Source organism: Telopea speciosissima, chromosome 5 (genome assembly GCF_018873765.1).
Source record: "Telopea speciosissima isolate NSW1024214 ecotype Mountain lineage chromosome 5, Tspe_v1, whole genome shotgun sequence".
Classification (NCBI taxonomy): Eukaryota; Viridiplantae; Streptophyta; class Magnoliopsida; order Proteales; family Proteaceae; genus Telopea; species Telopea speciosissima.
Genome location: NC_057920.1, coordinates 23,154,561 through 23,298,739, shown reverse-complemented (window position 1 = coordinate 23,298,739; position 144,179 = coordinate 23,154,561). Strand labels below are relative to the sequence as shown.

The 144,179-nt window shown below is 39.5% G+C and overlaps 8 protein-coding genes, 1 long non-coding RNA gene, 2 other non-coding genes and 2 pseudogenes across 13 annotated transcripts; 6 read left to right on the top strand and 7 right to left on the bottom strand.

Annotated features, from left to right (window-relative positions):
• Positions 1–855: 855 nt before the first annotated feature.
• On the top strand, positions 856–1,512 carry LOC122662880. The gene is made up of 2 exons (XM_043858587.1): positions 856–900; positions 1,258–1,512. Exons 1-2 carry the CDS (start codon positions 856–858, stop codon positions 1,453–1,455), a joined length of 243 nt encoding a protein of 80 aa, XP_043714522.1. The 3' UTR covers positions 1,456–1,512.
• LOC122663526 lies at positions 1,343–1,493 on the bottom strand. Its single transcript, XR_006333190.1, has one exon. It is a non-coding gene; the product is annotated as a U4 spliceosomal RNA (small nuclear RNA).
• A 25,226-nt stretch (positions 1,513–26,738) lies between the features above and the next one.
• On the top strand, positions 26,739–27,699 carry LOC122660918 (ganglioside-induced differentiation-associated protein 2). The gene is made up of 3 exons (XM_043856174.1): positions 26,739–26,871; positions 27,007–27,271; positions 27,476–27,699. The coding sequence occupies exons 1-3, from the start codon at positions 26,748–26,750 to the stop codon at positions 27,693–27,695; spliced, it is 609 nt and encodes a 202-aa protein (XP_043712109.1). The 5' UTR covers positions 26,739–26,747; the 3' UTR covers positions 27,696–27,699.
• Positions 27,700–38,500: 10,801 nt separating this feature from the next.
• On the top strand, positions 38,501–50,903 carry LOC122660824 (trihelix transcription factor GT-1-like). 2 transcript variants are annotated; one of them, XM_043856066.1, is made up of 4 exons: positions 38,501–39,021; positions 49,419–49,562; positions 49,696–49,956; positions 50,391–50,903. In XM_043856066.1, the coding sequence occupies exons 1-4, from the start codon at positions 38,532–38,534 to the stop codon at positions 50,609–50,611; spliced, it is 1,116 nt and encodes a 371-aa protein (XP_043712001.1). In that variant the 5' UTR covers positions 38,501–38,531; the 3' UTR covers positions 50,612–50,903. The 2 variants fall into 2 exon arrangements, with proteins under 2 accessions (XP_043712001.1, XP_043712003.1); XM_043856068.1 differs by having other exon boundaries at positions 38,502–39,021; positions 49,431–49,562.
• Positions 50,904–54,707: 3,804 nt separating this feature from the next.
• On the bottom strand, positions 54,708–81,214 carry LOC122662278 (F-box protein SKIP23). Its single transcript, XM_043857868.1, has 3 exons — positions 81,208–81,214; positions 73,453–74,649; positions 54,708–55,338 (listed from the first exon to the last, which is right to left on the bottom strand). Exons 2-3 carry the CDS (start codon positions 74,634–74,636, stop codon positions 54,861–54,863), a joined length of 1,662 nt encoding a protein of 553 aa, XP_043713803.1. The 5' UTR covers positions 74,637–74,649; positions 81,208–81,214; the 3' UTR covers positions 54,708–54,860.
• Positions 69,878–71,209, bottom strand: LOC122661716 (annotated as a pseudogene).
• On the bottom strand, positions 76,399–77,616 carry LOC122662282 (probable xyloglucan endotransglucosylase/hydrolase protein 23). The gene is made up of 3 exons (XM_043857872.1): positions 77,215–77,616; positions 76,906–77,099; positions 76,399–76,813 (listed from the first exon to the last, which is right to left on the bottom strand). Exons 1-3 carry the CDS (start codon positions 77,506–77,508, stop codon positions 76,402–76,404), a joined length of 900 nt encoding a protein of 299 aa, XP_043713807.1. The 5' UTR covers positions 77,509–77,616; the 3' UTR covers positions 76,399–76,401.
• Positions 78,453–78,524, bottom strand: TRNAP-UGG. Its single transcript has one exon. It is a non-coding gene; the product is annotated as a tRNA-Pro (tRNA).
• Positions 81,215–90,084: 8,870 nt separating the features above from the next.
• Positions 90,085–91,445, top strand: LOC122662281 (probable xyloglucan endotransglucosylase/hydrolase protein 23). The gene is made up of 3 exons (XM_043857871.1): positions 90,085–90,447; positions 90,559–90,752; positions 90,869–91,445. The coding sequence occupies exons 1-3, from the start codon at positions 90,160–90,162 to the stop codon at positions 91,278–91,280; spliced, it is 894 nt and encodes a 297-aa protein (XP_043713806.1). The 5' UTR covers positions 90,085–90,159; the 3' UTR covers positions 91,281–91,445.
• A 1,784-nt stretch (positions 91,446–93,229) lies between these two features.
• On the bottom strand, positions 93,230–96,133 carry LOC122662879 (xyloglucan endotransglucosylase/hydrolase protein 22-like). Its single transcript, XM_043858586.1, has 4 exons — positions 96,109–96,133; positions 94,420–94,754; positions 93,750–93,943; positions 93,230–93,641 (listed from the first exon to the last, which is right to left on the bottom strand). Exons 1-4 carry the CDS (start codon positions 96,131–96,133, stop codon positions 93,230–93,232), a joined length of 966 nt encoding a protein of 321 aa, XP_043714521.1.
• Positions 96,134–96,312: 179 nt separating this feature from the next.
• Positions 96,313–96,651, top strand: LOC122662283 (annotated as a pseudogene).
• A 1,918-nt stretch (positions 96,652–98,569) lies between these two features.
• Positions 98,570–105,596, bottom strand: LOC122662284. The gene is made up of 3 exons (XR_006332999.1): positions 105,467–105,596; positions 104,362–104,365; positions 98,570–98,581 (listed from the first exon to the last, which is right to left on the bottom strand). It is a non-coding gene; the product is annotated as an uncharacterized LOC122662284 (long non-coding RNA).
• Positions 102,191–116,792, top strand: LOC122662279 (probable alpha-amylase 2). Of its 2 annotated transcripts, XM_043857870.1 has the most exons (13): positions 102,191–102,612; positions 103,618–103,700; positions 103,886–103,919; positions 105,336–105,373; positions 105,642–105,768; positions 105,866–106,092; positions 108,472–108,617; positions 108,739–108,851; positions 112,430–112,518; positions 112,658–112,780; positions 113,882–113,917; positions 116,289–116,387; positions 116,469–116,792. In XM_043857870.1, exons 2-13 carry the CDS (start codon positions 103,683–103,685, stop codon positions 116,658–116,660), a joined length of 1,242 nt encoding a protein of 413 aa, XP_043713805.1. In that variant the 5' UTR covers positions 102,191–102,612; positions 103,618–103,682; the 3' UTR covers positions 116,661–116,792. The 2 variants fall into 2 exon arrangements, with proteins under 2 accessions (XP_043713805.1, XP_043713804.1); XM_043857869.1 differs by lacking the exon at positions 103,618–103,700.
• The last annotated feature ends 27,387 nt before the right edge of the window (positions 116,793–144,179 follow it).

The following is a 144,179-nucleotide window of genomic DNA, read 5'->3' as shown; positions in this document are numbered from 1 at the left end:
CACGTCCTGCACATCCCCCTATTATTTGGCGAGAGCCAACAAGGGGAGCCTAGCACACCCAGGGTCCTGCCAGCCTTTGGGCTGTGCTACACACATCCCTAGGCGTGCACCGAGGTGTGCGGCACAGTTCAACCGCTGGATGAACCCTGGCAACACCCTGGGTACTGGGCTCCCTGGAGACGATCCTGATCCGATTCACTGTGGGCTATGGATTTTTAATGATAAATGTTGAAGGGAGGGTACCCTGCAACACCAATGTGCAGTTTCCATTTTACTCTGGCATTTTACATTTAACATTAATGTTAAAAATTTCTTTTTGTAGTTGAGGATCCTACCTCAACTACAAAAAGAAATTTTTAATATTAAATATTAAATTTATAGAAAAGAATCCAAATTCTGGCATTTTACATTTAACATTAATGTTAAAATTTTCTTTTTGTAGTTGTGGATCCTACCTCAACTAAAAAAGAAAATTTTAATATTCAATAGTAAATTTATAGAAAAGAATCCAAATTCTGAGCAACAATTTGATATAGGTACATGCTAGATTTTTATAAGAGTCCTACACTCACTCCCAGTCTCCCATCCATTCCTTGTCAAAGGGTATATTTTCAAGTTGTAGTTTGATATATTTGGATGGTATTTTTGTATCGAGCTCCTCTTCAGGGAGCCCAACGTCCATAGGGGCATCCAATGGTTGGGCTGTGTTGCGCATATTTCAATGGTCGACTAATATTGGGTGCTCCTTGGGTACTCATTGGATGCTAGGCTCCTAAAATTTATCATGGTTTCGTATTCTAAGTTGTTTTCTAATGTAATGAATACCTTAGGGCTTAAGATTTCATGACACTAACAATGGAACGATCTCACCAATTAAGAACTGGAGTATGGACAATACGGGTAAGTGTTTCAATTGATACTCGGATTAGCAGTGCAGGCATCTTATGATGTACTGTAGTGTAGGTTTGAGAACTCGACATGTGAAAGAAACTTCATCCAACACTACCACCGTTGGATGTCTTCTACAGGTCAAGGTCTAGCTCTCAGTGCTTTCCTCACCCATACAAATGACTTTTTTGTTTTTTGATAAATTCCAGAATGACTAAACTCCATTAAATATTGATTTTTTAATGTGAAACGAAATAGAGAGAAGCTGCTAGTCATAAAAAACCCATTTAGATCGGACCAAGATCTAAAAAATACAAAATGATCTAACCACGAAGATCATTGGTATGTTTTGTTCAACTATGGCCAAAGCATAAAACTCTCGATAGCCATTGTCCAGGGGACCACTCGGCCAATCAGGAGATCAAATCACAAAGATTTTGTACTAGAATTGTAGGGCTTATCCCAAGAGGGAGCCCTTCCAGAAATTCTCGATGGCCTGAGCGAAACCCAGGCCAAGGAGGGGGTTTGGAAATAGTTTTCAACCAGCAATTGACGCGCCTCGGTTAATACCTCACTAGCTGCGTCATTGCCCCAAGCGCAAAGATGAGAAACATATGCCAACCCCTTCTCAATTTATAGCTCTCCTTCCTTTCTCCATTCGTCTCCACTTCCGATGTGGGATTATATTCTTACTCCTATTTCACCTCACCCATTGTCGGTTCTCCTTCTACCTCCACGAAACTAACCGGAAGCGTTCACTGGTGAACTACTTTGGTTCCAGGATTCAAATTACGTCGATCCAAAAAATATGGCGGTTATGGCTTTGTCGGTAATCGATTGGTAGCTGTTTTGGCATGACTTGGTTGTCTAAACTATGCTCTGAACTTGTTCGAAGAAATACCGCACAAGGATTTGGTGTCATGGATTTCCGTGAGAAATATTGGGGCTAGAAAGGTTAGGACAAAGAACAGAATTTAGGCCTCAAGGGGGCCTAGGCGCCTACACTTCACTCGCCCATTCCTGTGGCGCTAGGCAGCAGTCCACCCAAGGTTTAGATATTTGAGGTCTTATAAGCAAGGACTGTGAAAGGAAAACTTGTATATAAATCATGGGAGAGGGTTCGTGGGAATGCCTCACCATTAGTATTCTGAAAAGATATAATCTCTAAGGGGTCTATATTTGTAGCGCAAGTGAAAATAAAAAAGAAATTCATGTGAGGAAAACTGCACATTGGCAAAAGGGCAATCTTTTCCCATAAGTCATAATATTGATTGTATTTTTAATTTAAAAAGTTTTTGACCTGCATCATGGAACCATGATGAGGTAAATTCATAATTTGTTCAAATGCGATTTTTTTTTGGTCCAATATTTTTCAAATCTTGTATTGTTCATTTTTGTTGTTCTGTTGTTGACCATATTTTTTACAAGTCTTGTTTGTATTCAAGTTGTTCTAAACACATTGTACTGAACAAAGCTTTTTTACTGTTTCCCACTTTAAGTAACTATAGGTAAGTACAAGCATTGGATATCCATATAGGCATATATATGCTTAACCCATTGCATTTTTATGTTATTGCTTTTTTTTCATTGGATTTTCGAAGCTTTATTTTTCTTTTCAACTAATTTTGTTTAGATTAAATTTGAAATGAGAGCAAAGGATCTTGGGTTCTTATCTAGTTGCAAAATTTCAACCCGCTTTAACCTGTCACTTAGTAGATATCTATGACGTCCATAGATTCCAAGTTGAACATGTGTAAAAATTGCTCGGTATATGGGAAAAAGAACGTTGTTAGATCACGTGGTTCCTGCACCTAGACGCAAGAGCATGTAAATTTACTATCACACTCCATGTGAAATTATGTTATGTTTGTGGGAAGCCAGATCACTACAAAAGAGACTATCGAAAAAGAAAGAAGGATCCCAAGACTCCTAACAAGGCCATGACAAATCTTACAGAAGATAATGTCTTGACGGCTGTGGTGTCTGAAGCAAATGTAGTCGAGAAACCAAGTGACTGGGTGATTGATACAGACGCTACCAGGCATATACCTGGGGATAGGAATTTGTTAACAAATTATTCTCCTGTGGTCTTCGATGCGAAAGTCTACATGGGAAATGCACAACATTCAAAAATTGTTGGCACCGAACAAATACCGTTAAGGCTTACTTCGGGAAAGACGCTTCTTTTGAGGGATGTATTTCATGTACCTGACATCCGTCGAAATTTGGTCTCAGGTTCTTTGTTGAACAAGAGTGGAATGAAGTTATGCTTCGAATCTGACAAATATATAATCACTAAAAGTTATATGTTTGTAGGAAAAGGCTACCTGAAAGAAGGCCTCTTTCTACTGAGTGTTGTTGAGAATAAAGATAAGCCTAGTGCTGGTTCCGTTTATTTTGTTGATTCTTTTGATTTATGGCATAATAGATTAGGTCACTGTAATGCATCATATATGCGTAAGATCTCTAAAATAGGACTAATCAATATTGATATTAAATCAAGTATCACCAAGTGTCCTATTTGTGTAGAGGCAAAGTTTACCAAAAAACCCCATAAGTCGGTAACAAGGCAAAGTGGCCTTCTAGATTTAATTCACAATGATTTATGCGATTTCAAGATGTATGAATCTCGGGGTGGAAATAGGTATGTAATTACCTTTATCGATGACTTTTTTGGATATGCCATGATTTATCTCCTAAGGACTAAAGATGAGGCAGAGAATGTTTTCATGACTTTTAAAGCGGAGGTAGAGAATCAACTTGGTAGAAAAATTAAACGACTCAGAACCGATAGAGGTACTAAGTATAGTACTACTAGTCTCGTAAAATTTTGCGAAACTAACGGTATAATTCATGAAACAACGGTTCCTTACCAACCTGAATCAAATGGAGTAGCAGAAAGAAAAAACTGATCATTAAAAGAAATGATGAACTCTATGCTAATAAGTTCGGATTTACCGCTTGATATGTGGGGGGAAGCGATTTTATCCACTTGTCATATTCTGAATAGAGTACCTCACAAGAAGACCGGGTTATTACCATATGAATTATGGTTTGGAAACAAACCAAGTTTAAAACAATTAAAGGTTTGGGGCTGTTTAGCTAAGGTAGCAATACCAGAGCCGAAAAAGAAAAAATTGGGTCCTAAGACCTGTGATTGCGTGTTTATTGGATACGTGAAACATAGTTCGGCTTATCGATTTTTAGTCAATAAAACTGTGGAAGGTGTGTTTGAAGAAAACACTATTACAGAATCCAGGGATGCCAAATTTTTTGAGCATATATTTCCTTACAATACTAAATCACCTACAATGGTAGAAGATAGGAGTAATTCCAATTTATGTAAGGAAGTGTCAACAAATAATGACTCATCATCAGTCGATGAAAGTCAACTTGGGAGAGGTAAGAGAAGAAAAAAGTCGACTTACACAGGTGATGAGTGACTTATTTATTTATTAGATAAAGACCCTCTAACCTATAAGGAAGCTATAACCTCTCGAGATGCCATTTTTTGGAAAGAGGCAATCCAAAGTGAGTTAGATTCTATTATATCTAACCACACTTGGGAACTAATTGATTTACCATGAGGTTCTAGACTACTAGATACCAAGTGATATTTCGAAAGAAATTAAAGCCTGATGGGTCGTTAAACAAGTTTAAAGCAAGACTTGTCGTTAAAGAATTTCGACAAAAACGAAATGTTGATTACTTTGACACTTTTGCTCCAGTATATGGAATTGCTACTATTCGATTTATGGTGGCTGTAGCTTCTATTTTCAAATTAGTAATACATCAAATGGATGTAAAGACAGCCTTCTTAAATGGAGATTTGGAAGAGGAGATATATATTAGACAACCAGAAGGTTGTATCATACAGGGACAAGAGCACAAGGTTTGCAAACTTGTGAAATCTTTGTATGGGCTGAAACAAGCACCTAAGCAGTGACATGTAAAACTTGATACAATTTTGTTATCAAATGGTTTTGTTATAAATGATTCAGAGAGGTGTTTGTACAGTAAGTTCTATAATGATAAAGGTGTATTCATTGTACTTTATGTAGATGATATACTCATTATGGGAACTAGTTTAGACATAGTCGTACAAACTAAAAAGTTCCTAATGTCCAATTTTGATACAAAGGACATGGGAGAGGCTGATGTGATTCTAGGAATCAAAATCATCAGGAAGGAAAATGAGATTATTTTATCTCAAGCACACTATGTAGAAGCCATGCTTAAAAAATATGGGTACTTTGATTATCTAACAGTTAAAACGCCTTTTGATGTTGGATGTCACTTAGAGAAAAATGTGGGTGAACCTGTTTATCAAAAGAGATACTCTCAAATAATAGGTTCGGTCTCATATTTAATGAACAGTACACGATCGGACATTGCATTAGCAGTTGGAAAGTTGAGTCGATACACTCATAAACCAAGTAATGAACATTGGCATGCTTTGAAAAGGTTACTAAGATACTTGAAGGGTACTATGAACTATGGTATACACTTTAGTGGAAACCCTTCTGTCTTAGAAGGTTACTGTGACACCAATTGGATTTCGGATACGAATGAATCATTGGCTACTAGTGGTTATGTTTTTACCCTAGGGGGTGGATCGGTTTCATGGAAATCGGTCAAACAATCCTGTGGGACAGGATCCACCATGGAATCGGAGTTCGTGGCTTTAGAAAAAGCGAGAACGGAAGCCGAATGGTTTAGAAATTTATTAGTAGATATTCTGTTGTGGCCAAAGTCGGTACCATCGATATCACTATATTGTGATAATCAAGCAGCTATTGCTAAGGCTAAAAATAAGGTCTATAATGGAAAAAGGCGACATATCCATCTTCGACATAACCTTGTACGGCAGTACATAAGCGAAGGAATTATAGCTATGGACTATGTAAAGTCGGAAAGCAATCTGGCGGATATGTTTACAAAACCTTTGCCTACAAAGGTTATACATGATTTATCTAAAGGAATGGGTTTAAGGCCTATGACATAAAGTCATTTGAAGGACACCCTACCTATGTGAAGAGGAGTGATCCTGAACTAGGTTCAAAGGGTAACAACGAAGTCACCGGATGACTTGTTTTGTACTACTATATGTCGCTCATTCTAGTTAGATAGTTAAAGTAGTACCACCACAAAGGAAGGAGGATGAGTAATATACTCTTAATCAAGTCGATTCTCATAAACTGTGGGGGTGTATAAACTGTGATGCACATTGTGGGATGACCTAAGTGAATGTAGGAGGTGGGGCTGCTTACCGATGAGAGTTTTATAGGCGAACTCTCTAAACATCCATGAGACCAAGATAGGGGACAAGGCCGGTTTAAAATTGTCTATGTTTAAAAGGGATTGATTGCTAAGGTCGACCAATAGGATATGGCTGGTGAGCTAGTCGGCTACGCCCATGAGGAAAGGTTCAAGAAGTCTGACTTCACCCGTACTCTGTAGCGTAATTCATCAGACCTAGTGGAGGTTCAAGTCCAATAGACACCTGCAACGATGTGTCCTATTGAGTCTAATATGATTAGAGAACTCATTCATATTTTATCGGTGTTTCGAAACTTGTGGGAGATTGTTGTATTTTATTTATTTAAAAATAGTTTTTTAAAGTTTCAAAACACTTTCCCTTCTTTCGTTTGAATTTGCATTTGGTAGTGTGAGCGTCAAGTCGAGTCCTACATTGGAAGTGGAAGAGAATTTCTAGAGGCATATGCGCACATGCGTCGAGTTAAGTCGTGGTAGTGCGATGTGGTGTATTTAATTTTTTGGCTCGAAATTGGCCGGTTCAAAGTTGGCCCGGTTTTAGGTTATTCTTTGGTTCAATGTTGATCCGGTTTTGGGTTATTGTTTGGTTCAATGTTGACCTGGTTTCTTGGCTAAGGGACATGTCTCTTTAAAGAGACATATCCATTTGTATAGGTGCATTCATAGCACTTGGATTAGAATATTTTAATCTAATCCATTGAACCAAAAGACACACCTATACCATGGGGTATCTTCAAGAGACACTTCATATAAATGTTTGGATTGGAATCTTTTAATCCTATCCACTCAAATAAATGGACACACCTTTCCATGGGATGCCTTGAAAGGATGCATTTATTGATCTACCTCTATAAATATAAGTGAAATGGACAACCCAATTCATTCCATTTTTTGTGGCTTTTCTCTCTATCTCTCTTACTCTGTCTCTCTCACTTCCTTTGTCCGAATAGTATTCTGTTTAGAAACAGAATAGTATTCTATTTAGAAACAGAATAGTATTTTGTTGGTGACTTTGACTTCTCACTACCGTCCGTAGTTGCATTCAAAGGTTTTCAAAACCGTTCTATAAGCCTAGCCTTGCTCTTCCGCTGCAGTCGAACACTTTGTGCAAAAGTTAATAGACTTGAGGTTGAGTCATCTTGGAGGTGAAAGCGCAAGACACCCGGTTGCACTCTAATAAGGGGCGTTTTTAGACCTTAAGGACAGCATCAGTTTGGTGCGTCTCAACCTGGTTTTGTTCGTGTATTGCTGTTTCAAGACATCACTCTCATCAACTTGTCGATTACTTGAACTTGTAAGTTGGCAGAATTTATTTTGTACTTATTAGTATTTTCTAGTTCTTCTACTTGTCTTATTACTTAGACCCCTCTTGGTCTAACAAATTAAAAAGCCCATCCATGTTGATGCCCTGTGCATACTCTCATCCGCCCCCACATTGGTGCAGGGACTACATGACCAAGCAGCGATCTCTTACCCTATATGTATTATTCTCCCACATGTTATTCATCTAGGGCCAGAATAAGCTTAGATTGGAGTTCGGCTTGGAATTGCTAAACTTAGGCCCAAACTGACCTACTTACAAACAGCTGGGCTGGACTATTCTTGACCTGGTCCATGTGCGGCATGGTTTTAGTGCACGGTATCGAATCGGGCATCAGTCATCTTCAAAACCGATACGATATTGATACGGTATCAGCATGGATCGATCGTACTACACAAGTTTACCCCTGGTTTTCCTTAAAAAAGGGTTTTCTTGACTATTCTACCCCTTGCCCACACCGTTCCACCGATACGGTTTTGGCATCGGTCACCTTCAAAACCATGCAGTATCGATTGTATTGAGCGATCCGATACCGATACCTCAAACCATGATGTGCGGCCCTAATTTGTATAGATCCAAGCATAAAGCTCCACAGTGGCACTGGATATGAAGAACCGAAACCATAGGAGAGTAGGAGCCTATGAACTGGAGAAATCTAACAAAATACATTTAGAGAGAGAGAGAGAGAGAGAGAAAGAACACAACAAGAAGTTGTTTGTATCGTTGGCTCAACAATTGAGCTGGATCCGGTACTCCTATCAACCCCTGGTTCAGAAACTTCTTCCATTATAAGGAGTCGGGGAGAATTGGACCCATGGTTTGAGGATTCAGTATCACATCGCTCAAATCACTGTATTCGTATTGAATTTGGTAGACAGCGATACCGATACCAATTTTGGAGCGACCCCATATTGGTGGATCAGTACAAATCAAGGGTAAAAAACTAAAAGAATTATATTTTTTTAAAGAAAAACATAGATAAATCCATCCAATCCAACCCGATTCAAGACGATCCGGATCGGTCTTGGACCGACCCTGATACTGATTACTAAAACTTTCTCGGGGCTACATTAATAGTGCAGTACAGAGTTTTCTATTCAACCAATCTTTATTAAAGTGCAGCTAAGGGAACGTTCAATTGGCAATTTTGACTTTTGACCACTTTCCCATGAAAGCAGATCGGAGTTCCTCTGACTTTGAACCATTCCATACACCTTGCTTTGCCCCACCCCCTTTTTTTTTTTAAAGACCAAGTCCTATCTTGTTTGGATTCAGACTGAAAATAGGTCTCCCTTTAATAATGTTGATTCAAACCTGGTTCAAATTGTTTCATCTGCTTTACAACTGATCAATGATTTAAAACAAGGAATCCGGAATGGAATCAATCCCTATCGATTCCAATCCTGATGCAATTGGAAGCTGTCAGAATCGGCCTCAAGAACCCTAGAATCGGTCTTCAAATCTGAAAACTCATTGATTCTAAGATTTCTTGGCTAGATCCAGCTATATCTAGGGTTTTAGTAATTGGTATTGGTATTGGTATTGGTATCGGTGTCTGCTGATACTGATCCGGATCTGTCAGGTCTAACCTTGTTTTTTTCAAAAAATATCTAAATCCTTTTCACATTTTTATCCTTGTTCGTATCGATCCACTGATATAAGATTGGCCAGAAATCAGTATCGATTTCCACCGATATTGATACGAATCACTGACCAATTCAGCTGATCATGAGCTAGGAATCGGTATCGGATATACAGTCTATAGTCTGACTAAATTAATAACGACAAAACAAATCTGTGATTTTGATCTGATTACCTACAAGAAGTAATCTAAGTTTTCTTCATTAATTACACACTTCGAAGTTAGAAAATGACTCTCTACTTAAACCATTTCACCAACTGAAATGTAATTGTTAAAGCTAGCTTCAATATTTGTGTACATAAGACAAATGATTTTAGGGTTTTCATGGATAATAAATAGTGGACCTGAATATATAACATTTACTTTGATTAAGAAATACATGGAAATACATGTAATGGAAATTAGGAAGGTATCACTATTCACAGTACCTCTTGCCTCATTTTTCTGTTAACAAAGTAGTAATCAGACAAATTGTAACTAATTTAATGTTGAGGTACCACTTTTGGCTTGATGGTAATAAAAGTCTCCTGATGTTGATAGAAAAAAAAAAAAAAAAACCTTCATTTAATGTTGAAAATATGAAAGATATCCCCATCTCCACCACCAACATGTGGGAGCTTTAATTTCTTCTTTTCTCCCCAAAAATACAATTATTTGGGTGGTCAAGTCCATCAACCTCAAGTACCCCACCGGCCCACCCCTTAATATTCAAAAAGGTACCTATTTGAATTTTATTAATCGGATGTTTTGGAAGAGACAAAGGTATGTAAACTTTATAATCACATGCATTCATATTTTCAATGGTTACATGTCAGATATGTTATCTAAGGCTGTGTTTGGTATGTAGTGTAGGAATCAAGGATTAAAAACTGGGGTTTCGATCAAGTTTTGACCTACCTATAAGCGAGTTTTGATTGAAATCAGAGAATTTTTCCCATTGATGGGGAAACCTTGGATGGAGGGATTTCTGTCGAAACATAGTCAAAACTATCGAAACTAGTCGAAACATGATCGAAATTGTCGAAATGAGGTATTATATAGATCTGGTTCAAGGTGGTTCAATGGTCGAAACTGGTCGAAACCACCGAGTTTTGGTCGAAACCCAGGATTTTTTAAAATCACCCTTCAACTCGTCTCAGAAACCTACAAAACCGAGTTAACTCGGTGGTTTCGATAGGTTTTGGTCGAGTTCTTCTTCCATGTTTGGAATGCATTCTAGGTCGATTTCACATTCTCAGATGATAAAAACAAACGTTGCCTAAATTCTCTCGATCATTGTTTAAGTTTTACCATAAAGATCATCGTTTAAGTTTCAACTTTTTTTTTTTTCTTTCAATAAAAGTAGTTTCAACTTTAAAATGAGTTATATGTGTTGATACATAATAGTATTTTCAAAGTTATGGAAAATAAAATATTTGCTGCAACCCCAAGGGGCAACGTAATTGGCAAGGGACAAGGCCTAAGGAAGCTGAAGATCCTGACTTCGACTCCGCCTTCCCCCTTGGGGCCGCCTGCTTGAGAGGGAACTCCTTGGTGAACATGGGAGGCCCCAGTATCTCCCAGTTCGTGTGTGTTGCAGGGTCGTGCACAAGCCCTAAGGGAATTAGTCGGCCAAAGGCCAGACACTTCCAGTTCCAAAAATATATATATATATATATATATATATATTTACTGTAAAACTACTAATTTATAGGAAAAAAGAAGTCATTTGCATATGCCCTCTCTTATCCCACCTGTGGATCCCACATTCTCTCTCACATCTTCTGACGATTGATCACGTACTCCCTCGTTAATGAGAAACTGTATTTTTTGGCATCAAAGTGATCCCTATTCTTAATTTATATTATAAGATATGGAGAAAAGTTCTCTGTGGGGAGTGTACCATCCACACTTAGACACAAAGGAGGGGCAAAATGACCGCCCACCCCCCTCCCCCAACCCCCTGAAAGACAAAAATCCTACCCCTATTATGTCAACGATCATGCTCTCATTGACCTGTTGCACACGCAGGGACCACATTTCCCCCACAAAAAAAGGTCGACCCATAGGATATTTACAGGATACTCATACGACTAATTATGACGTATGATTGTCCTACAAATATCCTATGGCCTTTGGGACTACTAAGGAGTTCCCAGATGGCCTTTGGGCATATTGGCTGAGCCAATTCATGAATGGTACGTGACAATATAAGAATATAATGTTACCCTACATACCCCTTCTTGTTCACTACTAGTTCAGGTGATCATAATTAGAGTTTGGCTAAGTTGACTTGGAATTCGTAATGGTATACCAGATTTCCAAGTTGACGACTCTATCTATGAATTTTAAACTCCTCAAGAAGTTTCCGGCTAGCTTTAGTTGGCAAGGTCTATTGTTATCGACAAGACAAAAGAGAAAAACTGCAAATTTGCCAAAGTTGACAAGTTTTTATCTCATCAAAAGACAAATAAAATAAAAGGAAATAGGGTCATGTGGTTCCTACGTTCGGTCCCAAGAATATTTAAAATTATAGATTTATCTTTCTTAAAATAAAAAATCGTATCCATATTAATGCTCTTATGCTCGGTGTCATTGGTCCCTGTATTGTGCTGAGGTGACGTGACTAGACAGCTATCTCTTACCCAAAAATTGTTAAATTTATCAATACCCAACATGAGTGGATCCAATGGACCACCAGCCAAATTGCTTGAAGAGTGATTTAGTGGAGCACCTGAGAAAATGTCTTTAACCAAGAGAATAAAAGGTTGTAAGGTCTACAAGGTTGTTCTAATTCTAGGTTTGGAAGCTAAGCTATGGGCTAGACAAATATAGTATTGTCTATCCATCTTCTTATTACACAAAGTGTTCAAACAATTATTTAAGGAATTATGCACATCAAAATGGACTGACGTATTTGACCCCTTGTGGGTCTTCTCTTTGCCTTCTTGTGGGGTCCTGATGGAGTTGATGGTCGATCGACCCTTGAATTACACCAAAAAAAAAAAGGACTGACAAAAGTTTCCATAGTCAATGATTTTCTTGTGGCCTTAACCATTTCATCATCTCTATCGAATCTGTCCATTGCTCTAAACTTTTGCATCCCATTGATATGGCTCCATTGATGCCCTATTGGATCCCTCTTACCTCAGTTTCTTGTGATGTTCCTGCACATGCATAATTTATGAATGTTGAACGGCTGTCCATCCAGCCTCCTTTGAGCTTAGGTCAAAACTATCATCGATAATAATGATAGGATGACGGTGGGGTGGGTAGATCAGAATAAAATTGGAGAGGGAGGGGGGATTGGAGGAAAATTATCTCTTGCAATTCTCTGTTCGGTTCATTTTTTCAAGTCTCTGTAGCAGGGGGTGGACCCGCTTAGGCAGTGTGTTTGGGTAAGGGATAGGGTGGTTATTTCTCTCTCTCTCTCCCCCCCTTATGAGAGGAATTGCAAGAAATGGACAGGCAAGGAATTGTAGGGGATAAAGATCCGGGGATTGGGTTGGGATTGGGGTTGTGGTTGAGAAGGATTTAGAGTGCAAGGTGATAAATGGAGATCACGTTCTCAACGACGACTAAATAGGTTGAGTAAATAAGAGTCGTTATCATCTACGGTTCCCTGACTAGTGTGGTTCCCTAATTCCTCTCACAAGAGGGGGTGGGACCCACCCAGAGCACCTGATCGAATAATCTACCTAGGTGGGATCCACCCTCCTCTTGTGAGAGGAACTAGGGAACCGCACCGGTCAGGGAACCGTGCACGAAAAACACTTAGTAAATAATGGGGGTTAAAACTTGAAAGTAATGTTTCCAAAAAGGGCAAGAGATCTCTACTTTGTCGCATGGTCTCTACACAAGTGTCTGGGCCAATAGATGAGCACGCATGGATATCTACCCAGGACGCAGAGGCGTCATCTCACGGTGCCCTGTGAGAGGATGTAGGAAACACCACCAAGTAGAGATTTTTTCCCTTCTAAAAAATAGATTCCAATGGAAGTACAATATTGTGAGTGATGCAACACTGAGGATCCTAGATTTATACAATTTGGTGATTCTCGGGTTGGAAATGAAAATTTTAATTAAAATTAAAAAGTTAGAATCAATAAAGGCCTTCAGTACGAAGGCCAAACAATCTTCTTTGTTTTTTTATTTTTTTTATAAGAAAATCTTTATTGATTAGTAGGGGTGTCAATGGGTCGGGTTGGGCCGGGCCTGCGCTAAACCCCGACCCGACCCTAGAGGCCTTAACCCGACTCGACCCACCCGACCGTCAGTGGTCAAGAAACTCTCAACCCCGACCCGACCCCCAGGGTCGGGCCGGTCGGGTTGGTCTTGATTTATGGCACCGTCCACGTGTCTCATTAGACCATGTTTTTGTAACATAGGATCTCAACCTATGGGACAACTAATAAATATGTTGAAAAAATGGCGTGTGTATAAACTCTCTCTCTACAATTGTAATCGTGTCCCCTCAATAGGCCTGGAAGCTTATAGGGGCTACAACTAAATAACAATCATGTCGGTGACTCTTTTTATGGTCCGATCAAAATAGTAGATGATCTACTCTTTTTATGGTTCCCACTTCATGATGATGACAAAGCTAGTAGTTATCTCTGTACAATTCTCTTCTATTTTTTTTTTGTCAAGAAAATACTTATATTAAGTATATAATATATATATATATGTAATATTATATACCTATAATTAATACAGGTCGGGTCGGGCGCGGCTAGGTCGAGGATCTAAACCCGACTCGACCCGACCTGCCAGGGTCGACTATAACTAAACCCAAACCCGCCCTCGGGGTCAAAAAATCGAGGTCGGGCCCGGGCCGGGCTCAGGGCGGGTTCGGGCGGGTTCGGGCCAGCCGGGCTTTATTGACACCCCTATTGATTAGAGTACGAAGGCCAAGCAATCCAACGACCCAATAAATGATGAGGATTCATGGATGTCATATTAATTATGTGTAGGAAAAAGAAGCATACGCTGCTTGTGTACACACAAGATTCCTTTATACTATTCTCACACATAATAAACAGTGTGGCCTATATTAACACTATCTTCTATTCTAATCATGTAGGTCTCATGTGAATCTATAAATGATATCATTCTTCAATCCCTCATTGGTATAGTGTGCAGATTTCTTCTTACACTGTCTTTTAAAAAACCCTTTCTTTTAAATATGTATAGAGAAAGTGTGACCCCTGCGTGTGCACAAAAACCAATGGAAACACATATAGAAGCATCAATAGGGGCCCTCGATTCACATTTCATGGATAGTCATTTTGCCCCTCCTTTGTCTGAGTACAAGGGCACGCTCCTCCACAAAAACCATTTTCTCATATATATACTTTTGTAAAAAGGATAGTCAAATTACATGTTGATCGCATGTAATGCTGTCTTAAGTTCATATAGAGAGACCTATAAACAAAAAAAAATTCATATAGAGAGGATCTACAATGGATTATTATCCTTTCCAATTCTTAAAGTGTGGCAATGCGGCAGTGCTAGGTGGAGATGTTGACACCTGACAGCTGTCGCATCCAACAGTCTGAGCTCATTGATATGGATGGTTGGATGCTGCAATTGCCAGGCCACCTAGCACTGCCGCATCCAACAGTCCGAGCTCATTGATATGGACGGTTGGATGCGGCAATTGCCAGGTATCGACATCTCCACCTAACACTACCGCATTGCCACACTAAAGGAATTGGAGAGGATAATTTTCCCTCTACAATCTATATGGTCAGAGAATGTTAGGGGAAAAAAGAGAGTGTGAGAGCGATGTACATACAAATACTTTTGTACTTTATGAAGTATTGGGAACGGGGCGCATGGAACATGTCAATTTTTTTATTTTTTTTTTTTGTGCAATTCAAGGGCCCACCTCAACAGAACCCCACAAGGAGGCAATGAGGGGACCCACAAGGGGTCAAATATGGTATCCAAAGGTTCCACTTCTTGGAAAGCAATTAAATGTAGACTAGGTGTCACTAAGGAGACTTGAACCACCGATCAAGCGCCTGACACAGTTCTCCCAAGGGAGTAAGTAGCGAATCACCAGGGCAAGCCCTGGATCGACAGACCATGTCAATTTAAATGGTCCCATTTGGGTGTACGCTTCTTTCCCTTTGTTTTTCAATTTATGGGGTGTCCCATGTAGATATTGGATAACATGAGAACATCCCTCTCTTTTACCAAAGAAAAAAAACAAGAACATTCCCCTCTCTCTCTCTCTCTTCTCTCTTTATGAGATTTTCAGACTTTAGTTTACTCTTCTTCCATATACCGGTTTTTTTTTTCTCTTTTAGGTAATGATTTAGATACCGGTTGAAATGCTTAAAACTCATATTCGACACATCAGTTAGTTTTTTTATTTTTTATTTTTTATTTTTGTCCGAATAAGCTACAAAATCCTAGTTTATCCCTCTATTTCTTGTGGTCACAAGAGCTTTGCCTTTCATTGTTTGGAAACGGAATCATAAAGAAAAAGGAAAAAGAACCATGCGCCTAAATACAAGAGCATACAAATTTATCATCCCACCCCGTATAAAAACAAATCCATTCATATCGATATCCCTACGCATGATCTCATTGGTCCCTACCCTAGCTAATGTAAGGACCACACGACCGAGTAATGATCTCTTGCCTGATAAAAAGAGCATTTTATCTCTCAAACTTTATTTTTTCCTAACCAGTGAAATTAATAATGCTAGCCTTATAATAATAATAATAATATTATTATTATTATTATTATTATTAATTAATTAATTAATAATAATAAAAGCTTGCTAGACCGCGTAGTTCCTAGGCTAGCACAAGGCCAATGAAAGTGCACACAGGCATTCAACAGGGGTGGGGTGGTCATTTCACCCTCCTTATGTTTAGGTGCAAGGATTACGCAACCTAGCAGTAATCCCCCAGCTCATAATAACAATAACAACAACAACAACAACAACAATAATAATAATAATAATAATAATAATTGATAATCCCAGGTGCACTGAGAGGGGGGTGAATCAGTGCCTTAAAAAATTCTTCCAAACTCAATCTCGTAGCTATAACAATCATACGCAAAGATTGGTCGGGACAGTCCCGTAATTACCAATCACACATGCACGTCCACCTCGCAACCACTGTGTGGCCATGTCTACTAGACAATGCACCACCACTCTGCAGCAAACACACTCCAAGAATACGAAAACAAAATAACAAGCACACAGTACACCAAATATACGTGGTTCGGTCAAGCTACCTACATCCACGGAGGAATACCCGTAAGGGTTTCGTATTTCCTCAAATACTCAACTCGAATTCGACTACTACAATAGCCCAGGTGCTACAACACCTGCTTCTAACTCCGCAACAACGAAATCTAGGGCTACAACCCCAATCCAATCAAGCCCCAACTTGAATGGAAATATAATATGAATATAAAAATTCAATTACAAGTCCCTCCCAATGATATGAACAAAAAATTAGGATTCTTTCAACATGAATCAAACCCTAAATATCAAAGAGGATTTGTGAAACAAAAGATTACCTCCCCCTGAGTAATCCCGTGACTAACCCACTGCTTGAAGCCTTCTTGATGTCGTACACGTTCTCCAATGTTCAAAGCAGCATCTTCGATTGTTCAATTAAGGTTTCTCACAGCTTTTGACGTTTCTGACATTTTTCTGTAGTTTCTCACATTTCCACTGTGTTCTCCTTGAAAAATTATGCAATTTAAAAAAAAATGACGACTAATTTGGATTCCGAATGAGAGAGATATTGCCTTCCAAAGTTAGATGATCCAAAATGGCAAGTGGAAGGTGGAAATGTAATATTCAAAGATATTTGTGACAATCGGCAATGCACAACTTGCGTATCAAGATTTGCCGAGAAATTACTTTCCAAAAAATGGTGATAGCTGTACAGCACTTACCCAAGTCAAAATTCAAATTTCAACAACCGTTTATTATTCTCTTAAGGAACAATGTTATGGTGTATGGCGTAGCACCGTGCACCATCAAGGGCAAGCCAATCACAGAGCGACGTGATGAACAAAATCCAACGGCCACCATGATTCTGTAACTTTATAAAACAATAGGACACCTCTGTCTCCAGTAACACTTTAAAAAAAACGACCAAAAAATTGGCTAAGTATAAATTTTTTTGCCTATGCCAGATTTGCTCCATTTTTGTGCGTCAACACGGAAACAACTGTAACTTTCTCGTCCTACACTGAAATGATGCAAGACCAGTTGTGTTGGAACCGTGACTCGACGAACTTCATTTCTAATGAAGACTACTTCACACAAAAATTCCATTAAACCTTTAAAAAATGACCTTGAAGTCATTGCCATTGCATGAACCTATGAAATCACAACTTTAACAATATGAAACCTTCACCTGCTGCTTCGCCCCTTTGCCAAACACTATATAAAGATTTAATATGATGTTAAATGGTGTTCTTCATGTGCGGGTACCCCCGTAACCCTGCCAAATGATCAAAATACCCTTATAGACGTGTAGGTGACTATTTTACCATTTCAGCTCTTCTAACTCATCAAATACCACTATTGTATCACCAATATGGATAATAAGGTTGTCAATAATGACAAAACCACTCCAACAAACCTCAGTTGACCCAGTTGACCAACAATAATCAGAATCAATGACCTTGATAAATTTATGAAAACGGCACCACATAGTAGGTTGGATGAGCTCAAATTTTATGGATAAGTAGAGCCCAAGGGTTTATGCACATGTGTAAAGTGTTAGTCTAAAGAGCGTTTGTCAAGTGGTGAAATAGACTTTTACATATTTAGGACTATGGTAGAGTGCACATTGTTGGTTAGAGTATTATAGTCATGCATGACATACATTGGATGCATGCCAATACATAAGAAGGCATTTCATTGAATTAGACTTATAAAATTTGACAGAAAGGTTAGTTCAAATTATGTACTATGTATTTTAGAAGTACCACATCATCATTCCACATCGCACAATGAAGATGAGCTGCTTTGATAAGCTTATTATCAAGTGCACCAATGAATAAAAAATTCACCAGTTCCATGGATTCCGCAGCTAAAGGAAATGTGTTCATGACAATATATATTCATTGACTACTCTATGAATGTTTTCCTTTCTTTCAAAGCCCTATTGTCTCCGTTTGGTTGCAAGTAAAGGGAAGTGAAAACATTTCTAAAAAGAGAAAGGAAAGTTATGTTTATGTTATCATGATTGTGAACATGCCTAAAAATATTACTATTTGGTAATAATAATAATAATAATAATAATAATAATACTATTATTATTAATTAATTATTAATAATAAAAGCTTGCTAGATCGCATAGTTCCTACGCCAGCACAAGGCCAATGGGAGTGCACACAGACATCCAACAAGGGTGGGGTGATCATTTCACCCTCCCTATGTTTAGGTGCAAGGGTCACGTGACCTGGCAGTGATCACCAGCACATAATAACAACAACAACAACAATAATAATAATAATGAGAATCAGCGACCTTGCTAAATTTATCAAAACGGCACCACATGGTAGGTTGGATGAGCTCAAATTTTATGGATAACTAGAGCCCAAGGGTTTATGATCATATGTAAATTAAGTTTTAGTCTAAAGAGAGTTTGTCAAGTGGTGAAATAGACTTTTACATATTTAGGACTATGGTAGAATGCACATTGTTGGTTAGAGTACTATAGTCGTGGATGACATACATTGGATGCATGCCAATACATAAGAAGGCATTTCATTGAATTAGGCTTATAAAATTTGACAAAAAAATTGGTTCAAACTATGTACTATGTATCTTAGAAGTACCACATCATCATTCCACATGGCACAATGAAGATGAGCTGCTTTGATAAGCTTATTATCAAGTGCACCAATGAATAAAAAATTCACCAGTTCCATGGATTCCTTAGCTAAAGGAAATGTGTTCATGAAAATATATAATCATTGACTACTTTATGAATGTTTTCGTTTCTTTCAAAGTCCTATTGTCTATGCTTGGTTGCAAGTAAAGGGAAGTAAAACCATTTCTAAAAAGAGAAAGGAAAGTTATGTTATCAAGATTGTGAACATACCTAAAAATATTATTATTTGGTAAATATATTTTTCAATGTAAAGTTTAGTTTACTTTTCAAATCAAAGGAATTTGATTGCAAAGTGAAATGAAATTTTGTATGTTTTGGAGTTAGTTACATTATATCATATGAGGTGATGATTACAAAAATATTCTTTTTTATTATAAAAATTCTATTTCATTATTGATATGATTTTTTTTTTTTGGGTAGAAATTTTCGCTTGGATTCCTTTTATTTCTCTTGCAACCAAATAGAGCCAAAAGAGTAGTGTTTTAGAAGTGTGTCTGTGAATTAAGACAATATCACATTTTGGCTTCCTATATTGCAAATAAAGAGAAGAGAAGAGAAGGGAAGTGAAATCAGTTTTAAAAAAGAAGAAAAATATTTTGTAATCATGATTATGTAAGCTGCTTAAAACTCTTATCATATTGATAATTATATTATTCAAATGTAATATTTATTGTCAAAAAATTATATGCATGGTTTGTACGTACATAGTCATACCTTCAACCGTTGGATGAGGGATGTGTTATTACACTTCTACCCTCACCCCCATCCAACGATTGAAAGGCATGATTGTGCCTTCAAATTGAAAGGATTTGATTGCAAAGCAAAATAATTTAATAATTAATTTTGAAATATTTTTGAGTTAACTACACCTTTATGTGAAGTAATAGTTACAAAATTTTCTTTTCTTTGTCAAGAATAGTTACAAAATTTTCCACTTCAATGTTGATTTGATTCCACTTTCCCTACCATTTATTTTCCTTGCATAAAATGGAAAACATGGGCATGATTTCTTAGAATAAATGCAACCGTACAAAGATACTTAATCTTTTTTTTGGTAAAAAACTTTTTTTTTTTGGGGTAGATAACAGGGCTATTCATTCACGCGCACCCAACGCCAACAGAAAAACAGAATACATAAAAAGATACTGAAAAAAGATAGGTAGCATGACCAACAGAAGGTTTGGGTATACAAGACCCAGACCGACGGAGCGGAAAGCGACCCGGTCTCGCATGCCATAGACTGAGTCAACCGAAGAAGGGGATGGGTGAAAGCCATTGCCCCAGATAAAATGCTATCGACACAACAACTGATAAGCACATGCACTTTCGTGCCAATAGAAAGGACCCCATAAGTGCCGAAAAGATCTACGTCATCATGCCCATGAGAGCCGGCACGCTGCCGTGCCGAGAGGAGTTCTGTGAACGGTGACAGAGCCACAAGATTTGTACGGCGAGAGGGGTAACGGAGCCAGCCATTTCCATGGCGACACCAACACGGCAACGCCAGAACCGACGTAACCTGCAAAACCAGAAACTAAAAAAGAAAAAGAACAGGAAAAAAGAAATATAACATGGCCGAGAAAAAGGGAGGGGGAGGGGACATGGACCGGAAAAAGGGGAGGGGGGGCAGGTTTGCGAAAAATAGGGGAGGGTGGAGGGACACCGTGAGGAGAAAGGGGGGAGGGAAGGAAGGTGGAAGGGAAAAGGGGAGGGGACAATATGCGGGAAAAGGGGGAAGGGCATGGTGCAGGAAAAGGGGAGGGGGAGGGGCAGGGGGTGGCGGTGAGGGCGGTGACACCAGAGAGGGTAAGGGAGATGATGCCGATGAGGGAGGGGGTGGCAGTGAGGGTAGTGACGCCGGTGAGGGTGAGGGAGATAGTGGTGAACAGGGCGGTGAGGGGGGTGATGGTGAGTAAGGGCACAGGGGGGCGAAGTGGCACACACAGGTCATCATCATTGTCATCAGCATCAACGTCGACATCGGCCTCCAATGAGCCTCCAAAAGTCATGGCTGAAGAAAGTTGCAGTAAAAAAAAGAAAAGATCACGCCAAGGCGGAGAGATAACACGTCACATAGACGGAGATACGACCACGCCACAAGAGTCATGGCTGAAGGAAGTTGCAGTAAAAAACTTAATCTTATATCGGTATTGCTCCCACTTTATTGGTGGGATTCCAACCATGGGTAGCTTTAGGTTATTTAAGCAAAGTGGATCCCTTATCCTTAGTTGGGCATTGGTTTAATAAAAAAATGGATCCCACTAAAAAAGGTTTAATAAGAAAATGGACAGTTGCTATCGATCTTTTTATGATTAGTTAGGCATTTGGAAGGAAGAGCTTTAAATCAATTAAGAGCTGATTTGGTATGATTTCTATTCAATTTCAGATTGATTTTATGAAAATAGTCAACAAATAGATTTTTAGTGTAAATTTTGAAATTGTTTTGATTTCATCAAGCTGAAATATTTCAAAAATAAGAAATCTATTTGGTAGTTCAATTTCTGAGAATAGATTCTCTAAATTTCTTTGGGAGAGAGTGGTGGTGGTGGTGGTGGCGGGCGATGGGGGTGGTGGCAGGGTGTTGGTGGTGGTGGTCAAAAGAGTGGCAGTGCAACCATTAGGAGAAGAAGAAGGTTGGTGTTCTAATTTTTGAACGAAATTATTATTTTGCCCGTCATATTAACCATGTGCTCATTAAAGAGCAAGATAGAAATCAAATGAAATAGAAATTTTGAAATAGATTAACTTGTTTCGGATTTTTATTTCATTGAAATAAGATGTAAAAATCAAACCAAATAATTTCTGAAATAGAAATCACCCAATGAAATTGAAATAGAAATCAAATCATACCAAATCAGGCCTAAGTCAGCAGACGATGTGAACATGTATAGATTTTCAAATAAACAATTACGAACTTAGCCAATGTTTCAACATCCTTTTTAGGTATTAACCTAACTCCTTTTCTTACTCGACAATCCAAAGTGATTCCAATCCTTTAAGTAGTTCTAAAAGTTAGGGGATGCTAAGATGTTTAAGGTTTAATGTGTCACCACAATTATGCATGGAACACTACATGCCATTCATTGATAATTTATTCTGTTTTGATATTTGTAAAGTCTTTTAAGAATTAAGTTTTAATTTGATAAAACTAATTATTTATATTTTCTTGGAGGTGGTTAGAAAGGAAAAAAATAAAAAATAAAATCTATTTGTCCTATCATGATAAATTGATAATGTTATCTGAAAATGTCATTGCAATTTACTTCTATATCCACTAATAAGACAAATATATATCTATTCTTTTTTTGCTAATTGTATATAGGAGAAAGTTTTTCTCTACATGGGTGAAGGAAAAGTACATCCATCTAGGGTCATTATTATTCAATCCTCTTAGTGAAGTGGAAACTATTCCTCCTCTTATAATGATGTTCATTCCACTATCATAATGACTCAAGGTAAAGAGATATTGTATGTATATATACATGGCCAAATTTTCAGACATTGTTATTCATGAAATGTTTTTTATGGGGGAGTGTTCTCTGTGCGGGAACATGACTCCTACACCTACGCAAGACCCAATCCATCCCTTTTGGTTTAATTTTTGAGGGATTAGATGTCATTTTATAGGGAGGAGGAGAAAGATAGACACAAGTGCGCAAGCGCAGAGGCACACTCTAGGACATGAAAATTACTTCCAATTTTTATCTATCATAACTTACAAATGGTTAGTGATATTTCTAGGTAGGGGAAAAACTCATTTGAGCAGCAACCCATCCTCATTGTACCACGTGAAATGATGGTATGACGATTGTTCTGACCTTGGATAGACGGTACTTTATTTGGATTAGTCATTTGTCAAATTTCAATGTGTAATTCAATCAAATATCTATGCCCATGCATGTCCAAGCATGCCTATGGTATTCTGACCACTACTATGTATTCTCTCATAGCCTTGAATTTCAAATCTCTATTTTTTCAATTGACAAATTTTTGGGTCACCTTGAGATGCTTATCAAACCAAGTTATTCTGAAAAAGTTTTATGCATTTATTTACTTATTTGGTCTTTAAAGTTTGAGTAAAGTACTCTGACTTCCCCTGATCTTTTTGACAATTCAATGAAACTCCCCTATGTTTCTGACAGTTACTCAAACCTCCCATACTTTTCAAACTTGGTTTCACTTAACCCCAGTCTATTAGTATTTTAAGGTTAGTTAACGGTTAAATTTGAAAAAAGAAAGAAACCTGACATAGTACCTATTTTTTCCTTTAGGAAGTTGCCCTATTGCCCTTAATGAATAACCAACTCAATCCCAATCTCATCATCATCTTCTACCTCCCAAAACCTCTCAACAATAGAAATGATTTATCTAAAAAAAGAAATAAGTCTGTTGCATTCCTAGGAAAGGATTTTTCTTGCAAACCCATATGGATTATTAGCGATGGAACTTAAACAAGTTCTAAGCTTTTCCTGCCAGAGATGGAGCGTTGATCCAAGCTATTGTTGAGAAACAAGATCTTCCAATGAGTTCCATAGTTGCTAATAAAGATCTCAATGGGAGGAATGCGTGAATGGATATTTCATCTAAAGTAAGCATCACATGAATCTGTTGCATCCCCATGGAACACAATATTCTGGCAGCATAAATATCAAGTTTTGTAAACAACAAGCTTTCATTGGTTAGGGTTTAAACAATTTCCAAAGGCAAACAACAGGTTTGCTCAATTTCCACGATTTGAGTCTATTTATTCCTCAAAACACTAACCTGAACATAGATTTCGAGCCACTGTTGTTGGATAAGAGGAGATTGGGGGTTGCGGCCTGGGTGGATGAATAGGGTTTTTATTGGTTAGGGTTTAAATTGCGGGGTTGTAAAGGGGTGAGGGCGGGTGAGGTTGCAGCAAAAAGAAAGAAGAAAAATAAGAGGAGAGTGGAGGTTGCGGCCTGCGTGGATGGGGTTGCAGAGGGTAGGGGCAGGTGGGTTTGCATGAAGAAGAAGAAGAAAGGGAAAGGGTGTGTTGATGTTGGTCCTTTATAAGTAAGGACATTTTGATCAAAGCAGGTTTTTTACTAACACCGTTAACGGGCTGGAGCTAAGTGAAACCAAGTTTGAAAATTATGGGAGATTTGAGTAATTGTTAGAAATGCATGAGAGGTTTGCTGAATTGTCAAAAAGGTTAGGGGAGGTCAGAGTAATTTATTTAAAAGTTTTATTCCATTTATGTTGTGTGAGTGTTATGCGTGTTGTGTATATGGATCAGGATCATCTCCAGGGAGTAGGGAAAGGGCGTTGCCAGCCGTTGGGCTGTGCCGTACACATCCCTAGGCATGCACCGAGATGTGTGCGGCACAACTCAACTATTGGATGCCCCCTAACAGCACCTTGGGCGCATGTCTCCCTAGAGACAAGCTAAATTTTGTGTATATTCGCTATTCCACGGTCCTAAAAGTCGATTAACCTTTGGGATTGGTGTGTGGTTTATGTGATTACACTTTCATCCAAAAAAAAAAAATTTGAAAAAGGTTGTAAGAAGAAAAGGTTCAACATAACCCTATTGTAAAGTATTTCTAGTACTTAGATTAAATTTAACCTTGGAAAACACTACAAGCATGATTTTCAAGTTGCATTTATCATTTTATGAATTCACATGCAACCAAAATAAGATGAAGGAAAAGATGAAGGAAAAGGAGTGAGGCATTGGTTTTAGGCTTGAGCCCTAACAAATCTTCTTTTTCTTTGGTAATTCTTTTAGATGTGTTTTTATTTATTTATTTATTTATGGTTTTTAAGTTTTAATAGCTTTTGTATATTACTAGTAATTATTTACTTCATTATCACCGAAATTATGTAATATCGCACATGACTAGAGACTAGATTATGAGTAGGTCATAAAATCTCATATCAATAAAAGTTTCAGATTTTTTTATTTTTTTTATTTTTTATAATTTTATAAACATAAAAGTCTAAGAGTCAATTTAGAGTGATTCACACACTTATTTGTCTGACTATTTAAGACCATAGTCTTTTTGTTGATTAAAATCCCTCTTGACTGGATTAAAAAAATTATCTGTAAATATAATTGAAATGAATAACAAGGACTATGACGAAATACGATTTTCAAAAAGGAAAAGAAATTGGCATAGAGAATTTTTTATGAAAAGTGGAATAATGATTTTTTTCTGGTATGATGGAATAATAATTTTGATTGTTTGGTTGGATTAATTCAGATTTTTTTTTCATTTTCAGTTTTACTTTAAGGTATACTCAGGCTATCTTTGGTTGGGAAGAAAGCAAAAGAAAAGAAAATGAAAAAAAAAAAAAAACATAATAAGACAAAAATCATGTTGACATAATGAATGATTTATGTATCTATCTCTTTCTTTTCTATCCATTTCTTGAGTGTAATTTTTTTTTAAACTGTTTTACTAATAAATGGAAAAAACTTTCCAAAACAAAAGAGTGTTGAATCCATGAGCTCCTAGTAGCCTAGGTGCCACTTGCAACGCATCAACCAATTGAGCAAGTAGTTGTCTTCAAAGCTCATCAACATTGGATTTTTTTCTTTTGTCAGCTTATTGATAATTGACATGTTTATCAATAGTAAGCTTCATCAATTAGAAGCACCTCTTGACATGGTGGTGGCTACCGATTGCAGTAGACTGTTGGCCTTAGTCCAAGGGAGGGGTCATTTGTTCGACTCTCTCCCATCGAATTCATAATATCCTTTCTCCTATTTGCCTTTTCTTAAAATCCTGTTTGTTTAGAGGAGATGAAAAATTCTAATGTGATACTTCAAAATCCCACCCCAATCTTGTTTGATTATCTCGGGTGATAAACTTATAAAAGTTCAAGAATATCATTACATGTTTTGATTTTTGATGTGGCACTTCTAAATTCACTCATATCCTATTCTATCCGAACCCCACCAAATTGATAAGACTTTGTTCAACACTGATGGGAAAAATAACTTTATCTCAACAGTTCCATCTTAATAAAACCTCAGTAACGTGAGTCACATCTTCCCAACAATCCCACCCCATCTTCCCCTCTAAATAAGCAGAGCTACGAGAATGATTGTTCAAGTTCCCATTAGAGTACCATTTTCGTGTGTCAGATCCCGCACAAATGGAATCCATGAGAGGGATAGGATTGTAAGAAAAAAAAAATTTCCGACACTCTCAATTGATTCTCTACGTATTAGCCACGTGGACACCGTATGTAACACCACATCTTTGCCTTTTAATTACAGTATATATCCCCCCCTCTCACCAAAGAATAGAAAAAGTATATCCCCATTCGGTATGTGTGATACTGTTATCAGAGTGATTCAGTGATGTGATAGGCCAAAGTCTGAGCAAGGACATTCACGTAAAATCTTAATCGGACGGTGATAGCTCTGTCGTTGTTTCAAAACTTTTCGATAAGGGTTATGCGTCGATAATCGAAGGACCCACACTTGTCAGCGAAACAAAGCCGTCAGATCAGGTTCACCCCGGCCCAAAAGGGTAGATGCTTTAGAATATTCCTTGAAAATTTCTCCCTATTTTCTTTCCGAATTTCCCAGACAACCGGATAAGTGCCGCGTCTCTGATCCTCATCTCTGCTCTTCAACCCCAATCTAGTCCCATTCCCCAAGTCCCAACTATATAAACCCATCCTCCATCGTTTCTTTCTCGTCACGAAACCAGAAATCCTCTTTTTTTTTTCTCCCTTTCTTTTATTTTGAAATAGAAAGATTTATAGATCTCTGCAGTCATGAATACTTCCGCTTCTCTTTCTGAACAAATCCAGATCATGGAGAAATTTGATATCTTCAAGGTCCAGGGAAGGGATAAACGAGGACGAAAGATTCTCCGTATCGTCGGAAAGTTCTTCCCTGGTAAGATTATTTCTTTTCCTAATCTTTATCTTCATGTTTCTTCGTGAAATTTCTTTTGTTTCTTAATCTTTCTTGAATGTTAATTTATGGAATCTGATTAGTTTCATTTTTCTCTCTTCGGCTCGCCATTACCAGCACGGGTCGCCAGTAGCGAAGCTCTGAAAAAGTATTTGGAAGAGAAGATCTTTCCTCAACTGGAAGGGAGACCGTTTTCGGTAGTGTATGTGCATACAAACGTTCAGAGAAACGAGAACTTTCCAGGAATCTCGACCCTACGATCGATCTACGAAGCGATTCCGATCAACGTCAAGGAGAATCTGGAAGCGGTTTACTTTGTTCACCCTGGTCTTCAGTCCAGGCTCTTTCTCGCTACCGTCGGTCGTTTTCTCTTCACTGGAGGGTAATGGGCCACTTAACACCCACCTCTCCTAACATGGCGCATCTTAGACTTTGTAACAGTTGACAGGCTAACTTGTGCCTTGGGTTACCCTTTTGGCTTCTAGTACTGATTACAACAAGCAAATTACTGTGAAATTTGAATTCCACGACGCCCACGGCGCATCTTAGTAATACATGGGGATTGATTTTATTTTGTGTGGTGCAGGTTGTACGGGAAGCTGAAATACGTGAGCAGGTTAGAGTTTCTGTGGGAGCATGTGCGGAGAAATGATATTGAGATACCGGAGTTTGTTTATGATCATGACGAGGAGCTTGAGTACCGTCCGATGATGGATTATGGATTGGAGAGCGATCACCCTAGGGTGTACGGTGCTCCCACGATGGACTCGCCTGTTTCTGTGTACTCCATGAGGTGTATCTCATAGTAAGGCTGATAATGACGGTTAGAGGGTGATCTCTATGATGCGCCGGGAAAGTTTGGTTAGCTTCTATAATCTTTTTAGACTTTGTTAGAAATTAGAAAACGTTTAGGTACAAATACAACAGAAGGGGAATTTGATCAATTGAAAGCAAGTCAGAGTATTCTGTTGATATTGTGTCCTTTTTGTAAATATAGATGTCGCTCTACCGAAAAAAAATAATCCCACATAGGGGGATTTATTAGGGCACGCTGGGCAAAATTTGCTTTACAATATCAAGATGATCTTTTAGAAAAAAGGGACTCCCAAATCCCGTAGGACGATTGTTTTAGTGCATGATATCAGAATGGGTATCGATTAGTTAACCGATATGGTATCGGGTATCGATAAAGATCGACTATATCAGATAAATTTTGTCCAGCCTCAATTTTCCCATCCTCAATCAGTGGGAGGCGGGAGGCTTTAAAAAATATTGCATTCTCAGCTTTTAAATTTCTTAAATAGTGCTAGCATGGTGGGAAGTAAAGAATCTCTGTTGCTCCTTTGGCTACCCCATCTGTAGCCATCTGATAAGAGTCGTTATCGTCTACGGTTTCTTGACTGGTGCGGTTTCTTAGTTCTTCTCACTAGAGGGGGGTGAGATCACTCGGGTCACCAGATCGTACACTCTTCCTGGGTGGGGTCTACCCTCCTCTTGTGAGATGCACTAGAAAACCGCACCACTTAAAGAACCGCATAGGAAAAAAATTCCATTTGATAATCCAAGTAGAGTAAGAAAAACTTGTGACTGATAATTTCATAGAAAAAGTTGAAGCAAACCAAGTCTGTTGGGCTAATGGACAATAAAGAAGTGCATGCTCCATCGTCTTAGGGGCTTGACCACCACATCTAGAGAAAACATTAAATTGAACAATGTTCTTCTGTTTTAGGTTATTCATCACTTTAATAACCCTTAAACAAGCCTTACACAGAAAAGACTGCACTTTAGGTGGAATTTTGGACTTCCACAATAACTATCATACCACATTGGGAATGGAAGAACTCTATCAGTAGAGTCAAATGTATAGGATCTTTATCTCCTCCAGTTCCTTTCTTAGCTCAGTTTCTTAGTACCTCTAACAAGGGGCTGCAATGATCACCCTACCTTTGCTCGGGTGGGGTCCACCCCCTTATTAGAAGCACTGAGGAACTGGACCAGGCAGGAAGCTGGAGGAGATAATTTTCCCAAATGTATGGTGAGACAGTCAAAGACCAAGTCTCCCTTGGGGTGGAGGCCCAACACAACTGGTCAGGAGAGCCCACACAACTAATAGGGATGTTTATGGAGAGCCTTCGCCTCAATCGATGAGAAAATAGCTCCCAGTTTTGGCAAGTCCCATTGAGCATTTGATGCAATAAGACCCGACACCAATTTTTAGGGGCAATTAGGGGTTTTAGGGAAGGGGAGTTTATATAGTTCAAGCAATGGAATCCATAATATACTCCCAAATTTGAATAGATAATCCGTTTTCAAAAAATCCACAAGAGCTCTTTGAACTAGAGATTTCTTCTTTTCAAATTTCAAAACACTTCGAAATTTTTATGACATAATATACTCTTAAGAAAGGATGATAGTCTCTAAATTTCATGTTAAAATTTCTTGGTATAATTTCAGTTATGTTTTTCCAAGGTCATATGGCAGTTTGTGATCCCACGAGCCCAAATTTGGGAGAGACATTCATCTACATGTCATGCACGTTTTCTAAAAATTTCACATGAAAATTCTATGTCTATATGGAGATACAATCAATCTCACTATGACAGATCTGCCCACATGACTTGAAAAATCAGACGCTAACAATACCCCCTTGTACGATCCATAAATTCTGGCATACATACTTTAATTTGGTATTAAAACTAAGATGGAAATACATACCTCAAATTGTTTGCTCAATGATATTCTTCTTCTCTTATTCTTTTTCTTCTTCTTCTCCATGGTTTAAACTCTCACTCTCTCTCCCGCGTTTTCTCTTCCTCTTTTTCTGTTTTTTTTATATATATTAATCCTTTCCCCACCTAAATTCCAAGTGTGATTCCTAGTTTGGCTCAACTTCCCTCTCTTTCTCTCTTTCTCTCTTTCTCTCTCTCCTAGATTCTTGATTTTCCTCTCTCCTTCACGTTTCTAGTAAATTTCCTTTTGTAATTAGTTGATCAAGTGGGACCCATCTATGATTAGGATTCAAAAATATAATTTGGGTAACTTATATGCCACCCCTGGTTTTCAAGCGAAACTCAAATCACCCACTGGTTTTTGAAAATACTCATTCGTCCCTCGCTACAGTAATGGTGTTAGTCTGCTGTTACTTATTGGTGTGAAAGGACTATTTTATCCTTGTACTAAAACATTAGAATCAAATTTACAATACTACCCTTCAAAGTCTATGTTTGGATGTCAAGGGTAGTTTAGGGATTTAAATTTATTTAATTGGCTGACATTATCACTTAACAACATAAAACTAGCGGTAGGGACTAATTTGTCAATACTACCCTAATATAGGGGGTGATTTGAGTATTTTCAAAAATCAGGGGGTGGTGTGTAATTTATCCTATAATATTTTAAGCAAAACCTCTTTAATGCACATTTGGGCTTTGAACCTATAAACTCAAGCTTGTTGCAGTAGAAAATTTTTCTTTACAGTAGGGACTAATTTGTCATATTGGAGTCTAATACAGGATGTCACACCCCCATCCCTGAACCACGGGAAATGCAATCGGAGCATACAACTACGTTCTCCAATCACCAGAATCACTGATGCAGTATTCAAGACTAATTCATTTACAACGACAAATACTAGGTAAAAGGAAAGGATTAATATTAATAACATCAGAGTTAGCAGAAGCTAGGTGATAGCATATAAAATATTGTCTATTCAAGTTTACCCCTTCAAGTACAATTCGTTCTAAATAGGATCTATGTATTATTACTATATAATAAATACACCTATCAAGAAAGGAATAAAAAGAATACACCTTTGAAACAAAAGATAGTTTATCAAAGTGTAACAAAAGATGGCCACCAGTCAAGAATCACTGTTCTCTCGTAGACACATCTCACAGGACCACTCCGATCCATGATCCTCATACTCCAGAGTCCACCACTCTTCATGACCTTCTTCAGGAGTCTTGAACTCTGCACCGTCCTGCTCGAATGTACCTGCATCAACTAAAAATATGTTTCCTCGAGGAGTGAGCTCCAACTGAGCCCAATGAGTGGCTAAGCCACACAAGCATACATAATAATAATAATGAATGGGGTTGACTGTAAACCATACATGATGGACGGATACCAAGGTGTCCCATACCACCAAGGTAGACCGTACATCACATACAATTTACAATCATGCTACATGAATGAATGATGATGTATAGTTTTATTGTTATCCACCTAACACACAACTAAGTCAGGTATAGTACTATAGCAGCACCTTAGGTAGCATCCCCGACATCGGTACCATAAACGGATGGTATACCGGCGATGACAAACCCGAGTTGCGCTGGAAGTCTGCTGTACCGGTCTCCACCAAGAGATATACGCAAACCCTCAAGTCAAATCCCGTCTTGGCGTTTGGCCCAAAATACGGTCGATGCCCGAACTTCCCGGGTGGGTATACCCGAATAACGCTCGGAACCCACGGATTTGACCGACACTTAACCCCCTGTCGGTAAGGGTCATAGTACTGGGTAAACATTTATCCTAGCCAGCATTCACCTATTATATGAGTAAGGTACGCATGTGCATAGGCCAGAGGCCGAGTCCATAGATACCAAAATACGATCGGTCGGCTATCCTCTAGCCCATACATATGTATACAAGTACGAGATGTAAATACCGAAGGCAGTCGGTCGGTCACCATCCCGTTTCCACCTAATGCAATGGACAACTCTAATGCAATTTCAAGCACGGCAATCTCAAGCCCAAGACCCACCGGCACTTGGATCCTGTCTCAAGCCCTAGATCTACATGCTATGAGTGAGTCCATATTATGGAATCCCTAGGTCCAGCACCAACCGGCACCCGAGTCCCATAACTAAATCCAATACCATTCGCACCATAGTGCAATAAAATAAATAATATCGCAAGACAAGAATGTTAAGTCCTATCAACATCTAAACATTTATATCGTCCTATATCTTATTGTCCTATATCTTACCAGTAATTATATATTATAGCACACATGCATGAATGGCATTCGCAAGACACGACACACAAACATTCCATAAATTAAGACGTTTGCTTAACTCACTCACCTTGATTCTCAGTCAATCGTTAGTACGGAGTTTTTCAAATCGGCGTTCGATGCCAAGTACACTGTCCCACATACTAATACGCCCCCAAGTCGGGTCAGTCAACCTAAAGAGGGTGTACAATGTGGGGAGAGATTAGTGCCTTAGGACTAGAAAAGTTGAACCCCATAAGTTATCAAACAAGGCTGAAATAGGGGACCGGCACATACAGCAAGGCTATATCATGTGCCTGTCCCTCTCGGACTTCCCACCGGCAGATCTAGGTTCTCAGGGACTGGCACTTGCATGTGCCTGTCCATGTGTCTGTCCCTCCCAGGGACCGGCACTTGCATGTGCCTGTCCATGTGCTTGTCCCTCTCAGACTTTCCACCGACAGATCTAGTTTCTCAGGGACAGGCACTTGCATGTGCCTCTCCATGTGCCAGTCTTGCTGTTCATGCCATTTTGAGAATGGTTTTACCTTGGGATAAAATGGGGTATTCTTAGGGGTTTTTAGAGGTCTCTTTGGCCATCAAAACAACTCAATCAAGGTGCCATAGCACACCCCCAACATGGGTTTGTAAACCCAATGATCGATTGATTGGGTTTTCCTCCATTAAAATACACATGGGAAGGGAACTCATGGGTTTGGGTATTGGGGTTTGGAAGTGTCTTTAATCAATGTTATTTAACATCCCTCAAACCACACATCTACGGTCTTTCATGAGGGTTGGTGAAACCCATAAATAGAGGTAAATCCCCAACTTAGGGTTCATAAATGGAGAAGGGTGAATGGGTTTAAGGTAGGGTTAGGTGCTTCATAGTTAAGCATCAAGGATTTGCCATTAATGACTCTTCTAATAAGGTAGGTGAAGCATTCATGGCTCATAATTCCAAACCCTAGGTTTATAAATTAGGAAGTGAGAGAGAGAGAGAGAGAGAGAGAGAATGCTCACCAATGTAGGAGAGCAAGCTTAGGTTCCACCTCTCTCCTTTCTTCTTCTTCTTCCTTTCCTTCTCTCCTTTCTTCTCCACGATTTAGGTTTTCTATTGTGAGGTGAATAGTAGTTTGACCCCTATTTACCTCACTTTAGTCTTAGGTCATGTTTGGTTAGTCTTAAGTCCTTAGGACCATTTGCTTAGGGGCTTATTTGGTTAGGTGAAAGCCTAAGGTCTAGTTTAAGTCATTGGGCCATTGGATCCACTTGGGCCCATGGCCCATGGCCTAAGTTCTAGTTACAAATAGAAAGAGGCTAAGGTCCTAAGCCTAAGCCCATTCTAGTTCTTATGCTTATTAATGGTAAGCGGATAGTGACTTACTCCCAGTCATCGCTAAGTAGATAAGGGTGATTCAGGTGCGGGCCCCGTAAATCCCCATCATAAGGGAATTCCAAGAATATGCTTTCGTGGACGATTTTCCCCCTTGTCTCTGACGGTGAATCTTTCCTCGACAACTTTCCCCATTTCGTGGTTGACAGTCTTGTGTGATGGCTTGAGTATTATGATCCACAGTTCACGAGTGTACTCCGCTCCCGGTTCTACACAAAAGGTTCAAACCAGACCAGTGGTCAGATCGGGTTTCAAACCGGATTTTGGGCACGAATTTAACACAGGAGGTGATTTGGGTTTCGTTTGAAAACCAGGGGGTGACATGTAATTTACCCTATAATATTTTAAGCAAAACCTCTTTAATGCACATTTGGGCTTTGAACCTGTAAACTCAAGCTTGTTGCAGTAGAAAAAATTTTCCTCCCCAACTTTTTTCTTCTTCTTCCGTACCAGTCTTGGCCTTAGACTTTCCCTTCTTAGTTCCTTCGTCTTCTTATTCTTAAAAGACAGAGAACTCTTCTATGTAACTATTGGATTTATGTGTCCATCAAATCCGGTTTGGTCCGGTTCAATCCGGTTTTTACTTTGTATTGAACCTTTATACATTTTGGTTTAATATTATCATATGCGATACAAACTTTTTGAGCATTATGTGTCCATAAGTTTTACTTAAAATGATAGTCACGACTTGGGTTTGGGCTGGACACCCTTATCATATGGTCATCGCATTGGGTATGCCTAGACATGTGATGTCAGGATACGAATGTGAGTACTCACATGGAACCCTGTCACTACAAAGTGCAATCACATTCTTTGGTTAATCAATAACTGAGACTTAAGTGAGTCAAAGCCGGTGTTTTGGGAATGCGCAAACACTTTGTGAGTGAAGGAGTTACTCAACATGGTCACCACTACCCGATTGGGGAACACCAAGATTGAGGTTGTCTGTATATAGTCGGATCGGAATCTAGATCTAGTGCCGTTTTTGAAATGATTTTTGCAAAACCTATTTTATATAAAATAATAGATTATATGTAGTTATTTGAATAAAATATTTTATCGAGTTTTGCGGGACCCGATCAAATACACAGACACTCTTATATGGACATGTTCTATGGAATAGGGTTTGACAGTACAAGTGTACATGCCTTAGATTCCATAATGATGGTGTTGATTAGTGGGGGGGGGGTTGTATATGATAATTTATTATCATGTAGGGAGTTATTTGGAATTTGTTAAAATAATTGATTCTTTATTTAATTAATGGATATGGTGCTAATTATAATTATCCATAAATTAAATAAAGTAATTAATTATGTCATTCCCTATTAGATTCTGCTTCTTCACCAATTAAAAGCACTTTGAGTTTAAACAGAACAACCAAACAAAAAGATAGAGTCTGACTCTCATTGGGATTTTATTTTCCCATCTAATTATATAAACAACCAAAAATGCAGAAGGGGGCAGAGCTCCACTTTTTGGCTACCCCCCCCCCCCCCTCTTGGATGGTTTTTGGCTTCCTCTCTCTCTCTCTCTCTCTCTCTTCTTCTTCTTCTTCTTCTTGCTCTCTACTTTGTTTGAGAGTTAGGGTTTTGAAAACCTAGATCTATGCTTGAAAAACTAAAGAGCATTTAGGATTGACTTGAAGAACCTTGGTTGCACCATTGGAGGTTCAGATCTGTTTGCTTGGAGTGTTCATCGGAGAAAAAACCATTGTCTATTGGAGAAGCAACACTTGAGGCTCATCAGGTTAGCAATTCTATGTTAATTCCTCTTGTTTTTTTTTTTAATTATTGATTATTCATGGGATGCAAAAGAAATCCAAATCGATTTGGGTCCGCTGCACATTCGGGTATGGGATGGATCCCTCTTTCCATGGGATGGAATAGAGATGAATTTTTCCATCTCTTTTGGGTTCATAATTCGATGGGACACAAAAGAGAAGGACATGACATTGGTTTATCAGACCAAACCTTAATTAGGATGCACCAGGGTTCCCATGGGCGACCATGGGAAACCCTAAAATTAAAATAGGGTGCCCATGGGCAACCATGGGTTAACCCAGGAGGTGCAACACCCTAATTGGTTTATAATTGGTTTTCCAGGGAAATCACGACATGATCCCAGGACCTAGTTTGACCTACAGTAACAAGAGCCACTGCCTTGTACTTCTTGAGCGTGTCTTCTGCTTCAGTAAGTGTATTTTTCAACTCATATACACTGCCTATTTCCACTTTATTCATATAGAAGTTCATAATGAATGAACTATAAGCAACCGATAGTGAAGCGAATATATCTGTATTAGACTAAAGATCAAACAATGTGTCGAAAGATTCAAGTTCCTAGAAGTACTTATCATTTTCATCATATGGTCCAGAATTGAGGTCCCTTCAGACATTTTGACTGAAAACAACGCTAAATAGATTTTCTGATGTACAAGATGATTTTGCTTGCCTAAGGTCTCTTCAAGGAGTTTCATCACCTTCTTCGTAGTGTCAAAGTCATTACATGAGCTTTGCAGGATTTTGTCTATAGAACTAAAAACATAACCAGTATCCAAAGCGTCCTTCTCTTTGAAAGTCTCATAGGCCTTATAATCCTCAACATCAGTGGTGTGAGATAGGGGGTTCAGGGGGAGTGAGCACAAAGTGAATCTTTCGACTCTTAGTACGAGTATAAGTTTTTGTTTCCACTCGATATAGTTGGTACCCATCATTCTATTGTCATCCAACAAGGAGCTAAGGGCAGTGTTGTTTGTTATGATGGAAGAAGTAGGTCAATCTACAATGTATATGTAATTATAAACTATAATAATAATGACCATTGAATATTTTGATAAATAACATGCACAACAAATTCAATAGTTTCACACATTTTCGGCATCCCTCTCAGTCAGAAATGTGTATCGAAGTCTACTAAGCCTTTGACATGCACAGTTTAGCCTGTTAAAGTTTTTTGTATTTGTCATTTGCTGTCAAATCCTTATGGAGGAAATGACATCTGGTATACTTTGGCTACCCGAATGTCAGTTTAGCCTATCAGAGTTCACTGAATACTCAAGTCAAATACTTACCTATCTCCTAAAAGTATATCATGGCTTTGGGATGATATCTATATGTATAGCCGTATAGGCATACCCTACCCACTATGTCCACTTCTCATTACATTGGAGATGAGAGTGTTGTGCAAGGATTAGCCTATCGGAGTTCCCCAAGAGCCCTCAAGGTAGTTCCCATATCCACCGTGATAGGAGGCCACGAGATTCGTATTATTTTAAGGTTCCTGTATTAGTATTTTATAGTTGAGGGCAATGAGAGAATTCAACATACATACGCAATACACATGTTACACCTAATGTCCATACATCACATGTAGGGGTGTCAATGGATTGGTTCGGGATTTCGGTTCAGTTTTGGTGTGGTTTTTAGAGAAACCGAGACCAATCCAACAAGAACTTTTCGGTTTCGATTTCGATGCGGTTTGGTTTTGTGTCGGTTTCGATTTATGATAACTGGTTGATATCGGTTTGGATTCGATTCGGTACCGGATTTTTTTAAACAAGTTGGGTTCGGTTTGTGCCTATTTTCTTCTCTTTCTCTTTTCAACTACATAAAATATTTCATTAGCCCCACACTTAAAAAGGAGATCAATGGAACAAGCATTGTTACAAATCAATTTCCCTATTTTCATAACCTCATACTCATTAATTTGTAACAATTTATCTTACAACCATAAATTTGCTCACTAATATTGAAATCAATTCAATGATTCATAACCTTATACTCATTATTTTTTTATCGATTTAATTCGGTTCAATTTTCAGTTTGTTATCAGTCGATCCAGTGCGATCCGATTTTCAACCGGTCCCGTCATACCCCAGTCCAAAACCAATCCAATAAGGATCGATTCAGTTCGGTTCGGTCTTGGGTTTTTTCAGTCGGTTTCAATCGGTCTTAAAGGTTCGGGCTAGGTTTTGACACCCTTATTCACATGCATCTAATAACGCGTAGAAAATAAACTACATCATAAAACAATGCATATGCATATAAAAACAACCATATAAAATAAGAATCAAATATATGACATGACCATGTGATTTAACAATCATACTCCAATGACTAATCTGTATCTTGATCAGATCTTAAAATGCTCCTAGTGGATGCGACATCCTATGACAAACGTTGCTCCTCCATTGAAATACTTTTCAAATAATATTATTTATTTAGACAAGAGATCTCTACTTGGTCGCATGGTCTCTACACAAGTGTCTATGTCAACGGGTGAGCACACTTGGGTATCTACCTAGGGGGCAGATGTGTCATCTCATAGTGCCTTGTGAGAAGGGGTAGGAAACACCACCAAGTAGATATTTTTTTTTCGTATTTAATATAATAATAAAATATAATACTATAACAAACATTTTACAAAACAACTATTAGCCTAGATTTAGACTTGTTAGAGTCCGACAACTCTCTCACTTAGATGTTTTCCCTAAATGGACATTGAAAACCTTATTGAGTGTCCTCTCTACTCACATTTATATTTTGTTTGTCGAACAATTGATGAATAGTTAATTTTATCATTAGACATCAACCATTGACACACTATAGACATACAAAACATGAATACAATCGTAAGTACATCTCAAGTACAAGGAAAAAAAAAAAAACTATAAAAAATCTCTAGCGATAAACAATTCAAGAACTTCTATGAATCAGTGTTGAACACAATAATATGGCGATATTTATATACCCATATTATCCTTGCGTCATTTGATAAATTTCAACCTGACACCTGAAAAGCTTCCTTGAAAGCAAACAAACTGACAAAAGGTTTTACGAGATGATATGAAGAGTATGGAGTGTGGACCCCACATTAATTTTTATCTGAACACCTGACTTGTCCTCGTTCTCATCCTTTGAAAGAAATCTCTCCCTTAGATTTAATAAATAAATAAATAAATAGATAAATAAAACTCAAATACTTTGTATTTATCGGTTAGTGATGAACATGAACAAAGACGAACTCATCCCCACTACCCTTCCCAAAAGTTCTGGTGAAATAAGACATTAATAACATTTAATTTAAAAAAAAAGGAAAAAAAACGAAGAAGAAGAAGAAAAGATTAGAGAAGAGAAGCAATCTCTAGTGAATCTTTCAGAGACTACAGTGGTTAGTAGAATAGATTAGATAGATTTTATTAGACAAAAAGAGAGAGAGAGAGAGAGAGAGAGAGAGAGAGAGACAGATATGGAGTGGGAGATGCCGCAGAGTGACGAGCTGCCTGATATGGATTGCGACTCGGGCAATCGAGAAGGAGCAAGCGGTGGTCCGTCTTCGTCGGAGGTATGGGCCGAGTCTGAGATCCGCCACCTTCTCGGCATCAGTACCGCCCATGCCGCTGTTCCAACTGATACCGCTTCCGATAACGCTACTTCATCTTCTTCGTCTTCTGATCCTTCTTCTACTACTGCTTCTTATCAGTCATCCGTTCCATGGGATCGAGCCTCGGCTAAGATGGGAAACAGAAGCTGCCGACGTTCCCCTAGTATTTGCAGAGAGAAATGGCGAAGTCTAGTCCGCAAACTCAAGGCTAACAATAACAACAATAATCCTCATCATCAACTCCCCCAGGCCCAGCATTCTAATCCCTCTTCTTTCTCTTTCTTTAAAGACGCGGAGGATTCTTCGCTCGATCCCTATCATCTTCATCACGAAGACCTCCAATTCTCCCCCAAAGGTAATCAATCTACTCTTTAATTCTCTCTTTATCTTCCCCCATGTTGGTTGGATTATGAATTAACTAATTAAGTTGTCTCTTATTTGTTTCGGTCGATTGTTAATTCTATGGATTCTCTTTCTGCCTTTACCCTTTCCCCTCTGGGTTTTGCTCAATTTTTTTTTTTAAAGTATCTGAAACAAAAGGTGAATCTCAGAGCCTAACGGAGGATGATTCCGTCCCGTTCTCGTAGGAGTTTCTGTATTGTGCAGAGTCACATAGTATGTCCGTTTTGAGTCATTATATTTTCATTTTTATTCAGTGGAAGAAGCATGAAAATGCATGCTTCCTTCCCTATCTATCATGCCATCTATACATGGTAGGCACACAACTGGTGAAGATGTACCCCCTAACCAAAGGGTTTTCCGGCCCCTTTCGTTTTGGTTTACTTCCGACCAACTTATAGTCACCATTCTGTTTTCTACTTAAACTTCAAACCCCAAAAAAAAAAAAATCTGGTATTGATTAAGCTGTCCAAGATAAGAGTTGGAGTTTCAAATGGTCGTTGTTTTCTGACGTATTCGAACTTAATAGGAGTGGATATAACCTGGCTTTAACTTCAAATTGTTATTTTGTTTAATGATTGTTATTTTGTTATTTTTAACTTCAAATAGTTATTTCAGATGGTCATTGCTTTCTACTTAACTTCAAATGGTTATTTCGTTTAATGGTTGTAACCTAGCTACTTGTTCACCATGTGGATTCATATTGCGCTTCAGTCTTTAACAATTCTCAAGTACTCCTTTAGTTTTTTATCACTCCTTAAGCATTTCTTGGTTTCAATCAGTAAAACCTGATCGTCTGGGTAGCTCATTGTGCATCATAATAAACTGTATCCAGTAGATTTTTTTTGGATGACGAATGGATGTTCAAGACAAATACTATATTGCTGTTTTACGAAGTCCAGCGATACTTTTTCTTACTTATATGTCAGCTATATGTATCTCAGTATCTGTAGTGGCCAGTATGCATAAACTTGATAAAACTTATCATTCACAGCCTGTAATGACAAAGCTGACAAATTGGTCCATAACAACGATAATTTAAAAACAATGCATGTTAGTGAAGGTATTCAAGAATGTTTCCTCTTCCCCCCCCCCCCCCTTTCTTTGGATGAATCGCTGATCATGATTCTTTGGATGCTCTAGAACTGCTAAGTAGAATTTCCCAAGTTATGAAATATTGTTTGCATTACCATTGTAGTTAGTGATTGTTAATGGTCACTGATGTATAGTGGTCACCCCTGGATTAAGCTTTTGTTGGTATTGGGTGAACTTTGTGGTATCTTACTATTACATCTGTCTTGCTTGGGATTCTGTAATTGTGCCCCCTCCATCTAGTTGTTCCATTAGGAAAGAATTCATCACTAAAATAACTTACAATATAGGAAGTTCTATTTCTTTCCTATGTTTAATAGTTGTAATGAGTTCGGGTTGTGCTTGGGTTGCCTGTGACTAGCATGGTGAGGACCTTGAGCTATTTGATGGCTGAATGATTTGATTCTCATGTATGTCTCTTTTTCTGTTGGTCACCAAAAAGAGTCAAACAAAGTCTGTTTGACACTTATACCTTTCATGTTGTCATTACTCTTATCTATTCAGCATTTATTGGAGCTATACCAATCATACAGCTTTGGGAAATGGTATTTCTCGAAATGTCAGTCAGCCTTACCAGCAATTAAACTTTGTTAACAACATTTAAATGTGGACACGTTGGCGCATTAGCAGGAAAAATAAGCTGTATGATCAGTCCGTTTAGCCCATCAAATAACACTACTTAACGATCGTGGTGATAAAGCAAACTAGAAGATAAAAAGCTGGAAAACAATGGCTTTTAGTGTCTTTGTCCTTCTTTCAGTTTTTGTATTTCTTCCACCCCCTCCCCCAAACGAAAAAAAAAGCTTCGGTTTGTTAGAATGAAATAAATTCTTCCTTCTCACTAACCATCTTATCTTCATTTTACTGGCTATTTATTTTTCTTCCCATTTAAGTATGGACCTTTGTGGTGCTAATAACTCAAAGGAAAATTCTAAACAGACAATTATTCCCTTGAGTCGTCATAGGTAAACTAAGGGGAAGATCTTAAATAGTTAACTCTAGGTGCTGCGCTCCTTTATCTTCTGGAAGATTGTTGTCGGTATATTGGGCAATCTTTCTTTTGGCCACAAAACTCATGCTTGTGGCAGAGCATTACACCCAATTTCTGTTAACTAGTGGTTATGAGTTATGACCATTTGTTCACTGGTCTTGAGATTCCTTTGAAGTGCTCAAGAGACCGTTGTAGAAAGCAGACATATTTTATCTTGCTTTAAGGCGATTTAAATTTAGTTGCAATATCACTGCTTGAACATAAGCCAGGTGATATGGTTGATATGAGCTATATGTGATTTTTATCTTTCCCCTCCAACGGATGTCCTTGACATACCGAATAAATCAAGGCACCTTCTTATCCATGCGAGAGCTTCAAACTTTAAATGATTAAGGAGGGTTGGTCTTCTTTTGTAATTATTATGTTAAGGTTTAAGTGTATTTAGTTCAGAAGTTGATAGATACTGATTTAAATATTATAAAACAAATTTCTTTCTTGTTTTTAAATCAAGAAAGAATTGATTATGAACAAAAAATCCTAAATGTAAAAATGCTTTAAATATGTTTCCTGAGGTAATTTAACTTCTGCCAGCTATAAATCTATGAGACCTAATAAAATATGGAAGTTGATTTATTGAATTCCTCATATGTGAACTGACACATTATAAATAACAGAGATATGGGGCTTTATTCTTTGACACCATAGTTCACATAAAATTTTCTGCATGAATGTACTGGGAGCCTTTTCTTCAATGCTTATATAACATATCATTTAGTGAAGGTTGTCTCTCTAATCCTTATAAAAGGGATTAATTTAAGCTCACATGGTGTTTCAAAGGGGGGGGGGGGGGAAGGGAAGAGAACTGATTAATGAGCAGAGGTGTCATTCCAACCCTGATGAAAAATTTTGCACGTAAAAGATAGGGGTTGGCTCCCCAATGTACTTCGCAATTGAGGAAGCATCTCTCATTTTGGGACACTAAATAAGACCAGTGTAAAATCCATGGTTTGGAGCATATTTATGTTCCTAAAAATTCCTTGAACTTTTCTTGTGGAGTTAAAATGTTAATCCATCTAACTGATTCTCGGTCTTGACCTGTACTGATAAATTAGGACCAAACCTCTCCTTTGACATATGTAGCACTTTCCCCAATTCTTGGTTCCTCCTGGCATCTCTCTGCCTGCCACACCTATTTTCTCGCACTCTTGTAGTACGAGAGAAACTTGTGAGATTTTTTGAGTGGCAGATAATATAATTCATGGTCAAACAGTCTACAGCTAAGTTTTGATGACTAATGGAATTTTTTATGATTTAATTAGATGGAGTCTATTTTCTTGAAGTTTACCCAATGTTTGCTGCTTGGGAAACTGTTTGTGAAAACATATGTCATGCAAGCTAGGATGGGTGGCATTTGTATTGCACTATCTGGATAAAAAGAAAAGGTTTTTTTGGTGGAAATCAATTACAGTTGCACCTTTGGAATCAATTCTCTCGCTGGAAACTTTGGGAATTAAGAGTTGGATAAGATATTAAGATCCAATAAATGGGTGTCACTGAGGTGTATCTTCACTGATAGTGCCATTTAGCTGGTGGAATTTGTTGCCTTTTATGGCTGAGGCCATTTTATTGCTGCACCTATGAAAGGGGAATAACTAGCAATTTATCTTTCTTAACCTTGCTGGTTTTACTTTATGATTTTCATTTTTCCCCTTTTCTCTGTTTTGCCTTTTTGGGAGAATTAGATGGTTGTGGCCACTCCCAAGACTCAAATCGGGCAATGTTCCAGGCAGACTGAACCTTTAACATTGCTCCAAGCAATTACCCTTTATTGTCTCTGTCATGTAATGACAATAGTCATCCTTTCCTGGTATTTGAGCAAAACTGCTGCTCATGCTGTAATATTTGATTCGAGTAGCTCTAGCAATTCTTCAGGTCTCTCTCCCTCCTTGCTGTGTGTGTATGTGTGAGTGTTAGAGCCATTGCTTTTTGCCTGGTCCTGTCTGGGAACAAATCATTCTTTTTTTCTTTTTTTTTTGGGGGGGGGGGGGAGGTTGGGGATGAACCCATATACATGTCCTACCTACTAACTTGAAAGGATTTTCACTGAAATCAGCATATATTAATGCTTATCATGTTTAGTTCAAGATTATTTCTTCCATTAAGTCTTATGTTTTCATCTTTCTACCACTAAGAAAAACTACCAGGGTTGTTAAGACTTGAATTATTGGATTATTTTGGACCAAAATATTATTTATTAAAAAAAGGTTGTAGGTAAAATATGGTAAAAGAATGCATTTTTACATGTTTACATCTGGAATAATGCTATGAGCTATGCGCATGTTTTATCTGATTGGTAATATTTTATGTGTGTAACTCATAATTTGTCATTTACACATATATCCTGATTTATGTAAAATCCTGTCATCCAATATCTACTAATGACGTTTGATGGATCTTATTTCTGATTAATTACAAGTTTGCCATTGATTCTTACCTACCTAGTATCACCTTCAAAATTTTGGTTATTTATGACCATTCCATTCACTATTCACCTCTTTGATATATTTTCAGAACTGCCACTCTATTGTTAGTGACATATTTGGAGTATTCTCTTGAGTTGGCTACGTAAGTGTGGCCCAAATTTACTTAATTGCCATTGGTCTAGTATATTTGTAAATTTATTGCTTTGGTGGGTTCAGTTCACATCAGTTTGGGATTTGAACTTCTTTGAAGGTTGGTAATTGTGTGGAGATTATTTGCTACAATGCGGAGGAGGTTGGATGTTATTATTGAGAATTTATTTGCTACCTTGAGGGGGTGTTTGAGATATTTTATTGGAGATTATTTGCAGCTATCCTTGATTATTGGATTTTTTGTGATGCTCATCCTTTGAGATGCTGATTATTGGTCATTACTTATCTACATGTAATGCTACACGTGGGAGGGAGATTGAAGATTATAATTGTTATCTGCTCAAGTCATTAGTTGGAGATGATGATTATATTTATTTTAGAAGGGCTAATGATGTAGCTGTTGCACTATTATTTGTTTTTGTTTGAGTAGATTACTATTTACTATTGGCCTTCATTGGGAAGAGCTTATGATGTAACTATTGGATGGTGGAATTTTGTCTTTCGTTGGGATGATTACTACTTACTATCTGCCTTTTTTGAGAAGTGCCTTTGATATTTAATGTAGAAGGGGTTCAGCTAAGAACCACTCTACAGTAAGAACGTGGACAGGTTGCAACAGAGCCTCATAATTGCAATAAAAACAAAATTATAGGAGGTAGAGATCAAACCAGCCTGTAGAACAGTGTCAAAGTTAGGTCGAATGGAGCATGGGCTGAGTAGGTCTTGTGCTCTAAATTTCATCCAATTCTAATGGTCAGAAGTGGAGATCTGAGTTGGTCTTGAAAATAGAAGGTAAAACTTTGAATTAGAAGGTAAGTGTTGTAGAACAATCCAGCCAGCAGAATAGGCCAAAATTGGGATCGAATGTAGCCTTTGATGATGTGATTCAGCCCTCCAAATGTCAATTGATTTCAGTGGCTGGTTGGGGAGATATCCAAGCTTGAAATCTGCAGAAGAATCTGGGCAGAACAGCAGAGCCGCAGGGCATTCAAAGTCTCCCTTCAAATTGATGCAGCAGCAACAGATCTGATCTTGATTGGGACTTGATTCTGATCTTCCAGAGGTCTTCACAGCACTTGCAACAATCTTAGGGAAGCAGCAGGTTAAGGGAATCGAGTGGAGTAAGAAGAGACGATAGGAGAACAAAAGAAAAGGGATAAGGAGGTTTGGCTCTCACCAGCCAGGCCTCCAGCCCTTCAAGCCACTCACATGGACAAGAGAATATTCATGCTTCAAAGAAAAAGTTTCATTCACTTAGTAAAATCGTGGGGTTGCCTTTATGGGCAGTACATTAAAAAAACTCTAAAGCTTAGCCCAAAATAGAAAAAAATAAAAATAGCAAGTCTCTTATAAGAGTTGAGACTTGGGTTACAAGTAATGAGACCAAAATAGAAAGTTACTCTAACTCAGCTAAGCAATTAAAATAGAAACTCTAATTTAGAAACATATAACTTCTTTGTCTAATAAAAGTAACCAAAAAGGAAACTAAGATCTACTAACAATAAACCTAACAAAGTAACCAACTTGCTGCCTAAGGAAAACAAGTAATAGAAACTAACTACACCAACTAAATAAGAAACTAAAATAGGAGAAAATGCACACAAATTACTGTTCACATGAACAGTATTTTCTGATTTTTATTTTTGTCCTCTTCTTCAAGCTTTGATCTGCATCAATATTGTTGTTGCTGCTATGATATTGTGGATTGCGGTTAGTGTTCACTATCGTCTATTTTTCTCGTTGTTGATTGGATTTTTATTCGACACAAAGATTAATATCTACTGAAGTTGCCGATTATTGATATGTTTGATTTGATACTACTTACCTGAATGAAATTCTCCCTGTACTCACTGGCGGCTCTACCACTAATGTTTATGCTCAAGACTGATGCAGCTTTTTAATATCTATTCTTGTAATTCCAAGCTGGAGCCTTTTATATATATATATATATATATATACTCTAGCTTGACAGGGAGTGGTAGAGTGTATCTACCGTGGGGATATGTTTCTTAAGTAGCTTAGATTCTAATTGTTATTCTTTCCTATTCCTATTGTAAGTAGGATTTAGGTTCCTATTTAGTCTTTAGGAATAGCTAGCTGTAATTAGTTTAAGTTTTTTACTATAAAAAGTATTGGTTTTATTATAAATAAACTGCTAGTAAAATTGGAGATCTTATCTCGCTATCGCCTAGCTTCTCTCTACTTTCGGTTCTCCCCATTCTCTTCTTCTCTCTCAATCTCTCTCTCTCTGTCTCTCTCTCTCTATATATATATATATATATATATATATATATATATATATATATATATATATATATATCCATATACTTGCAGGTACTGGTTCCAGGTTCTAGGTTTGTCATAGTTGTAACTGCCATTATGTTCCTGCAACGTGCAAGGGATAGAATAATGAGAAGTGGTTCTGTTAAGATGTGTTCCGTGGGATAATAACTCTGTTATAGTTATGTTCTAGGTGTTGATCACAGTAGGCCAGTAGGGGGAGTGTCCTTATCGTGTTAGGTGTTGAGTCTGAGTTTAGTGTTAGCGGTAGTGTTAATGCATGCTTTCTATTATTGTTTCCTTGTTTTAGATTGTAATTAGGTGTTGGAGTCTTAGTAGGGTTCCTATTAAGACTCTACCTTGCTGGTTTATAACTAAATGAGGAAGCCAAAATAGGACACAATGAATCCTATCGTGGCAGGTTGGATGCTCTGTTGCTCTCTCTCTTCTCTCCTCTGTCTTCACAATCGCAGGTACTGGTTTCAGGTCTTGGTTTCACTACATGGTATCAGATACATGAAGAAGAAGAAGAAAAAAAAATCTAATTCTTCCCTATGATCTCTTCTTCTGTTATTTCTTTTCCTTCTCTTCTTTTTATTCACCTTTCCTTTTATTTTTCTATCTACTACAGTGCCCATTTCTAGCTATTTTCTGGAAATACCTTCAGATATGGAAAGAGGGAAAACCAAAGGATGTATCTGATCCCCCTTGTCATTTAAAGTTTGGAGATCGCTTCCCCATAACTGCAGAGCTATCATGAAATGCTTGGAATGACCCAGTTATGAAGTCCCCACAGAGAAGCTAGGGATTAAAGCACAGAGACAGGCTTCAATTAGCTTTCTTCTCTCTGCAGACGGATTCTAATGAAAAGGAGAAATAGACAAGCGATGGAATACACTGCTTCCTCTGCTACTTTGCCCTACAAATGATGTTGTTATAGGTGAGTTGAAGGCGACTGTGCTCTTCGTCTTCGTCCAATCCCCAACCCCTTGTGCGAGAGCCTTTTGCCTCGAATAAAAGGCATGCCTGGTGATCTTCATAGAAGAATCGAATCCATCTACGATGTTTTGCTGTTCTCCAAACAGTGCAATGGTGTAGTAGTGGTGTTCCTTTGAGAGCTCTGTCTGTGAATCGCCAAGTATGAATGGACGGAGGATGAGACTACGGACATCTCGTCTTAGTCTGGAATCGCCATGGTTGGAGAGTGTATCTTGAAAGGGAAAGTAGGAGAAGGTCCCCTATTGATCGTCTAGAAGGCGCAGTACTGATTGGGTGGTGGAGAGAGGTGGCGGTGAAGCAAGTGAAGCAAATCCATCTCTTGAAGCTAAACAGAAACTTCAAGGGTTGCTTCTCCTTTGGCTCTGTCATTTGTGTTTGGTTACCACCCCCCACTTCTCTTAGTTCTTGAATATATGTTCAAGATTGATGCTGCTTTTAATAACTATTCTTGTTGTTCCAAGCTAGAACCTTTTGATATATATACTCCATCTTGAGGGAGAGTGTTAAGATGTGTACCGTGGGATAATAACTCTGTTATAATTATATATTTGTAAGCACAAGTTTGTTGCTCCATGAAGAGCTTGGTCAACCATCTACGCTGGACCTCTTCCACAAAAATGAATAAAGTGGGGAGAGGGGGTAGGTGTTGATCACGGTAGGGGGGAGTGTCCCTATTGTGTTAGGTGTTGAGTCTGAGTTTAGTGTTAATGGTAGCGTTAGTGTTTAGATAAACTAAGTGTAGTGGAGATGAGGATGCTGAGATGGATGTGTGGCAAGACCATGAAGGATAAAGTAAGAAATGAGTATATTATATCTGAGTTGGGAGTAGCCCCTATAGGCTAGGAAAGAGGCGTTTGAGGTGGCATGGCCATGTCCAACGGAGGCCTTGGGATGCTCCAGTTCAAAGGAGTGACTTCATTCAGATTAAGGGAACTAAAAGAGCCAGGGGCAGGCCTAAATTAACCCTAAGTGAAGTAGTGAGGAAAGGACATGCACAGCTTAGGTCTCGTATCTTGTATGACGTCGAACAGCACTGACTGAAGAGCAAGGATCCATGTAACCAACCCCATTTAGTTGGGAAAAGGCTGTGTTGTTGTTGTTGTGGTAGTTTTAGGCCCTGTTTGTTTGACGGAGAAAAGTGGAAAAGGAAAAAAGGGGTGAGAAACTTGTACTTGTTTCCCACAGACTACCACAAATGTGATTGTTTGGTTAGATGAGGTGGGAAACTTCCAGACAAGCTCATTAAATGCATTTATTCTTGTCTGGTGAGGTGGCACCCCTCTTTTTCCCATCCCATTCACTTTCAAAGTCCTACCAAATTGGTAGGACTTTGGCACTATTCATGGAAAAGTTACTTTTGAGTCTCTCTCCTCTTCCTATTTCTTTTCTTTCCTATGGAATCCCACCCCATGTCCATTTCCTCTCTCTCCCACTAAATCCCACCCCACTACAAAATGCATATTCCATTATTTCCTTTCCTTGTCAACCCAACCCACAACATGTGGGACCCATCCTCACAAGTTTCCCACCCCTTTTTATCCATCAAACAAATGGGGCCTTAGTGTTTACTTTCCATTATTGGTTGCTTGTACTAAATTGTAATTAGGTGGTGGAGTCTTAGTAGGTTTCCTAATAAGAATCTACCTTGCTGGTTTATAAATAGAGAAGGAAGCCACGATGGGACACACCAAATCCTATCATGGTAGGTTGGATTCTCTGTAGCTCTCACTCTTCACAATCGCAGATACTGGTTTCGGGTCCTGGTTTCACTACAGGTTCAAATGCATGATATGTATTCGAAATTGATGTATATGATGTATTTCCATGGGACTTGACTAGGTGATACTGTTGGAGAATCTCACATCAGTGTAAACTAAAATACCATTTGATCCTGAATCATGGATTTGGATTTTTAGATTAGGATTATGATAGTGACCTTGGCTTGGAGCCTCTCCAATACCATTTGGTGAAACAAATGTGAACATAGGCATTTAATCAGTTTATGTCTTAACCGTTTTTTACAAAATTAGAGCTTGGTCTGTAGTTGATAAGGACCCCAGTTTGTATTCTCTATAGAATGTTTTTACGTTTTTATTTGTTCTGTCAATGATGCCTTCACCTTGTTTTATTATTTCCTTAATTCTGTTTGCTGAAGGGATTTGGATGCTCTTTCATCTGTAAAACTTTTGAATTGATTGTAGATAGATTTAAGTATGTCAGGTGCCTTTGCCCTTGGTACAAATGGTTGCATTTTTCTCTTTATTGTCAAGTTCTGCAATTGTTTGGTACTCTAATTTCTGGTTAACTTATTTATGGTTCTTGAGTTCTTCTATGCTTTTGATGCATATGCTCATGAAGTATACTTCTCAGGTTTGGAGCCGAACATACTAAATATTCAGAGGTCAGATGGTGACAGACGGAGTACTACCTCTGTAATGTCTCAAAAATGCACTCCACAAAATGGAAGAAACACATGGGGTTGGAGAGAGAGCAATTCTGCAGGTGCAGAGTGGGATTTTTTTGTTTTTCTGTTCCAACTGCTAATTCTAACTGATTTTTTTTTTCTTGGGTTTTCTGTTTTTACTCCCCTCTTGATATTGCATTTCATTTGCTGAATATCTTTTTGGCTCATCAGATATGCCCCAATGGAATGGTGGTGTGGGTTGTTATCCTGTCTCTGTACCACATTCTGCTGGGCATATCATTATTGTGAAATGGGGTGGCATGATCCGCAAAATAGGAACTGATGGATCTGCGGATGCCATCAAGGAAGCGATCAGAAATGCATTTGGTTTGAGGTCGAAACGTCCTTTTTGGGTTGAAGACGACGATGGTGTTGTGAGGAGCTTTGATCGTGCCATGCCACAGACAACTTACACCCTTCACATCGATCCTGGTCAGTATCCAATGATTCTTCAACTTGAGTGATTAACTCTGTCCATAGGATGGGTCTGATCTGATAATCTGGCTGACCACTTATATAGTGATTGAATTTGAATCCAGTAGAAATTAACGATAGAATCATGGACCTACACAAGGTATAAGATTCGTGGTTTGATTGTTCCCAAAAAGGAAAAAAATAAAAAAGGCTATGGGTTTATTTATGAAACTAAGATAAATGCATGTTAGAGCATGTTATTACATATGAACAATATGCAAATTGCTTAGGTTCTTTATGGATGCCTGTTTTTTTTTCCAGCATACTATAATATACTACTTAATTTGTCGACATAAAATCCTTAATAAATATGTAATGGCAATAGAATAAAACTTATTATGTAAAAAAGAAAAAGTGAACCTGAGACAAGTGACATAAATGTTGTTTTTCAGGTGTGACAATTAAGCTTTATCATTATGACGCATGCATCAGCCAGGCAATTAACAGTGAAGATGCAACCTTGTACAGTGAGGACGATTTCCGTGAGCTTCTGGCCCGCAATGGATGGCAATCACTAAGAGAAGTTGGGACTTACAAGGATGTAGAGTCCATACAAGACCTTCGACCTATGGCTGCATACCACCATAGTGGAGTCAAAGACATGAACTTATGAAGCATTGCAGTTTGGCTTGTCTTGGCTTTGGAAAAGGTCATTTCTGTTATGTTGCCAAGCTAAAGCTGAATAAAGTTGAGATGTGACAAACTCAAGCATTAACGAGATGCAGCTTGTCCTTTTAAACTAAATAAGCACTTGGGGATAGATCAGTTCAGTTTTTTTTTTTCCAACATTTTTCTTTGATTATGTGCACAAATTTAGGTTATAGAGTGCAGGTTCCCCCTTTTTTTTTATTCTGGTTTTGTAAATTTGAAAAAATTTGTCCAATGAAAATCTTGAGGAATGACATGAATCTGTGTACAGGTGTATCTTGTTTTTTTTTGGGAAGATGTGTACAGGTGTATCAATGTAGGTAGTAGAGAACAGAGAGAAAATCTAGAATTTCATTAATCTTTTTTGGATAGATAGCAAACCTAGATTTCCTTTCTGTGCAGTTATATTCAATATGGTGCCATGATGAGAATTTTGTGTTCTTTCTTTTTGTTTCAGGCTTCCAAAATGAGTTCTATGTTGAAATCTTTTCTTGCCCAAGCTAACAATCTATAATCCATGACCATATTTTGGTGTATATTTAATTTCTCTGGTAGCAGGCTTCTCACTCTGGGTCCAAAACATTCCGAAGTAGGGAGATGTGAGCATGAATGATATTGAACTGATAAAGCAAGATAGTATCAAGAAAATGAGAAGAGAAGCCAAATCTGAGAATCAATTGGAATAAGAAGATTCTACTGTGTAACTGTAGAATGCAAGGACAGATGACCGCTTCTACCGCGAGGATCTTTTTTTGCCCCGAGTGTTCCATGTACTTTGTTATGTAATTTTCCCCTGTAGCCATAGAACTAAACAACCCTCCCCCCCCCCCCCCCTCCTAAAAAAGCCAGAAAAGAAGCTTCATTTTGCCATGTGACTTGTGCTCCCAACTAACTATTCTTGTACAAGTGTACTCATCCAACCCTGATAAACTCCATGACACACGGATCATGCTTATAAATGGGCGCTTATGATTCCAATCAGGTATGAAACTAGAACTACAAATTATCCAAGTGCCCTTTACTCTCTAGCAATCATTTCCAGAAGCTCCAAAGGACCCCTATTTTGATAGACAATCCTTTTGCAGTGCTTATTGTCAAGAAGCTATTATCTATAATAATATCCTAAGTTGTGTTAATGTCAAGCTTGGATTGTGGAAAGCACCTTTGTTATCAAAAGTTGATAGATCGGTGTTGATCAAATCTGTTCTTAATTCCATTCACATTTACTGGATATCTGTTTTTCTTTTTCCATCTTATGTTTGTAATATTTTAGACTTGATTAGTGCTAGGTTTTGAAGATCATAAAAATTGGTCTCTAGTTGCTTGGAAATCATTATGCATTCCTAAGGTGCTTGGAGGGTTAGGGTTTCCTAATTGTAGTTTTATCATAATAAGGCCTTGTTGGTCAAACTCGCTTGAAGATTGTTGAGTCACCCTCAGGCTTTATGGGCACATGTTGTCAAAAGTAAGTATTACCCCGAGTCATCTCTCTTGGACAATATTTATAATTAAAAAAAGAGTTTTATATAGAATTTGTGTGTTGACGAGTCAGTGATCAGTCTTTTCTTTCTATTTGGAATGATCCATGGATTCCTAGGCTGAGAAACTTTCGACTCCCATCCCAATGCCATTTATATAACAGATTTTATTTTGTTAATGACTTAATAAATGAGTGCCGTTGGGATGTTAGGTTGATTTTTTTAGTTTGTCCTTTAAAGGTTGCTAAAGCCACTTGTAATAAACCTATAAATTCTATACTGATTGATGATGAGTGGTATTATCCTTTTTCACAATCTGACATGCTGACCAAGGAAAAAAAAATCGGGTTTCAAGTTGTTCAAAGCTGAGTTTTGGTCGAAACTTATCCAAATCAAGGATTTTTTTTGTCATTGATAGGGGAAACTATGGTTTCGACCCTCCAAAAAAGGTTTTTTAGGTTTGATTTTTTGCAGGTTATATATTTTTGATATTTTAAACATAATCCATGAATTAATTTTATTAAATCGTTCAAAATAGTACTTGTGATTATTGATCCAAGTTTATTAATGTTCACGTTGATACAGACACTAAAAGAGAAAGGTCATAGATTCGTTTGGCGTCAGTTAATGATGAAGAGTCTTATTTGGACTGAGCTGGGCTGGGCTGAGCTGGAAGAGTCCCATTGAGGTGTGGTACATGTGTCGGATCCTCAGACTAATATTTTTTTTAATTAAAATTATTCAAAAAAAGGTTTCATATTTATCACATTGTGAAAGAGCCCTCCTTAGCCTTTTCTGTTTCCTTACAACTTAATTGAATTTTAGGACATTAACATTTACGTGATGCATTTATGTACCAAATTGGAGTGGGGATTGCAAATCCAAGCTGATGGTAGTAAGTTTGCGGCAAGATTCCAGCAAAAATGCAAAAAAATGGGTGAAAAATAGGGGTGTAAATGAATAGCTGAAATCCATGTCCGTATCCGTTTAGTACTATCCGAATCCGTTCGAAAGCTAATCGGATGCGGATACGGATATAGCACTATCCAAGACAAATCCGATCTGTTTACATCCCTTGTCAAAAATGGTCTCAAGGGTCGAAACCACCAAAATCCTCCACTTTCTGTCGAGTTTTTGAAGTGAAATGAACAATTCGGTCGAAACCTGGGATTTTATATCCTTGGTTCCATATAGTTTGACCAGGTTTCGATCGAAACCACTATTTCAGGAGAAACCTGAGCGAAACCATCGAAACCTGGTCGAGTTTTTGGAGTTTTTAAATTCCCCTTGCAACTCGTCTCGGAAACCTGCGAAATCGAGATAACTCGGTGGTTTCGACAGGTTTCAATCGAGTTTTGCTCCCATGATGCTGACTACTCCTTGATCCTCTTTCCTCATACTCTCATCTTTCACTTTTCTTGTCTCATTTTTTCATTCATTTTACTTTCCTTTCCCTTAGTGTGGATCTCAATTTTCCAAACTTTATTTTAAAGAAATCCATGTAGCCGACCCCATTTAATTAGGATAAGACTGAATTGTTGTTGTATAGGGACTATCATGTTCAAAGTAAGAAAATTTGGATGGTTGTTTGGAAATTAAAAATACATCCTCCAATTGAAAGAATTTTTTTTTTGGATAAAGTGTTCATTGATGGATTGGTTAGTTGTAGTTGGCATTTATTTTTGTTGTTATCTTTTTCCAAACATGTGAGTGGCGAGGCCTTTATTGTTATAGACAAAGTTCCTTCAGGCTACATCTTTTCTTGATTTGTTTGGTTCTTTCGTTTGTTTATCTTTGTGGTCTATCACTGCATCGTGTTTTCTATTGCTGCTATAACAATGTACTTTCTTTTGGATTCATCGATATAATAGTCTTCAAAAATCAAACGCCATATTATTGATGTAGGCTAATTTTTTTTTTGTTCTTTCTATTCTTTCTTCGTGTTCTAATTCTATTTAGTCTGGTTTTATGTCCCTTAATGAATACCTTGCATTAACATCTAGGGATCATCCTATTATTATTATCCATGAATTTTTTTTATATGAATTGATTTTAACTCTTTTCGTAGTGGTTGGACTTCTATTGTCCACTTTGTTTCTTTGAGTTATGGTATTTCAGGATTTATGTTGGCATCAAAAGCCAGAAGTATCATGCAAAGTTTGTGCCAAGCAAGATCAAAAGGGTATAGGGAAGTAGAAGTGTGGACTGATAATTTGCACTTGTACAAGTGGTTGTTGCTGGAGAATCAGATTGGATTGCATTGGGATTTATTTGACATTCTCCTTAAAATTTCTTTGCAGGTCTATGGTTGTATATTTAACTTGTAAGCCTAAAATATGTAATATCAGTAGCTTGAGAGGTGGCTCAAAAGGTAGCTCAAGTAGCTATGGAGGGTAAGTTATCATGTTGTGTACAGGATGATGTAGTTACTTTCTTAGTTTTGATAGTTTAATTTCAGTTCTCACAAAAATAATTTAAATGCTTTACTTTTCAAAGGCCTGTATTGCTAAAAGATAATAGTCCAGGTATAGAGCTTAATGGTGTTAAGCATGGAACACTTGACTAATGCAAAAAGGCTTGTTAATTATAAAGGTTTAGATTGATTCCACATCTTCACATTGCTAATATAGCTATCTACCTTTTATACCCAGAAACTCATCAAATCTATCTACAACAATAGCAAGTCAGCAACAGTCTAAGTTTGTAAAAGTTAATATAGGGGTTCCTTAAAGAAAATTAAGATAGGGCTGGTCCGCGAGGCTGAAGTTCTGAGGGATCAATTAGACCTTCCAGAACAACAAGCTGGTCCAAAAGAGCGAGTTTCTCGTCCTCCAAGGCCTTCACTTCATCTTCAACCTCTCCCAATTCTCTCCCCAATGTGAAGCTCTCTTCCTCCAGGAGCAAATATTTCCGTCTCAGTGCTCGGTAATCATTCCCAGATCTTGAGGAATCTGGTAAGGAATCTGAGGTTGATCTCTCTGGCTGTTGGAATGATGGAGAACCTTCACTCTTCAGATTTCTCTTCTGGGCCTTCTGTGTGGTCTTGAAAGATGAAGGAAATGTCTCCTGAACCCCTTTGAGGTTCTCTCCTTGCAGCTGCTGGAACACTGGGGCAACATGCATTAAGGTTTTCTTTTTTCGGGACCTTGCATTCAATACTTCCTCGGGTGGCAGCATTCGAGGATCTTGCATCACTAACGATTTAAAAATAATTCTGTGAACAATGAACAAAAATTTTAATCCTGAAGACAACTTCATTTGGTCAACTTCATTAAAAGTACTAAGCATTCAATCAAAACATTATTATGTAACATGGACACAATCATTGGCCAACCCCATTCAATTAGGATAATTCTGAGTTGAGTTGAAGTTGACACAAAATCATGAGGTTGTGATCTAGAAACGATGTGCTGGATGCAAATGACACAGAGCTGGACATATAAAAGCACTATTACAGTAATAACATATGATCAGAAGACACCAAAAGTACCCAATTAACAGATCTAAATAATTTATTCAAGTGATCAAACATTCTGAATCATCTTTTCAACTGAAACAAAGTTTTAGAGTTAAATATCTGGTCCACAAAGACAAAGGTATTACCAGCATGAGGGTTGATTTCACGTAGTCCAAAAATAAATAAATAAAATTTAGCTTTGTCACAATGTCTAGAAACATGGGCAGGAGGAGGGGCAGTATTCTGGTTGTTAGGATAGATCAAACAGCAGGGGTTCAGTCCCTGCCTTCCAGTCAAAACCAGTTGAAGGACAAGTATTGTCTGCCATCCCAAGTATAGATTTTCATGCAATGACTCAACATCTCATCCCTCTGCCTCATTCTTGGTGTCCAACCTAGATAATCCAACCAAACCAAACCAACACAACATCTAGCTGATGAAGATGGATTCTTTGCCATCCCGAGTATAGATTTTCACACAACAACTCACCATCTCATCCTTCTGCTTCATTCTTGGTGTCCAACCTATATAATCCAGCCAAACTAAACCACCAAAGAGAGGGAGAGAGAGAGAGTTAAATCAAACTCCCAATTGGGTGGCTGCCATTTATATGCTTGGATTGGCCCATAACCTGAGCCAATAAGCCCAAGTTGCACACTACCTTACACCAATGGTGGCACTGATGAAAATTTGGAAAACATAATGTGACAGCACTGATGTCTAAGTTTTGTGTTCAACCTCTTGCAGACTTGGTTTTGATGAAAGCCTTTGAACATGGTTAGTTCCAAAAATACCATTCTAAGAGAGAAACTTCCCAGACAATCCAGCAGCCAAAAATAATACTTGCAACTCCTTTTCTTGCACTCTGTTTCTGCTTCCTCCATTAATAATAAAAATGATGCAGGTTCCAGCCTGCATAATGAGTGACATGTTCTACTTCGAAATTTTCCTAAGGGTCTTTTTTGGAAATTAATATATTAAGTTCAGAGTAGCTTAAAGTAAATGGGAAACCTCTACACAAGACCCTCACTAAAGTGGAGGCCAAAATGCTACAAGGAAAAAACTATTCAAAGCCTATATACTATATACCGTGGGAAATCCTATACTATATACCATGGGAAAACAACTGCTGTCCAACAATAGAAGACAACTGCCTCTCAACACTAGTTTACCTAGAGCCAGGTGTAAGGGGAAACTGACTGTGAGCTGTTCAAACATTTTATGGACAGGTCTAAAAAAACATAGAAGCATTGGTTCTTTAAAACAGAAGATAACAGCCACTCTGAAATAAATCTAAGGCAGAACAAGACTTTCATAGAAGCATTGGTTCTTTAAAACAGAAGATAGCAGCCACTCTGAAATAAATCTAAGGCAGAACAAGACATTCATAGGAAGCATAGGAAGTGGAATAGAAGTGATACAAATGTTCAGCCTAGAGAAACCATGAAAAAAAATAGAAAAATCATAAAAAAGATACACACATGTTACCTCCAGATTCAAGAAAGTATCTAAATGAATCAGTAACCATCAAAGGAACAAATTTTCATCCATTGCAACAGCTTAAACTTGATAAAGGGCCATACCATGTATCAAGTCTTTAGGAGATTCTTAAATTCTGGGAAGGACAAGCACATGACAACGATAACTGGCAGGCTAATATACAACAAAGGATAAAAATTTCGGTGCCAACATAGGTTTCGACCGGCTAGAAACCAAAATATGGTCGAAACCTGGTATTCCTTGGCTAGAAGTTGACATGTGATGGGCTGGTCAAAACTGGTCGAAACCATGGATCGAAAACTTGATCGAAGTCTGACGAAACCGTCGAGTTGTCTCGGTTTCGACAGGTTCCGCGACGAAATCATGCTGGAGTTTTAAAAATCCTTAAAATCGATTGGGTTTCGCTGGTTTCAGCCAGGTTTCGATCGAAACATTGGTTGCGGTATGCGATTTAGGGTTTAAAATCCTCAAATTCGTTGAGATTTGGGGTTAAGATCACCCTTCCGCATGCGATTTAATATCCAAGACCCTGATCTAAAACCCTCTTTTATTTTGAGACTGCATTCAAATCTCGGACCTGCAACTAAACCCGGATCAAAGACTTCTGTCAGGCCATGCTTCAGAAATTCATTACCTGGTTCCTGGTGGCAGATTCAGGTGATTGTTGAGCGCGTTTAACAGGTTAGCGGGTATGGAATCCTCCCCTCAAGTTTGAACTTTAATCGATCTTACATGAGGGAGTATTGGTGCTCGAATCTTCTTCTCCCCTGTTGGTTCTACCGTCTCCATCTTTTTTAAAGGTTGAAGACGAAGGAAATATCTTCCCTATTCTACAATTCTTGTTTTGCTTTCAATTTAACTACCCCTTTCTTTCCTAGTAATTACATCTTGCCATTAAAATTTTTTCCCTTCCAAGTTTGCCCTTTTCACTAGATACGTTATAAACCTTTGTTTTTGTTTTGAAGTTCCAACAAATTACGACTCTGCCATTCATTTATGAACTTTCATTTATTTACAAAATTTACCATTCTCTTTTAGACATTGAATTATTTACTATTCTGCCACTAGAACTTGGATTTGAGTGTTTCTTTGCTTGAATGGATCCACAAGCAACCCAATAAGGGTTATTCCAACCTAGGTATGCATTAAAAAACAATACCTGTAGGAGAAATAGCATCATTGGAAACAAACTTGGCTATGGGATTAATACAAGCTCTCTTTCCCTTTCGAATGACAATGGAAAGATTTAACTTAGAGGGAAGATAAGGGGTATTACCAATTGGTCGTATAACATGTCATGGGATACGTATGTTGTGCATTCGAAGGAATGGCTTCGCAATCTTCAGTGGTACGCTGCTCGTTGATTAGACCCACCAAGAAACTCCGCATAGAATTCAAGAGGGACACCTTAATGTGTTATTTGGATTAAATGTATTATTCAAGGTTCAAATACTTTATAATTATGTGAACTAAGTATTTATAATACTACTTTGGTGTCTGTATCAGCGTGTACGTTAGTAAACTTGGGTCAATAACCACAAGTACCATTTTCAGTGATTTTTTGGTGAATGAAATTCATAGATTGTGTTTAAAATGTGAAAAATAGGCAACCAGCAAAAAATCAGATCTAAAAAAACTTGTTTTGTGATCGAAACCTTGGTTTCCCCATCAATGGGAAAAAATGTTAGGTTTCAATCGAGATATGGTCGAAATCGAGACGAACTCAATTTCTGACTGATCAAAACTGTGTCGAAACCCGAGTTTTAGAACCTTGGTCGAAACTACGGAAACTGGGTTGGTTGAAATTGGTTAAAATTGGTCGAAACTTGGTATTTTTTGGTTGAAACTATCGCAGTTTCCCAAATATTGTCGAAACTGCTTAAACCAGTCGAAACTTAGTATTTTTTAAAACTCACTTAAGGTTTCGTCTCCGTTAGCTGCGAAACCGAGTCGTCTTGGTCGAAACCTACAGTTTCTACCAAGATTTAGTTCCATGTATACAACTAAAGTCAAATTTAAGCTGCGAAAACATTGATTAGTATCTCCTAGATTATTGTTTTTAGGGGTAATAAAATGAGTACTTTGGATCTGCTTTCCTGAAGTTAGTCATGCAAATATCCGACTATAGAAGTAAGCAATTTTTTGCAGTGATGTTCCTAGGCAACCAACTGCAAATTGTCAAATTGATTTTAATCTCTTCTAAGTTCTAAGCTTTTGATAAGTATAACTCGTATCAGTGTGCAACCTGCTGAATTCAGTAAATAATACCAGCATTATTCCGAAATGACAAAATATGAAATACAAGCTGAACTAATGAATACTACTCAATAAGTAATTTCGTAGAATCAAACACAAATCTCCTTTTGGATGGACCACCTTCACACATACAATCATATTACAGTACTTTCTTATTTGGAGAAAGTATTCCTTCACCGCGTGGGAAGGGTTCAGCCACCATCCTAGGATGCTAAAACATCCCTCCCTATTGGACAAAGTCGATAATCACAGTACCCTCTCCCACCCATCTGAAAGTCGCGGTCAAGGGATTCCCCTTCACTATGGCTCAAGGAAAACTCGGTCCTTATTTCACACTTAAAAGTCACTTTTGAGATTTTTGGTACATTTTCCATGTTGGTGGGACGATTCTTCGGCACTGGAGTAAACCAGAGGAAATAACTCGATCAAACTATTTCAAAAAACCAATTCAGTTTTATGCCTGGAAGATCATCGATGGAGGCAATTTACTTAGGAGACTCATGGAAAGATATAGAGACGGCAAGAAGGATCTACATATGGTCTTCATAGACCTAGAAAAAGCCTACGACAAAGTTCCTAGAGAATTAATCTGGAATATCCTAGAGAAGAGAAGGGTGTCTTGTAAATATGTAGACATAATTAAAGATATGTATACTGATGTGGTGACTAGCAAAGGTATACAAGAAGAGATCCCATGGTGTATATGGTCTTTGTAGATGATAGTGTTTTGGTGGATGAGACTCAAGCAAGGATTAACGCCATATTGGAACTATGACGATCAACCTTGGAATCAAAAGGCTAGAAGATAAGCAGAACAAAGACCAAACATATGGTATGTAACTTCAGAAACACTGGGACAGAAAGGAACCGGTGAATATTGATGAAAGGGAAATCCCACATAGTGAGTATTTTAGATATTTGGGATCAATCGTTAATAAGGAGGGTGACATAGAGGACGATGTTGCCCAGAGGATTAAAAGTATGGATGAAGTAGAGAAGTGACTCCGGAGTTTTGTGCTATCAACATATCCCTTTAAAGCTTAAAAAAAAATTTTATAGGACTGTCATTAGACCAGTTATGACATATGGTGCGGAATGCTAGGCTTTGAAGAAGTGTCATATAAATAAACTTGGCGTGGCAGAGATGAGGATGTTGAGATGGATGTACGAGAAAACTAGGAAGGATAAAGTAAAAAATGACCATATTAGAGCTGGTTTGGGAGTAGCCCCAATTCATAATAAACTTACAGAGAATCATGTGAGGTGGCATGACCATGTTCAACAGAGGCCATCAGATGCCCCAGTCCGAAGAAGCGACCTGAACTAGATTGAAGAAACCAAAAGAGCTAGAGGCATGCCTAAGATAACCATAGGAGAAGTAGTAAAGAAAGACATGCTTAGCTTGGGGCTTGCTCCTTATATGAATGCAAATAGAGCTGAGTGGAGAACGAAGATCCACGTGGACAACTCCATTTTAGTTGGGCTATGATGTTTGTGACGATGGTGTTAATACACACCTTTCTCGAGGCCTAAGGCTCAATTATGATGCGGTTCGTTGCTAAGTCGTTTTGATGCCCTACAGTTTGTGTCAATGTTGTGTGCTTCTTCTCTTTTCTATATTATTAATTTCTGTTACTTCTGGGATCCATGTAATCGAACCCCATTTAGTTGGAAAAATGCTGAGTTGTTGTTGTTCTTGAAGTTATAAACTCATTAAAGTGACTGTTTAAATATTCCTTCTGTCTACCAAAATATTTTTGTACGTGGTTAGGTATAAAAAATATGCCTAAGCTACACCTTGATGCCTTGATGCATTGTTGGTATCTCCTCCCTCCTCCAATGCCTAAGATCCCCTAGACACCGTGACAACTATGGTTTTTAGCCAAATAAGGATAATCCAATATAAATACAAAAATAATATATAGAACTTTTATACGTTTTAGTGAATCTCGGGCTAGACCAACAACTACCTAGTGCAATTGGTGAGCCGTGGTGCAATTCATGCCCATGCTCACCAGGAGGTCTCGAGTTCAAGTCTCCTGGTTGGTACCTTACCTCCTGCTAACATTTTCACAAATTACTCGGCGATCATGGTTGACAATCCAACTCCAATTCTCCAACTTTTGCCCGACAAGAGGCAAAAGGGAAAAAAGGTATGTAAATTCGGTAAACAAAATTTATTTTGTGTTAAATCATGTTCACTGTGTCCTATTTCTGGAGAAAAGGAAGAAAATAACAGAAAGCACGAAACGTTGACGAGCTACGAAACAGGTTCAAGCCCGAAATTTTTCCATCGATCGATAAAGAAAGAGACTGAACACAAAAACTCAAGAAGAAAAGTGCGGAACTGAAATACAGATCAATCAACCCTGTTCTGATTAGATCTTTGTGTCACGAAATCCCTAATCTGAAAAATAATCAAATTAATGAAACAAACATCTTCTAAGGGAAACAAAAGAAATCCTTACCAGATTTTCCGAATCGATCTTTTCTTCCGACAAAACGAATCCGTAAATTCTTTTTTTTTTTGGGTGAATAAGAAATTCATTACCAAGGAGGAAAAAAGAATTACAGTGCCCTCAAGGGGGAGCAGCGAAACAAAATAAAAAGACCACAAGCCTCAGCTTTGCGGACTGGGGGAAACAAGGGAGACAGAGGAGAGGCCCCAGGAGACAACAATGAATCTGTTCCTTCGGGTGTCAAGGCAAAAAGGAGGAGCTGACGATAACTTCGCCTTTATATCAAAAGAGATTGAATCCCAAATCTGCTAGTAAGATCTAGAGTTGGGGGTACATTTCCTAATATTGCGATCCATCCAAATGTGGTTCGCAGTGGCACAAAAAGCAAGCTTTCCCACTGTATCGCATAAAGAGTGGCCAGCAAAAGTCATGTTGATCCAAATCCATTCTCTGGAGAAAGGCAAAATTCTTCTCGAGGTAGGCCAACATTTGAGCAGGATGCCTTTCCAGATTGCAGCAGCGGTGGGGCACTCAAAGAAGAGGTGGTCAGTGTCTTCCCTATTGTTCCAGCAGAGGCAACAAGAGGGAGTGACAGGGATGTGGCGATGCAGAAGAAAGACTTGAGTTGGGAGATAGTTGGTGAAGATCCTCCAAAGAGTGAAGCAGTGCCTAGGGATGTGGTGCTTGAACCAAAGGAGCTTTCTCCACGAAGCTAAAGGGCCCTTGTGCCAAATGATGTCCCAAGCAGATTTTGAGGAGAAGAGCGGAGGGCTGCTAGCAAGCCAATTTACATAGTCTTGGCTGTTCAAGGGTCTTCTGGAGATGGAGGAGAGGTCATTCCAGATGATGGCAAGGTCCAGAGAGGAAGGGAGGGGGAGCCCAGCCAAACTTATCAAGAATGTCAGCCACCAAAGAGAGCCTGTGGAGACCCGAAGCATAAATGATCCGAGGGGTAATAAGAGGCAAAAGGATCCCCTTCAGATGCCAGTGATCCAGCCAAAGGTAAGAAGAGAGTCCATCTCCAATCTGAGATTTGATGACATGGATGACCAAGTAACGGCAGTCTAGGATTTTGCGCCAAACCCAAGAAGAATCAGTCGACAGGGGAGCCGTCCAAATAGAATCATGCCGAAGAGGTCCTGAGTAAATCCAGTCAACCCAGATGCTCTTTTGCTTTGAAGCAATCTTCCAAATCAACTTGCAGATACAGTTCCTTTCTTTGATTCTTCTGATGCCCAAGCCGCCTTCAGTCTTTGGCAGACACACAGCAGACCAGGGAAGAGGGTGAAGAAATCTGGAGGTATCCTTATCCTTCCAAAGAAAAGAAGTCAAAAGAGATTCCATGGACTTAATAGTAGCTTGAGGCAGCCCATAGATTCCATACCATTAGATATATGAGGATTCCAAAACAGATCTGATGAGAATCAACCTGCCAGCATAGGAGAGCAGCTTGCCTTTCCATAATTGTAGCCTTTTCCTTATGAGATCAAGCATAGGGGTGCAGTGGTGAGGAGAAAGCCTGGCAGGGATCAAAGGAAGCCCCAAATACTTGATCGGGAGGTGACCTTCAGTGAAACCAGAGTTCTGAAGCATAGGAGCCTTATCAAGCTCAGAGACTCCTGTAAAGAAAATGAGAGACTTTGAAAGGTTAATACGCATGCCCGATAGCTCATGAAAGCGCTGCAAGCAAAGGATAGTAGATTCCAGAGAGGCTATGGAAGCCTTGGAGAAGATCATCAGGTCATCTGCGAAGGCTAAGTGAGAAAGCTTAAGAGCTTTACACTTGGGCATAGGCACAATAAGCTACTGATCAGTGCAAATTTGGATGTCCCTGGAGAGATCTTCTAAAGCCAAGGTAAACAAATAAGGGGTAGCGGGCAGCCTTGTCTAATACCCACAGAGGCATCAAAGTAACCTGCTGGACTGCCGTTGATAAGCACAGAAAACTTTGGGGAGGAGATGCAAGCCTGAATACAGTTGACAAAGATACAAGGAAACCCCATCTTGGTCATTACCTAACTTATGAAGTCCCACCTTAACGAGTCAAAAGCTTTGTGGAGGTCAATCTTAAGGAGATTAGCAGGAGAATGATTTTTCCTCTCAAAGCCTCTAACAATGTCGTGACAAATAAGGATATTGTCCGAGATGTGTCTTCCCGGGATGAAGGCTGATTGGTTGTCGCTGATAAGAAGATCCACCACACCTTTAAGCCGCCTAGCAAGGATCTTGGCAATAAATTTGTACAGGAGATTGCATAGAGCAATTGGCCTAAAATCATTCATGGTAGAAGCACCTTCCTTCTTGGGGATGAGGCAAAGAAAGGTGTGGTTGATACCTTTGACCTGATAAGGGTTGAAGAAGAAGCTGACAATGGCTGCAATAAGGTCCACCTTGATAACTTCCCAGGCAGATAAAAAGAATCCCATACTGAAACCATCCGGACCTGGGGCACCCGAAACCTTGAGAGAGTGGATTGCAGCCACAATCTCATCTTCATTAGGAATGGAGCTTAAGGAGTCATGGAGGGCCGAGGGGAGGGATTTGTTGAGCAAGCCATTCGGAATGGGCTGGGAAGCCGACTGAGAGCTGGAGAAGAGATCTTTGAAGTGCTGAACAGCCAACTCTTTGATGGCTTTGACAGTAGAGACAGTAGAACCATCCTGGGCTGAGATTTGCCCTAACACCAACCCAAAAATCTGTTTCTCTCTCTCTCTCTCTTCTCTGGAATGACGATGAAGCGGGGTGGGTTCACCTAAATTCCTCAATATAAACGCGTGATAGAGAACCAATAATGGGGGCCACAACCACGTAACTTTATAGGTCTCACCATCGCTTGTTTCGTAGAGATTAGAGAGGTCTCTGACTCTCTGAGATTTTCTTGCCAAACGAACCCTTTAAACAGGAACCTAAGCTTCCTGCTCGTGCTGGCATGATGATAGTGTAATAAAAACTCCTCTGGAGGATCAAATTTCACAGTATTGCCCCGATTTATCATATCTTTTTCAGATTTTGAATTCTTGATAAATATGGATTTAGACCGAGTCAGACAATTCATGAGAGGAGACTATACCTCACCTTACTCTTCAAAAAGATGCATTTGATAGAAGAAGCTAATTGGAGGGTTTTGGGAATCCTTGGGCCTCAAGAACGTTGACCCAACCCATATGAATAAATAAAGTATGGGCAAAAGTTCTCTGTCCGAGAGTGTGGCCTACGTTAGCACTCCCATGAGTCTATCTCTCTCCTCCTCATGTGAAAAGACATCTTTGCCCCCTTGTTTTAAGGAGGAGAGAGATAGATACATGGGAGTGCTGGCGTAGGCCACACTCCCAGACAGAGAACTGCTTCCCATAAAGTATTAACTACCCTTTCCGTTCCTTCCTCCGATACTAATTAATCGTCCACCTGCCGGGAGGCTGGATCAGATTCTCTCACATGAGTGATTTGCGTTAAGGGTAGAAATGTAAAAGGATCGAATTCGGTAGGATAGTGGCATAGTATCATTTTATATTTGGACAGATTCGGATAATATTCTATCGGTTTTTGGATAGATTCGGATAGTTTTCGAACAGATTCGAATAGTTTTCGGATAATGATTTTTTGAATAACGATCATCCTAAATGAATATGAATGCAAATCAAATATGAATTTTTTACTATCCGCTGACATCTTTACCGTTTTTATGATGAGGTTAGGGTTGAGACTTGAGAGTTCAACAACTACCCTTTCTTCTACTCTTCTTAGTCTTTGATTATGTCACATAGATATGTGATCCCATTTATCACATTCCATAAAACAATATATATAAACCAATAGAAAATATAGAAAAAAAATCACATTATCTTAACTTATAAAATTATAAAAATAAGTTAACATCATACCAAAAAAAAAAAAAAAGTTAACAAAATCCAATAAGGTAACTTAAAAGGATAGACTGACACAGAGATATATTTCAGATATTTTATTACCGTCTGATTGCTAAATGAATCGGATAATAATCGGTTGGATAGGGAGATTATCATATTCGTATCCGATTAGTTTCGAACGGATTCAGATTTTGCTAAACGGATACAAACGCGGGTCGAATACGAATTTTCGAACATCCATTTACATCTCTAGTTAAGGGTGTAAATTGGTCAGTTGGAGGTCTGGTTTTGATTGAGCTGAATTGGTTTCGGGGTGAGAAAGAGTGAATCTGAAACCAAATCTTTGGTTTGGTCGGTTTTTGGTTTTGATCCGGTTTGATTTCGGGTTCAGTTTGTTTCTCTTATCAGTTTGATATTGGGTTCACTCTACTTTAAGTTTGGCTTAACATGTATACACACATAATTATGGGAAAAACATGTCTTTTTATGATTTGCGGATTGGTATCAGTTTGGATTCAGGTTTCAGTTTAACTTTCATGTTCAATGCAATTTTGATGTGATTAAGTTTTCAATCAATTCCACAATACTTCAATTCAAAACCAAACCAATAAGAAATTGATTTAATTTGAATTGGGGCTTTTTCGATCAATTCGATCCAGTTTTGGCATTTCAGGCTATTTATTTTTTTTGGGTCGGGGGAGTAAATATTCACGCTAGGGTTTGACTATGACACCCCTACTTTGAGTAAGGGGAAAAGGACAATACCTGGTCACATGGTCCACATGGCTTCTACACACCATGAAAGTATCGCTCTACCCCATGAAAAGGGAAAAATCTCTCCTAAGACGATGCTTGCGCACGCAAACAGGCTTTAAAGGCCCAGGCAGTGATCTCTTTCTATTTGAGTAATGATAAATTTAAAGCATGGACTCTTAGTGATGGGCTTCCGATCAGGCTTTAAAGGCCCAGGCAGTGATCTCTTTCTCTTTGAGTTAATAAATTTAAAGCATGGACTCTAGTGATGGGCTTCTGATTTTTCTTAGAGAGAGAGAGAGAGAGTTTATCACAATAAAATTGTTCAATTTATAGGCAAAATAAAATTGTTCAATTTATAGACAAACGAAGAGTTTATCCCAATAAAATTGTCCAATTTATAGGCAAACGAAGGCTCCGTTGGGAGAAGGATTAAAATCCTCTCCAATTCCTGGCAAGTGCAGTACAATGCAATTAGGTGGTGGGATGTTGCCACTTGTCAAGCATGAAATCCAACAGTCCAAGCTCAATTCAGTCAGTTGTTTTTTCTTTTTTCTTGAGCTCAGACCATTGGAATTTGGATATCACACTTGCTAGGTGGCATCATTCCATCCCCAAACTGCACCTTACTGCATTTTAGGAAATTGGAGAGGATTTTTTTTCCTTGAGAGAATGAGTTTATCACAATAAAGTTGTCAAACTTATAGGCAAATGGAGGCTCCATTTTATGGGAGAATGTTCTTTGTGTCACAGCGCAAGTTGCGCCCAGGCACATGGGCACCCTGTGTAGGGAAGGCAGGGTGGTCATTGCGCTCACTCCCATGTGCCTGGGCGCAGCGCTACGGCACAGAGAACAGCGCCCCTTAATTATAAGAGGAATTAAAAGGAAGGGAACTGAAATTATTAAACCCAAAATATAAACTTTGATAATCATTATCCAATATTATTGTGTAAACTACTAAGCTACTTAAATTTCTTAACCATATTTTATAATGATGCTTTTTAAATGTAATTTTTATTTTACTTTTCAAAGCCAAGGGATTTAGATGCAAAATAAGGTGAATTTTTATCTGATTTATCATTAGAGTTAATAATATAATCATCTGAGATTAATTAACAATTATAAAAGTTCTGTTGTAGATTTGAAAATTTCACTTCTCTTCTCCTTAATTTCCCTTGCAATCAAACGGAGCCTACATACTAGTGGGCACTATTTTAGGTATATTTCAAGTACTCATTTTTGTCTTAAATCCAATAGGACAAAATTGGGTAAGTAATTTGATAAATGAAGCCCATTTCTGGGTAATCTGATAATTTGCCCTTAATCTAATAGGAATTGGCTGGCAATGCATACCAGTTTTTGGCTTCTGTGGTTGCATCTTGGTTCACACTCCAGTTTTTGTTAGAGCTTTAGCAATATTGTCTGCACTTGCACTCTCAAAACACAAAACCTACCAACCAAATTTGAAAGCTTCGCTGCCTCACCCAAAAAACTGATCATTATCGTCTCCGGTTCCCCTGCCCGGACCACTCCCAGTACAGTAGTCCGATTCCTCTCATAGGAGGCTGGAGATGACGATCTAACCCTCTGCCCGAACACACTGCCCAAGAAAGGTTAAAACGTCATTTTCGCCTCCCTATGAGAGGAACTAGACCACTGTACCGGGCAGGAAAAAAATTCCCCAAAAAACTGATGCTTCACAATATCCCAACATGACATGCCTCCAAAAGCCCCAAACAACAACCCCCCACCACCCCCCCCCCCCAAAAAAAAAAAAAAAACAAAAAAAACAAAAAAGACTCAAAAGAGAAGCATGTGAAGCAGTCTATTGATCTACATGTCTCTCTAATTTATCAAAGAGGGCTGCTTTTATTGCTTACTTTTTTAGAATTTTCATCCTATTACAAATATGGAACCACATTTCCTCAGAAAAGGTAAGGAACTAAGAATAGTACTCTGTTACCATTTTGAGGTAGTGAATTTGATATATTTCCTAACAAAGAAAGAAAGGACATGGATGGCCAGTCCAGTTACTGAAATGACATACTTCAAAATATATATGGACCTTTATCGCCCCCAGTACTACTGGGGGTGCTGTGCGCATCGTACGGCACAGCACCACTCATGTGTGCACAGTGGGACCCACTGTGCATACATGGGCGGTGCTGCGCCCGTGCACCGTGCATACATGGGCGGTGTTGCACCGCAAGATGCGCACAGCACCCCCAGTAGTACTGGGGGCGATAATTTTCCAATATATATGCACTTTTTATAGCAAAAACTTCTTCCTGCAGTTGAATGGCAAACAAATGAAAATTACCCGAACAAGTCTTTCTCTTTTGCATGGTAAACACTTCACATGCCAGAAGGATTAGGCTGACCAAATTTATGAACCTTTGAGAAATACATATTGGCAGTACTTTTAAGGTTTAATAATGATAGTTTACCTATAGAAATTATAAATAAGCTTGTCTGGGTGCTACTAGTAGGTGTAATTTCCACAAATCTAATTGGACTTGCAGTTCTACTTGTTCAATGGAAACAAAAGATTTCATTTTACCAAGTACAAAATAAAAAGGACAACATTGTGTACTTAAGCATGTTAATTTCTTTGAGTAATAAAAATGAAAAACATATATAAAATTGAAAAAGAGAAGGCCAATCACTCCACAACCTTCTTCAGCTTCTTGGTGTTTTCTTTGACACTATGAATACTTAGGATCACCTGAAATAATGCCCATGTCTTGTTCAGGGACACATTCATATTGTAATGGATTAAGGTGTTGATGACATGCACGGATAGAAATTTAGAATGCTTTACCAATGTTAATGTGGTTTAAAGCAAGGGTCTAACTAGAAAGTGAGAAAGTAATTCGATGGAAGCAGCAATAGCACGACTAGTCACATGAAAGTTTTATTGGCAACCAAAAGGAACATGCTTCAGAGATGCTATACAAGCTGAACAGTTATACGTTGATGCCCCTTATATGCTAGTATGGCCACAAAAGCACCAGTCATAGTTTGCAATGAGGTTATTTGATCCCCTTACCAGACAGACTAAATACAGAGCGACCCCCTGTGTTTCTAAATTATACAGCTGCACCCCCTGAGTAGACGGGGTTAAATAACACAATATAAAATTCCAACATTTCCCTTGTCTAATATCCTGTTAAAAATACTCAGTGAGAAATGCCAACTTTGCCCCTTCTGAGATTATAAACCAAACTCTATTCAATTCAAACCCTCCTTATAGTTGTCTTCTTCCCCAAAAACTGAAGTTGCAGAAATCGCTGGACCTGCAACTCCACCGTATTCCCTTCTCCACCTACCATTATCTATGTCTTCTCTCCATCATCTCAACTCCTCATTTCTTCTCCCTCTATTTTCTCTCCCCAATCAATATTCTTGTCTACTTTTTTCATTTTTCTTTTTTTCTTTTTTTATTTTTATATATATATATATATCCTGAATCAAATGCAGGTATAATACACTCCAGTTTGCAAGCGGAGCAAAACTCCCACAACCATGAGTTCAGAATAAGCTAAAATATCATAGAATAAAAGAGGTAATGACCATAATACCTCAGGTAAGTCCTTCAATCAAGCCAAACTTCAAAAGAAACTTCTTTTGATTACCTTCCAACATTTCACACAAACTGCAATCTATGTTCCTCTGTTCCTAAAGCCTCTGCCTGAACTCCAGTCTCTTTTTCAGACCATATCAGAAGAAATCTGGATAATCTACCAGTTTGTCAATTCATCTTCCCATCACTTCTGCCAAGAACCTAATTCTCGGCTCTAAAGAATTCTTAATACTCTTAATTAAAATAGGGGGATAACCAGTAACCAAAACTGCTACTTGTCCATCTCCAAACCCACATCTCTTCAGAAAAGTGAGATTGGGTTTCAAAATATTCTCAACATCCCTACTCAAAACTTCAGGGAAGCTCATTACCACTCTTTGGAGGTCAATCTCTGTAAGACCTATTGACTTTACAAACAATGATGTAGGACAGAGCCTCTTCTCAACACTGTAACCCATAATAAATGGGTTCTTCCCTAGAACCTTGCCAATCATTCCTTCCTTGCACAGCTCGATTCAATGCTATAGCTGATGAGCCTTGGGTTGAGCAGCAGCAACTTACCCACTTGCTTTTCAGGAACTCCCAACGCCTGAAAGAAGGCTAATAGAGGACAAAGCTTCTCTTCCAAACTATGAGAGAGTACGTGAGGAAATTTTGTTATGGCAGAAATCACCTCACTCTGTTTTGTCCCCAGGGTTGTAAGGCACTGAACCATTGGCACAAGCTTTTCATTCAAGTCAAGGGTGAGGATCTTGGGGCACTTTAACACAACAGAAGGAAGTTTCCACTCTTGAATCCCAATGCTTTTCAAGTAAACCCAGTTTTCAGAGGCTCTATCTCTCTCCATGCCCTCTAAGCGATTGCATCTTTTGAACATTTCATGGATGTCTACTTACTCCCCAAGAAGAAAGATGTTATCTTCTTCTCCTTATCCTAAATCCTCAGTCCCATCTCTCTTTCCCAACCTGCAGCACTGGTGGTCTACTCCCTAATTGAGCTGCCACCGCAGATGAAGCAACGACACTTCTTTCCTCCTCTTAGGAGATCCATTATCTAAACCTAATATCGACGATGACGAAGACGAAGGATCCGAAGAAACACTCTTTGAGGTTACCAAAACCTGATCGGAATCAACTGAGCTAAGCAGAAGCAGAAAATTTAACAGAGCTCGTGAGCCACGAATCCTGTAAGCAGCTCGATCATAAGCCATCACAGCATCTTCAGCCGTCTCAAACGTCCCAAGCCAAATTCTTGATCCATTCTTCGCCGGATCTCTGATCTCCACCGCAAATTTCCCCCACAGACGTTGTCTTACACCTCTATAATGCTTCCCCTTCAATGGAGCCGCAGCTGGAGCCGTCGTCACTCAAGTTGAATCCTCCGGTGATGCAGAAGTCACAGTCATCGTCGTCTCTTTTGGGTCTGGTTTAACGTCAACCGCCGTTAAATCACTGATCGAGTTACTGATGCTGCTGCTGCTACTATTTGATGACTTTTCAGAGAGTGACGGAATCCATCCAACACAAACGGCTTCATGGTGGACTCCGTAGACCACCATATCTTCCGAATCATCGATCTTTAATGGCAGATCTCCCCAGTTATCTTTTAAGCAAGGGAAGAGACTGCCAAAACTTGAACTCCAGCAATACACTGGAGTATCACCGGAGTTCCTCGCTGGTTGATTCTTCAAGCAACTCGCCGATGACTCCGATTTGTCTAGTATATGCCTTCAAATCGATTCAAGAAGAGTGAAATCAGATCCTTCATAATTAAGCCCTAACAGGGGAAGGGGGTGGGAAGTTAGGGATGCCCTATGGGCAAAATGGTAAGCTCACACCCCATTAGGGGTATATTAGTCATTTTAAGGCATCAATTACCAACACCGTAACACTTAACGGGAATGCTATAACGGAGTGGGGCTGACTGTAACAACTAACCTAAACTCAGGGGCTGCAGCTGTATAATTTAGATATACAGGGGGTCGCTCTGTATTTAGTACAAACCTCAGGGGGTGGCAGTGTAATCTTCCCTATTTTCTACGTGAATCTGCAGAAAGAGTCAAATGTTAATTTTCATCTCTACAACCTTTATTTTTTAAAAAGAGAGAAATTTTAGTTTCTATTACAGCATTCATCCATTCTATCTGCCAGCCTCAAAAAACATGATACTGATATTATTTCTAGTAGCTAAACATATATCATTGACTTTTATAACTTACCCAGATAGTGAACTCAAACTAGCTAGCTTTATTCCATCCTTAGTTCTTCCCTCTTTTGTTTTCCCCATAATCTCAGCATCATGCTGTAAGTCGCAAGCATTGGCCCCATACTATTCTATGACATCATTCTCTGGACCACCTATGGTAGCCTCAGCTACTTAAACCAGTTCCAAATTGAATACTTTTAATATAATGGTTCTCTCCAAAATTCTCTTCATTCCATTTCTTCAAGCCATCAACATAATCTTAGTTTCAAGTGAATGTCCAAAGTATTTTAGATTCCCTGTTCAAGGACTGGCAATAACTTACAAATAATTGACTTCTAAATGCATGTAATTTCAGGCAGTAACATACTCAAACTCCTGACCTGAAGAAGCCTTAATCATGAAGCATTTTACAATTAAGGTAAAGAAGAACGAATAATTATAATAGAGTCCTCAAACTTGAGTTGGGATCTTGCTAATCTCATAATATATGTAATTGAAGAGTACATCTCCTGAATCATATCCACCAACAATCAATCAAGAACTCATTTTGTTGGCTCACCAATTATTTACACTAATCAACTTTCCCAACTATTAAAGTAGAATTAAATCTCCTCTCCTTGAAGTAGGGGCAGCAAATCCCATTAATACGCATTTACAATCCATTGGGCTTTAGTACACCATCATCAAGACATGACAATCACCAGATGAATCTTGAGAACTTGTCACAACTAAATTGCCAGGAACTCCCCAATAAAATTGGCAGTAGGTAATGCTTATTGCACCTTGCTTACAACTCAGCCTTATAAGTTTCTCCAGAAATGCTCCAAGCAATCATTGTTGAGAAGTAACATGATAATTGGCCTAATTTACTTCATATCTACTTGTAGAGAAAAAGATTGCCTTGGAGTTCAAAAACAGAGTTTCCTTTTCTTCGAGCCGTAGCACGGCATCATATGATCCTCAAACGCCGACATTAATGCCTTTATTTTTGTTGCAATGTATCTTCTTACAAGAGAAATCTTGTTTCGATGTACTCATTTTGTTAAAGTATATTTGATGCAATAAGTCCCACTACAAATCTCTGTGAATACTCACCAGCATAATACCAGTTTCATATGGGAATATATGTTGACACCTACATAGTTGTTTATCAAACTAATTACAAAATAGAGGAAGATAATTAAGCATATATCTACATAAGAGTAACATAAATAAGTAGATTCACTTACTTCCAAAACCACAATCTACAATGGATTGGGTGAAACCCAGAGTGGTGGAGGCCAAATTAATAGAGAATGGTGCGAGTAACAAGGTAACAACTCCACACTACCATCCTCTAAGTTGAAGATCCCTAAATCATGATTCCCACATACACCTTCATAGTTGGCCTCAGCATAGTCGTCTGTGAAGTAGATGCAATTCCCTCTGCATCCCGAAAAATCGGAAGCAAGCACAGACAATGAAGAGTTTTTACCTAAAAACAAAGCATAATCAACCAAATTCTCCACCTTAGTCCACATTGATCCGCTCGAATCAAACTTTGAAACCTCGAATCGCATTGTTTTATAGACCAAATCAGGATCAAAGCAAGGATTGAGATCCAGAAATCTCGTCACCAGAAACAGCTCCCCTGATAACTCTACCAAATAAAGTATTTCACCGAACAATGACGGGGTGGTTTCGATCACCGTCACCACTGGAGAATTATCTCCGAAATCGCAAATTGTAATGTTTCCGAATTTATCAACCGCATGGAACGACCCTTTATAACATATAACGTCTTCGCTGTAAGATCCCGCTTCTGTGATCAAAGACCATTCTTCGTCTCCTCTTCTGCAGAATGCCAACTCACCTGTTTCGTTAAGGATGGCCAAGATAACATAGTCAGCTTCGGAAGAGTTACCAAGGTTTGAAGATACGATGACTTTCTTCATAAACATGTCGCGCATTTCTCTGATGTTACGGGTGTAGGGAAGCTTCGATGAGGTCTCGAGCAGGTACTCTCTGCCTACTTGGGAAATGTTGAAATCCAATACGTTTGGGAAAGTTGAGAGCGGTGGGAGGTAGATTTTTACTCGCGTAAGGGGATTCAAGAGAGTAATCACAGGAGTCTCTCCAACGACGACTAGCCAGCCCTGTGAAGATCCACAAAATCGCTTGTAATGAGAAGCCTCAGGAAGCTCAAGCCAATGAATCTTGTCTTCTGAGAGACTGAAGAAGCCACGAAAGGTTTCGCTTCCCCTCTTGTTGTGGAGCATTAGCCATGGAAGTTGGGAAGGAAGGTGGGGAGGCCTCTTTGGCACACCTGAGCGCCAATTCACGCAAACGGCACGAAAACGGAGATAATCGATGTAGATGTTTAATTTTTGCGCGATCATCCCTAACAGATCTAGTTGAAGCTGACACCAATCAGCCGCCGCCGCCTCCGCCATGATTCCTTCCTTCCTTCCTTCCTTGCTTCTAGTTCCTCCAATTCAAGGGTTTCCCGTTTCCGATTTGTTTTCGTGAGCTTCAGAAAAAATGTTTCAGACACGGCGGCGATAATCAGTTCTTCCTATTTGTGGTATATGTTGACTGTTGAGGACTCCAGAAAGCACGACTGCATCATGAAACTCGTGTGAACGAGACCTTAGCCGTCAGATGATCGACCTCAGCGAATCATTCTATAGATATTCGACACATTGCCGCTGTGATTAATTGGATTCGTGTAAAAGAGTACACCACGTGCGCCGCTAAACACAACGGCAGAATCCCACTTCTAAAGGAAACAAGAAAGAATATACTAACAAAAGTTCGATGTGTGGAAGGTTCTCCAGGATGGGGCTTTTCTGTAGCGCGATAGGGTGTGTAGTGCACATCCAACGGCCTATAGTATTCAAGCACGCAGTCCAACACCCCACCTGTGTGTTGGACTGCATGTCTGAGCATTGTGGACCATCGGATGTGCACTACACCCCTTATCGTGCTACAGAGATCCAAATCTGGTTCCCCGACCATCCGTCTCGGATTTGGCTCCTCTATAGCATGGCAGGTCTTGTAGCGCACATCCAATGAGTTGTAGTGTTCGAGCACGTAGTCCAACACACAGGTTGTGTTGGGTTGCATGCCCAACATTGCAGACCATTGGATGTGCGCTACACGCCTTGTCGCGCTATAGAGGAGTCCCATGCATCTGCCCCATCCCTTGAAAAATTATCTTCTCCAGTTCCCTGCCCAACCTAGTTCCAATGTGTTGGGCTACATGCTCGGGTGCTATAGATCGTCAAATGTGTGCAACATGCTTTGTCGTGCTATAGAGGAGTCCCACGCATCAGCTCCCCTTGGACTACGTGCCTAAGCATTGCGGGCCGTAAGATGTGCGCTACATACCCTGTCGCACTATAGAGAAGTCCCATGCATCAACCCCCCTTGGGCTATGCGCCCGAACACTACGGGGCGTTAGATGTGCGCTACACACTCTGTCGCACTATCGAGGAGTCCCACGCATCCGCCCCCCCTCCATCGAAAAATTATCTCCTCCAATTCCTTGCCCGACCCAATTCCCAATGCCTTGGGTTGAGCATTCTTAGTTGAAAATTTTATAATATGTAATAATGAATTAATTTAATATTAAATATTTACTACCTAGTACGATTGTCTGGTTCCTCTCATAGGGAGCGGAAATGACGACTTACCTCAGTCGGACAATGTGTTTTGGGGGAGCGGGGGGGTTAGGTAGTCATTTCCACCTATGAGAGGATCCGGACAACAATACCAAACAGGAACCTGAGAGGATAATGATCCGGTTCAATGGTCATATTAAGCTTTTGAAGATTTACTTTTTAGTATTTTCCGAGGACTGCAGGCTTGGCAGCTCAATGGTTGCTCTGCTGCTTTGTTTGAATGATGGAATCCCTATTGTACAAGTTGGTTTTTCCCTTCTTTTTTAAGTTCATTTCTTTTCGCAGAATCATGGTATGCAAAGAATTTTTTTGAGGAGGAAGAAAGCAGTTCATTTTATAGATTGTATTACACATGATGAGAGTTGTTCGAATGACTACTAACAAGAATAACAAATAAAAGAATTTGGATAAGCATGGACTTTACAGAGGGAGAAAAAAAAAATGAATTAATGAATGAATAACAGGATCGACTACTTTTGGCCCTTAATGTAGATCGTGGAGTCTTTGCTACGTGTATTGTATATCCCATCTGAGATTAACTGGTGGCGGTACATTCGGGAGGAAGGCCCTGAGAAAAGCGTTTCGTGTCGGTGCAGTAGTTGTAGATCATGTAGTTCTTCTGGACCCATTTCAATCTCTGTTGGTTCGTCGAATCCAGCTCTTGCGAGAACCAGCTGTTGTTGTTGTTGCCAGATGCAGAGGAGGGAGAATTCGAGTTGCAAGAAGACGACCCAGAAGACCAAACACAGGCATTGGCATTGAAGTTGCGATAGGAAGCGGTGAAGGGAGCTTGGGTCCAGTCGGTTTTGATGAGGCCACCCCTAGTAGCCCAATCATCTGCATTCCAGAGACTCGAATAGATCCTCATGGGTTGGTTCTGTGGGAAGGGAACACCCCTTGATTCTAAATTCTTGAACTCTCTTATGGGAGTTCCATCCACAGAGAATCTGAAAGTAAGAAAACAAATTAATATGCCAATCAGATCAGAAAAATTGGAGCTGGAATTTTGGATGGAATGGTGAATTTGAGTAATGCTTACATGATTCTTTGGGGATTCCAGAGGATGGAGTAGGTGTGGAAGTCGGCAGTTGGGTCGAACCAAAGATAGAACTGCTGCTCTCTGTTACCTTTGCCTTGACTGAATACGTTAGTGTGAAGAATGTAAGGATCTCCACTAAGGTTCCCCAAGAATTCGAAGTCGATTTCATCCCAAGATGCCCCCTTTGAAGATAACTGCAACATAATTTCACTTTTGAGTTAGAGATATTGAGGATGATAAAAGGAAGATGGAAACTTTTATGTGAGAACAGCTAAAGGTAAAGGGAGGAGTAAGTAAATGGAAGCTTACATAATAGGCGGTGACAGTGCCAGCGGAGTTGCCAGGAACGAGCTTGAGTTGCATATCAATCTTCCCAAATAGATATTCGTTATTGGATTGGAAACCAGAGCCGGAAGCCTTGTCAAGGGAGAGAGTGAGAAGGTCTCCATTGTTGAGCATCTTGGCACGACCATCGCCCCAAGTAATGGCGAAATCTTGGTAGAAATTACTTGCAGAAACAGCTATTAAAGAAATACCCAATAGGACAGACACCAACAGTAGTGAAACATTGAAGGAAGATGAAGAAGAAGAAGTAGAAGCCATAACGAGAGATACAAAGAGTGGATGCTGAACTGAGGAGGAAAGTTGTTTGATATAAGTCTGCAATGAGACTGAGTTGTTGTGGTTGCAGTATAAGTCTATACATATATATATATATATATATATATACACGAGGGGAAAACACAAACAGAGGAGAGAGGTTAAGGGGAAGTGGTGAAGCGAAGAAAGGCACTGGAAAATTCATGGGCTCGGAAGTTGAGAGAGCATCGAGTGAGGTTTGAACTGTTCATAGTTGGATGCGAGCAAGTAACAGCCTGTAAAGTAAAGGAGAAGTTCTCACAGTCACACCTTTCCTATTTAATATCACGCGGGTGGAGTGGGGCCTCCAACTCCAGTGGGAGTTGCCGAGTTGGAGACGAAATCAAGAAGCTGCTTCCCAGTGGCCGCGTACAGCCCCCTCTCCAGGATCGTCTCGAGGGAGCCCAGTGCCCAGGGTGCTGCTAGGGGGCATCCAACGGTGGAGCTGTGCCACACATATCTTGGTGCATGCCTAGGGATGTGTGCAGCACAGCCCAACGGCTGGCAGCACTCTGGGCGTCGGGCTCCCTAGAGATAAGCTAAATTCCTCATGAGACCATGTCACCCTCTTGCTGCTCGTGCTGGCATGGCTTATTTGAAGTATGGTTTATAATCTTGGATTGGATCGAATCGTTATCGATCTTGGTCGATCTTGACTCAATATCGAACCAATGATACAGTCAAGGCTAAAAAGGTAATAAAATTATTTTTTTTTAATTAAAAACCATGATCAAATCCCAGTCAAAAAAATAGAAATCTCAAATAATATTATAACATTCTAAAAAATTCTTTAAAAAATAAAAATGAGAAAATATAAATAATTTAATTTTTGTATCAATATTGCACAAAATACAATAGAAAAACCATAAAATCATCTTTTTTTTCGATTTTTTACAACTTTCAATCCAGGGGCATTCCGAGAATCGAACTCGGGACCTCTCGCACCCAAAGCGAGAATCATACCACTAGACCAAATGCCCGGATGGGTCATGACATTCCATAGTCTATGGTATTGTTTGAAAATGTTTCTCAAATTAGATGATAACCAAGCAATGTAACACAGTAATTAAATCTAAAACTAAGTTTTTCTTCACCCACCGTGAAGGGTAATCCCTTGACTGTGAGTCATTGTGATAGTGGGATAGGCATCATTATAAAAGGAATGTATTTATGATTATGTGTGTTCCATTCACTAATGGTGGAGTAAAACTTTCTCTCTAAATCTAACCTTCCAAATGAAGCATTTATACAGAGGAAGATGATAGATTCGGGCAGTTTCAATATGCAACTACGACCTTCCAATCAATATGGTTTTCTTTTGGATGTTGAGAAGATTAGGAAAACAACAAGAAAAAAAAAAAAAAACGGTTAGACACGAATGACATCTGTGCTCCCAAAGATCTCAAGTGGTTTTATAGTACAAACTCGGAAGAACTACTCTTCGTAGTCGTACTTATCTTGAATAAGAGTCAAAGAAAAAGATTAAAAAATGATAGACATTGGTTTGATAGAGGAAACATTTGGTTGGGTTCAAAAACTTACCCTTTCAATAATTTTATTTCATTAAATACTCAACTAACATTGTAATTAGGATGTAAACGGATCGGATTCGGCTCTGATAGTGCTATATCCGCATCTGCATTCGATTAGCTTTCGGATGGATTCGGATAGTGCTAAACTGATACGGACATGGATACGAAGCAGATATTTTATCCATTTACATATAAATAAAGATTTTCGAATAGCTATAGTCTATCCATATCAGCATCTGTTAGTTTTCGGACGGATTTGGATAGTGCTAAACGGATACATACACGGATACGAAAACAGATTTCGGCTATTCATTTACATCCCTAATCCAATACCAGAGTTAAAAAATAAAGGAGGTGGTAGCAGTGCTACGGGTATTTTTGTTAAACGCAACACTAAGCGCAACAGATTAATCTGAGCCGTTTATTTTTTTACCTTTTGATCGTAGCCATTGAATAAAAAAAGCTGGGAACCTGCTAACCGTGACAACAGGTTTCTTTTTCCTATTCTTCTTCGTTGCAGGGGAGTGCCTCAGACGACACAGAACCCTACTTGGTTTAGGGGAGTGCTTCAGGTGATCGTTTACTTTTGGCCGCTTCTCCTCTCTATAGCCATTTGTCTTGCCGCTGTTGTTGCCGTCTTTGGTTTGGTATCCCTGATTGAACCTGAAGCTTCCGTGGAGAAAGCCGTCGTTGTCTTTGGTTTGGTATCTCCTTGAACCTGAAGCTTTCGTGGAGACAGCCAACACAGGTGGAAGAGGAAACGCTGAACAATTAAAACCCTATCTTTTTCTTCATTCTCTCATTCTCTGTAACTCTAATTTCTTTCTTTTTTTTGCTGGTTTTCTAAGCAACTGGAAGAACATGGAAATATACATTTCAAGAAGATTAAAAAAATAAAAGAGAAATTTTCACGGACACCCCCTAAAAGTATCCAATATCTCAGAAATTTACCATACTTGGTCAAAATGTCACAGACACCCCAAACGTTAAGCACAGTTAGTACCCAAAGGTGAAATATCCATTTTACCCCTTGGTTATTTAAATAAAAGGACAAAACTGTCATTTCATCTTCTTCCCTAAATATCTATTTTACCCCTTCGTTATTTAAATAAAATGACAAAACCATCATTTCAACTTCAACCCCAAAACCCCATTTCCTCTTCTTCCGCCAGCACCACCATCATTGCCACCACTGTCACCGCCGATCCTCTTCCACCGCCAGCATCACCACCACCGCCGAAACCCATTTCCATCTTCTAACCCAGCTCTCCTCCATCCCTTCTATTTTGTTTCACGGGCTCCTCTTGTACTTCCTTCGCTTCTTCAGTATCCTTAGGTTGGAGCTTGGCGGTGAGTTCACCGTCATTAATGGCGACATCGGTAGCAATGACGGTGCAAGATCTGGGCTTTCTAGATCGAGCTCTCTTGCAAAAAGGGGTTTGGTTACAGTTCCTGAACTCATCTTTCTTCCATGAGAAGACCGAGCTCTGTTGCATTAGTAGCAGCAGAAGCAGCAAAGTCGCAGCCCTCGTTATCGACGCCATGGCCGAGATTAAAATTTCCAGAGGTTGTTAGAACCATTAACCAGCCATTCTTCTCTTTAACCAGATAACCAGTATCAAATAATCCCAGTAAAATATCTGTTTCTATATTTTCTCCAACATAGCTTCTAGAACCGAAAGTATCTTCTCTGTTCCTCTGTCTCCTTCTCCGAAAGCTTATTGTAGGAGAGATCCAGAGCCTGAAAACTGAGCCATAAACCACCGGAATCCCTTGGTCCGATAGAAAAAGTGAGGGAATTGTGCGAAAGATTCAGAGATTTCAAACCCGAACACGAAGACAAGCTTGAAATATCTGAAGCGGAACCAGACAAATTGTTCCCCGACAGATCGAGCCCGCTCAACAGTTCACTACACTGAGATGCCGAAGCCGAAGTGAGGTTTCCGCTAATACTCGCATTCTTCAGCGTCAAACTCTCCAATCGTTCCACACCCATTAGAAACGAAGAAATACCCCGAAAGTCGAAATTCAGAGGGAGAGAACTCTGATCCAGAGCCAAAACTCTTGAGTTCTTACAAGCTACTCCAGTGAAATAACATCGATTCTGATTCGGTTGCCAGTTCTGTAACACTCCAAGTTCAAAATCGTACCTTTAAAAGAAAGCAACGTACAGTTGAGCATCTCTCGTAACTCCGTCAAGCCACGCCGGAGACACTTTCCCGGCGAGAAGAACAACAAAGAAGAATGTTAGGTAGTATAAGAGCTTCTGCAACTCCATCGATTGGAAGATGACGAAACTATAATACATAGTCAGAAACATATTTACTTGAATAATCTTTGGGTTTGAGTTCCACCATTAGAGTTTTAAGCAGAGAGAGAAGTTTAGAACTAAACTTTGATTTCGAAGAAATTAGCTTATTAATGGGGAAAAGGAATCTTCATGGGTTACATTCAGAACTCAGCTTTTGCAGCAGGAAAGAAATTTCGATTGCAGGTGGAGAAGTTCCCTGTTCATGTTTCTTACCCCTTCAGCCCAGTGAAAACGTTGAAGAGAGAGAGAGAATGGTGTTTTGTATTTGGGGTTTTACCCTAAAGGATATTATGGGAAGTTCACCCTGTTGGAAGGGTAGTTTCGCCATTATAAAAAAGTTAACAGGGACTTAACTGCTAAGGCCTAAAGGAGTGGACTAAGTCAATATAAAATAAAAAAATAAGGGGTGTCTGGGATATTTTGACCACGTATGGTAAGTTTCTGAGATATTGAATACTTTTAGGGGGTATCCGTGAAATTTTCCCAAAATAAAATTATAATTGGGGCTTTTTCTAGTCTTCATTCGATTTTCTTTTTTGGATTTCTCCGTTGAATTCGATTTTGCTAGGGGTGTGTCGTTTAGATTAAGTCTTTTTCCTTCATCAACTTCTTCTTTTCTTTCTCCGAATCAGTTCGAACTTCCTACTGAGGCAAGGAGTTGATGATCTTCAATTTTCCGGGTTTCATTCAATGTTAAATTTGATGGACTTGCACCGTTTTTTATTTGGGTTTTCTCTGATATATGGGTTCTGGAGGGCTGTTCTTTGCCAAAGAGAAGGAGAGGGGCAACGTTGCAGGGGGTTTGGGTGTGCGAGGGAGACGAAGAAGAAAATGAGAGAAACGAAAAAACAAAAAAAAGGAAAAAAGGCTTACTAGTAGGGATGTAAATGAATAGTCAAAATCCGTTTCCGTATCCGTGTCCGTATCCGTTTAGCACTATCCGAATCCATCCGAAAGCTGAACGGATGCGGATACGGATAGGCTATAGTTATCCGAAAAGCTATATTTACATGTAAACGGATAAAATATTCGATCCATATCCGTGTCCATATCCGTTTAGCACTATCCGAATCCGTCCGATAGCTAATCGGATGCGGATGCGGATATAGCACTATCCAAGCCGAATCCGATCCGTTTACAGCCCTACTTACTAGATCCCAAATCATCAACCCCCACCACCTCCAGACATGCATATCGCCTGCCTTAAACCACCGAATTCTACAGGTAACCTTGTCAAAAAGTTTCAAACGAACAAATTAAGAAGTTTCCATTCTCTGCTGCTTCCCATCTGTAGATCTAGGTTGCAGATCCAGTTTTCTGTTTTTGCTTTGTGTTTCTGCTCTGAGGTGTTACCATCTTGTCTTGCTTTTTTTGTTTGGATTTTGTTTTACTTTTTTTGTTCTTCGATCAGAGTAATGTTGCGGTCATTACTCGTGAATTCGGGCTTTTGAGTTGCAGTTTCTTGTAGATGGGTTTTGGGATGCAGGTCGATAGCTGGAGAAGAAGACGTGGGAGAGCCGATTGTAGGTTAAAAATTCAACGGTTAAGATCGATTGATTAAATCTCAACGATTGAGATTTGATCGGTGCGCTTAGTGTTGCGCTTAAGCGACTTTCTCTGTCGGGCTGCGACTTTTTCTCCTAAAATATAATCCATAAAAATAGAAAATAATCTCTCTACCCACTACACCTCAAATTACCCTTTCAATGTGCAATCCCAACAAAATGGGAAAAATTACCCACTATCCTATCCGTCAAAAAGGCTGCCTACTCTAACTAAAACCTAATTAACTAGAGTTATTTTTATTAATAAATAAAACGAAAAACAGAAACGTAATATTTCCTCCCCCCTTAAATTCGATCTTGTACCCAAGACCTTCCACTAAAATTAATTCTTCAACCATGGTCCATAATAATGTCACCATCCTCCTCCTCGAAGCAAGCTTCGATTAAAGACAGCTTCTTGCATCAATGTCTTGGGATCTACTTCTCTTTGCAATTATAACACAACCCCTTAGCGTGTCTCTCTGACAATTCAATTTGAGACATCCTTGTAATAGGAAGAATTGAATGGCTAGTGGTTTCTTCTTTATTAGTTGATGTATTAATGTATTATCCTTGATGCCCAAAGACACCGCATGAATAGGAAACAAATTGCAAGCCTCAAAGAGTCGTGCGATGCTAATGGCCCTTGATAGAGACGTGGGTCCATTGACATGCACATCCATTCTCATGCTCTTGTGTAGTCTGCTCACGAAGCAACTGACTTGACGAGCTTGAGGGAGATGCCCCACCTTAGACAACAACTTCTTAAATTGAGTTTGGTAATCATGTACTGACCCCGTTTGCTATAATTTGATGAGCTCGCCAATAATTAAAGAATTGATTTGCACGTAATGGGAGTGGGGCCCTTCTTTAAATTTATCCCAAGAGATGGAAGTCCTTTCTTGTTTCAGCAGCTGAAACCAGAGGTGAGCTTCTCCTTCAAGATGGAAAGATGCTAGTGATACTCTCTTGCATTCAACTGAAAAAATTGTTCGACCCTGCAAAACCAGCTTGTTGGGTCTTCGTCGCTGTTGAAACGAGGAAAGTCCAGCTTCACCATTTTGGGGGTGTAAGAACTGTGTCATAGCCACCTTGCGGAGAGTGGCTTCCATATGACTTTGCTGGTCCGTGAGAACTTTCTCCAATTTCTCTTGTTGGGTGAGCCGCCATTCGGTCTATCCAAACGTCAAGTTGTTTGAAAAACTCATCCATTTTGTGCATAACTTCTTGCTAACCTGTGGACTGTACGTGAGTCCATAGTTTTCTCAACTTGTTCGATTCTTTGTTCCATGCCTAAGCTTTGACACCCCTTTGGTACGAATACGAACCGGGAAGAACTACTCATCATAGTCGTACTTATCTTGAATAAGAGTCAAAAGAAAAGATATAAAAAAAATGACAGAAATTGGTCTAACAGTGGAAACACTTACGTGTTGGTTGGATTCAAAAGCTTACCCTTCCAACAATTTTATTTTATTAAATACTATTCCAACATTCCAATCCAAACATTGAAATACAATCCCAAAAAAATATGAAATAATCTTTCTACCTACTACAACCTAGACTACCCACTACACCTCGCATAACCTTTCCAATGTGCTATCCCAACAAAATAGGAATAACAATCAGCTATAGATTGGTCTTGTTCTATTCCATGACTTCATGACATTTGTTTGTCTAAAGCTATACTGCTATAGGCTATTCACATGGCTCTTTTATTTAGTAAATTCCTTTTTTACCTAAAAAAACAAAACAAAAAGATATTTAGTTTAGGAGACATTAGCCATTAGTATATTGAAACACATAATGTTTGACTGCAATGATAAGAACTTCTCAGGTATGGGGATTTATTATAATTTTCTAATAAGGAAAAAAAAATTTTAACACAATTGACAGTAATCCATTCAAGATTCTCGATCATGTGATCAAGTTCAATATACACACAATGTATGTACTCATACTTATGTCTCAGGATGTCCATTCCTAATAACACACAATGCAACAATCATATGGACATAATGCCCAGTTCTATACTTAACTGTGAACAACATTTGGTTAAAACTTAAGGACAACATCCACTCATTTTCATCGTTCAAATTAAATCAATATTACTTTATATCGATTTGATGGACACTCTTCCAAACACTCCTTTCCTTACTGCTTGAATGGTGGAAGAACTTTGCTGACAGGGATTTGTAGTTCTTCCTTGTGGGGAGCGCGAGATCAAATGGAGCCGGCAAACCCACCATTAAATGCTAAACGATCAAAGTATTGTTTGTGCATACATTTGAGAGACACACTCAATCTCTACTTTCCCAACCTATTATTGGAGTGACACACTCAATCTCCCCATTCCCAATAATTTCTTCTCTTTCACTTTGTCTGTGCATGTACAATGAACACTAGGGCATGGGTTGCTTCTAGAATGAATGTTCATCATCATTAGTTGCCCTCAAGGGCTAAGATTGTTGGACTTCTCACTGCTCTGTTTCGATATGTTGTTGCTCATGTTCTATACCATGTTGCCGGTAAATAGGAAAAATGGTTGAGAACGTATAGAGATATTGAGGAATAAATTATGTATTATGTTATTGATTGAATATTAATGTATTTGTAGAACCACAGAATAATCCTACATTGTCTGAGGATGTGCCATGGAATGCGTATATAAACTATGACCTTCTTACTTGGCATGACACATTTTAAAGCCATGAGACCCACCCACCAAAGCGAACAATATCGTGCCATCAATAGAGCCGGGTTCATGGCACTTCATTGGCATCAGACCAAGGGATGGATTTCACTGTAGAGAATATATTCATAGTGGAAGCGTAGATGTAGAACCATAGAATAATCCCACATCTCCTAAAGATGTGCCATAGAATGTACATATATATTATAACTCCTTGTTTGATATGACGCGTTTTAAAGCTATGAATCCACTTGTCAAAGCAAACAATATTATGCCATTAATGGGGCCCGATATGTAACATTTCAGTATTTACATGTAAAGAACAAAACATAGTAGGGTTGTGTGTGCATGAGTTTAGATAAGAGAGAAGAGAAGTAGTTGAGATGAGATACAATTGTGAGTAAATAAGAGATAAGAGAGAGTAGTCCATCTAGGGTGGGCGTCGTGCGTGCATGAGTGGAGGAGTCCGGGTAGGTTCCAACAAGAGCATTTAATCTGGAATAAGGAGAGAAGATCCCTACTGAGTACTGATTAAATGGTTCTTTAGCAAGATTTGGTATCTTCTAGTTGCTTGTACAATATCTACTCTTGTTTCAACCATCTTTAGCTCGCTCTTACACGAGAGAAAACAAAGACGGTGTTTTCACTTCATTCTTTTTAGCGTTTGAATGATACCTCTGTAACACCGTCTTTTAATTGCCTTTGTCTTATTCTCAAAAGATCTTTAAGTTAGGGATATAAAAGGATTTTCAAAAATTATTTAAAGGTGACATGTCATTATGTCATTGTCATGAATATATTTTGAGTACACATGTGAAATGACAATATTAATTCTCATTGGAAAAAAATTGTATTAATACTTAAAAGGTAAAAAATAAAATTAAAAATTATTTGACACTTTGAGGGGTGTCAATAAAAAATCAAATTCTAAATACACTTAAAGTAAGGTTATAATTTATTTAACATCTTAAGAGGATGTCAATAAAAAATCAAATTCTAAATACACACACAAGTTCTGATTTGATGTATGCTTGAAAAGTGGCCTCATGTGGGAATCGGTTTAAACCCATGCCCTAGTCAGGTTTCAATCCTAAGTTAATGAGGCAATGACTATCATTAGCCTACACTTAGTCTATATTTATTAAAACTATCCTACCTTAGACTTCTTTTCTGAAACTATCCTGCATTTAAATTTTTACATCTCTTTCTACCCTCATGTTTTTAAATACCCAGATTACCTTTCCTTTTCACCTAATATCTGCTAATCTATTTAACCTACCATTCATCTTCTACAAAGCACCCACCCACTTCTTCTCTCTCCTGTTTTTTACTCCATTCAGTTGTTTTGTTTTTTGTTTTTTCTTCAATTTTTCTATTTAATTAATTTTTTATTCAATATTTCATCCTCATCGTTCTTCTTCGAACAAATCATGCTTCTAAGTATCGGTATCATATCACCCGTAATGGGTGATACATACCGGCTTTGCTAGTCACCAATACTGATACCGCATCGGTAGCATAGTACGAACAAGGGGTAAAATGGTCAGAAAACTCATTCCTTAAGGAGATCCAGGGGTAATTTTGTCCGATACAGCCGATCCAGGACGATATTGTATCGGTTTTGCAGGTTACCAATACCCGTTCTAATACCGTGCACTAAAACCATGAAACAGATCGACTCTCTTCAAAGCACCCCACTTCTTCTCTCTCTTCCTCTTTTTTATTCAATTTACTTTTTACAATTTTTTAAGAGAGTCGATCTGTTCCATGGTCTTAGTGCATGGTATCGGAATGGGTATCGGTAGCATGCAAAATCGATATGATACAGATATAGCATCGGCCTGGATCGGCTGTATCTGGCAATTATCCCTGAATCTCCTTAAAAATGAGTTTTCTGACCATTTTACCCCTTATCCGTACTATGCTACCAATACGGTATCTGCACAGTATCGGTATCAGTGACTAGCAAAACCGGTATGCATCATCCGATATGGGCGATACGATACCGATAGGTAGAACCATGATCTGTTCGAAGAAGAACGATGAGGATGAAATATTGAATAAAAATTAATTAAATAGAAAAATTGAAGAATAAACAAAAAAAAATAACCGAATGGAATAAAAAATGGGAGATAGAAGAAGCGGGTGGGTGCTTTCATTTTTAACTATTTTAATGACAAAAATAGTAAAAAGTAGAAGATGAATGTTAGGTTAAATAGATTAGCAAGTTAATAGGTGAAAAGGAAGGGTAATCTGGGTATTTAAAAACATGAGGGTAGAAGAAGATATAAAAGTTTAAGGGTTTTTGTCAAATGCCCATTTGTCCAAATGCCTCTTTACAATTTTTCTAATCCTAAACTCCCTCTTATTTTCAACAAATTGTAGCATTTTGGTCCAGTCCATTAATTTGGGACGTTAGACGTTAGTTTTAGGGAGTGTAATGACCAAAATGCCCTTGTGATCAAATCCAATAAAAATTAAAAAGTAAAATGACCAAATTGCCCTCATCTTCCCCAAATGGTTTAGGGTTTGAAACCGAAAATCAAACCCTAAACCATTTGGGGAAGATGAATCCCAAAACGGTTAGGGTTTGAACCCATCTGGAAAGCAAGGGATCAGAAGATCAAAATGGTGGATTCCGAGACCACACCACTGCTTGTAAGTTATTGTTGATTTGAATATCAAACCAGACCTTGCAGCTGATTATTTTCTCTGTTCCTGCTGCTAGTCCGAGTGTATTGATCTCTGCAAACTGAAGGCCTTTGCTGCTGATATTTTGGGATTGAAATATCCCCCTGAGGAGTCACACTCGACCAGCATTTGAAGGAGATTTGACCTCAGATCTGGGAGATATTAAAATCTCCCATCACTGCCTACGGCTGACTTGTCCCCAAGTTTTCCTCTGCTGCAACTTTGAAGAGCTATATCTTAGCAATCACCTATTGGAATTGGGTGATATTTGGAGCCTAGGACCTTCACATAGAAACCAACACTCTACTTGAAGTAGGTTGTCTTTGGATCACTGCAAGGGCTGATGCCAGATTTCTCCTTTGGTGATCTAAATTAGGGAAGTTTTGCAACTGCAGTTCCAGCCATCAATTGAACCTGATTTTTGAAGAGCTGATTCACCATATGATTCTTTCCATTTGATGGTAACTTCCTCCCTAATCCATTGACTGATACTGTGGTATTTAATTCCAAGTTTAAATCTGAAAATAGACTCTATTCTGAGCATGCGATTGTTGAATGGGAAATGGGAAATGTCGAGTGAAATATGCTTCATAAACGAAAGTGCTTTCTCCATTTACAGTGAAATTTATTCATTTTTCAAGGTTTATCTTTATGCATTTGGGAGGAGAGCCAGAACCTACAAAGCATACAAATTTTGTTAGATGACATCTGTTGGTTACTTGGTTGCCTGAATGGATTTAAAAGTTCCCAATTTTGAGCGCCCAGTATCGTATCCAATTTCATGTGTTGATATTATAAATCCCAGCTCTCTTGTGATGTTTGCATTTATCAAACTTTGAAACTGTGTCTTCATTTTCGTTGAGCGCCCAGTATTGTATCCAATTTCTTCTTCTGATCCTTCGCTTTCCAGACGGGTTCAAATTCTATCTGATTTGGGAAAAAAAATTTCAGTTTCAAACCCATTTGGGGAAGACGAGGGCAATTTGATCCATTTAATCTTTAATTTTGATGGATTTTTATTAGAGGGGCATTTTGATCATTACATTCCTTAAAACTAATGTCTAATGTCCCAAACTATAAGATTGGACCAAAATGCTATAATTTGTTGAAAATAAATGGGAGTTTAGGATTAGAAAAGCTGTTAAGGGGCTTTTAGACAAATGAGCATTTTTAAGGGGGCATTTGACAAAAACCTAAAATTTAAAAATAAGGTAGTATTAAAAAAAAAAATTAAGATAGGATAGTTTTAATAAATATAGGGTAAGTATAGAATAGTGATAATAATTGCCCCTAAGTTAATCCTCCCAAGTGGTGGTGGTTGTTGACTTCCTGTCGTCCAATAAGGGATGCCGGTGCTTACCAAACAAAAAACGTTACAAATAATAAGCATGGGTTGGCCATCGTCCCATTGACTCATGGTCTCATGGGGTCCCTCATGGGGCTGTTAGCGGCAACTGGGAAGCAGCTTCCTGATTTCGCCTCCAAGTCGGCAACTCTCATTGGATGGAGTCATGGAGGGCCCACCCGCCCAGTGCACCACGCGTGATAGTAAATATTCAAACTAATTAGTTTGGGAAGGGAATAGTATCAGAACCTTTCCTTTCCAGCTGTTGTTACTCGCAAATCGCATCCAACTGTGAACAGCTCAACTTCCGATCCCATGAATTTTCCAGTGCCTTTCTTCGCTTCACCACTTCACCTCTCTCGTCTACCTATGCTTCCCTCTCGTGTATATATAGATATATGTATACACTTTACACAGCAACCACAACAACTCGGTTCTCACTGCAGACTTATATCAAACAACTTTCCTCCTTAGTTCAACATCCACACTCTGTGTCTCTCATGGCTGCTTCTTTTTCATCTTCCTTCACTGTTTCACTAGTGTTGGTGTCTGTCCTACTGGGCATCTCTTTAATGGCTGTCTCTGCAAGTAATTTCTACCAAGATTTCGCCATCACTTGGGGCGATGGCCGTGCCAAGATGCTCAACAATGGGGACCTTCTCACTCTCTCCCTTGACAAGGCTTCCGGCTCTGGTTTCCAATCCAATAACGAATATCTGTTTGGGAAAATTGATATGCAGCTCAAGCTCGTTCCTGGCAACTCGGCTGGCACTGTCACCGCCTATTATGTAAGCTTCCATTTACTTACTCTTCCATTTAGTTAAGCTCTTCCCATATAAAATTTCCATCTTCCTTATCATCCTCAATATCTCAAATTCAAAAGTGGAATTCTGTTGCAGTTATCTTCAAAGGGGGCATCGTGGGATGAAATCGACTTCGAATTCTTGGGGAACCTCAGTGGAGATCCTTACATTCTTCACACTAACGTGTTCAGTCAAGGCAAAGGCAACAGAGAGCAGCAGTTCTATCTCTGGTTCGACCCAACCGCCGACTTCCACACCTACTCCATCCTCTGGAATCCCCAACGAATCATGTAAGCTTTACTCATTAATCCATCCATCAAAAGTAAAAAAAATTTAATCTATCAAGTACCATTTTCAGTGCTATTTCTGATCTGATTAGTATATTAATTTGTGTTCTTACTTTCAGATTCTCTGTGGATGGAACTCCCATAAGAGAGTTCAAGAACTTAGAGTCAAAGGGCATTCCCTTCCCAAAGAACCAACCCATGAGGATCTATTCCAGTCTCTGGAATGCGGATGACTGGGCTACCAGGGGTGGGCTCATCAAAACCGACTGGACACAAGCTCCCTTCACTGCTTCCTACCGCAACTTCAATGCCAATGCTTGTGTTTGGTCTTCTGGGTCGTCTTCTTGCAACTCTAATTCTCCCTCCTCTGCATCTGGCAACAACAACAATAGCTGGTTCTCGCAAGAGCTGGATTCGACAAACCAACAGAGATTGGAATGGGTTCAGAAAAACTACATGATCTACAACTACTGCACCGACACGAAACGCTTTTCTCAGGGTCTTCCTCTAGAATGTACCACCACCAGTTAATCTTAGATGTATATATATACACGCAGAGACTCCACGATCTACATCAAGGAACAGGAGTACTCGTTCCTGTTATTCATTCGTTGATTCATTTTTTTCCCCATCTGTGAAATCCATGTACCCAAATTCATTTATTTGTTATACTTGTTTGTTGCCTTTCCAACAACACCAAACAACTACTCTCATCGTGTAATGCAATCTTCAAAATGATATGGTAATTTTTTGTTCTTGGTATCCAAACGTAGCCTTTCAACAGGAACTTGAATTTGCTATAACTACTATTCCTGCACTCCCTATTCCATATAAGGGCTGCTGCTAGCCTGCTATTATGCCATTCCTGTGATTAAAGGGATCAAGAATCACTATCATCCGACAATGAATGTGATATGGGTCAAGCCCAGCCCATATGTATTTGAAATGACTTTAGGATTCAAAACACCAACATGGCTCAACATCTACGAATACATTGTTGTGGTGTAACATTATGGTTGTCGAGCCATGGCAGATAAGTTCATCTCTCAATATATATATTTATATATATATATTTTTTTCTAAAGTTCAGTTAAAAAAAATATTAAAAACATAAAAATAGATGTACAACATTAACATCAAGGCATGCCCAATCGGCTAAAATAAAAGTCTTGAATCTCCTTCACCTTTGATATTGACATAAGTAGAGAACAAAACTAATAAACTTTGAAGCTGAGGATCCACCTTCGACATTGTCATCAACAAATTACCTTAATTAGACAAATAAAAACAAGATGCATCCATTACACATCAAAGCGGAATCTTGATATTCTGAGAACCCCAAATAATATCGTAAGTGATAAAATTGGAGTAATGAGGCCAATAATAAGAGACATGAAGAGTCGCTCCTTTCCTTGCGAACAAATCCACTGCTAAATTCCCTTCCCTATAGCAGTGTGTAATCTTCCAAGTTATGTAAGAAAGCAATTGGCAATAGTAATTCCAATGTTGTGAAAAAATCCAAGGAATGGATTCCATTTGAATGGAAACCACAACATTGGAGTTGGATTCCACCCATAGATGATTAATACTTTTCTCATTGGCCAGCTTAATACCAGTGAAGAAAGCTGAGAACTTTACAAAATAATTTGAGTGTACACCCAAATATTGAGTGAAACAGCCTTGAGGATCGTCTATAGTAAATATATTGAGGTAAAATTGTAATTGTGTGGGGATTAGGGTTTTTGGATTCTTTATATATTATCTTTGTATGGAAAACCCTCGTAACAAGCAAAGGGGAAATTGCTTTGTAAGGTGGAGAGTGGTGTAGAAAGTTTTCAAGTTTAGTAAAAAAATCTCTGGTTCTCTTAGGTGGATGTAGGCATTCATATCGAACCACGTTAAATTCCTCATATAGTATGATTGTTTGCTTAGTTTCTTCCCCGTAGTTGCCCATCCATCCCCAACACAAATAAGATTGTCTGGCCGAGTATGGATTTATAATTAAGCAAAGGACCAGGCCTCTAAAAATCAAAACTGAAACAGAGCTCCATATTGTGTCTGGCCATGGTTTGGGCTACAGCTCAAGCATGGTGACCTTGGTAGTGTCAAATTCTGAGATTCTATAATTGGGAACCAGATCATGGATAAATAAATCCATGCCTTCCTATCTATTGATGAACTCAATCAGTAATTAAATCAATTTTATTTTATTTTATTGCCATTCATTTTACAAAATTAAGTCTCTCAATAAGTTTCAGAAATCTATATATTCACAAATACTGTGTTTCTCATGGTATATGATATACATAAAAATATACTCATATAGTTGTCGATACAACTACGAGGTCCTTTGACATTGTATGACCAAGTGGACCCTCATCATCAATGCCATTCATAATATCGCGATTGAAGAAGACCGACCTAGCTCTGTCGACTGTTACAGCTCACCATCCACTCAGTTGGATCCTCGGCTGTTACAACTATGGCCTATAAGCCGTTGTATTAATGGAGCACTCTGGAGGAAGGCCTTGAGGGAATCGGTTGGTATCAGTGCAATAGTTATAAACCATATAGTTCTTTTGCACCCATTTGAGTTTACTTGAATCCATCTCTTGATACATCCAAGTATTATTCTTTGACGAAGAAGAAGCACATGAAGATGATGAAGAACTACCAGAGGACCAAACACAACCATCAGCTTTATATTTTCCATAGGAAGCTGTGAAGGGAGCTTGAGTCCAATCTGTCTTCACAAGTCCTCCCCTTGTAGCCCAATCTTCTGCATCCCAAATGCTACCATAAACTCTCATTGGTTGGTTCTTTGGGTAAGGAACACCAGTACTTGACTCTGCATTCTTGAATTCTCTTATAGGAATTCCATCCACATAGAAACTGAAAAAGATGATGATAAACCAAATCAAGTTTGGGAAAAATAATTGAAACCCAAGACTCGAAAGATAGAAAAATCCCTCGGGGAAGATCTCAGCGAGTTCTACTTACACAATGTGAAGAGGGTTCCATAGGATAGAATAGTTGTGGAAGTCCTTAGTTGGATCGAACCAGAGATAGAACTGTTGTTCTCTATTCCCTTTCCCCTGTGTGTAGATATTAGTGTGAACAATATAAGGGTCTCCACTCAGATTTCCAAGGAATTCGAAGTCAATCTCGTCATGGTTTGAACCTTGAGATGATAACTGCAACACAATCAATTTAAAAAGAACATTGACTGTTAGAATAAACACCAAACAAAACACGAACAAAAACGAAAAACAGAGTAAGATGACACAAATATTTAACGTGGTTCACACACAAATATGATATGCTACGTTCATGGGCAAAGGCGAAGATGTTTCACTATGTAAAATCGGAGACAGTGACAATGGACATCTCTCAAGAACACCCAAAAACTCTCTCCCAAAAACCCTAAATTGGAAACTCCAACTCTCACTCACTTTACAACAAAACGGGTAAAAAAATTTAAATACTCCTCCATGGGATCGGCCCAAGCCCTCCGCTACCATCACAGATTTCAAAATAAATTCCATTCGGATCGCCATAAAAAATGTCAGAGCAGGTCATTCTTCGAAACGAGTACAAAAATTCGAGACATACATAACATTAACTACAAAGATACTTAAATGAAAATTAAAAAGAAGCTTGATAAACTCACATAGTAGGTGGTGACGGTGCCAGCTGAGTTGTTGGGGACAAGCTTGATCTGTATATTGAATAACCCAAAAAGGTATTGGGATTTGGATTGAAAGCCTGAACCAGAGGCCTTGTCAAGAGACAAAGTGAGAAGATCTCCATTGTTGAGTATTCTAGCTCGACCATCTCCCCAAGTGATGTCAATGTCTTGGTAGAAATTAGCTGCAGCAGAAGCTATGAAATAGCTTAGAAATAAATAAGCCAGCAACATAATTGAAGCTGATCTGAAAGTAAAGGAGGTAGTAGTAGTAGTAGGAAGGGAGGAAAGGCATTGAAGTGAAGCTTGAAAGGTTGTGTCTGTGTATGTACATGTCTGTGTGTTGTGTTCTATATATATAGGGGTGGGTGGTTATTGGGTTTGGTAGAAGTGGAGAAACCAATAGACCTGAACCAATGAGGGATTGGAAGCAGGGGAGGTGGGATTGGTGATGTTGTATTGTGGAGTATACAGGGGCATGACCTGGCAGTGGTAGTGGCTTCTGGAACCAAAGATTTGACACGTTTCCAGAACACGCGAGGTTTAAAGTTAAGGTCTAACGAGACATGATAAGATCATAGAGAGTGGGGGAGTAGGACCGTGGGGGTGCTCTATCTGGGTGGCCTTCTGCTATTTTCTGTCTGGGATCTGATTATTCTGATGGTGGACCTGCGGTCAACGGGTTTTTTTGGCTTTTGCTATGGAATTTGTGGGAGCAGGTTCCCTGATAGGCAGTGTGGCCCCTGCATCAGCATGGAATCCATGTTCCATGAGAGTGTGGGATTTCCATATTTTATGGGGAGGGGGGTTTCAGTTTGCACTCCTTTGTGTTTGGGCATAGGGTCTCACTGTTTTTCAGGATTGTAAACAGATGAATACGGATCAAACATAATCGGATTCGAACATCCTTTGATTGGATATGGATATCCCTAAATGGATACAGATGTGAATCAAATTCAGAATTTCCAACAATTTGCTCTTAATCCATTTCTCTCAGTTGTTTTGAGCCTTTTTCCTCATTCTCTGGAACCTATTGAATTTTCAAGAACTTTCAAGATCATTAGTAACTTAATTTTTAAATTTGTATCTTAATAATCGATGAGTTATAACAAACCGATTGAACCAATAGCTTTTCGGTCCGATTTTGATTTGAAAGACCCATTAACTTATGGATTGGTTTCAATTTAAACCACTACGTGCTACAGGCTCTGATTAGCACAGCCCAAAAACTGACCGATTGAAGAGAGGATTATTATCCTCTGTAATGCAAGCATCTAGCGGTGCACTACAGTGTGGCCCTAAGAGCTGGACCGTGAAAGAAGCTTCATCCAATACTACAAGCTTGATGCAAGATAGTTTTTTTTTTTTAATCTTTTTTTTTCTTCTCGACTTGGCACCAATCGAATTCTCAAGCCCACATCTTGGACAATGCAGATCAGAAACCCTTTAGTCCAAGTTGTGTGCCCTTTGACCAAAAAATAAAAAATAAAAAGTTGTGTGCCGCCAAATAATTCAGATCGCACACGTTTCTTCGTATTGGAGGCCAGAGAGACGGACACGCAAAGCGTCACATATGACCTAAACCATGACAGATCTTCTATTGGGCTTGAAAATAAAGAAGAATGGGCCTCTCTGGCTCTGGTGCAGGAAGTCGTGGCATCTCAAGATTCATACGGAGAATGCAATTTACAACCGCCATGGCCTATATCGTCTTCCATCACCATATTTCAGAAGCTTAAAAACCTTAAACCACCTTAAACCCCAATAATCTGTGTTGCCTTTGGAGGACGAATTGAACACCATCCAAAGGGAGAGAGATCGCCGAAGAAGAAATCCTTCTTTCAGTCAGGTGCGCTTATAAACCCTAATCTTCTTAAAGTCCCCCTGCATCCGATCTATTCTTCTTGGTTTCATCGATCGAACTTCATTTATTCGATTGAAAGGGAAGAAACAACAAATGTCGTACGATGATGTAGAAATCGAAGACATGGAGTGGAATGAAGATCTCAAGGCTTTTACCTACCCCGTGCCCATGTGGTGATTTGTTCCAGATCACCAAGGAGAAGCTAAGAATTGGGTAAGAAATCGCTCGTTGCCCTAGTTGCTCTCTTTACATAACCGTCATATACAATATCGAAGATTTCTTGGGAGAAGAATCCAACAAGAATATTAATCCTGAGCCTTCAAAACAGCAGTCCTTTGTTGTGGCATAGAAAATCTTATTTGGATCTTTGCACTCTTGGTAAGTTCCCTTTTATTGTTTTTTCTTCTTCTTCGTTCATGAGCAGCTTCTTCTTCGAATTTTACAATCTGTTTTTGTAAAATTGATAATTTCAGCAAAAATTAATAAAAATCAGTATAAAGGAAGGAGTTTTTTTTTTTTTTTGATGAAAACAAACTAATAATATATTAAACAATAGATACAGATATCTTACATTGTCCATGTTTAGCTAAATGGACGGCGAGCTGAACACACATATGCTTTTTACAATAGAAGGTGAGATTAGTAGCATTATCAGATGTATAGATAAGGTCCTTAAGTAGGTCCCAGGGCCAAGGCCTTGTGGTTGGGAACGGAAGAGCATCAGTGACCAGATGTGGCTCCAAAATGTTGGAAGATGTAAGATTACCAGCTTCAAAAAACTGCACGCGACCGTCAAATAATAAAATAAAAGTCCAACCTACTAATGTCAGTCCAGGATTATAGAATCCTCCACATATTAAAACAGGAAAATTAAGCACAGGGAAGCAATTAGAATTGTTAGCTAATAAAGTTTCATAGGGATTTTCAGATACAACCGGTTGCCCGGTAGGACTGTGCTGCCCAGACACGGTACTGCGTGCAAAGACCGCCTTACCCCCACTCGGGCAAGTCGTTTGGGCAAGGGTAAAGCGGACATTGCGTGCAACAACATGTCTGGGCAGCACGATCCTGCCGGGCAACTTGGCAGTAAAGGATCCAAATTAGATACAACCCGGGGGGAGATGGAAAGATTTTATTAGGGATAACAGGAGAGCTCATGGCTCAAGATTACAAAGGTCACAAAGCCATGGCACACAGCCATGGATTGGAAATAAGCTAAACCATCCCACACCCCCGATTGGGCCCTCCTTGCCAGGGAGTCAGCCACGTTGTTAATCTCCCTTGGAACATAGTTAAAACAGCAAGAACTAAAATAACTTGAGAGGTGTATAATTACCCGATGTTACATGAGTGTATTGACAAGGTTGTGGTGGAATCTGACGATTAGGACCTGGTCCTATTCCTCTAGGATCACTCAAAGCCCATCCATGTGAGATCACTAGCGTAGTCTAGGACATTCGCCAATTGACTTCTTATTTTGTGGTTTGTGATGTAATTCACTCATTTAGGGAGAGTAACATCGTGGTTGACTCCATAGCTTAGAGAGTCCTATCTTGTGCGTGCGAGACGATCTAGCCTAATTCTAATCATTGGATCCAAGACCTTTGTAACACGGACTCCATGGCTATTTGACGTTCTTGCTCTCAATAAATCCCTTTTAACAAAAAAAAAACAAAAAAGCAAAAAAAACCAAGGAGTGAAGAAGTAATCCCTTTTGATAAATAAGAGATAACTTTTGTATTGTTAGACTCTAGAACCACCTTCTCAAATCCCTCTAATGTAGCCTCCAGCAGAGATGATCGAATGGCAAAGGCCTCCCCAGTTGTAACCTCATTAAAAGAAGATGGAATTGAAACAGCATGTAGGAGACTCTGTTAGAGTCACAGTAGGTAATACCTAAACCACCATTCGATGTATTTGGAATCATACTTGCATTACAAATAATCTTGATCACACTCGATGATGGAGCACACCACTTCGAAATAGAAGTCGATGGCAGGGAAATGGACTCTCATGTGCCAAGATGACAATTTAACACAATAGGAAGGTTATTGGTTGTTGGGGATCACACCATGTCCTGTGTGGTATCTCTTTCTTACGTTCTAGCTTGTTAGTTATGTGGACAAGATGATTTGACAATTTCTTGGATAGATGGGAAATTCTCAATGTATGGGGTTTTCATTTTGTTTTTCAAGTCATTGATAGAACCCCACCCCACTAAAAAAAGGATAAATCAAATTGATTTCAAATTTAACCATAATTGGAAAACCAGGTTTGAAGGACCTGGTCAATATTCATGTAAACTCATTCAAATGAATGGACTCAATTTGATTTTATCCTAATCAGAACAGACTCGATTTTTTCACCAGAGTTGCACAAAAATCCCCGAGTCCGATCATTTCTCTACCCCTTTCCAATGTCCTCGTTTGAGACTCTAGCCTTCGAAACCTTAACTCAACGGCTAGTGATGCCATGACAATCAACACTGAGAATGGATTGCAAGCTTCCCTTATTAAACGAAGGCAGCATTAACAAGAGAGAAGATTGCCCCATAGGAAGAATTAGGGTTTGGACAACGAGTTCGAAGGTTAGTGACATAGATAAGATCATAAGAAGCTAAAGTTGAAGGAAAAGGTTGGGGAGGCAGAGCCGCCAGATGAGATATACACGACATTAGTTTTATGGGACCCTCAAAAGTAAAGCTTAGACATAAAGGAAGGGAAGTTTTTGTCTCGTAATAACCAGAGGCACTGAATATCGGGTATTTTAAAGGAAAAATAAACTCAATAAAAAGTAAAGAGACCATAAATGATAAACGATAGGCATTTTAAAAATAAAAAAATAAAAATTTTAATGTACCGAAGATTAAATGAAGAAGTATATATATATAAATTTGTCTTGATTAAGTCTAACCAAGCCGATTCACCAGGCTTCTCATAGGATGAGTCGAGCCAAAAAATCTGATTTTTCAACTATGACTTTAACACATTGATCCTACACGCCCTTTAAATCTCTCCCCACATCCCTTAAGAATAAATAAATAAATAAAAGGAAGTTACATTTTTTACTTTGGTTTGATAGAATTTTGGGATACTCAACTGGTTTTAATGATTATAACTCGATCTTTTAAATGGTAACATTTCATTAAATTTACTTTATTCAAATAAAAATTTAGAAACTCCATATTCAAGGCTTTTTAATAATGTGTACAAATTTTTTTTACTGGACTTTTATCAATTTTTATAACAAGAATTGGACACAAAAGGGGGGAGGGGGTTGGATTTTAGTTATGACCATTTAAAATTTTGGAAAAAAAATAAAAATAATTTCCTTTTAAACAAAAATTTTAAAATTTTTCTTTCCTTTTGGATTGGGTTTTCCTATACCAACGTTTGAGTAGGCTGCCCCCACAAATATGGCCACGTGGCATTACATTTAGAGCCCAAACTTTATGAATATATCCATGACATTATCTTAGTCATCACATAATTTTTAAATTAGTTTGGTTTGTACACATGTGATGTAACTATAACGTTTTAAAATTTATTTGAAAAAATCAAATTTGCTTCGAACCATTTGAAAAACAAGCAATAGAGGAACATAAGAGGACAAAGTGACAAGTGAGCTTGAGTACTAAATTTGACATGTAGTCTATCCGAAGATTTTGCACTCGGCCCTCGGAATAGACGCTGACCAGGCAGAAAGGTGTTGGTAGGGTTATCAAAACTTTGCCATGAGACCTTGAATCATAAGGAACGAAATTACCAAGTGTCAAGAATGAAAGCCCAAGAGATAGACTTTACGTAGTCTCCAAGATTTATTCTTAGCTCTTGTTGTGTGATTGATCTACATTTGTTTTGGTGTTGGCCTCTTTTTTTATTGTTATTGGCAACATGAATAATAGTAAAGGTTACAAACTTAAATCGGAATTGAAACCAGTTCAAAGCAACATAGTAAAACTGAGATTTTATAGAGTGACCAATGAACATATTTATTCAAATAGCTAGTTTGGATCTGTGACTATTGATTGAGAACTTTTAACAGGTTCATGTCTTCTGTAACGTCACTGTACGGGATGCAACGGACAAGAGGAGGTGATATAGTGGGGCTAGGTAGCAGGGGAGGTTAGGGACAGATCCAGAAAGAAAGAAAAAAAAAAAAACAAAAGCAAAAACAAAAATAAGAAGAAGCAGATGGGACTTTTTACTGTTCATTTGCTTGTTTGATTCAGAAAAATTTTTGCTTGCTACCAGGTTGGCAGCCAAGGAAATAAAATAATTCACTTCCCCTTTAGGTTCATAAATAGTTAAATACCCTCCTAGGTTTTAGTATTTTCTAAAGGGATAAAATTCTCTACACTAGGGGCACAAAGTGCGCCTTGACACATGGGGGGTGGATGAAATGACCGGCACACGCCCCCTGAATGATCCAAACTCCATCGGTGCCCTTGTTTGGGCGTAGCCTGCACCCAAATGCATTCCCGAATAGAGGACATTGCCCCTTTTCTATTATTCCCTTTAAGATCCCATCTCCTTTGCTGCTAGCCTTGTAACAAGAACATTACTGCTACTCTGGTAGTAGCAAAATTTTGTTCATTTAATTCCCATTCATTCTCTTATTTTTTATTTACTATTGTGTCCCACATATAAGGGTAAAGGTGGAATTACAAATAAAATGATGATAAAATGGATAGATTTGGATTCTGTTATATTGCTCTTTAGAATTAAATAATAGAAGTAGAATTGGTTTCTTGAGGTTCAACATGTACCTATAACAACTATATTCCTGTTATGTCTTTAGCAACAAAATTTTTTGTGGCGTTATGTCATCATCAATGATAGGATTACGGTTCTTTAGAAAAAAATTTTTTGATTAATTTACAGTTTACCAAGAAAAAGGGGAAGTATTCTTTTTTAGTATATAAAAAAAGAGAAAGTATTCATACACGGAAGATTCTCTCATTAACTCCATCAAAAAAATGGATAAGGGTTTTTACGTTATTTTGAATTAATATTTATGCTAATCTAATTGCATTTAATGAAAGTCATGCACATAACTGCCGTGCACAAATACCATGGTTTTGGCCGATTTTTTTTTTGATGAAGCAAAAACTCATTTATTGAAGTGTGTTGACCACAAGGAATCTGAGTTATATAATTCAAATAGCCAAAGAGCGGAAATTGACCAATTGATTTTACATGTACGAGACAAGGCCTTCCGAGCCACGCTAATCTCCCAGAAAATATGGTGAATGGAACAACTTCTGAAATGTATTACAAGTTGCTCGATATCCTTTAAAATGCTGAGGGTATCAAAAGGAACGGAAGCCAACGCACTCAGGGATTGATTGATAGTGTAACTTTGGTATTGAAATAAAGGAGGGTAAAATGGTAAAAATACATAGGTATCAATTGTCTACCGATACATGCACCGATACCCTGGATGGGAGCGAACCGAAAAAATGTCCAATTTCGGGTAATTCCGGTTGTATTCGGGGCAGGAGTGTGAATGGGATTGTAAATGTTTGTCTACCTCTCAACTGTTGGATTAGCACACTTTTTGCCGCCCATGAACGGGGTAGAAAATTGGATTCGGATCCAACAGTTGAAAATTCGATTACATGGTGTACCGTTCATCTCAAATCAATTTCTCTGGAGTAATTTTTTGACTTCTGAACATCTTTTATATTCGCAGAATCGCAGGAAATGAGCTCAGCAGAAAGGGCGGAAGAATAAGCAGAAAGCTTCAAAAAAAAAGGAAGAGACACAGAGAGAGAGAGAGAGAGAGAGAGAGAGAGAATACCATTCGGAAGCTGAGAGATCCGTTCATGGGGAAAAGCTGGTGGCCCTTCCAGCTTTCCTTCACTAATCCTCGAGCCTCATCCATACAGGGAGTATAATATAAAAGCTGAGATATCAAAAGCTGATTCTCTTTACAGATATCCATCACTATTCTTCTCATCTTCCTTTTCTTCTTTCAATACCAAACGGAAATTCGAAATTGGCGGTGGGTGCTTTGTCGTTGCTGTCCTCTTCGAATCCTTCTCTCTGCCACGAACAATAGAGAAGGAACAACAAACACACACTCCAATGTCCAAAAGATTCAGAGAGAGAAATTGTGGTGGTGGTGATCAATTTGAGCATTGGATTGCTGTCTGTATCATGGATGGAGGAGGTGTTTGATTCCCTTTGGTAGGTTCCGTCGAATTTTCAGCTTTTCTTGCTATTTAGCGGCCAAAGATGCAAGAGGAAGCTTGCGATCCCGACGTCTGCACCTCATCTCCTCGCATTTCATCCCAGTTGAGACTTTCTGAGGTTTTTTCAAATTATCCCTTTTCTTCTTCTTCTTATCCTCGTTGTTATTATCGTTGAATAGCCTGCACATTTGTTCTGGCTGTCTTTCTGCGTAACGAGTTCAATTTGCTTTATCATTTCAATATTGGTAACTTATTGCTTATTTATATGCATGAAGGGATTAGGAAACTTAGTGGACAGCTCACTTTTAAGTTTATATTGTTGTTGTTTCCTGTACTAAATACTGTAGAACAACTTTCATGAAAATGTAAACAAATAGCTACAGTGTTTCTGCTCCCCCCCCCCCCCTGCACTGTGCTGCATGGAGAAAGCTGCAAATTTGGTGGCTTTGGAGGTTTCTTAGGTTGCTTTTGTGGTAGAGCGGTCAGTGGTGAGGAGGGACAACACCCTTCACAGAGAAAATTCCTGATCGTCTAAGTTAGAGAGGGTCTGTCTTGTTGAGTGCCGGGTTGGGTTTGAAAACTTAAATTGCGTTTTTGAGCTACTGATCGGAGATCTCCATCAGAAACAGGGTTTCCTTCTGGCAATACCATATTATTTGAGGATATGGCAATCCTCTAAGTCAGTAAACTCTATTAGTATTGATACCCCATACCATGCCATGGAACTAGCTGGTGAGAGTTTGCCATGTGAAATATGTTGGCCAGAGCATCCTCTACTTATGGTAAGCTTCAGTCTGAAAGCATTTTGCCATGTGGCAAAATAAACTCTCTTTCTTTGGCTTTGTCAATGATCAAAGAAGCCAATATTTGACCGATTGAAATTACATTGGGAATTATAAATACTTGGTGAGCGATGAAATTTGACAATGTGGTCTGAACAAAAGCATCTCCTATTTGCAATGGTTGGAATGATCCCATTATCCCTCCTCATGGCTCAAATCAACCCTAATGAACTCATGGTTATCTTGACCAAAATCTGTTTGTTGGAGTCTTTCTTGTTTTATGTACTTACTTTTTGAGTGTAACTGAAAGAAGTTTTTACTTGGGGTAATTGTGGATGCAGGGATTCATTGTTGTGGACCTCATTCCATCTAGAACTAATTTCTGTACAATTAAACTTGATTTGATATGGGAAACGGGAACAATGTATGGATCTTACCTCTTGTTCCATTTCTTGTCCTGTTTGCACGTCTTATTGTAATGATTTCTAGTTTTAAAAATTATCTGTTCATCTTTGAAGATCTTAGCTGGTTATATGTTTTTCTATGATTGAGAAGGCTTTTTTGCATGTTACACTTCTTTCTTTAATCTTGTCTTGTGTTAAAATGCAGGGTTTTGATGCCAGTCTTCAGGGGACAGATCAAGGTAATTCTTCGTGAAATATCCTTCATTCTCCTACTTCCTTGATATCATGTAAAAGTTAGTTTATGTATGACACATTTTCTTTTTGTCTACTCTAGTTTTATGATTTCAGACTTTAAATCTTTATGAAATGCTCAATGGATGATGTCTGATTTTATTATTGAATGGCTTACTAATCTGTATTTTGGATAAAAAGAAAAGTAGACAAAATATCACTGACAGCAACCAATTTTGGGTTACCAAAATACATTTTTATATCAGCCGCACTTCAACAAGCCAAAGTTTTCTCTATTAAATACGACATTTATATAGATGGGTTTGAAGTTTCACATGATAGTTATTCTAAAAGTAACTTTTGTGGTATGCAAATTGTATTGCTTTTAGAGCCCCTTTTTTCAAGGGAAAATCTTGTTGTCACCAAGGTTGGTTATGCCAAGATTATAACCTTACTTTTTTTTTCCTTTTAGTATGGCACAATTCTTTTTTCCACGAGGGTAAATGATGTCATTTCACATGGACAATGACAACTATTGAAAATGACATAATGATAAGTCACTTTCATATTTTTTTTTTTTGAAATATTCCTTTTTACCCTTAACTTAAATAACTTTTGGGAATAAGACAAGGGGCAATCAAAAGAAGGTTACAACTTCTAACTTCACCACCTTGGTGACAACAAGATGCACCCTTTTTATAATCATAATCAGTATTTTGGGCATGTATTGGCTTAGACATGTATTTTGAGGTCTTCTGATGAAGCATATGGATTTTCTGTTGAGTAATCAAGTTGCATGAATTCATTTTTGAATGTCATTTTGGGTATTGTAAGAGATTGAGTTTCCCTAATCCGAACACAATCTGATCCATGAATTCCAATTAAAGAAATAAAACATATAAGTAAAAAACATATAGATATAGGCTCCAATTAACAAAGGCCTGATGCAGGACAGTGACTGGATTCATTTGGAGCAGGTGATAATGAGGGAAGTGCAATGACAGCGTAGGAAAATCATAGGAATATGGCCTAATAAATAACTAAGGTCCTTAATGGAAGTTGTGCTTTGGCATGCCAGAGCATGACATAAGCCTGTCAGGGGCTCTACCAAATAGGACATGGAACTGAATGACAACCAATTTGGTTTTATGAGATTATCTTCTTTGGGAAAGGGGACCTATGTAACCTCCATTGTCAGCTATAGTCTTTAGATATTCTTCGTGGAACCGGGCTGTGGTTTCCAATGCTTATTCTACACATTATTGAGTCTGCTGCTTATATCTGGTCCATATTCATCCTTATATTTATACTGAAGGCAATATGTCAGGGCTTGCAATCAGGATTTCTTATTTTTAAAATGTGATATTATATTCTTGAAGATCTTGTGGATGCTAATTTCAATATGCTTTCCGATCCATTTACAGGTGCAGTATTACGGAGCGGAAGAGAAATCCTTTTCCAGGTAAGTCTTGCTGAGATTATTTTAACTGCTAACTGGGTCCAGGAAAATATATCACTCTTCAATCATACTGGTTTGAAGTGGTTTAATCCTCACTTTATGAAACTCTATAACTAGATAATTAGAAGAAAATATGGGAAATTACTTGGTTTCTAAGCTTTTAGAAGCATATGCAGTTTATGACTTACCAGTCTTACAGCATATCTTACTTCTTGAAACCTGCTATTCATTGGAAAGTTTGTAACTCTCTCTAAGATTTGGGGTATATCAGGCTTTCAACTGGGAGTCTCATAAGCATCATTGGTGGAGTAACTTAGAAAGAAAGGTTCCTGATATCGCGAAGTCCGGATTTACATCAGCATGGCTGCCACCAGCAACCCATTCCTTTTCACCAGAAGGTTTGCAGCATAGCAATTCCATAGAGTTATTGTTCTGTTTTCTGCTTCCCACTCGTGTATTTATTTTTTATTTTGACTTTCATGTCTTTACTTATAGGCTATCTACCACAAAACCTTTATTCTCTCAATTCTGTGTATGGATCTGAGCATCAATTGAAAGCTTTACTTCAAAAAATGAAGCAATACAAAGTTAGAGCAATGGCTGACATAGTTATTAATCATCGAGTTGGGACTGTCAAGGGGCATGGGGGAATGTATAATCGTTATGATGGAATTCCATTATCTTGGGATGAGAGAGCTGTTACATCTTGTACTGGTGGAACGGTAAGTAATACCCTGTAGTTATATTGTAAAATCTTGTCACCTCTGAATTGTCTAGTGTGAGAATATGTAAACTTTTATATTTCTTCACATGAGAATTAAATTACAGGGACTTTTGGATTTATCACTTATAAATGAAGACCTGAAAATTACATCTAAATGTTTAAATAGATATCTGCATGCTGTTTGCATTGGATGTTTGCTTTGGAGGTTTTCAAGTTTTTCATTTACCATGATAGATATTCTTATCTTTCTTTGGACAGCATATAGGAAGGCTTTGCTTGAAATATTTTACATTTTAAAGTGATTCTCTCTTTCTATTTAGTTTCAACAAGTAGTTTGGAGATTTTATTAAGGACAAAAGTGCTTCTCATCCCATCCACTAGACCTCTGGAAGTGCATAGCATAGCCTTGACATTATCTATAAGTAAAACAAAAAATTCCTTGAGTCTTTCTTGCTCTTATTTGGAAATGTGAAACAGCCAAACAAATCAAACCGTCATTGGAAGTTAGTGAATGAGAAGATTAGATGTCCATAAGTTGCACACACACACACACACACGAAAAAAAAAATCCAGCATACCGCTCCCACTTGCCAATTGTTTACCTTGGTCTATATACAAAAATGACGAGAAAAGTGAAACAGGATTGCCCCTAGAGCCTCTAACATAATCTCATGAAACTCCATTCAAGAGAACGAAATAATGGAGGCTGAAGATTAGCAGGGCTTCCCCACTCTTTCCATCTGATGCTAACCTCATTCTTCTCATCAGGTAGTTTTAGAATCCCAATTGACATGATCATATGCCCTCCTTTTTTCAACTTTGTGGACAATGCCAAGGAAGCCACTAAACCTCTTCAAATTTATAGTTTTATTAGCTATAAGAATGTTATTCATTGTTCACCTTTCTTTTAGAAACGCTTCTTTGACTGAGAGGTCACAAGAAGTTCTAGAGACAAGCACCTTAGAGAAGATCCAATGTGAACTCTTGTCAAGCTTATAAACTGGTAATCTTTCACCTAGAACCTTCTTTCTTCAGAATAAGTGAGAAGAACATCAAATTACTGCCTTAGTACAAAATAGTGATCTCGAAGAAAAGATCAGGATCAAATCTGGTGATATGTGTCCCAGAATGCTTGAAAAAAGCATGTGAAAACTCATCAAGAAGTAGGGATAATTCCTTACTGGCTCACCATCTGCCTTATTCAGTTCATCCTCTATGATCATCTGAAATAAAGTCAAATAGAAGACCATCCATCTTCGATTGGTTGGCAAAAGGTTCCCTTTAAAGATCTTAATGGAAGTATGGAACTGAACTACAAGTTCTGATATTTCATTCTTGTATTCCAACCAGAACTAATCATTTTTGCTTACAATTGATTCTTCTTGGCTAGGATCCAACCTATGGAAGAAGCTGGTATTATTATCACCTCCTTAAGCCAACTAACCCTGGATTTCTCTTTCGAACCTATCTCTTCTTTCAGAACTACCATTTTAACTTCTTCTTGTAGATCTTGTCTATTAATCTTTCCTCTTCCGTCACACCAGTCTTCTCCTCCTTCAAGCATCCAATGCACTAACTCATTTAGTAGTTCAGACTCTCTTTTATTGCTTATCATCCAAAACTACTACTTATTTGAATCCTTCAACCTTTTTATCTATGAGGATAGTCACAGCACTTCCATCAAATTGAAATAAGATCCACAATCTTCCAAGTCACCAAAAGCTGGATTTCCCAACATATTGTCAAATTTCAAAGGATTAGATCATTCAAGTTGCTATGCAAGTGACTGTAATAGGAACTGGTCTGAAGTTGGCTTGGAAAGATCATCTATTGAAATTGGTTGTATATTGAGTCCAAAATATCTGACACTAGGAATTCATCCAAGTAATGCTTAAAGGGAATTTCCATATCAACTGGATATGGAATGGTTCTTATTGTACTTTATGTCCCAAACTAGATGACAAAGTATACTAGTTACAATCTTTTGGAAGCATTGCATTTTGTTGTATCCTTGTAATTTTGAATATTTTAAGTCAAGAAATAATAGCATGACATTGCTAATAATGAATAGCTACTGCATTTTCTGTGGATATGGTAGATGTGATAGAATTAGCTATTGATCAGAAGAAACAGCAGCATGACATCCCTTACTTTCTTCTTTTCCCTATTGTTCCTTCTTTTTATTTTCCCCCCTCTTTGGTGACTGTGGGTGTAGAACTGAAGGACATCTGGTCATTGAAGAATTAAGTCTGCTAGTATACATGATGTTGCTGTCTGTAAATTTGAAATTTCAGTTACCATTTATGCGGGTTTAACCTCTATATATGGAGATTTATAATACTGTTTTGCTATTTCATTACTGTTAATGCTCTTCCAGGGTAACCAAAGCACCGGAGACAACTTCCATGGTGTTCCAAACATAGATCATACCCAACATTTTGTTAGAAAGGACATCATTGGATGGCTACAGTGGCTTCGCAATAGTGTTGGCTTCGAAGATTTTCGTTTTGACTTTGCAAGAGGGTAAATTTGTGATTTCATTTTCCTTAAGTTGGAACTTAATTTTCTGTTTGTGTTCCTTAATATAGAAACCAATTTTTATATTATGTGCTCAAAATTTATCTTATTCCATGTTCATTATTAGTTATGCGTCAAAGTATGTGAAGGAATACATTGAGGGGGCAAAGCCCATATTTTCTGTTGGGGAGTACTGGGATTCTTGCAATTACAGTAGTTACAGCTTGGACTACAACCAAGGTATCCTACTTTTTTTATTTTTTATTTTTAATAAGAGTTAGTTATTTATTGGACAAATAAAAGAGCTTAGATTTATTCAAATTACCCCTTGTAGGACTGAGATATCTTCCCCATAAGATATTGGAACTTATTGCAGTTGGTGCTATGTTTATTTGAAGTGTCATATCTAGTACTCTTCTATATTTAGTTAAAGATAAAGTGGGGAAGTTCAATTTGATTTCAATTGGTAAATGTAACTACACAGTTGAACTTAGATTATGTGTCTTAGTAGTCAATAAACCATGAGTAGGTCCTATTAATTGGCATGCTAGTGCTGTCTATAAATGATTAAAGAACATACTGTTCCACACAAATAATAAAGTGTATTAGTATGATACAAGCTTCCAATAGGGGGGCGCCCTAGGTTTTGAATAACTTCATCCATGATCACAAATTTTAGTAGAAGGTAGAATCCACTTTAATGCAGTTACGTGTGTGCTCAGAATTGATGAGCAGTGCAAAGAATATCCATAGAACTCATTTTGATGATCAAGCAACTATTCAACTTTTGGCCCTTAAGATCTCCTATGTGAGACTTTCAACCGGTCGCTCTATATTGTTGTTTGTAAGACTCTGTATTGTTTAACTAGCTGTTAGAATAAATCTTCTCTTATATCTGCGCATCCATCCATGGCCTGCTTGCCTCTACACCTCTACACCTCAAATCCCACCCCCAAAAAAAAAAAAAAAGATGAGCACATAATGATGCAATAATTTACATGCCAATATGGGCAAGGCACATTTATAGATGTGTTGAGGGTTGATATCTTGTATTCTGTGGATTGGGTTGTGGGCCGCCTCTGAAGGGTCGTTAAAAGCTCGTAGGGCTTGAGGCCTGGAGGAGTTGGCCCACCTTGCTGCCATGCTGAGTTGGGGGTCCATGCGGGGTTCGGGGTGGCAGCCCCCGAGCAAACTTTTTGGTTTAAATTGGGTAATTTCAGAAATGTCTCTTTGTTTCCCTATAAATTGTTAGTTATGGGAGATTATTAGGGTTACGGGAATTCTTTGTGAACACAGAGAGGTGTGTGGAAGAGAGCTTGAAACCCTTTCTCCTTTATTAGTGAAAACTGCTCTCATCTCTCTGTGGACGTTGGCGCCTTGCCGAACTACATATATCCTTGCATTGTGTGATTGTTTTCTCCATTATGTATAGGTTTCGGTTTCTACAAGATGACCTTCTTGTTGATGTACAGTCTCACACATGGTTACATGTCTATCTTTTGCTTCTAATGTGTGTGAAAGATTTATTCTACTAATCTAGTTCTTACATAATCTATTAAACTGCTTTTGCTCGCATTTAAGGTGTCTTATATTCTCATCATCAGTGGGTAGGCCTTTTCTTTCCGTACGATTTTACTAGTTTTATTGTTTAAGATTTTGTTTTGTATACTGATCGAGGGAAGGTCACATCAATCAATAATAGATTGCCATGTCTATATTTCTACATAAGGTTTGTTTTGTTGTCCGCTTTATAATGTTGCTTGGTTGGAGGGAAACTGGATCTGAGAGAAAAATGCAGAGATTAAACTGCACTAACCGGTTAAGAATCACAGAATTTGATATAACAGGAGAGGAACCCCAGGGAACCCACATTTTGGGCATGGAAAGGCTGAAAATTTTCTCCTCTTCTCTTGAGAAATCCTTTCTTTTGCTGGCAGTATGTTACCCATACACTTCAATTTATGAGCCATTCATGTGTTGAACACTTCTGTAAGCCAATAGAATGCAAGAAATGAAATCTTTTATGCACATCAGTTGTATCCTTTTCTGTATCCAGATAAGTCGTTGATTGGTACCCGGGGAAGGAGGATGTTCCACAACATCAAATTTATGCAAACTTTCAATTGTTCACTGCTTCAGTTGTTTCTATCTTAGGAAATATTTCATTTTGCTTAATCTTGCCTTCTTGAAAAGGTCATTTTCTTGGATATGTTACTTGGAATTAAAACAAAGGGATCGGCAGAGGAGATAGATTTGTAAGCCAATTTTACACAGCGAATTGATTTTTTCGTCTTTCACTTGAAGCTGAAGCCAGTCATACAAATTTCTTAAGCCTCCAAGAACCTTTTTATTCACTTGCTGCCAAGTACCAAATTTATTCCATAATTTATCCTTGTAACGAGTTTCCATTAGTAACCCCTCCCCCCATTTTGTTGCTTTTGTTAATGTTTTTCATGAATTAGATTCATAGTTGTTCCGGCACCAAGACAACCGATGGCTGTGGCCAGGTGGCTTGGTGCCTAGGCAATGCCAAGATGAGCGGCATATCTAGACAAAATTATGTCCCGTCCAGGTATGTATGCTGGTTCCTAGGTACATTTTCTCCCCCCCCCCCCCCACCTCTTTCCCTTTACTTCCCCAGTCCCCAGTCCCCACTTTGTTGATTGGATCCACTTTGGGTGCCTAAACACGCAAGGTGATCACATCTCAAGGATGCTCATTGCCTTAGCCTCGCCTTGACAATTTTGACTGACATACTGAATTCTTTTACATGAATATGCTAAAAAAAAAAAGGAGTGTCCCAGTGCACGAGGCTCCTGCTACTGCAGGGTCTGGGAGGGGCAAATGTATGCAGCCTTACTCCCGCTTCGCAGAGAGGCTGTTTCCATGTTTCAAACCCGCAACCTGATGGTTGCAATAGCGCAACTTAACCATTGCACCAAGGCTCGCCCACTTTTACATGAAAATGTTAGGGGTTTATATTTCCTGGACACCCCAAAATAGGACCCATAACTGCATCTCTGAGTCTCTAACAAGTGTGGACATTGGCACTGACTCAGATGTCTAGATTTATCCACAACAGGCTAAATCCCTCCTCCCCAAACACAGAGAGAGAGAGAGATCACTTAAGTGCACACTCAACTTTGATCCGACAATCATTCTATCTCTCTCTACCCCCATGCTTGTGATTTTCAACGTTTTGTAATATCTTCATTTATAACTAGGGTTAAATTTTATAATTTGTCAAATAATTTATGTTTTTAATTCATTTCACTCATATTTTCTCTTTGATCTTTTTTCACACACATTAGTCATGTTTATGGGGTTCAGCATATCCAATTTCTGCCCTGGCATCCCAACTATGATAGACATTTGGTGAAGTTGTATACTTGTAGTTGTATATAAGGAATCGGTCTACAAGTGTTTTTTTAATTAATGCCTTAGCTCTTGAGATTAGATAAATTAAAGTTGGTCTCTGCTCCTGAAATAATTTGAATGCACTAGCTTGTTCTCTTCGGATAGCATTCCTTTCTTATCTCCTCACCTGATTCTTACCTATCATAGTGAGAAATAATAGGGGTATCTTCCTAGTCTTTCTTGTCAGCTGTCAATCTTTCACTAGTGCATTAAAGTTTGTGTCAATATGGTGGCTCAAAAACTTTTAGATTTGTCTTATACTGTGTCTCTTCTCATATGGATTTTCCAGTTTCATGGACAAGATAAATTCTGTGTATATATATATATATATATATTGTGTGTGTGTGTGTGTGTGCGCGCGCCTATTCTCTTCTCTGATAGTGGTGTAATTCCACATGCAGACAGTCACAGGCAACGGATTATAAATTGGATTGATGGCACTGGACAGCTTTCAGCTGCATTTGACTTCACAACAAAGGGGATTCTTCAGGTATCTTATTGAAGGTTTAATATTTTTTATGATGGCAATGGACTTATGCTTAGCGTCCTTTGGGAGTACTCTTTACCGAGCTTCTAAAAGTATCGATTTTTTAGGGGGAGATGAACCTGAGATACCTCTCACTATGCAGGACGCAGTTAAAGGAGAACTATGGCGTTTGCGTGATCCTCAAGGAAAGCCGCCTGGTGTAATGGGATGGTGGCCTTCAAGGGCTGTCACGTTCATTGATAACCATGACACTGGGTCAACACAGGTACTTCGTGGATTTTGATCATATTCATCGCATAAGGCCAGAACAATGGGAGAAAGCCATCTTCTTTGCCTCTGATGCATCTAGGCTGTTGTAAAGCTTGGGCTGCATCTTGGAATTATGTTGTGGCAACCAAAATTGGCGTCATTGCATAATCTTGACTGATCCTTCTATTGCCATAGGAAAAGAAGCATGTATTTAGTTAAAAACTATACAAGATCAGGTGGTTGGCATCATCTGATTAAATTGTTGTTTAGACTATAATATCTCCTTAGAGAGATCTATTGATAGTACAGTGTTGCCATGGACTCTGGGACAGTTTCTCAGAACATTGAGATCATTTGTTTGTCTAAACAGCCCAATCATAGGTCAGAACTGTACTTGATCAAAGATCATTTAGGCCGGACAACATATCTAAGAAAAGCATCTCTCACATTTAGTTTTCTCTCTTAAATTCTTAATTGCTTGCAACTTTGTCAGGTAGGCCAAAGGGCTTTTGGACTATGAACTGCTGGTCCCAATTATCTGGGCTTTGCCCATTTGATGTTGATACGAAACCCTTTGTGACATATAGAGCTCATACTGTTTGGTATGATGACTTGTCAGGTTTTGAGCTTAACCTGAATCTTATCTGATCCTCAAATGGATAGAGTTGATGGGAAAAGATCATGATTGGGTTAGCCGGGGACTGGAGATAATGTAGAGAAGTTCAATGAGAAAATAATAAAAGGTGGAAAGGTGGTAAATGTATCATGTATGAGTTACAAATGCTTAATATTAATAATACCTATTATTTGGCATAACCTGAACCATCAAATGATACCCCAAAATCCAAATCAAAATCTAGTAGGCCAATGCCACCCCATTGTAGGTGAGATGGGTTGGTACAGGTTACCCCTTTGACCGTCTTATACCAATCGTACAGAACAATTTTTCCCTCAGTCCTTGTGACAGTTGTTCCTCATACAAAGATTACTAGTTGCAAAATATTCAGTTTTTTAAATCCCATACTTATATTTTCTTGTACCATGTTCCATAAGTCATCACTGAATCTTCAATTTTATACTTTCTTTTCTTAAAACCATTGTTGCTTCATTCTTACAGGCTCATTGGCCCTTCCCATCTAGTCACATTATGGAGGTATGTACTTTTGCTTTTGCAAACAACCTCTAGTTAACATAGGCCTGTTTGTCTAGTTCATTACATCAGTCTATGGTCCTGATTCATGAATTATTGTTACATATATTTCCTGCTGAGCATAGAAGTTTATGTTTACTGATCTCCTTACCCAAATTTTAATTTAAAACTTGTCACACTTTGGGTGTGCGCATTACTATTACTTTGATTATTCTCTTGGATGAGTTCCTCAGGGTTCAGTGCTTCCTTGGTTCTATATTGTTTTCTGTTTTCACCTTGTCTTTAATAGATTGCACATAAATTAGATCTGTTTTTGCATGCATCATTTCTTGATACCCATCTTTTGATAGTCTATTTAAATTATCAAACTACGTACATTTGTGCCCTCTTCTGGTTCTGCTGGAGCTTCTGTCCTTTCATTGTGTTGGAGGTTTATGTGGGTGGGGGATGTTATTTTGGGGACTTTGCATCTTGTTCGGGGTGCTTGGAGATCGTGTTTGTGTTAGGGTTGCTCTATTTTTCGTCTGTAAGGGCTGGTTCCTCTGTTTAATTTTCTGCTGATGGGCTGTTATTCTCCTTTTCTTCTTTTCTTTTTTCTCCTGTATGTTGCTCGTCCTCTTTTTCTTTTTGGTTGTAGGGTGTGGGGAGGGTGGATGGAGTGGAATTTGGAGATTTGCAGCTAACCTTTTTCATGTTTCCTTCTGTCTGTTGTTATGGATCTGTTTGTTTTATTTCATTCTCTTCATTTCTTGCTGCCAAAAAAAAAATCCATTGCATTTTTTTGGAGGGGTGAATGGATTTTTTTTTGGAGGGGGGGAGGGTGAGATGGAGTGGAATTTGGAGGTTGGCAGCCCACCTAGGCCATGTTTCCTCCTTTTAGTCTGTTGTTATGGGATCTGTTGGTTTTATTTTTCCTCTGACCTTGTTTAAATTTCATCTGTTGCTGCAAAAAATTATAAGCCTTATTATGGCCCCGTATGTTTTTTAATTTTCACCTGTCCCAAATTGTTTCTCCATTGTGTGGAGCAAGTAGTGATTTTTTAGTAAGTATGACACATTATCCCTTGTCATTTATTACATCTTAATTTAGAAAAGTAAGGAGAGGAATCTTTGCACAAAAAATAAGTGGGTCCTTAACCACTCCCTATAATTTTGGATTTTTTAACAGAGGGAGTATTTATTATTAGAGTTTTCATATTTTTTTTGTCCTCTCTCTCTCTCTCTCTCTTCCCCCTTCTAAAAAAAATCTTTATCCTTGAGATGCATTTTTGGGATTTGGCAAACATGACTTCCAGACACCGTGTTGGCTTTGAATACATGTATCTGCATCTGCTACATAGGTACTAATGAAAATGAGATGGTTGATTCTTGTTATAACCATAATTATAATTAAGGAGAATCAATTTATTACTTATTTTAAAATTGCAAAACACAGTCCCTAATTGTTGAGTCCCAGTTCTTTAAGTTTCGCAAGAGTCCAGCTCCTCAGATCCCCGTTTGGTTGCACTACTTATAATTGATGCTCAGGGAAAAGGAGTAAGTAGAAATATGAGAAGGGAGGGGGGGTTGTGCTTAGAGGTAGCAAGGAGGATGAGAAAACTTATCAGTTGGTTAATTTGTTGGTTAGTAAAGTTGAATTCTGAATCATTGTTACCAAAACCCAAGATAATTTTCTTGGCTGGCAAAGTGTCATCTTAAATTATTTACCAATTTTGCAACCTAGGTCTATAATTTGAAACTCCAAGAGACTTACCTGGTATGCTAACATCTTTAAAAGAATAAATTCAGTTATATGCTGTTATTCTTTTTGATCTTTGCTGTTCCCTGGTTTCAGGTTTGTGGGACTAATGTCCATAACAGACACTAAAATTTGTGTTTTAAATGCGTCTGGGTTACTTTCCCAAATTGGACCATTTGGTGTCTGTGGAGAGCCCAAGATCATATTTGGTTGAATGATCCTGCCAATCTTTGTTCAGTACTGAGTACATGTAATTCAATTTGATTGATGGTAGGGAGTAAAGCCCATGCTGCTGACACCTGACAAGCTGATATATAATTCAGTTTATGATCCATGTGAGTGTTTACCTGCAAATTTAGCAGCACAAGTCAAAGCATTGACAGCACAAGTGCTTATTATAGATTTATACCAATATTTGTTTCCATTCAAGGATATTAATTAAGACACTGTTGTCTATAATTATATAATACTAATGCTTTGTTTGGCTGTAGAATATTAAGATTTGGATCTTTGAAGATGATGTATTGATTGATCTTTTACTCTGAATCTATGGTTATAAGATCTTTATCAGCTTTTCAGTTTTTCGTATTATTCTTTAAATTTTCCCATGGTCTAAGTTGCAATGAAATTGTACAGGGTTATGCGTACATTCTGACACATCCAGGACTACCCGCCATCTTTTATGACCATTTTTATGATTGGGGCGACTCCACGCACAACCAAATCGTGAAGCTGGTATTCTAACGGAACATATCCTCTCATAAGATATCATGTTGAGCTGAAGTCTACTTACTAATCTCCTTGAATATTCTGCAGATGGACATTAGGAGATCTCAAAACATTCAAAGCCGATCTTCAATAAGGATTCTGGACGCCCAACCCAATCTCTACTCGGCCATAATCGGTGAGAAAGTGTGCATGAAGATAGGCGATGGGTCTTGGTGCCCAGCTGGTAAAGAGTGGACACTAGCAACCAGTGGGCACAGATATGCAGTCTGGCACAAATGATGTTATCCCTAATAGCTACATAAGAGTTACATACTATTAATGTTCTTTGTATTAATAAAGTGGATGTGCATCCAGTTCCCAGTGTAGTATTGGAAACTTTATCACCAAATATTTATCAGCTTATATGATCTATAAGTAAGGTATTTTTGTTTTCTCTCTTAAGTGGGCCCCACACCATCAATTGAGTCCTGGTTCTATTATTTTGAAGATGTGTACTGGAAAAATGTGGCAGGATATTGTTCTTTGGTGGAGCTCGCCTGTTTTATATGATCACTGTTGAGGGTAGAGACGCTTTACAGATAGTGTCCCGTTGAATTGAAGAGCTCTTTGAGACGAAAATGAATGTTAGTGGATAAGCATAACCATCCGTTTCAAAATTCTATGGACTTATGAATTGTGATCATCTGATCAGGTTGCTGGATCCAAAGCCTTCTTGGTTGGAAAATTTTGATTTGGCATCGTCGTTGCTAATAAGTGGTATCAGAGCCACCTTCATTACGTTAGGGTTTGTTTTAATTCAATTTGTTTCTGGATTATTGTGTAGTCTTTCAAAACTTTTTTTTTTTTTTAAGGTTTTTGGAAACCTGCAGTCAGCAAACCATGACCCTGCAACTGCAAGTGACCATGACCGCCTACGAGTGGAGGACCATGCGGCCTGCGACTACTGACAGCCTGGCCGCCAGCGGATGCAGGTCTTGCAACCTATGGCTGCAGGTTGGCCAGCAACGACCCCTCCCCTCTTTTTCCTTCTGTTACTTAGCAATTGCAACTTCATAAATAAAAAATAATAATAAGAAAAAGAGACGTAAAACGAAGGAAGAAATAGGGTTACTTGTAGGGGTGCAAGTTTGGTAAAAGGATCAATTGAAGGTACATTTCAGAGTCATTCATATTTTTATTTTGTTTTCATAAAAACCCCTCATCCCCTTGTGAATGGCAAAAATAGGATAGGTGGTTGGCTTTCACATGTACGTTCACCTGTTGGTATGTGCAGAGGAACCAAACTCACAAGTTTGGCCCTGACAACCCGAGCCAGCCCTGAGCCCAAACAGGGTCTGGGTTGAGACTTGAGATACCCTGGCCTTGAGGGCTTGTCAGGGTTGGAAATTTTTGGCCCTGAGTCAGGGTTGGACAGGGCCAGGGTTGATGCCTTAGGTTGAGCCTGACCCGGCCCAACCTGACCCTGCCTTCTTTTTCTTGTTCTTTCTTCTTATTCTTCTTTCTTTCTGTATTTGTTTCTCTTCTTCTTGCTCTTCCTTTTCTTCCTCTAGAGCCACCTCGATTTGGTACTTCAGAACATAAACCAGATCAGAAATTTTTTCTTTCTTTCTTTGTTCTTTTTCCCAACCTAGCCAGCCCATGCATCTCCCTTCCCTTCCATATTCAGGGCCAATCAGGGTTAGCCTGGCCCGACCCTGAGGATGGGTCAGAGTTGGATTTTTCTGCCTCTGAATCAATGCTGGGCCAGGGCCTAGCTAAGGGGACTCAGGGTTGGGCTGGGATTTTAAAAGGCCCGGCCCAACCCGACCCTGTAGCTTCTTAACAATAACGGGCCTTACCATATAACCCAGCCCATTAATCCCTTTCTATTTTTTTGGGTCAGCACTTGTGCTAGCATGGGCTAGCGCTTAAGCTGGCCTAGGCTAGTACCGTTGTCATTATTTGGACCAGCCAGTTAAAGAAGTAATGGGCTAATTAGTTGGTTCAGTAACTAAGTCCATTTTGATATAAAAGCCTATTTTGCTCCTTCCCATTATGGGCCAGCAAGCGAGACTTGAAAATCTTTAGCCAACATAATATTCTTTTTTTTGGTAATAAAAAGTTCTATTGTAAACATGAAAGCTCATGACTGTGAGTTACATAAGTCAAGTAGCCATGGGTCGGAATTAAGCCACATTATCGTACATGTTACTGATAAGGCTTTCCTTGCCAGGGAGTCAGTCAAACTGTTGTACTCCCTTGGAATTAAGTTGAAGATACAAGTATCAAAAGAAGTAACGAGATGAAAAATATCCTCCAGGATAGATTTCAAGTGAAGACGAGCTCATGGCTGTGAGTTACATAAGTAAAATAGCCATGGATCAGAATTAAGCCACATTTTCGTACTCGTTACCGATAAGGCCTTCTTTGCCAAGGAGTCAGCCAAACTGTTGTACTCCTTTGGAATTAAGTTGAAGATACAAGTATCAAAAGAAGTAATGAGATGAATAATATCCTGCCGGATAGATCTCAAGTGAAGAGGAGATGTTGTGATTCCCTTTTGTAGATCTGAGATCACACTTTTGTTATCCGATTCAATAATCACACGAACATATCCATATTCTAATCGAGAAACCTCCTAGGTATCTCTCTTTCTGTTTATAATTAGATGCTAGTTAATCATAGTCTTAGTTGGTTTTCTAGTATGTTTCTAATTTTGTTTTTATGATTCCTAGTAGGATTAGGAATCTTTGGTTGTACTTTGACTTCATATATAAATAAAGATTTGTGAGGGGGGGACTGACTAGTTCGATCCAACATCACTAATCAATCGCTTTCTCTTCACCCTCTCGGGTTTGATTCTCTTGAATATGCTCAGCGGTAGACACATGTTTTTTTTTTTTTTTTTTTCAAAAAATTTTCCTTTCAACCAGCACCCCTGAAGACCTCACCAGTAACCAAACAATCCTTCATCGAACAATCTTTCTCCTGGAATCACTATCCCCTCCAATTCCTCCAATTCCTCCAGTTCCTCACATGGGGGTGGAAATGATCGTCCTATATACCTCTTGCCCGAAAACACTGCCCAAAATGGGGTCCACTCTCCCTATTAGAGGAATTGAAGATACCCGCAAATTGGAGGTGACAATTATTCCTTTCTCCTGGTCTCAGGCTTTCAGCTTCTCCACTTTTGCCAAGGAGTGAGACTCTAGAGGTAATCATACATATTGCTGTGAAAAGGGAAAAGGAATAAAGATTGAGTGCATATTGTAGGAAAATGAAGAGATAATGTATTTTGTATGAATGGGAGGTGACATCAATGATCCAACAAAATAGTCGAATGTAAATCCTATGAAGTTAAAAGCGTATAAAGAGATGACTTAGAAATGTTTTTAGTTACTTTATTGGTGTATCATCATGTTCCAGTTCCACCTTTTATTGAAAGAGACCATTTTGACTTTTGAGACTACTCAGACTTCCCACCCACTTCACAGGATACGACAAAAAATTAAAATGGGAAATGCCACGAATGGATTTCCAGGATCCAAACGCCAGCAGTAAGTCAAAGGTACAATTTTACTTTGGAAGTTTATTGGGATATTTTAATAGTCATTGAATATTTTTTTTGTCCATCTAAACTAGAAGGGAAGGCTAAGACAAGTCAACAGAATCCTACAACTACCAAGGGGAGAGGGGATGTCTTTATGGCACAAATCTAGGAGAATTGATCCCTTGACCTCTTATAGGAGATGCACTCAATCGACAATGCCTCCAATCAACTGAGCTACTGGTTGTTTGCTTTAGATTACAAGCCTGCATACACATTATAGTGACAATAAAACATTCTTTATATCGTTGATTTTTTGTTTTTATTTGTAAGGAAAATGTTATTATAATTAAAATGGTGAATTCAGGGGTTGTAACTTATTTTTTGTGCTATTAAGATAACACATTTTTTTAACCAAGACAAATTCTATGATTTTGTATACAATAATTTTCAATTTTAAAATAAATTATCCTAAATTAAATACTGCATTAAATAACTTTTATGAATAAAACAAGAGGCAATAAAAGAAGGATTTTTCTTATTGACACCCCTTAAGGTGTAAACTAATTTGTAACTTTCTTTTTTTTTTTTTTTTTGTCTTTTTTTAGTATAACATACTTTTTTTTTTCCATGAGGGTAAATCCGATCATTTCATATGTATACTCGAAAAATATATTAAACAATGACAACTTTTGATAATGACAACATGAAAGGTTTTTTTTTTTAAAATAATTTTGAAAACCTTTTTTAACCCCTAACTTAAAAAACTTTTAGGAATAAGAGTAGAGGCAATCATAAGATATCAAGTTCTAACTATACCTATAGAGATGTCATTTAGACAATCCCTTAAAAGATTTTTCGTTTAGGTAAAAATATAAAGTTATTAAAGAACAAGAACACCATACAAGAACATCCCAAAGGGGAACCAAGAGAAGAGCATCTCGAAGGGAACAAGGATATCCTTTGTAAACATTATGTGTATAGTTCTTTCCTTTTGTAGATCTATCTTGTATATAGGTCCATATTCCTTTATTTATACTCCCCTCTAGATAAATACAAGTAATGGTATGACATTTCTTCTGTTGTATGTGGATGATATTCTAATCACTAGAGATAATACTACGGCTATTATTATACCATTAACTCAATCTTGAGTTATTCCTTTAAAAAAACAGGATTTGGGTCCTTTCACATATTTTCTTGGACTAGAGGTCCACTATTCTAATTATGGTTACTTTGTTAATAAACAAGAATATGTCCAGGATCTGACTAAACTGGTCGACTTGACTGATGATAAGGAGATGGATACTCCACTGGAAGTTAATGTGAAATATTGTAAGTACGTTGGAGAACCTCTTTCTGATGCTACTACATATCAACAACCAGTGGGAAGCCTCATCTATCTTACTATGACTCATCCTGATATTGCTTATGTTGTCTATAATGTAAGCTAGTTTGTTTCATTGCCTTCAATTGCCTTGTCAGTTGCACCTCATTGTTGCTCACCGTTTTATTCATTCTTTCATAGGTACACCTACACAAGGTTTATTTTTCTCATTTTCCTCTTCACTTAAGCTGTGTGCCTATGCTGATGTTGATTGTGGTAGTTGTTCGAATACTTGATGCTCTACTTTAGGCTGGTGTGTTTTTCTTTATGATTCTTATTTCTTGAAATGTAAAAAGCAACATACGCTTTCCAAGTCTTTTGCTGAGGCTGAATATTGTTCCATGTCAGTAGTTTGCAATGAGATGGTTTGGCTTCATGAGTTATTCTATGATATTTTTAGAGCTTACATCTTTCTATGGGTAATAGTAGCGTCACTCGTATTGCTTCCAATCTAGTATTTTATTAACGCACGAATCACATTGAAGTTGATTGTCACTTCATTCATGAAAAATATCTTCGCGATTTCATTTCTCTTCCCTACATAGCTTTTGCTCATTGTATTGCAGATATTTTTACAAAATCTCTATGTCTACAAAGATGTAAGATACGTTTGCATTTTCTTGTTAGTGATATATATTCTGTAAATATTTTTTGTAATATGTTTTATTCCTTGTATAGCTCTTTCCTTGTGTAAACCTAACATGTATAAGCAAGTTATATGATTTACAGCCCCACCCCAACCATTCTTCAGTTAGAGAGAGAGAGAGGGAGAGAGCGAGAGTGAGATTAAAAAAGGATGTACCTAGTGCATGAAGCTCCCTTTACTGTGGGGTCTGAAAAGGGTCTTAATGTACATAGCCTTACCCCCCGCTTCACGGAGAGGTTGTTTCTTGAGACTCAAACCTGTAACCACTTGGTCACAATGGAGCAATCTTACCATTGCACCAAAGTATTATGTAACTGTTGTTATGGCTCCGTTTGGTTGCAAGGAGAATTAAAAGAAAAGAAAATAAAAAGAAAACTTTAGTAATCATTACTCCTTGTGATTATACATCACTACCTCTAAATCATTACATATTTGGTAATTAAATTTCATTTTACAATGCATTCAATTCCCTTTGATTTAAAAAGTAAAATAAAAATTACATATAAATGTATCCTTACTAAATATGATAATAAATTAAGTAGTTTATACAATCACATGAAATAGTAATGATTATAAAAATTTCTTGTAATTCCCTTCCGTTTAATTTCCCTTGCAATCAAACTTAGCCCACATTGAAATACCAATTCAATAAATATTAGTCTCAGGTACATAAAAAAAAAAAAAAACCTAGCAACAACAACATATTGAGTGGAAGTGGAGCCATTCACATGGCAGCAAGGATGGAAACATGGTCATCACCCTCATCATTCATGTCTTGAAACTTATAAAAGCATGTCTCTGTCCTTCCCTCTTCTCCGTTAGCTCGTAGGTTCAAGGCTTAGTATTCTCTCACTCTCTATTTATACTTTATAGAGAGTGTAGTAGAGCATCGAATATTCACGTGACAAACTGCCACAAAGGATCATCATTTCTCACATGCAGACATGCTTTTCTCTTAATAATCTTTCCTTTCTTGGCTTTCTCCAACTCCCCTTCCCATGGAAATGACAGAAATCCTCTCTCTCCCTCTCTCTCTCTCTCTCACAGCTTGTTAGGAACCCTTCTTAAATCAATAATCACCCACGTATCACTTATGCATAAATGTTGAAATTTCCAATTTATTTAAGTTAGAATTTTCATTTTATTTGATCTTTTAAAAGACGAAAAAATTATAAAATGTTTGGATGGTAAGAAAAGAAAAATGCAATTCATTTTTTTTTGAATTTTTTTTTAAAGTTTTCTTAGCATCTAAACATAGCTCACCATTAAATGTTGCTTCATTGTGATCAAATGGTCACGGGTTCAAGTCTGGAAACAGCTTCTCAGCAAAAGTAGGGTAAGCTAGGCTGCGTACATTATAACCCTCCCCAAATCCCACAGTAGCGGGAGACTTGTGCACTGGATACGTCCTTTGCAGTTATCGTGTCATTGTGTTAGCTTGAATGGATGAAGTGTCATTATGTGATCAGTTGTTATATGTGTTAAGAAAACTACATCCAGAATGATGATTTGTAGAGAAAAAATGCAAAGAGAAAGAGAAACACACGCGTACAAGACAAGATTTACATGGTGCACCTCCAAGAAGGAAGGCTACACCACTGGCAAGCGACAGTACGAATCCACTAATCTCTGAAGCAAAATACAAAACCCTCTCTACCTTTTTGAAAGAGATAACAACATTATTTAGGAAAACCTTAACTCATAAAGTAAATAAATGCGCCCCCCCTTCAAAACCATGCGGTTCAGATCTGAACCGAAGTATTGCAAAATACATATCAAATCGAAGCTCTCGACGAGCTCTTCAGGAGTTAATGCCTATGACGCTATTGATATATGCACTTTTTGGCCATTTTGACACGTTTCAAAAGTGAATCAGCCCACTGAAGAATCACCACAACACTTTCTGGACTAAGATCAGACTTCACCAATAACGTACATTATATGGGTAGGAGTAATGGTAAAACTTATGGGAGTTATGGTAACTATGTTCAGTTGTGTTATGTGGGTAGAAGAAGTGGTAGGAGCTAGTTACGGTAACTATGAGTTGTAATGGTTTCCATGCAACCCTATTTAATAGCTTAGATTGAATGAGAGAAAAAAGACTTGAAAATTCCAAATTTGTCTCTCGAGATCTCATTTGAAAGGACATAACTCCTCTCAGGTTCCCTGCCTGGTCAGGTTCGTAGGTTCCTCTCATAGGGGGTAAAAATAACGACCTCACCCCCTTCCCGAACACACTGCCCGGGTGGAGTGAGGTCGTCATTTCCGCCCTCCCTATGAGAGGAACCTACAAACCTGACCAGGTAGGGAACCTGAGAGGAGAAAAATTCTATTTTTCAAAAGAGATCGACCACCTCGTATTCTCGTAATAAGCCAAGACGCCAGCTTCATTTGGAAAACCAACCTCATTTTATTTATTTTCATTTTAAATCTTATTTTCTCTCCTTCTATTATCACTTTCTTTTCTTATCAACTCTCCTCTCTCTCTCACCATCGTAAATATCAACCTACCACCTGTTACATTTTAGGGGCACTGTTCTCTATGCCGTAGTGCAGGCTGTGCCCAGACACATGGGGATGAACGTAATGACCATCCTACCCCCTGAGTGATAAGCCTATGTGCCTAAACGCAACCTACGCAACAACACAGAAAACATTCTCCCTATATTTTATCTATCAAATTGACTATGAAGAATTAAATTTACCAAAAAAAATTTATCAAAAAAAAAAAAATTTACCAAAAAAAAAAAAGAACTATGAAGAATTGAATGACGACTAAAATAACCGCATGTTATGATTACAGAAGGTGAAAAAGGGTAAAGAGCGAAAGAGTTTCGTCTTTCCCTTGTCAACGCCTACCCACTCCTCCCCCTCTCTCTCTCTCTCTCTCTCTCTCTCCCTCTTTCTCTCCCCTTTCTTCCTTCCAGCACTTCGCCCACTACACGCCTTCTCAATGCGCCATAAATCGCCCAACCAAATGCGACCCATTCATGGTTGTTCTTGCGTATACGCATATATATCATCATCATGATCATTAAACCTTAATTTGAAATATATTATAAGATATGAAGGGATTGTTTGTCTATATTAATGGGATGTCTACTTTTGAACTACGCTTTACAGGAAAGAAGAAGAGAGAAAGTTTCGGACTTTACTAGCCTTCTAGGAGGATCAAAGGTTTTAATTAAGCACAAAGAAAGAGCTCACAATCACAATCATGAAAGATTGCAATTTTTCATGCATCGAGCAGTGCATTCCTATCTCCCATCTGGGCCACTCATCATCAGAAACAGCTATATGACAAAAGAGAGGAAAGAAAAGGTAAAGCTCAATCAATTTAATCAAAGGTTAAAAAAGTAACCTACTCCTAAAGCTAAGACGTCTGCATAGAAGTGAAAGTGAAGAAAATAGTGGCAGGGCTATCTAAGTAGTTTCTATTGACTTTACCAATAATTTATAAAAAAATTCTTCCCAGACATTTTGGATTTTGAATTTGAAAGAAAAATATTTATAAAAAAGGGAAAAGGCTTGGTATGTTAGTGGTATACTCTAAGTTAACACCCTATGTGTGTGTCTCTCTCTCTTCCTCCCTTGGAGGGGTAAGGGAGCCATTTCAAAGGGAAAGGGGGGGGGGGGGAGAAGAGAGATAGACACATAAGGTGCTAGTTTACGATATCCATTATCATACCCATCCAACCCTCTCCCCAAAAAAATTTATAATGGGAGGGTTTTCATCTACGGTGGCACAAGAGGGATAGGCTTGTCATTCATCAAATAGGGGGCTTTTAGTCATTTCAACTCTCTATTATTCCATCCCATGATTGGTGTTTAACCGTGTATCAAACCTTTTGCCAAAATATAATAAGGGCAAAAGTTCACCCCTCTCATAATAGGAGTCGACATGACCAATGCCCTCCTTATTTGATGCATTGTAACTTCTCCCCGCCTTATGAGGCCATGCATGAAAATCATCTCCGTATGATAATGGACAAAGTTTTCCTTGACGACTGATGAGCGTGTACAAAAATCCATCATTCGGTTTGGGTCATGACTCAAGACTCGGTACCAGTTCATCCAAGTGTCCAAAAAACTTAAATTTCTCCTATATACTAGGGGTCTCAATTCCAGGCCCCGACCTAGTAAACCCGACTGAGCCCACTGTGAGGACAAACGATGTCATGCCGGGGGATCTCCACGTGTTCTCCACCTCATTTCTCTTTAGGGAGAAGAGAGAGGTTGATTGAAAGTTGGGAGTCATCACCTAGAGGAAGGTCTAGGATTCATGGTATAAATGTAATGACTCTTATAGGAAGTCCTTTTGGGGACTGATTGGTCCATTGGTTTGGGTACGGGTCAAATTACAGTCCGGAGAAGGTATTAGGCATCCCAGTCCTCCCAGACTTGCCGGTATTTCTATTACCTGGCTAGATAGGGTTATAACATGCTTTTGGGAGAGAATATAAAATACATGAAAAGGAGAAAATGAAGGTAAAATATAAGAGATAAGGAAACATACTTGAAAGTTTGGTTGCACGATAAGGGCCAGTATACATAAAGAAAAGGAAATGAAAACTACAACATATGAAACATACAAATGATGACAATAGCAAGGCAAAACTAGGCATGGAGAAGTTATGGTGAATACATGACAAAATAAGAGAGAGGATGGGAGCACAATAGAAAGAGTAAGACCTAAATTACATGAATCTTATGGAGGAAAATTTAGACATAGGATCATGGAGACTGGAGAGGCTTAGAAGCATATAACATGGCACATGAATCATGAACGAATGAATATAAGAGAAATAGATCAAAACAGCATGACATCAAGCATGCAAGACTTGAACTAAAATATGAAAATAAAGATAGACATACAAGCGCATCAAAGATTCAAGCAAAGGGAGTCTTAAACTACAGGGAATAAGAGTCATGGATAGAAATAACATGTAATCAAAGGACAAGAGTGTGTGATCACCATCTAGATAGATGGGATCAGACGCCACTACGAGATGCAAAACAAATAAGAGAATAATCAATAAATCCAGTAAAAGCTAGCAAAGAAATAGAGATGTACTGGTACGTAGAGATGGTATCACCAATAGTAAAGGTTTTTTCTTGTCTTTCTTTAGGCAGCACTTCATTGAAAAACACCAAAATCACCAAGTATAATAACTCTAAGCTATGAACTTGAAGCTTCAAGTCTAAAGACCAAGTAGTGAACTCAAGAGACAAAGGCTATTGAGCAAGGGACTAAGGATCAAGGAAGGACCAAAGACCAATTGAGTAGGGACTATCCTCAACGTGAGAGAAGATGTTTTTATAGTTGTAAAGGGGTGTGTTCACTCCCAAATTCGTGCTCGGATGTTAGGTTTGATCTGAATCATCGGTGAGACATCAAAATGTTTGTATCGACAGTGAGTGTTTGGTCAAAGTATTTGCCAATGGGATGTGGGCAAGGGGTCTGTTGCCAAAGGAGGAGTTACTAGGAGCCTAAGGAAGCCAAAATAGGCATCCAAGTTGCCAAAATTGAGCTTGGGCGTGAAAGGAAATGAAATTGGAATTAAACATGGCAAGTTTGGGCTTCTCAGATTTGCATATGGTCGACATTGAACTAGGGTTGAATCGACATCGAAGAGCGGGTAGGTCGACATCAAGTTGCTATTGATGAACACCCATCGACATCGATGGAAGTGCTTTGGGTGTCGACATGAATATTCTGAGTGTCGATGTGGGATAGACAATAGGACTCTGTTCGACAATCAAGGAGAGCGGGTTGATGTTGATGGAAGGTAAGGTCGATGTTGAGTCGGGGCCTTTTAGTGTCGGCCCTGATTTCGGTGTCGACAATAAGGTTTAGGTTGGTTCTATGTTGGGCTAGGCTAGTTCCAAGAGGGTATGGGTCAGGGCTAGCCTTTCCAGGGGATCTTGGAGGGCTCTGATGCTCTAGTTTTGGCTCCGATAAGGGTTTTAATGATCGATGGATGGATTCAAGTAGTGCACATTTGCACTACATCTACAGATACATCGACTCTACACATTGGAGGATGCTCATCATTGTCATGGGAAGCCTCCGGGGAGAAGGACAAAATGAGGTGTCTACACCCACCCGTCTAAAGCCTGGCCTGTTTAGTAAAAGTTTGTGGCTCACGCCCGACACGTTTAGTAATCAGATGGTCCCTGTGTGGGGTCCTAGCCAGTCGGGCACCCGATGGACCGATCGAGTCCAGGCCCGACCTAGTCCACTCAGTTATAGCTCGACCTAGCTCATCCCTTTACCTTGTAAACTTCCCCTCCCCTTCCCTCTCTCGGTCTCCCCTGTGTGGTTGTGTCTGATCTTGTCTTCTATCAAATTCGGTGTTTCAATTTCTGAATTTATGGATTAATTACAATATCCTAATGTCACTAGGACTGTTTAATTTTAATAGATTAGTGAAATTTATTTCAATTCTATCCACAGGATTATTCAATTAAAATTTTTCTCTTTCGTAATCTGTCTTCAATTTCAAGTTTCTATTGAGCACTCGATAGAGTCTACTTCGAGTAGGATTTCTTTTATGGGTTTAATTGTTGAATTTGATTCCTTGTCATTATTCATCTGATTTGTTTGAAATTGATATCACAACATCAATTTTTTTGGGGGAATTATAATTCTGCTGCAATAGATTTAAATTGGCCCATAGCTCAGTTCTACACCATTTAAGACCCAACTAAGGCCCAATTATAGCCCGAGCCTGACCAAGTCTGGCTTGATTATATAAACGGGCGATCACGGTGCAGGCTTTAAGCACCGTGAGGTCCAACTAGGCCCGACCGTTTGACACTCCTACTCTATACCTAGCCCTGATGGAACGTGATGCACCGGTACATCAATATATGTGTGCATGATTTTAGGTATTGGTCGCAAATCGATTGTATTGGTCGATCCATATCGTTATCGGCACACCGATATCGATACCTGATTGATACTAAATCGATGCACAAACAGTATAATTGCCAAAATACTCTATGATATCCATAATTTTGAGGGTAAAACTATTGGATACGATCGATGCCGTCCCCGTATCCAATTTGATACCGATCCACCAATACAAATACTTAGAACCATGTATGTGCGAGAGCAACCAATCAACCATTTAGGATAAGCTAAAAGCCAGATTCTTTCATTATGAGAACAAAAACAAAGAATTGGCTTGCTGCATTTAGTCAAACAATTCTGATTTTCTTATCTGCCCTCACATGCCTAACAATATCGTGGTGTTGTTTTTTCTACCTCAGGTTCTTGTCAAAGTTTCTTCTAATTCGTGGAGTAAGCAAGTGGCAATATAGAACTGGATCAAATGTTGGGTTTTGGCTTGCATTTATTGCATTGAGACTTACATGAGTTTTGGGGTATTTTGCTTGCATTTATTGCATTGGGACTCACATGGGTAGCTTGAAGGTCAAGCTAGGTAGAGTGGAGTGCAAGAAAAGAATTCTTGTACGTCAAGTGCTCTTGTTCTTATCATATATCTTAGAGGGCTCTAAGTGGGTAGAGAGTGACATGTAAGTGAGTCAAGGACGGTACATTCAAGTGGGTGGAGTGAGAGAGTGGATTGCTCTTGGGTTTTTTCGAGAGAGGGTATAGAAGGGGTTTGGGGATTAAACTTAAATTATTCTTGTATTGTATTTTTCTCTTAGTGAAGAACAGGGCATCTCTCCATGAATGTATACAGGTTTTTGCCTAACCACGTAAATCTTGCATGTTTGTTTTTCTTTGTGTTATTTTTCTATTATTTTTATTTTCATTAGATTGTGGAGGTGTGCATTATTTTTAATCGAACCGTTATATCCATACATTTTTGTTTGTGTGTTAATCCCAACAAGTGGTATTAGAGCATGTGATTCATGTTAGATATTATTTTTTTATTTGATTTGTGCATCATAGTGAACTCGTCCATCTCTCAGTTCAAAGTGGAGCAATTTGATGGAAAGGAAAGTTTCACTCTTTGGTAGAGAAGGATGAAGGACATCCTTGTTCAACAAGGCTTAGCTAAAGCGTTGAAGGGAAAGGATGAGAAACTAGAGAAGATGGAAGATGACCAGTGGAAAGAGTTGGAATCGAGGTGTGTGAGCACGATTCAACTCTGTATCTCTGATAGCATCATCAACAATGTTATGGAGGAAGATTCGGTGCCTGAAATTTGGGAAAATTGGAAAAATTTTAATTGGTTAGACGCTTAACAAATAACTTGCTTCTAAAATGGCAACTCTACCAGCTCAAGATGGAGGAGGGCGGGAATCTAATGGAACAAATGAACGTGTTCAATGGGATCTTGGATCAATTACGCAAATTTGATGTCAAAATTGAGGAAGAAGACAAAGTTGTTGCTTCTTACCTCGCTTCCTGATTCGTATGATAATCTGGTAACTACTCTACTATATGGTAAGGATACAGTAATATGGAGTAAGTGCAGGAAACCCTTTTGTCCCATGTGATAAACCTAAGTCCTCACCAACCAATTAAAGGTTGCCATGAGCCCCTAGTCTAGAGAGGCAAACTGAGTCCGGGTCAACTGAAAACCAACTGCTGGTTCGAACCACATGACCCACTACAAATGCGAACCAAGCAATCACCCTTCATAGACTTGGACTCGGATACGACCATCATCCCCAACAAGAACTACACCGTCACCTGGACTCTCTCCCACCGTCTTGAACAAGACCTTTACCACCTTCAAGACTCTACACTATCCTCTACCAACTACACACTCCAAGATGGACACAAACACTTCATCTAGCAACACAACACACCTACGTCTATCCATTGGAAACACCATTCCTATCAGGGCACTATCTCTCCATAGAGAAACAACCAACTATGAAAAACCCCAGACACACTGGGACTCTACTTGCTACGGGGATTATTCACCAACAAACAAGGACTCTTCGCACCGCCATACCCCATTATAAAAAGGAAGGTATGTTGCTCTATAAGGCATCTTGAACTCAACTCACTCATCTGTTTGCTCAGAGAGATCTAACTTAGGCATCAGAGAGTCCTAGGCCGGAACCACAACGGTTCTCCTTTGCCACTCAGGGTCTTTTGCAGGCTACGACACTCGAAGGACCATTGGATGATTTCCTGACGCAACAGATTGACGCCGTCTATGGGAACGACGTTAGCCATCACCTTTACTAGCTTGTTTCCATACCAGTTCAACAATGGCACCACAAGGCAAGAAGGCCGCTCCCTCTACCAACAATGCACTGAGGGAGGGGAATGGATCACCTCCTCCTGTGAGCTCACGTCGGAGAGCCCCTGACCGTGCCTCTCAGGAGAGGGGGGTTCCAGAGAACCAGCAGGTGGGGGTAGTCAGCCTCAACTCCGAAGCAACCATTGGAGCCCCCACAGAGCCAGTGCCTGGCTTTAATGCACCAGCGACTGTGGGTCAAGCCAATGACTTGCAACGACAGATCCTCGATGATCGGCAACTCTTCCGCGACTACCTGAGGCAGTGTGCAATGTCCCATCGTTGTAGGACTGACCCTCGATGGGAGCAGAGCCCTAGGGGGACACCCCCTAGGGGCGATAGGTCCGAGAGGCACACCAGGCAGCAGGGAGGTCCCTCCCATCATCCTAGGAGAACAGCGGATCTCCCAGTTTGATCATATCGTGGAAGAACCCCATCGCATCGATCCGTGGTACCTAGTCCGGAAGGCTCAGTTAGAAGATTAGTGTTCTAAGGTCAACTAGGGGGGAGTTACACCCAAGGGCGGAGCCAGTCCCACAGAGAAGAAAGCCTATCACGCTCAGACCAGGGCTCGTCATGATGTGATCATTCACCATCCCGCCAAAACATAAGGCGGGAGGAAGCTCCACGGCGAGGACGAGAACGGGGTCACGATGAACGGTCGGCCAGGCAGGGGGGACCGTCGCTGGATGAGGAGCTAGACAAGAGGCTCCGAGATTTGGATGCAAAGCTGGAAGGACTAAAGAAGCAGACCAAGGGCGAGACACACTCGATCCCCGGACAGCACCCATTTTCAGAAAAAATCATGTTGGCTGATGAGCACATTTATGTGTGAAATCTTAGGGCATAAAGCATACATTTTACCACATTAGACAAAGTTACTTTGGTGCTTTCTTGTGCTTTTTAGGTTTTAGGTGAATTCTTGTGAAAATGGAGCAAAAGATGCTAAGAATAGCCGGAAGCGCCCAGAAGTCGAGAAAATCAAGTTTAGATTGAGCATTGAAAGAATCACGCCAATTAGTCAAATTTGAACATGATTATAGTGGGCCCCTTAGCATAATTTTGAGGTGTTAATAGTATGGATGCGTAGCCCGTCGATTCAGCTTTGCAACGGTTCTAACGGCATTCCGAGTTGAAACGAAGAAGTTACGGCCGTTTTCGTGGATAGGGTTTATTTGTAATTATTGACAGTGGATCAGGGACAAAGTAAAGCGGAAGTTCGGATTCCAGGAGCCTTAGGACAATTATAAGAAATTATCTTTCTGTCAACTGACAGATTCCATTTGGAAGGCTCTGAAGCAGTCTAACTTCAACTTGAGATATCTTGGGCTCCCGAACTCCAAATTGGACGAAATTTGGGTCTATTTTGGGTGATTTTTCGTAAGGAATACAACAGTGAGGCCCATATAAGCATCCCATGCTCCACATTTTTTGAAGGACAGATTCGACCTTTCATTAATTGCGAGTGGGATCCTAGTCATCACCCTTGCTCTCTCTCTCCTTCAACTTTCCAAGGGCACTTTTGGAATTCTACTTTAGATAGATTTCTTTTGAAAGATATTCTCTCACCTATGGAAGGTTGAAAAGTCAAAGATACTTTGATCTCATTGCTTGGAGAAGATATCTACAAAGAAAAGGAAGCACAAGTTAGAATTAGAAAAGAAAAGGAAGCACAAGTTAGAATTAGAAAGTTACTTTTTAATAAATAAAAGGTTTATGTATCTAGGATTCTTTTCTCTTCCTCTTTCTATTTTTTTTATTTTTTCTTGGGATTCAAGACAATGTAAAGGAGGAAGGAGAAGAGAATATTCTCTTTTTTTAGGGAATATTTCTCCTACCACTTCCCTCTTCTCTCTTCTCCCTTCCCCCTATAAATACCCCGTGCCCTTTGGGTTGTAAGTTAGTTTTTTTTTTAAAGTTAATTTTTAAGTTAGTTTTAGTTCCGTTTTTTTTAGTTAGTTTTAGTTTAGTTTTAATTCAGTTTTTAGTTCAATTCATTAATGAAATTTCTTCTTTTCTCCTTCTAGTTTTTAGTTTTGATTTCATGCTTTCAATTCCATGGTTGTAATGCTTTTGATTCATGCTTTAATTTTATGTCTTCAATATAGTTGTAATAGTTTTAGTTTAAGGCTTCCTAGTCTAAGTTCCTATGTTGATGACAAGACTTGGAGATTTAGAAGAGGAAGCCATGGTAAGTTTATTCAAGTATTCATGCAAGCAAGTTCAATTCGATTCGGTTCACTTTGCATTACTTTTAAGTTAGTTAAATAGAGTGACGTATATCTCCTCGTGTTAGACCCGTAGCTACGATTGACCCGTATGCTTGCGGAATTATTTTAACTCAAACATCAGCCCTCACTCCCCTCCAGGTTCAGGTTACCCACCTTCGAACTATACAGTGGTACCACAGACCCTAACGATCATATCAACTACTTTAATGGGATGATTACCCTATATGGGGGATCGGACGTGGTCTCCTGTAGAGCATTCCCTGCATCTCTCAAAGGTGCAGCCACCTCATGGTTCTCCAGGCTACAACTGAGGTTGATCGATTCATTTGTAGAATTATGTGAGCAGTTTGTCACCTGTTTCCAGAGCAATGTCAAACAGAAGAAGGCCACGATCAATCTACTGAATGTGGTATAGAACCCTGGGGAGTCCCTCAGGGAATATATCAGAACGTTCACCAAAGAATCCTTGGAGGTCCGAGACCTAGATGATCAAACTCAGCATGCAGCCCTGGCTGGGGGTATCAGGGACCTTGAACTCATCAAGGACCTAGCACATCATGAAACCAAGACCATGAAGGAGCTCCTGGAACGCTACAACGAGTTCACCGACATGGCTGAGATAGTGTGAGCCCGGCAGAAGGCGATCGAAGGCAAGCCACAAGATAATAAAAGGTTAGCACCAGATGACCGCAAAGAGAGCAAGAGGTCAAAGATTGAGCGACGATAGGACAAGGGTGACCATCCCATAGAAAGGGGTGACCGCCGTACAGAAAGAAGTGAACGAGTAAGTAGCCCAGAGTTCACACCTCTAAACACCACCAGGTCCCAGATCCTCATGCAGATCCAAGATCGTGACCTAATCCGGTGGCCCCGACCTATGCTAGCAGGGCCTGAGAAGCGTAATCCCAACAAGTTCTACCTCTTCCACAAGGATAATGGGCATGACACAGAAGACTGCTACCAGCTGAAGAGAGAGATAGAAAACCTTGTAAGAGCAGGGAGCCTGAACAAGTACATCAAAGGAAGGTACGACGGCCGTTCGGGCCAAGGAGACCGAGGTCGTAAGCGAGAAAGAGAAGAACCAAGAAGGGAAGAAAGGAGGGCGGATCGAGATAGGGAGAGAGACCGCCCAGAAGAGAGAAGAGATGTACCAGAACCAAGCGGCACTAAGGGATCTCCCATGCTCACCATACTTGGAGGACTGGGACAAGAGTCTACTAGAAAGGCTAAAGCTCATGCAAGGTTCGTGGGAGTAACAGAGAAGCTGAGCAAGGTAGTAAAGACTGAGACGGTGATCTCCTTCTCGGATGCAGATCTGAAAGGCGTAAGCTTTCCATATGAGGACGCCTTAGTAGTGCAGGTAGAGATAGCTAACCAACCTGTGCATCAGATATTGATAGATACAGGGGAGTTAGTGGATGTGCTTTCACTGGAAGCCTATCGACAGTTTGGGTTTGGGGATGACCAACTCAAGTCAGAGCCTACCTACCTCCACAGGTTCTCGGGCACCACAGCCTCCATCAGGGGCACCATAAAGCTGCCCGTCACCTTTAGAGAGCACCCTCGACAGGTAACCATTATGGTGAACTTCATGGTGGTCAGGTCTGTGGTCTCATTCAACGGCCTCCTAGAGCAACCCTCCCTGATAGCCCTTAGAGGGGTCGTTTCCCCACTCCACCTGAAGATGAAGTTCCCCACTGATAATGGAGTGGGTGAAGTCCGAGGTGATCAGAGGAAGGCAAGGGAATGCTCTGCCACCTTCGTCAAGAAGAACAACAGTAACACCAGGGGAATGACACTACACATGTAGAACCTGATCAGCGACTAGAGAGATGAACAGACGGAGAAGAGAGGTAGACCAGTGGAGGATCTCGTCCCATGGCCACTCAGAAAGGATGACCCCTCCAAGGTCGTACAAATTGGGTCATTGTTGAACGACGAACAGAAAGACGAACTGGGGCACCTCCTCCAAACCAACATGGATGTCTTCACATGGTCGACTGCGGACATGCCTGGCATACCCAGATCCATAGTAGAGCACAGGTTGCACATAGACCTAACCAGGAAGCCCGACCAACAGAAGCGATGGAATTTCACCCTTGACCAACAAGCAGCTATCAAAGAAGAGGTCGAGAAGTTGAGCCGAGTAGGGTTCATCCGAGAAGAGAAGTTCCTTACCTGGCTCGCAAATGTGGTCATGGTACCAAAGCCCAACGGGAAGTGGAGAATGTGCGTCGACTACACCGACTTGAATAAGGCATGCCCGAAGGACGAGTACCCACTACCCAGGATCGACTTATTGATCGATGCGACTGTAGGCCATGAGATGCTCAGCTTAATGGACGCCTACTCTGGGTATAACCAGATCCTCATTAATGAGGATGACGAGTCTTGCACCGCATTTTGAATGGACAAGGAAAACTACTGCTATCGTGTCATGCCGTTCGGACTAAAGAATGCAGGGGCCACCTACCAAAGGATGGTCAACAAGATGTTCGAGGAACAGATCGAACACAACATGGAGGCGTTCATAGATGACATGCTCGTGAAAAGCAGCCAAGCCCACCAACACTTGACCGACCTGGAGGAGGTATTCACGGTGCTGAGAAGGAACCAGATAAAATTAAATCCTACAAAGTGTGCCTTCGGAGTAACCTCAGGGAAGTTCCTAGGGTTCATGGTCTCAGCACGTGGAATAGAAGCCAACCCATCCAAGATCAAGGCCATCCAAGAGATGGCACCACCACGGATGATCAAAGAAGTGCAGAGGTTGAATGGAAGGATCGCCGCCCTTTCAAGGTTTGTGTCACGGTCGGGAGACAAGTGCCTGCCGTTCTTCAAGACGTTGAAGAACCTCTGAAGTCTAAAAGACTTTTCTTGGACGAAGGAGTACCTAAAGGCATTCGAGGAGCTGACGGAGTACCTCTAGAATCCACCACTGCTTGGGAGACTAGAACCCAATAAAGAGTTGCAGATCTACCTGGTGACAACCCCCATCACCGTCAGCATAGTGCTGTTGAAAGAAGAAGCATGGGTCCAAAGACCCATCTACTATATCAATCATGTCTTGATTGACACAGAGACCAGGTACACCCGGATAAAAAAGGTAGCCTATGCACTGGTGATTGCAGCTAGGAAGCTCCGACCATACTTCTAAGCCCATATAATCACAGTACTCACTGACCTGCCATTGAAGAAGGTGCTGCACAAACTAGACGTCTTCGGATGGTTGATAGCCTGGGCAGTTGAGTTGAGTGAACATGACATCAGGTTCCAACCCTGAACAGCCATCAAAGGCCAGGCACTGGCAGACTTTGTCGTCGAGTGCACCCTACCTGAAGATAAATCAGAAGCAGAAGAACCAGAGGAGCAAGATTGAGGATCGTGGGAGATGTACATACATGGTTCAAGCAATGTAGCAGGAAGTGAGGCTGGCTTCATGCTGACCAGCCCCGAAGGATTTCGGATCTAGTATGCTCTCCATCCAATAATGAAGCAGAGTACGAAGCACTACTAGCTAGACTCCGAGTAGCCAAGGCCATCCAGGTCACACATCTATCTATCCGGAGTGACTCCCAGCTCGTGGTAAACCAGGTGAATGGAGAGTATGAGGCGAAGGTCGAAAGAATGGCGTCATACCTAGCACTTGCTCGAGCATTGATCGGGGGGTTCAAAAAGTTTGAGATGGTTCGGGTGCCCAAGATCGAGAATACCACAACCGACGCCCTGTCCAGGCTAGCCAACGACGAGCTTCGCAACCTAGCCAGTGCAGTCAATGTTGAAATACTGCATAAACCAACGTATCAGGAAAAGCAAGTCCACGAGATCGAGGAAGGTCCTAGTTGGATGGACCCCATACTCAATTACCTATAGAGTGATGTCCTACCAGAGGACAAAGTCGAGGCGAAGAAGATAAGAATGAGAGCTGTAAAGTACACCGTCCTGGACAGTGTACTATACAAAAGGGGCGTCACTGCACCATTGCTCTGGTGCCTAGGACCCAAGGGAGCCTAGTACGCCCTGACAGAGGTCCATGAAGGAATATATGGAAGCCACATGGGAGGACGATCCCTAGCCTATAAAATACTCCGTCAGGGACTCTACTGGCCCAAGATGCAAGAGGAGGCAATATAGTATGTCAAGGCTTGCGAGCAATGTCAGTTGTTCGCCCCAGTACCCCATCTACCTGCCACCAAACTGACGTCGATCCTCAACCCCATTCCCTTTGCTATGTGGGGGGTGGACATCTTAGGCGATTTCACAGCAGCATCGGGGAACCGTAAGTACTTGGTGGTCGCCATAGACTACTTCACCAAATGGGTCGAGGCAAAGCCATTGGCCAAAATAATAGATAATAAAATGGAGAAGTTTGTTCGGGACGACGTCATCTACAGGTTCGGGGTGCCAAGAATACTAGTGTCAGATAATGGGAAGCAGTTCAACAACCCCAAGTTCAGAGCCTTCTGTCAGAGTTACAACATTGACTATCGCCTATCGGTCTGTGTCAGTAGCCTACCCACAGGCCAATGGTTAGGTGGAGGTGACGAACAGAACACTGCTAGATGGAATCAAGAAAAGGCTAGAAGGAGCCAAAGGGAAATGGGTCAAGGAATTACTAAGTGTCCTGTGGGCATACCGAACCATAATAAGAACACCCACAGGGGAAAGCCCATTTCGCCTAGCTTACGATACAGAGGCACTGGCACCAGTAGAAGTCCTCATGTCCCATAGAGGACTGCACTTCAACGAGCGCACCTATGAAGATGGACTACGAGCAAACCTGGACTTCCTGGATGAGGTTCGTGAGAAAGCACTGCTGAGGAACGTGACATATCAACATCGCACAACCAAGTACTATAATGCTAGAGTAAGAGAGAGGCTATTCCACCAGGGGGACCTAGTCCTAAGAAGGGCAAGTGCATCACAACCGCGGAAGGAAGGGAAGTTGTCAGCCAACTGGGAAGGACCATACATAGTTTCCAAGCAGAAACGTCCAGGGACCTACCGCTTGAAAACTCTGGGGGGCAAGAAGGTAGATTGTACTTGGAACTCAGAGTACCTAAAGAAGTACTACCAGTAAAGGCAGCAGTACCACCACCAGTAGCAGTAGCAATACCACCACTAGTAGCAGTACCGCAAGTACCAGTAGTAGCAAGTAGCAGCAGTAGTAGTAGTAGCAGTAACAGCAGTAGAAGTAGCAGTAGCGTAGTAGGATGTCAGCCAGAGTACATTTTCAAGGATAATTTGAAATTTTATTTGAAGTAAATAGTGGCTTCTAGAGTTGATTTTGAGGATATACTCATCTACTGCACATCAATTGAATCACTTCCACCAAGGTCCGTTGACCACCAAGGTCCGTAGACCACCAAGGTCCGTAGACCACTGAGGTCTGTCGACCACCAAGGTCTATAGACCACCAAGGTGCGTAGACCACTAAGGTCTATAGACCACCAATGCCCGTTGGCCACTAAAGTCCGTAGTCCACCAAGGTCCGTAGACCACCCGAGGTCCGTCGACCACCAAGGTCCATAGACCACCAAGGCTCGTTGGCCACCAAGGTCCGTAGATCACCAAGGTCCGTAGACCACTAAGGCCCATTGGCCACCAAGGTTCATAGACCACTGAGGTCCATCGACCACCAAGGTCCATAGACCACCCGAGGTCCGTCGACCACTAAGGTTCGTAGACCACCCAAGGTTCGTAGACCACCAAGGTCTGTAGACCACCTGGAGCGCCAAGGTCAGGGGACCTATAAAGCAATAAGGATCGAAAGCTACCATGCACGTCAACCACAAGAAGTAATGTGCGAGGAAGGTAAGAAGTTAACCGCACATAAAGGAAGGTCATAATAATTATAACTCAGAGTTCGGAATCCACATGTCCAACATGCCATAGGCACAAAAAAAAAAAAAAAAAGAGAAGAAAGTCAAGAAGTATCCGCTACGGGAGTCACGTCTTCTGGAAGAGAAGCAGTCTCAGACTCAGGCAGGCGCACCACTCCCTCCTCTGTAGGGACCGTGCCCTCATCAAGCTGAGCAACGCCCTCCTTGGGCGTTGTACCCTCCCCTGTAGGAACATCGGGGGCCACAGCAACGACTAAGGTCAACGCCACTACACCCGCGAAGCGAGAGAAGTTGTAATCGAGAGTCTCCTCAAGGACATAGGCAGCCAAGTCCTGGATCCCCGTGTCATATATCCCCTGGTTCTCCTTATAGAACCAGTCCACGAGCTCAGAAGATTGCTGATACTTCGCCACAGCCCGCCTGCGAGCCCCAGCTAACTCTGCCACCTGACTCTGTCTCAAGTCACGGAGCTCCTCCTCCAGTGCACGGACCCTGGCTGAGCTCTCGGCCTCCCTAGCCACGCTCTCAGAAGATATAGCCCTGAGCTCCTTGGCCATCCTCCTCATTCGTTCGGCGGCCTCCTTTCGGGCAACCCGGTGCTCCTGAAGCTCCCTCTCCATGTCATGAAGTTTGCAAGCCATCTGGATCTCACGGAATGCTCTCTACTCGAGACGAAGTACCGCCTCCGTGGTCCGATGCTGGACCTATGGAAATAAAGGGTGTCAGAAGCCCATCACATAAAGATACCAAAAATAAACAAGGGAGAAATATTACTTACTGAAGCCATGTCCTGATAAAGAGAGTGTAGTAGGATAGGGTCACTCACCCCCTGCAGAGCCAAATGCTCCGCTGGAAGCCTCCCCTGGTCCAGCCACTCTCGAGGTACGCCAGGACGATTTAGGACCGCACCCTCCTGAAGCTCCCAAGGAAGCATCAAAGTCGATGGAGCCTGCGGGGCCACAGCAGGCTAGATCAGCGGGCCAACGGGTGTACCTGCAGAAGAAGCCACCCCCTGAACCACTGTAGGAGGGGGAGTAAAAGATCTCGGGGCATTTGCAGTCGGCCTCGATCTCTGGAGAATAACCCGTGGGCCACTCCTCGTAGCACTAGAGGAGCCAGGGCCCCCCTTCTTCTTGATGCCAGCAGTCGTAGGTGAAGACGCCGTAGGAACATCCCCTCCCGAAGAAGAGCCACCCTGAGCAGCTTTCTTCCGTAGGTTAGCGCTGAAGACATTTATATCAGGTTAAAATTCCACTGCACCACAACAATAATACATGAATCAAGCTACCGAGATCTCAAAAAAAAAGTGCAAAAACAGGTACCAAGTGCAAAACTAATAGCTTACCAGGACTCAGCTTCCAAAGAAATAAGTAAGCCTCTGAGTCCAGCTCCTGGACGTTGAAGGGCTCACGTCCCTGACACTGCCTAAGGGACTCACTCTCAAAGTCACTCAACCTGAGACTACGATTCATCGTCTTGATATCGATATCCTCCCAAGCAGTCCGTAGTGAACCATGGGGGACCGTGGCAAAGAAGAAACGATCCCTCCAATGCTTCACCGTACTGGTGATCCCCTCGAGAGGATCAAGATTGGCAAGCTGCGGCCTAGGGATGCGACGTGAGAAATAGTAACATCCGCCATCCCCCTTCTTCAACAGGTAAAAATACGAGAATAAGGGAACAGTGGCGGCGCGCCCCATACGAGCAAAGAATACATAAAAACCTAAGATGATCCTCCAGGAGTTGGGCAGTACCTGCCCGGGAGTGAGATGCCAATGGTTCAGCACCAGCTCTACAAAGTGAACCATGGGGAACCGAAGACCATAGGAGAAGAAGATACAGTAGAGACAGATCTCATTCGCTCAGTGAGAAAAGGCCCGATCATCAGGTCCTGGGACGCGAAGCGCCATCTTGGGAGGTATATGGAACTCTCAATGAAGGGAAACTAGGTTCAAGGCAGTAACAACACTGGAAATCTCAGACAACTTACTAGTAGGGTCCGCTATAGACGAAGTGCTGGGCCCTCCACTAAGACTATGGTCACTAGAGGCCCCATCCTCCTCACTAGCAGTAGGGGAGGGTAATGAAGGGACGGTGTCTACGGGAGAAGAAGACGCTGAGGAGGGTTCCCCTGAAGACCCAACCACGACCGTGGCAAGATTAGAACTGTCGGATGAAGACATGGAAATGAGGCAAGCAACTTACTCGAAATAAGGTCCCCCCTGGCGACAGGCACGAGAGGATCACCAACCTACAACCATAAATGGGTAAATCAAAAAAAAAAAAAAAAAAAAAAAAAAAAGAGAGGAAGAACAAATCTAGGCTAGGTACTGACAGCGGATCGAAGGAGAGGCCTGTGCGCAGGTCGAACAAAGCCAAGGGCGCCGACCGAGAGCACCTGGTCGTAGAACAAAGATATCAAGCAGAGGCACCCGGTTGAATCAAGCAAGGGCACCAGATCGAATCAAGCACGAATACCTGATTGAGAGGGGCATCGACCAGATCGAGCAGAGGCACCCGATCGAGAGAGGCATCGATCGGATCGAGCAGGGGCACCTGATTGAGAGGGGCATCGATCGGATCGAGCAGGGACACCTGATCGAAGGAGGACGTCGAGGAAGCAAAGGAGGGCGCCAAGCGTCGAATCCCAGTCACGGGCACCGTCTAACGAGGGAGATCATCGATCGAAGCAAGCAAGGACGTCGATCGTCAGACCAAGGAACGTCGACTAAATCGAGTAAAGGCACCTGATCGTTGACGATCGAACAAAGGCACCTGATTGTGGATGATCGAACAAAGACACCTAGTCGTGGAACGAAGAAATTGAGCAAGAGCACCACCTGGTAGTGGAACGAAGAAATCGAGCAAGAGCACCACCTGGTCGTGGAACGAAGAAATCGAGAAGAAAGGGATGTCGATTGAAGGATGCCATCACCCAGCGGGCGACACCAAGCACGAGACGTCACCAGGGTCGGACAAACGAGCACTGGCACCCAACGTGGACCGCGAGCGCGAGCGCTCCTCTCAAGGGCGTGGACGCGACAAGGGCCCTGAAGGCCGACTAGAGCGCCAGCAATGCGCGTGGGGAGCACGATCATAAGCACAAAGATAAGCTGCCAAACCCAAAGACAAAGGCCAAGCCAAGCCGAGCGAGCCACCAAGCCTCACTATTCCTTGAGACCCAAAATCAAACACTTGGTGGGCACCAAGAAATAACTACCCAAATGCAAGAGGGGAAGAAGACCTCAAAAAGAGCAAAAGTGAAAAAGCAAACAACAAGAGTGAGAAATGGAAAAGTGAAAAAGGGGATGAAGAAGAAAAGGAAATATATTCACAAAAAAGAAAGAAGGAAAAGACAAAAAAAAAAAAAAAAAAGTGAGAGGAGAGGTTTGAACTCACAACAAAAATTTTTACAAGGCACACCCTCCAATGGGAAGAATCTGCAACAAACCCCCTGAGAGGGTAAGGAAACCAAATTTACTCTCTTGGACACCCTGATCCAAGAGAGTGGGGGGCAAATGATAAACCTAAGTCCTCACCAACCAATTAAAGGTCGCCACATGCCCCTGGTCCAGAGAGGCAAACCAAGTCTGGGTCAACTAAAAACCAATTGCTGGTTCGAACCACATGACCCACTACAAACGTGAACCAAGCAATCACCCTTCACAGACTTGGACTAGGATACGACCATCGTCCCCAACAAGAGCTACACCGTCACCTGGACTCTCTCCTCCCGTCCTGAACAAGACCTCTACTACCTTTAGGACTCTACACTATCCTCTACCAACTACACACTCCAAGATGGACACAAACACTTCATCTAGCAACACAACACACCTACGTCTATCCATTGAAAACACCATTCCTATCAGGGCACTATCTCTCCGTAGAGAAACAACCAACTATGAAGAACCCCAGACACACTGGGACTCTACCTGCTACGGGGATTATTCGCCAGCAAACAAGGACTCTTCGCACCGCCATACCCCATTATAAAAAGGAAGGTATGTTGCTCCATAAGGCATCTTGAATTCAACTCACTCATCTGTTTGCTCAGAGAGATCTAACTTAGGCATCGAAGAGTCCTAGGCCGGAACCACACCGGTTCTCCTTTGCCACTCAGGGTCTTTTGCAGGTTACGGAGCTCGAAGGACCATCGGACAATTTCCTGACTCAACACCATTATACTCAGAAAAAGAAAACTCAAAATAATGGGGAAGATTACGCTTTGGTTACTTGGGTTAAGAATCGAAAAGCAAGGTCGTCTGATCGTTGATCAGAGAGGTAGATCATGCAAAATCCAAGACCGGGACTCAAGGTGTCAAGTGTTATGGTTGCATAGAAATTGGCCATAGCAAGCATAATTGTCCTAATCAGAAAAGGAAGGATGATGCTGATGGTTTTAATAATTCTATTGGTTTATTGGGTGATGGAGATGTTCTCGCAATCTCCAAAAGTATGGCTGCTTTTCACAGTGATTGGATTTTAGATTCCGATTCTGTTGCTCATGTTTGCTTTAAGAAATACTTCTTTCATACTTCCTATGAAAAGAAGGCATGTGTTTGTCTCTGGGTGACAAAACTACTTGTGATGTCATGGGATTTGAAAATCAAAATGTTTGATGGAGTGGTGCGTACTTTAGGTGGTGTGGTGTATGTCTGAAATATGTGCAAGAATTGTAATATCTCTTAGCCAATTAGACTCTGAGGGCTACAGATATTCTGTTGTAGGGGGAGTTCTAAAAATCACATGTGGTTGTATGGTCCTGATGAAGGGTGAAAAACATCAAGGGTTGTATCGTCTGCCGGGAATCACTATGGTTAAGGCCTCGATGAATGACTGAAAATGACGCGGGCGAAAGAATAGTTGTATCTCATTTTTTTATTAAATCGAAAGACACAAGCTACAAATTTCCAAGTTGCAAACGAATGTGAG

Coding starts and splice junctions, on each gene's coding strand:
- LOC122660824 (XM_043856066.1), top strand. CDS start 38,532: ATGGAGTGGGAGATGCCGCAGAGTGACGAGCTGCCTGATATGGATTGC. Junction 39,022..49,418: donor CCTCCAATTCTCCCCCAAAG/GTAATCAATCTA, acceptor ATGCTCATGAAG/TATACTTCTCAGGTTTGGAG. Junction 49,957..50,390: donor CACCCTTCACATCGATCCTG/GTCAGTATCCAA, acceptor GTTGTTTTTCAG/GTGTGACAATTAAGCTTTAT.
- LOC122662880 (XM_043858587.1), top strand. CDS start 856: ATGGAACGATCTCACCAATTAAGAACTGGAGTATGGACAATACGG. Junction 901..1,257: donor CTGGAGTATGGACAATACGG/GTAAGTGTTTCA, acceptor CTATGGCCAAAG/CATAAAACTCTCGATAGCCA.
- LOC122662279 (XM_043857869.1), top strand. CDS start 102,538: ATGCAAGAGGAAGCTTGCGATCCCGACGTCTGCACCTCATCTCCTCGC. Junction 108,852..112,429: donor CAGCTTGGACTACAACCAAG/GTATCCTACTTT, acceptor TTCCACATGCAG/ACAGTCACAGGCAACGGATT. Junction 113,918..116,288: donor CATCTAGTCACATTATGGAG/GTATGTACTTTT, acceptor GAAATTGTACAG/GGTTATGCGTACATTCTGAC.
- LOC122662282 (XM_043857872.1), bottom strand. CDS start 77,508: ATGGCTTCTACTTCTTCTTCTTCATCTTCCTTCAATGTTTCACTACTG. Junction 77,100..77,214: donor GCACTGTCACCGCCTATTAT/GTAAGCTTCCAT, acceptor ATTATGTTGCAG/TTATCTTCAAAGGGGGCATC. Junction 76,814..76,905: donor TGGAATCCCCAAAGAATCAT/GTAAGCATTACT, acceptor TCTTACTTTCAG/ATTCTCTGTGGATGGAACTC.
- LOC122662278 (XM_043857868.1), bottom strand. CDS start 74,636: ATGGCGGAGGCGGCGGCGGCTGATTGGTGTCAGCTTCAACTAGATCTG. Junction 55,339..73,452: donor TGGGTTTCACCCAATCCATT/GTAGATTGTGGT, acceptor CATTGTTCACAG/AATTATTTTTAAATCGTTAG.
- LOC122660918 (XM_043856174.1), top strand. CDS start 26,748: ATGAATACTTCCGCTTCTCTTTCTGAACAAATCCAGATCATGGAGAAA. Junction 26,872..27,006: donor CGTCGGAAAGTTCTTCCCTG/GTAAGATTATTT, acceptor CGCCATTACCAG/CACGGGTCGCCAGTAGCGAA. Junction 27,272..27,475: donor CGTTTTCTCTTCACTGGAGG/GTAATGGGCCAC, acceptor TGTGTGGTGCAG/GTTGTACGGGAAGCTGAAAT.
- LOC122662281 (XM_043857871.1), top strand. CDS start 90,160: ATGGCTGCTTCTTTTTCATCTTCCTTCACTGTTTCACTAGTGTTGGTG. Junction 90,448..90,558: donor GCACTGTCACCGCCTATTAT/GTAAGCTTCCAT, acceptor ATTCTGTTGCAG/TTATCTTCAAAGGGGGCATC. Junction 90,753..90,868: donor TGGAATCCCCAACGAATCAT/GTAAGCTTTACT, acceptor TCTTACTTTCAG/ATTCTCTGTGGATGGAACTC.
- LOC122662879 (XM_043858586.1), bottom strand. CDS start 96,133: ATGGCGGTTGTAAATTGCATTCTCC. Junction 94,755..96,108: donor GGTTGTAAATTGCATTCTCC/GTATGAATCTTG, acceptor GTACATACACAG/ACACAACCTTTCAAGCTTCA. Junction 93,944..94,419: donor GCACCGTCACCACCTACTAT/GTGAGTTTATCA, acceptor ATTGTGTTGCAG/TTATCATCTCAAGGTTCAAA.